The 107,098-nt window shown below is 39.7% G+C and overlaps 5 protein-coding genes and 1 long non-coding RNA gene across 7 annotated transcripts; 4 read left to right on the top strand and 2 right to left on the bottom strand.

Moving 5' to 3' along the window:
• Positions 1 to 613: 613 nt before the first annotated feature.
• LOC117370551 (inter-alpha-trypsin inhibitor heavy chain H3-like) lies at positions 614 to 15,417 on the top strand. The gene is made up of 23 exons (XM_055221786.1): positions 614 to 772; positions 842 to 871; positions 1,320 to 1,343; positions 1,549 to 1,703; positions 1,789 to 1,893; positions 2,468 to 2,630; positions 2,709 to 2,819; positions 2,912 to 3,040; positions 8,978 to 9,094; positions 9,585 to 9,753; positions 9,847 to 9,972; positions 10,159 to 10,340; positions 10,401 to 10,586; positions 10,679 to 10,815; positions 11,274 to 11,425; positions 11,495 to 11,530; positions 11,611 to 11,673; positions 12,021 to 12,152; positions 12,253 to 12,454; positions 12,553 to 12,725; positions 12,830 to 12,941; positions 13,017 to 15,087; positions 15,166 to 15,417. The coding sequence occupies exons 1-22, from the start codon at positions 659 to 661 to the stop codon at positions 13,153 to 13,155; spliced, it is 2,757 nt and encodes a 918-aa protein (XP_055077761.1). The 5' UTR covers positions 614 to 658; the 3' UTR covers positions 13,156 to 15,087; positions 15,166 to 15,417.
• A 3,312-nt stretch (positions 15,418 to 18,729) lies between these two features.
• Positions 18,730 to 31,307, top strand: LOC117370552 (inter-alpha-trypsin inhibitor heavy chain H3-like). Its single transcript, XM_055221785.1, has 22 exons — positions 18,730 to 18,873; positions 18,943 to 18,972; positions 19,421 to 19,444; positions 19,650 to 19,804; positions 19,890 to 19,994; positions 20,569 to 20,731; positions 20,810 to 20,920; positions 21,013 to 21,141; positions 27,083 to 27,199; positions 27,690 to 27,858; positions 27,952 to 28,077; positions 28,264 to 28,445; positions 28,506 to 28,691; positions 28,784 to 28,920; positions 29,381 to 29,532; positions 29,602 to 29,637; positions 29,718 to 29,780; positions 30,128 to 30,259; positions 30,360 to 30,561; positions 30,660 to 30,832; positions 30,937 to 31,048; positions 31,124 to 31,307. Exons 1-22 carry the CDS (start codon positions 18,760 to 18,762, stop codon positions 31,260 to 31,262), a joined length of 2,757 nt encoding a protein of 918 aa, XP_055077760.1. The 5' UTR covers positions 18,730 to 18,759; the 3' UTR covers positions 31,263 to 31,307.
• Positions 31,308 to 37,029: 5,722 nt separating this feature from the next.
• On the top strand, positions 37,030 to 69,522 carry LOC117370545 (integrin alpha-5-like). The gene is made up of 30 exons (XM_033965992.2): positions 37,030 to 37,356; positions 42,456 to 42,580; positions 44,842 to 44,942; positions 45,744 to 45,867; positions 46,436 to 46,497; positions 46,593 to 46,638; positions 46,796 to 46,921; positions 47,475 to 47,519; positions 47,898 to 47,941; positions 48,045 to 48,101; positions 51,163 to 51,215; positions 51,928 to 52,136; positions 52,773 to 52,964; positions 53,039 to 53,084; positions 53,149 to 53,262; positions 54,592 to 54,647; positions 55,138 to 55,298; positions 56,157 to 56,294; positions 59,362 to 59,429; positions 63,327 to 63,477; positions 63,902 to 63,994; positions 64,356 to 64,435; positions 64,577 to 64,657; positions 64,747 to 64,852; positions 65,425 to 65,583; positions 66,115 to 66,216; positions 67,004 to 67,117; positions 68,089 to 68,190; positions 68,414 to 68,536; positions 68,995 to 69,522. The coding sequence occupies exons 1-30, from the start codon at positions 37,169 to 37,171 to the stop codon at positions 69,076 to 69,078; spliced, it is 3,150 nt and encodes a 1,049-aa protein (XP_033821883.1). The 5' UTR covers positions 37,030 to 37,168; the 3' UTR covers positions 69,079 to 69,522.
• Positions 69,523 to 69,784: 262 nt separating this feature from the next.
• fbxo2 (F-box protein 2) lies at positions 69,785 to 75,209 on the top strand. 2 transcript variants are annotated; one of them, XM_033966634.2, is made up of 7 exons: positions 69,785 to 69,850; positions 73,084 to 73,133; positions 73,520 to 73,583; positions 73,821 to 73,947; positions 74,419 to 74,511; positions 74,590 to 74,725; positions 74,787 to 75,209. In XM_033966634.2, the coding sequence occupies exons 1-7, from the start codon at positions 69,808 to 69,810 to the stop codon at positions 74,919 to 74,921; spliced, it is 648 nt and encodes a 215-aa protein (XP_033822525.2). In that variant the 5' UTR covers positions 69,785 to 69,807; the 3' UTR covers positions 74,922 to 75,209. The 2 variants fall into 2 exon arrangements, with proteins under 2 accessions (XP_033822525.2, XP_055077697.1); XM_055221722.1 differs by lacking the exon at positions 69,785 to 69,850 and adding an exon at positions 72,893 to 73,005.
• svbp (small vasohibin binding protein) lies at positions 75,198 to 76,214 on the bottom strand. The gene is made up of 3 exons (XM_033966813.2): positions 76,124 to 76,214; positions 75,752 to 75,871; positions 75,198 to 75,666 (listed from the first exon to the last, which is right to left on the bottom strand). Exons 2-3 carry the CDS (start codon positions 75,863 to 75,865, stop codon positions 75,562 to 75,564), a joined length of 219 nt encoding a protein of 72 aa, XP_033822704.1. The 5' UTR covers positions 75,866 to 75,871; positions 76,124 to 76,214; the 3' UTR covers positions 75,198 to 75,561.
• A 4,313-nt stretch (positions 76,215 to 80,527) lies between these two features.
• LOC129456258 (uncharacterized) lies at positions 80,528 to 81,216 on the bottom strand. The gene is made up of 3 exons (XR_008648700.1): positions 81,098 to 81,216; positions 80,647 to 80,729; positions 80,528 to 80,574 (listed from the first exon to the last, which is right to left on the bottom strand). It is a non-coding gene; the product is annotated as an uncharacterized LOC129456258 (long non-coding RNA).
• Positions 81,217 to 107,098: the final 25,882 nt, after the last annotated feature.

Below are 107,098 nucleotides of genomic sequence, written 5' to 3'. Positions count from 1 at the left end.
GACCAGACACTCGGCGCCGGAACATCCACGTGTTACACGTGAATACAACTGCTTGGCTTAGTATCTTGGTATTTTTGTAAATCTTTTGACTCATTGGAAATTTTGCTCTTCCCCAGACCTCCGCCCGAGAACCCGCTCCGGAACCCCTGCACCTGCACATCTACCCTGGTATGATCCCACGTTGTCCTCGTCTTGCGTTCGTGTATCTCCCTGGTCACGGACCCGCACCCACGCTTCCCAGCACCTCTGGATCTATGAACTATGACTAACCTGTTGCACCATTCTGTGAAGCATCCTCATTCCCCGGCCTTGTGGATTAATGAACTTTGATTTCTATTTGCACATTTCTGTGAATAAAACTCTGTTAAACCTTCGTGAGTCGCGCAGTTTTGGTCCCTCCGTCTTGCTGGTTACGACACCTAATTATGTAATTCTGCCTATTACTTTTTTATATTAACATTTGCCTTTTATGTGTGTTTATATTTCTTTCATGGTAATCATTGATGCACTTTAGCCTAGCTTCCAAAAATTGGTAAATCTTGACCCCTGCTTCTGTTGGTCAATATTACACACACACACACATGGCCCTCCCCTCAGCCAGGGCACTCTACTTATTTAGTGATGTCCCAGTGCATGAGTGTTCAGTGGAGATTGGGTCATGTCTGGTCTTTTGGGTGTCCAGTGTGTGCTGCTGCTCTGGGGCTGCCTTATGCTGCCCAGGCTGTCCCATGAAGCTGTGCTGGTTTCTCTGGAGGAAGCAGCTAACACAGAGGTAGGCCTGTTTGTATAGTTGACTTAACCTAGGTACTGTTGGCTCTTAAAGCGTTTTCTCTACTTTCAGCTTGCAAATGGAGCCCCAAGATCATTGCAGGTAAATGTGATCACTATTCTCAGTCAGAAGTGGCTGATTTACATTCACTCAAGGACGTTACCTTGAATTAGTCTTATATTGTTTACCATTTTTAAAGAGTAAACTTTTCCATAGAGGGATTTTTGAAACTCAGAACCACACTACTCATCCATACTACTCACTCAGACTACCCATTTTCTTTATCTGCTTTTAATTCTTCTTGATGGTTTTGGTTGCACATCAGTTTTTATAGTAATATATCCTACTTATCTGTCTCAAAAGTTTTAAAAAGACAAAAAGTAAAAGGGGTGTGTCAGCCATACATTTTGTCCAGGTTTCACCTTTTTAAATTGATTTAATTTATTGCTTTTGGATGACTTGTATCATTTTTATTTTGACTGATATAACTGGCTGCTTAAAAGTTATGACAACAACAATATGGACTAACCATCTGTTTGTTTACCCATAGAAAAGAAGCACTGACAACAATATGGTAAGATTTTTAGCTGAAAGGCTCACTATTCATCCAGCGACTCACCCAAGTGTCAACATACACTCCCAAGTGGAAACACTGACTTAATACTCACTTGAGCAGCAATCATTTGAAGTTTGCCAAATACAACACTGAAGCTGTTGTGAAAATGTCAAATTGTGTCCTCCTTACTGACTGCTATAAGCTAACTTTTTTATTGGTCCAGGTGGAGGTGTACAGCGTGACGGTGGACTGTGCGGTTACCTCACGTTTCGCTCACACCGTCATGACATCCAAGGCCATGAACAAGGCCAACAGCTCACAGGAAATCTTCTTTCAGGTGGAGCTCCCCAAGACTGCATTCATCACCAATTTCAGCATGTCAGTTCTACAAATCAGGAACACAAATGAACATCCTTGCTGGTTTGAAATTGACAGATTTTGTGAAAATTGTTGTGTGCTACAGGGAAATTGATGGCCGGGTGTATGTAGGTGTGGTGAAGGAGAAGGAAAAAGCAAAGAAAGAGTACGAGACTGCTGTCAAAGCAGGACAAACCGCTGCACTGGTGAAGTAAGTCACCCACTTGTTTGTTGTATTTCACTGCCCTTTGTACTCAAGAGCACTGAACTAAATGTGGTAGCTATTGTGTATTTTAGAATTAAGTAGACTTTACTCAACAAGTTGCATAAACAGACAAATCAAATGTGCAGAAAGTCTCACCATGGAGCACTGATTTTTAAATAGTGTAAAGTAAAATGGACTAAGAATATGCTTATTATAGAGAAACAATTTGGAGCCTTTGCAAAAGAGGTTTTCATGAAGCTTATTTATTGAGATTTACATTTACAATTCAGCACACAAATCCAAAATAGGCTATTCTCAGGTTTGACTATTTAATAAAACCAAATTATTGTCAACAGCGTACTTTGGAGTACACTGAAATACATAATTTTAACACCCTATAGCATAATATTTAAGAGCCAAAATGACAGATATTGTGATGAGAACAAAAAACATAACTGAATGACCTTGGAGGTTTTACCTATTATCTAATCTGTGCACATAATATTCCCATACAGCTACAGCACTGTTCGTCAATATAAAAATACATTCCCTTTTACACAGTTTAACTGGTCTATTTAAGGGCTTCAGGAAGAAAGATGGAGAAGTTTTCTGTGTCTGTTAACATTGCTGCCTTAACTAATGTAACATTCACGCTGACACATGAAGAACTACTACAGAGAAAACGGGGCCAGTATGAGATTCTGACCCGAGTTCAGCCCAAACAGCGCGTTCAAGAGTTTAAGGTATACTTCAGCTGTCTCCAATAATACATAAATGTATAAAAATGTATAAAAATACACAAGATTTGTATTTGTTTTCAGATTGTTACAAACATCTATGAACCCCAGGGAATTTCACAAGTTGATGTCCACTCCACTTTCCTATCCAATGAGCTGCTTCCCCTAGTGGAGAAAACTGTAACAGACACAAAAGTATAATCAGTTATATTTCAAACATGTGAGATGAATATGTTTTAAATACAATAATTAAAATTGCAATTGTTTTTTATTATTTCTTTGCTTAGGCACACATCTCCTTTTCACCAACACTGGAGCAGCAGAGGAGTTGTCCAGACTGTGAAGGGACTTTGATTAATGGAGATTTTATTGTAAAATATGACGTGAAGAGAGAAAAGGACCTTGGAGATATACAGGTACCCATCAAAATACCACTGTTTTTAACATTACCAGGTTGAGAGGCAAAATATACTTAAAAGGCACATTTTCAGCTTATAGATGTAATGAAAAAAGTATTTCGTCAGCCACCAACTATGCACGTTCTCCCACCTAAAAAGATAAGAGAGGCTTGTAATTTTCATTATAGGTACACTTCAACTATGAGGGACAGAATGAGGGGAAAGAATCCAGGAAATCACATTGTAGGATTTGTAATTAATTAATTGGTAAATTCCTCGGTAAAATAAGTATTTGGTTGCCTACAAACAAGCAAGATTTCTGGCTCTCACAGACCTGTGAGACCAGGTAATGTTGTATTCTATAAGAGGTTCCTCTGACCTCTACCTGTTACCTGTATTAATGTCACTTGTTTGAACTTGTTATCAGTTTAAAAGACACCCGTCCACAACCTCTGACAGTCAGACTCTAAACTCCACTACGGCCAAGACCAAAGAGCTGTCAAAGGACACCAGAAACAAAATTGTAGACCTGCACCAGGCTGGGAAGACTGAATCTGTAATAGGTAAGCAGCTTGGTGTGAAGAAATCAACTGTGAGAGCAATTATTAGAAATTCTACCCCGTGGGATCAAAATGATCACAAGAATGGTGAGCAAAAATCTCAGAACCACACAGGGGGACCTAGTGAATGACCTGCAGGGAGCTGGAACTGAAGTCACAAAGGCTACCATCAGTAACACACTGCGCCACCAGGGACTCAAATCCTGCAGTGCCAGACATGTCCCCTGCTTAAGTCAGTACATGTCCAGGCCCATCTGAACTTGCTAGAGACTATTTGGATGATCCAGAAGAGGATTGGGAGAATATCATATGGTCAGATGAAACCAAAATAGAACGTTTTGGTTAAAACTCAACTTGTCGTATTTAGAGGAGAAAGAATGCTGAGTAGCAGCCAAAGAATACCATGCTGACTGTGAAGCATGGGGGTGGAAACATCATGCTTTGGGTCTGTGTTTCTGCAAAGGGAAAAGGACGAATGATCCGTGTAAAGGAAAGAATGAATAAGGCCATGTATCGTGAGAGTTTGAGTTAAAACCTCCTTCTATCAGCAAGGGGATTGGAGATGAAACATGGCTGGGTCTTGACAGGCCAGGGACACAGGGCTGAGAATAAGACTGTAGCAGACCCGGGACATAGGGTTGAGAGTAGAGAGCTCCCCGTCCAGAACGGGTTTGCTCCCCTGAGCTGGACCCGGGACACTTTAGTCATAGGGAGCTCCATAGTCAGGGACATGGAACTGCCTGCAGCTTCCACGCGGTGTTATCCTGGAGCCAGACTGGGTGACATCGAGGGGAATCTTAGGCTCTTAAAGAAAAGTAAGAATAGGTACCGCCGGATCGTTATACACGCGGGGGGTAACGATACTCGGCGCGGTCAGTCAGAGGTGGTTAAGTTACAGATAGCTGCAGTCTGTGAATTGGCTAAGTCGATGTCGGAGTCCGTATACTTCTCTGGCCCCCTCCCAACCTACACCAATTGTGAAATGTACAGCCGCTTTTCAGCAGTCAACCAGTGGTTGACCAATTGGTGCCCGCAGAATGGTGTCGTCTTCATAGATAATTGGAGGGCATTTGAGGGGAAGCCTAGGCTTATACGTAGAGATGGCATCCATCCCACGCAGGCTGGCTCCGCCCTGTTAGCTCAGAATATGATTGCTAGTCTAGATTGACCAGGTAAGACTAGCACGCAGAATAGCTCAGGGAAGCACAGTGATAGTGACGTTAGTGAGCAGTTTAGACCAGTGAAGCACAGCTTAGTCAGAGGGAACAGCTCCAAACAGAGACTGTGCGTGCCCCACGTACAAAAAGCACAAAAAAACCACCTCTAAACTCTGACAAGGAAGCTGTCAGATCTCATAACTTAATAAAAATAAATAAATGTACCGCAAATAAACAAAATGATAAGTGTGTAAAATGTGGACTGCTAAACATCAGGTCTCTTTCCTCCAAATCTCTTTTAATAAATGAACTAAATGGCGACCTTAATATTGATCTGCTAGCCCTAACTGAAACATGGCTTCGGGAAAATGACTATGTTAGACTAAATGAATCTACACCATCAAGTCACATGAACTTTCAGAGTGCCCGGAGCACAGGTCGAGGTGGTGGTGTGGCCGTCATCTCTCATTCCAGTCGAATTCTCAGCCCCAAACCCAACTATACTTACCTCTCCTTTGAAAGCCTCGCACTCTCCATTACGTGCCCCAATTGGAAAAACCAAAAAGCTGTTATATTTATAATAATTTATCGACCTCCTGGTCCATATGCCGAGTTCCTGACAGAGTTTTCTGATTTCATTTCAAGTTTAGTCTTGAATTGGGAAAGGATTGTTATAGTTGGAGATTTCAACATACATGTAGATAACGGCAGTGATTGCCTCAGTAATGCTTTTGGCGCGCTCCTGGATGGGATCGGTTTCACCCAGAGTGTGAATAAGCCGACTCACTGTTACAATCACACTCTAGATCTCGTTCTAACCTACGGTATTGAGATTAATGATCTAATTGTCCTTCCTCAAAACCCTATACTCTCTGACCATTTCTTAATTACCTTTCAATTTATACTAAAAGACTATCCAGCCCCACAGAAAAAAACTATAATGAAAAGAACATTATCAGATAAATCGGTTACAGAGTTTAAAGAAATTATTGAGCCATTACTGAAAGATATGTCATGTGACAATGAAAATAATTTTAATCCAATTGTCACTGATCAATTGGTTGACAGAACAATGCTCACCTTAAAATCTGCTCTCGATGTTGTAGCTCTGCTAAAACAGAAAAGCATTAAACTAAGACCTCTGGCTCCATGGTACACGTTACAGCTCAGGACACTCAAACAACATGTAAGACGCACAGAGAAGCTTTGGCGCCGCTCGCGCTCTGAGCGGTCTCTGAAGGCATGGAAGCTCTGCCTGCTCACTTATAAGGCTGCTCTGCGGAAAGCCCGAACTAGATACTATTCAAATCTAATAGAAGTAAACAAAAATAACCCCAGATTTCTGTTCAGCACTGTAGCCAGGCTGACAAAGTCCCACACTGCTAATGAGTCTCTTATCCCCTCGAACATTAGTTGTGATGACTTTCTTCACTTCTTCGATTACAAAATTACAACCATTAGAGACAAAATCAACAAAGCTACTCCAAAAATCAGCTCTGAGCTAATCCAGTCTGTAATGCCAATATCCCACATGGATCCTCTAATAATATTAGATAAATTTACTCCAGTTGATGAGGTGGAGATTACCTCAGCCATCATGTCGTCCAAACCATCAACCTGTATGCTCGACCCTATTCCAATCAGACTCCCTTCCCCTAATAATAGATTCCATCCATAACATAATAAATATGTCGTTAGAAAATGGCTACGTTCCTCAGTCCTTTAAGTATGCTGTGATTAAACCCCTTTTGAAAAAAACCTAACCTAAATCCTGATGAACTAGCCAACTATAGACCTATCTCTAATCTTCCCTTCCTCTCAAAAATTCTAGAACGACTGGTGGTGAAACAGCTCTGCCGCCACCTGCAGGACAATAATATATTTGAAAAATTTCAATCTGGATTCAGAGCTCACCACAGCACAGAGACTGCACTGCTTAAAGTAACAAATGACTTACTACTAGCTGCTGATAACGGGCTGGCTTCAGTCCTGGTCCTACTGGATCTCAGTGCAGCGTTTGACACCATTGATCACAATATTCTACTGCAGAGGTTAGAATGTGACACTGGAATCAGAGGGAACGCCCTCAAATGGTTTAAATCCCATCTATCAGATAGGTACCAGTTTGTTAGTATAAACCAGAGCACCTCTCCCTGTTCTAAAGTAGCCTGTGGTGTTCCACAAGGATCTGTGCTTGGTCCAATCCTAGTTACTCTGTATATGTTGCCATTGGGGAACATTATCAGAAAACATGGCATTAATTTTCACTGCTATGCTGATGACACTCAGCTGTACTTATCAATGAAACCAAATCAGACTGATCAAATAGATAAACTCAGTGCCTGTGTGAAGGACATCAAAACCTGGATGACCTTGAATTACCTGCTCTTAAATCCTGAAAAAACAGAGGTCATTGTCGTTGGTCCCAAAGGTCAAAGAGATTCTCTGTCGGACCAGATAATCTCACTCGACAATGTGAGTATAGCTTCTAGCCCTACTGTAAAAAATCTTGGAGTCGTATTTGATCAAAATCTCTCATTCACAGCCCATATAAACCTAGCTTGTAAAACCGCATACTTTCACCTGCGAAATATAACTAAAATTAGAAATATTTACCTAAAAACGATGCTGAAAAACTCATCCATGCATTTGTTACTTCCAGACTTGATTACTGTAATTCTCTGCTTGCCGCCTGCCACAAAAGTACTATAAGGAGCCTCCAGTTGGTCCAAAATGCAGTGGCCAGAGTCCTAACAGGAACTAAAAGAAGAGACCACATCAGTCCTGTACTAAAATATCTGCACTGGCTTCCTGTCGACCTTAGAATCAAATTCAAAGTCCTCCTCCTGACATACAAAGCCCTAAACGGTATGGCCCCATCCTATCTGCAAGATGCTATTGTCCCGTACCAGCCAAACAGAGCACTCCGCTCTCAGAATGCAGGACTATTAGTGGTTCCTAGAGTGTCCAAAAGTACAGTGCGAGGGAGAGCATTCAGTTACCAAGCTCCTGTGCTATGGAATCAACTCCCTGCTGATGTTAAACAGGCCCCCACAGTCTCTGTATTTAAGACCAGGCTTAAAACCTTCCTCTTCGGTATAGCGTATGACCAGGTTACATAGTGAGGGAGTTAGGGACATTAAAACCCGGGATAAGATAGGCTGCAGTAGGAGATGACTAGCTGGGGGAAGTATGGCAACCTGAGCACTATCCTCTGCTTTGTCCTATTTTCTCATCAGCAATGCTATTCACATGTTGTCCCCTGTCCCACTCCCCATGTGGAGTGTAACTCTTTCAGATGCCCCGATGACAGCTGGACCCTCTCCTCCTCCCCGCCTGGCCCTCCTCCTCGCCTGGCTCTCATCCTCCTCGTCTGGTCTTCCTCCTCCTTGCCTGGCCGATTTTTCTTGTTTTGTCTGATTCTTCCTGTTGTTTTGTTTTTGTGTGTAGGCAGCACGGTGGCTGAGTGGCAACACTCATGCCTCACAGCAAGAGGGTTTGGTTCGATCCCCGGGTCGCCCAGGCCTTTCTGTGTGGAGTTTTTCATGTTTCTCCCTGTGTCTGGATGGGTTTCCTCCGGGTACTCCGGTTTCCCCCATCAACCAAAACATGAACACCCTTCGAGACAACTGTTGTTGTGATTTTGGGCGTTACAAAAATAAATGAATTTAATTTAATTGAAAATTGAATTTCAGCATGACAGTGATCCCAAACTCACTGCCTGGGCAACGAGGGAGTGGCTTTATAAGAAGTATTTTAAGGTCCTGGAGTGGCTTAGCCAGTCTCCATATCTCAACCCCACAGAAAATCTCTGGAGGGAGTTGAAAGTCTGTGCTACCCAGCAACAGCCCCAAAACATCACTGCTCTAGAAGAGATCTGTATGGAGAAATGGACCAAACTACCAGCAACAGTGTTGGAAAACCTTGTGGAGACTTAAAGAAAACGTTTAACCTCAAACAAAGTATTGAGATTAACTTTTGTTATTGATCAAATAGTTATTTTCCACCATAATTTGGAAATCAATTCTTTAAAAATCCTACAGTGTGATTTTCTAGATATTTTTTTTTTTTCTCATTTTGCCTCTCATAGTTAAAGTGTACCTATGGTGAAAATTGCAGGCCCCTCTCATCTTTTTAAGTGGGAGAGCTGGAAGTGAATGGGTGACTTTATAAAAAGTAGTACTCAAGTCATTTATTTATTATGTATTTATTTTTAATCCAAGTGTTCTTTACACCAGATTATCAATGGATACTTTGTGCATTACTTTGCTCCCTCTAAATTACGCCCTGTCCCAATGAATGTGGTGTTTGTCATTGACACGAGCGGTTCCATGTATGGCAGAAAGATTGCACAGGTAAGACAGCAATTCCAAATCTCTTAAGTAGATATAAGCAGTGTTGGGAAGTAACTGATTACATATACCTAAAACACATACTGTATTCTGAACACTAATTTTGAGTACCTGTATTTTGATAGTATTAGTAAAAAAAAAAAAAAAAGAAAAAAGCACAGCCCTTGCAATGTGTGCATGTGTGATTTCTTTTTTTTTTTTTTTTCTCTAATCGGACATAAATTCATGCATCACAAACAGTGTAAGAAAAATAAAGCTGTTTGTAATTGTATATCACTTTTTTTACATTATGATATAAAGTATTCAGAGTATTCAAAATACAATACTCTGATTGGCCCATGTAACAGAATACATTACAAAATACATTTTAATTCAGGTAATCAGTATTCTGTGACTAAATACATTTTCAAAGTATTCTTCCCATCGCTGCATATAAGATGACTCCTTATTCTCTCTAATGCATTGGATTCAAAATATGAAATTGTTATTCTAGACAAGAGACGCAATGTTAGAAATCCTCCAAGACCTGCAGGAACAGGATCACTTTGGTATTATCACATTTGATCATCGGATCATGCCCTGGCAACCAACAATGCAACAAGCAACCAACCAAACTGTGGAAGAAGCAAAGAGGTTCATCAGGGCATTACGTGACAATGGAGGTAGCCTACAATTATACAAACTAACTATACTAAATACAGTGCAAATATATACAATCCTAATTACACAGTTGCTCATCATTTCATAATATTTAGGGACAGATATTAATGATGCCGTGTTGAAAGCTGTTGAGATGATTCATACAGCAAGGAGATCTGAAAAACTTCCCCAAAGAAGTGCTGATACAATTATCCTACTGACCGATGGCATGCCCAATTCAGGTATGTATTTATTTATTTTTACAAATGTATTCATTCATTCAGCATAGACAGGAAGCAAAAGCTGAGATTATGCATTTGGATATTTCAAGTTGTAGTGAAATTGTTAAGCAAACTATATTAAGAAAGAAGAAAAAAATCATTCAGATTATTGAATTTGAAGTTCATGTTTTGCATTTGTAATTTCAGGGGAAAGTGACACTGCCATTATCCAAAAAAATGTTGAAAAAGCTAACAACAGAAATATGTCTCTGTACTGTCTCGGCTTTGGGAATGATGTACAGTACTCTTTCCTTGATGTGATGGCCCAAGAGAACAAGGGATTTGCCCGCAGAATTTTTGAGGATTCCGACGCAGCTATACAACTACAAGTAAGGCCCTTCAATCCCATTTCGTAAATCACACTTTCTGCAAATTTTTTGTTGTTCTAGGATTTCTACGAAGAAGTGTCCAGTCCTCTGCTGTTAGAGGTTGATTTGAAATATCCTGTCAACACTGTGGACTTCTTGACCACAAACCACTTCAACCATTTGTTCAACGGTGCGGAGATCATAGTGGCCGGTCGACTGATGGACGCTAGCATTGATAACTTTCCTGTGGAAGTTTTTGGAGTTGGGGTGAGGATTGGAAACGCAAGAAGGAAGCCAGACAGACATTTTGAAAATTTGTATGGTGATCCTCAAAGCATCCATGTCTTTCTGTCATTAAGAATGAAGACTATCAGGTGCAGGGCCAGGCCAGTGTTCTTGACTGGGGTGTGATGTATCCAGATGAGGAGTACATCTTTGGTGACTTTACTGAACGCCTGTGGGCATACCTCACCATTCAACAGCTTCTAGACAAGAGGTCTCAATTCATTTTGTGTTCTTGTCAATATACATTATAAGGGGAATATAACTTTTCTGGTGGAGGGTCCACCATGCACCTGCTTGCCTCCATGTAGATTATTGCCTTGCCAAGGATGTTTCATAGTATCTTATCAAGCCGAAACTATTACCATGGAGATAAGCAGGTGGTACAAACAGGGCAAGTTACGGGTCAGATCTGTGGAGAGGTGGTCCCACTCAAAGTAACTGCATGTTTTTCAAGGTATTTTTGAGAGTTTATACATGTACAAACGATACATTTAATGCTGTAGTGTAGAATAATCTGGGCAGCGCAATGACATCTCCATGAGTCCTCCACCAAAAATGTTACTTAGTGCACAATTAACTACTTTTTACCCTTAGCAGCCACATAAAAAGAAACTTCTTCTGAACATTTTGAAGACATGCTTTTAATATGATTATATTTTTGATTTGTAGCAAGACTGACAGTGGTCTAGAAAAGGAGAACAGTAAAGCCAAAGCACTGGAGATGTCCCTGAAATATAATTTTGTGACCCCTCTCACATCCATGGTTGTAACCAAACCAGAATCTGATGATCCACCATTAGTGGCTGATAAGTTGACGGAGGGTACACTCAAGTCCTATATTTGTTCTCTGTTTGAAATATGTTTCTTACAGCATCTTTTCTAATTCACAGAACAGCGTCAAATGGCAGAGAGAATGATACCGAAACGTAAGAGATGTTTGGCATTTAAATGTTGTTCATATGCAAACCGGTAACCCCCCCCACCTGAATTTATTTATTGCTTATAGATACAAGCTATCCAACCCATACAAGCTATGTGCCTCACAGATACACACATCCTACTTATCTTGGTAAGATTTCAGCATTTTGGTTGATGGGAAAAGCTGTTATTGACATACTCCAAAAATGGTATGCTTGGTCACAGTTGCACTCAAGAAATTTGTGCACTATTAAAATATGTAGAAGACGCATTTAAAAGCTATGTCTCAATTGCCTGCAGACTTAGTGTGACTCTCTTCAAAATATATCTCACAGCAGCTCCGGAGTAGTGGTTACAGCAATATTCAAATTGTTCTTTTTTTACCACGACAAAAAAGATTCTGATAAAAAAAACAAAACAAAAAACAACAACAACTCTAGAGTTATTGAAGTTTTACAAATAATTTCAGTTTGATGTTATTATGTCTTATATGATTCACATTTCCAAATCCTGTAGTGGATGGGGACCCTCACTTCCTGATCGAGCTGCCAGATAGAGAAGACGCTTTATGTTTCAACATTAACAACAAACCTGGGACTATCTTTACTTTAGTCAAAGACCAAGAATCTGGTATTGTTTTGTATTTTTATTTCATTGTAATACAAGTACATTTTCATTTTGTTGAACAATTGAGAGCAAGATCTCACACCTTATTCCCATGCTTGTTCAGGTATTCTCGTAAATGGACAGATAATTGGAGATAAGGCAATCCCCCCTGGTGGTCAAATCAACACATATTTTAGTCGCTTTGGAATTGTCCATAAAGCATTGGGAGTAAAACTGGAGGTGAGCACTCAGGACATCTCTGTGTTCCAGGACAGCAAATGGGTCTCTCTTCTGTGGTCTGGTACAGCATCCCTTAAGGGACCCAAGTGAGTGTCTGCTCCAAAATGCTGCTATCACTTTCACATTGGTTCTGTTTTAATACATTTTATGTGTTGCCACCTTTTAATGAGCCTTTTGACCCTAGTCTGGATTTACTGTTGACCAAAGACCGCAGCTTGACAGTGACTTTAAAAGACTCTGTGAAGTTTGTGATCTTATTACATAAAGTGTGGGAGAAGCACCCATACAACAGAGACTACCTGGGCTTCTACACTCTAGACAGCCATCTTTTGTCCCCTAATGTCCATGGTCTTCTAGGTAATTACATTATTACAATGACTGATGAAGAGTATGCCTTCTGCAGATGAAATATGTTAATTCTTACAGTTTTATACACATCTACTCTGCACTTTTGTCTTCAGGTCAGTTTTATCATAGCATTGAGTTTGAAGTGTCCGACATGCGTCCAGGAGAATCCCCAGAGAAACCAGATGCCACTATGTTTGTAAAAGGACACCAGCTCAATGTGACCAGGTAAAATATGGTTTCACAGCAATTTAACAAATTTCATTCTTCCATTATTAATAAAATATGCATCTTGTTATACAGAGGTTGGCAGAGAGATTTCAGGAATAATATAAAGAATGGAGTGAAGATCCCCTGCTGGTTCATCCACAACAACGCCACAGGCCTCATTGATGGAGAAGCAAATGATTACATTGTGTCAGGTCTTTTCAAGACTTTTTAAATGCAGTTTAAAAGCAATTCAGATCACCAGTAATTACACATCAAGACAGACAGTGTTATCTTCTAAATGGCATTAAAGGCACATGAAACCTTTTGGGAACATAGGGCTAAGTAACAAATAACATGAAACACTAACTGGAGAGGCCTGCATATGCCTCAGGAATAGGATTTTATGTCATTGTAGTATAGAAAATGAAAACTAAAGCTAAATGCATCTGCTAAAAAGCTGTCTAAATTGATTATTAATGTTATTTGTTAAGTTTTTGTTAAGTTTTTCAATATTTTCATGTAGAAAATAGACTTGACAGTCTAAAAATGACTGATGTTTGAGCAGCAGAAACCCGGAGCTTACTTAATACAAATCGGTGATGTTTCAACGTAACACTATTACGTGGGCTTTAAAACGAAGAACTACGGTATCAGGGGAGGAGATATAGGCAATGCGACTGATTTGGCACGACATTACCCACCCGTAGTAGTAGCAGTAATATCTTCTTACCATTGAGGATGCGGCTTTGCCATTTATGCACGAGCAATAAAGCATGGTCCGCCAAGATAATGTCAACAAGCTTAAAGAGTATTCTGTTGTCATTTTATTTTACATATGAACTTAATATGCCAGCGTAACAGAATCAAAATGCACTTATTACTATGTATCTTTTTTTTTATCATGTGAATTTTATCATTTTGACGTTTTATTTTGAAAAAAACGGAAGTTCACATTGCTCCCGTGTATTTTATTTTGGTAGCTTCACTTCCCCTCAGTATCATGTTGGAGAGTGTAGTAGAGGGTAAATTCTGTTTCGGTTGGAAATAATATATTTTATGAAAATGATTTACTGTTAGCATAAATACAAGAACATATGTTGATAAGACTATGCTTTCACATGTAATGAATGTATTTTGGAGCGCTAATTCTAAATTTTGTAAGTTTAATTTGGACTGTAAAATGTTTCAGTTAGCTTCATAATCTTACATGTTCCTGAATGCCGTGAAAATGAGCAGCCACGTCACGTGCTGTTCTCAGTGTTACAAGGAGCCAGTGTGCCTCATGTGTGAAGTCATATTTAAGGAGTATATGTTTGTCACGTATGTTCGATGTTATTTTTATAAATGTTAAACATAGTAAATGGTTCATTTGTCTCCAATTAATTACGCTACTACCACCAATTTAACTGTAAAATCATTTTATTGTTCAGATATGATTTATATAATTGTGAGTAAACGTAATTTGTAAATCCTGCGTAATAGCATGGTAATAACATGGCCAGTATGTAAGGGTAAGCTCCCGCCCTCTCAGTAGCATTTTGGAGATTCCAGAGGGAGTAAAGCTGAGTGACTCCACCCTGTGTCCTGTGTTTCGCATACGTCCTGACGAAAGGTTTGCAGCCGTTACACCAGATAGCCAGTAATACATGTACTATTTATTTAGTAATCAACAGTTCCTCCAACATTGAGTCTTCGATAGTATAAAAATATGTTAATGTTATGCTAATGCAAATACTCTTGAATTCCTTTCATTGCATTAAAGCCCTGCGTGAGAGATACGACTAATGTTCAGGGTTACAACATTGACTAACATCTAGAGGTGACAAAATGAATTACAGGCAAATCTATTCAATATTTCTTAATGAGTTGTATATATTTTAAAGAATAATTTTGAAATCTCTCTGGAAGCAAAGTAATCGTTTTTCTTAAAATAGCACCGTAGTTGTCAAAATTTGAGATATGCACGTGTTGTTGACCTAATGTCGTGATCCCTGTTTGTTGTCATCCTGTGCTGTGCTCCCTCCTCCCTCACCTGCCTGTCTCCGGAGCTGGGCGGAGTCCTGGCTCTTCCTTCGCGCACCTGCAGCCCATCTACGCAATCAACATCACCTGCTGTGGATAAAAGGAGTCAGGACCAGACACTCGGCGCTGGAATGTGTTACACGTGAATACAACTGCTTGGCTTAGTTTCTTGGTATTTTTGTAAACCTTTTGACTCATTGGAAATTTTGCTCTTCCCCAGACCTCCGCCTGAGAACCCGCTCCGGAACCCCTGCACCTGCACATCTACCCTGGTATGATCCCACGTTGTCCTCATCTTGCACTCGTGTATCTCCCTGGTCACGGACCCGCACCCACGCTCCCCAGCACCTCTGGATCTATGAACTGTGACTAACCTGTTGCACCATTCTGTGAAGCATCCTCGTTCCCCGGCCTTGTGGATTAATGAACTTTGATTTCTATTTGCACATTTCTGTGAATAAAACTCTGTTAAACCTTCGTGAGTCGCGCAGTTTTGGTCCCTCCGTCTTGCTGGTTACGATAGAACGTTCCGGCCAGAAATGGACCAAGCGGACTCTAGACCAGACTCGACGCTTCGACAGGCGTTTACCCACCACGGTGACATGCTCGGACAGCACGAGCAAACTATCCGGACCCTGTTGGAGCACAATCAGTCTCTCACGCAGCAGGAGACGCAGCTCGGGAATCAGGTCGCCACGCTACTCGCGCACCTGCCCTTCGCCGCCGCAGCTGGATCTGCTCCACCGCTCTGTCCTTCAGAATCGAGGAGCACCGATCCGGACCCATATGCAGGTCAGCCAGGCCTCTGCCGGGGCTTCCTTTTCCAGTGCCTGTCTATGTTCCAGCAGCGCCCAGCCCGTTTTCCATCCGACGCGGCCAGGATACGCTATGTCTGCGGACTGCTCAGGGGCAGGGCGCTCCAGTGGGCGGAGGCCAAATTCTCTAATTCTGACTTGGACAGTACAGACTGAGACTTTTTTGACTGATTTTAAGTTGGTTTTCGGCCATCCCCACTATCAAGCCGACGCCGCCTCCCGCCTGCTAGGTATAACCCAGGGGTCCAGGTCAGTGGCGGATTTCACTATAGAATTTTGGACACTAGCTGCTGAAGTGATGAATTAGCCTCACGGGACAAGCCCTCCAACCTGAGAGCTTTGATCACGCTGGCCACCCGCATAGACAATCGGCTACAGGAGCATCAACGGGAGACTCGCCCTTCCCCTGTTCGGACCGTGGTTCACCCTCCGTCACCGGCTGCGGAGGAGCCCATGCAAATCGGGAGGGCGCACCTTTCGGCCGAGGAGCGTATGCGACGCCGCGTGGCAGGGGAGTGCTTCTACTGTGGTATTAGGGGGTATTTTGTCGCCTCCTGCCCAGCCCGGCCAAAAGGAAGGGCCCACCAGTAGCCCTGGGAGTACTGGTGGGTCAGACGCACATCCCAGCCCAAAGCAATAGACTAGCAATACTCTCTGCCTCCGCTCGAACACCTTATCTCTCCAGGCCCTTGTTGACTTCGGGGCGGAAGATTTTATTGACCGGCAGTGGGGAATCTGCCTGGAGCCCCTGGATCGCCCCCTCACTGCTCGTGCCCTCAATGGACTGCTTTTAGCCCGCGTCATCCATGTTACTGAACCTATTACGATGCTTTTATCTGGGAATCATCGTGAAATCCGTAGGTTCTATGTCGTCGCCACCCCTTCCTCGCCACTGGTTCTGGGCTATCTCTGGCTTAGGGCCCACAACCCGGTCATTGACTGGGCCCGGGGAGAGATGGCGGGGTGGAGTTCCGCCTGCCATGCGGGGTGCTTGCGGTCAGCCCTATCTCCTGCGGGGGAGCTTCCCCGTCTAGTGACCCTGTCTCGAAGGCACCTGACCTATCCCTGGTTCCGGAGGAATACCACGACCTTTGGGACGTTTTCAGTAAGGACCGGGCCCTTTCCCTGCCTCCTCATCGTCCATACGATTGTGCCATTGACCTCCTGCCCGGGGCTCCCTTACCCACGAGCCGCCTCTACAAGCTGTCTCAGCCTGAGGGAGACTATGGAACGGTATATTCGGGACTCATTGGCCGCAGGTATAATCCGTCCTTCCTCCTCCCCAGTGGGGGTGGGGTTCTTCTTCGTGGCCAAGAAAGGCAAAACCCTGTGCCCATGCATAGACTTTAGAGGCCTCAATGACATAACTGTTAAGAATAAGTACCCTCTTCCCCTTATTGACTCTGCTTTTACCCCTCTCCATGGCGCCACTATATTTTCCAAATTGGACCTTGCACAATGCTTACCACCTGGTGCGGGTGAGGGAGGGGGATGAGGAAAATGGCATTTAAGACTCCCATTGGTCATTTTGAATATTTAGTCATGCCCTTTGGACTCACTAATGCCCCCACAGTGTTCCAAGCCCTCATTAATGATGTCCTCCGTGATTTTTTTTTTTGAATCAGTTTGTTTTCGTGTACCTAGATGACATGCTAATCTTTTCCAGGTCTTTGCAGGAACACAGACGGCATGTTCGCCAGGTTTTGCAGCGACTGTTGGAGAATAAACTGTTTGTAAAAGCTGAAAAGTGAGTTTCACGCCAACCAGGTTAGTTTCCTGGGGTTCATAGTGGGACGGGGCCAGGTGAAAGCTGACCCGGAGAAGATTAAGGCTGTGAGGGACTGGCCAACCCCTACCAATCGTAAACGACTTCAGAGATTCATAGGCTTTGCAAACTTTTCTAGGAGATTTATCAGAGACTTTAGCCGAGTTATTTCCCCTCTCACTAGACTCACATCTCCTGCCCAACTGTTCACCTGGTCCCTTGAGGCTCAGTCGGCCTTTGAGAGGTTAAAGGACTTGTTTACCTCGGCCCCTATCCTACACCAGCCTGACCCCTCCCGGCAGTTCATTGTGGAAGTGGACGCCTCCGACACCGGGGTGGGGGCGGTGCTCTCTCAGAGGTTTGACCCATTTAATCGTTTATTCCCTTGTGCCTTCTCTCGACGTTTGTCTCCAGCTGAGGCAGCTGGAGGAGTGGCGTCACTGGCTGGAGGGGGCGGAGCTACCCTTTCTGGTATAGACTGATCATAAGAACCTTTCGTACATTCAATCTGCTAAACGTCTTGACTCTCGTCAAGGTCGCTGGTCAACATCACCTGCTGTGGATAAAAGGAGTCAGGACCAGACACTCGGCGCCGGAACATCCACGTGTTACACGTGAATACAACTGCTTGGCTTAGTATCTTGGTATTTTTGTAAATCTTTTGACTCATTGGAAATTTTGCTCTTCCCCAGACCTCCGCCCGAGAACCCGCTCCGGAACCCCTGCACCTGCACATCTACCCTGGTATGATCCCACGTTGTCCTCGTCTTGCGTTCGTGTATCTCCCTGGTCACGGACCCGCACCCACGCTTCCCAGCACCTCTGGATCTATGAACTATGACTAACCTGTTGCACCATTCTGTGAAGCATCCTCATTCCCCGGCCTTGTGGATTAATGAACTTTGATTTCTATTTGCACATTTCTGTGAATAAAACTCTGTTAAACCTTCGTGAGTCGCGCAGTTTTGGTCCCTCCGTCTTGCTGGTTACGACACCTAATTATGTAATTCTGCCTATTACTTTTTTATATTAACATTTGCCTTTTATGTGTGTTTATATTTCTTTCATGGTAATCATTGATGCACTTTAGCCTAGCTTCCAAAAATTGGTAAATCTTGACCCCTGCTTCTGTTGGTCAATATTACACACACACACACATGGCCCTCCCCTCAGCCAGGGCACTCTACTTATTTAGTGATGTCCCAGTGCATGAGTGTTCAGTGGAGATTGGGTCATGTCTGGTCTTTTGGGTGTCCAGTGTGTGCTGCTGCTCTGGGGCTGCCTTATGCTGCCCAGGCTGTCCCATGAAGCTGTGCTGGTTTCTCTGGAGGAAGCAGCTAACACAGAGGTAGGCCTGTTTGTATAGTTGACTTAACCTAGGTACTGTTGGCTCTTAAAGCGTTTTCTCTACTTTCAGCTTGCAAATGGAGCCCCAAGATCATTGCAGGTAAATGTGATCACTATTCTCAGTCAGAAGTGGCTGATTTACATTCACTCAAGGACGTTACCTTGAATTAGTCTTATATTGTTTACCATTTTTAAAGAGTAAACTTTTCCATAGAGGGATTTTTGAAACTCAGAACCACACTACTCATCCATACTACTCACTCAGACTACCCATTTTCTTTATCTGCTTTTAATTCTTCTTGATGGTTTTGGTTGCACATCAGTTTTTATAGTAATATATCCTACTTATCTGTCTCAAAAGTTTTAAAAAGACAAAAAGTAAAAGGGGTGTGTCAGCCATACATTTTGTCCAGGTTTCACCTTTTTAAATTGATTTAATTTATTGCTTTTGGATGACTTGTATCATTTTTATTTTGACTGATATAACTGGCTGCTTAAAAGTTATGACAACAACAATATGGACTAACCATCTGTTTGTTTACCCATAGAAAAGAAGCACTGACAACAATATGGTAAGATTTTTAGCTGAAAGGCTCACTATTCATCCAGCGACTCACCCAAGTGTCAACATACACTCCCAAGTGGAAACACTGACTTAATACTCACTTGAGCAGCAATCATTTGAAGTTTGCCAAATACAACACTGAAGCTGTTGTGAAAATGTCAAATTGTGTCCTCCTTACTGACTGCTATAAGCTAACTTTTTTATTGGTCCAGGTGGAGGTGTACAGCGTGACGGTGGACTGTGCGGTTACCTCACGTTTCGCTCACACCGTCATGACATCCAAGGCCATGAACAAGGCCAACAGCTCACAGGAAATCTTCTTTCAGGTGGAGCTCCCCAAGACTGCATTCATCACCAATTTCAGCATGTCAGTTCTACAAATCAGGAACACAAATGAACATCCTTGCTGGTTTGAAATTGACAGATTTTGTGAAAATTGTTGTGTGCTACAGGGAAATTGATGGCCGGGTGTATGTAGGTGTGGTGAAGGAGAAGGAAAAAGCAAAGAAAGAGTACGAGACTGCTGTCAAAGCAGGACAAACCGCTGCACTGGTGAAGTAAGTCACCCACTTGTTTGTTGTATTTCACTGCCCTTTGTACTCAAGAGCACTGAACTAAATGTGGTAGCTATTGTGTATTTTAGAATTAAGTAGACTTTACTCAACAAGTTGCATAAACAGACAAATCAAATGTGCAGAAAGTCTCACCATGGAGCACTGATTTTTAAATAGTGTAAAGTAAAATGGACTAAGAATATGCTTATTATAGAGAAACAATTTGGAGCCTTTGCAAAAGAGGTTTTCATGAAGCTTATTTATTGAGATTTACATTTACAATTCAGCACACAAATCCAAAATAGGCTATTCTCAGGTTTGACTATTTAATAAAACCAAATTATTGTCAACAGCGTACTTTGGAGTACACTGAAATACATAATTTTAACACCCTATAGCATAATATTTAAGAGCCAAAATGACAGATATTGTGATGAGAACAAAAAACATAACTGAATGACCTTGGAGGTTTTACCTATTATCTAATCTGTGCACATAATATTCCCATACAGCTACAGCACTGTTTGTCAATATAAAAATACATTCCCTTTTACACAGTTTAACTGGTCTATTTAAGGGCTTCAGGAAGAAAGATGGAGAAGTTTTCTGTGTCTGTTAACATTGCTGCCTTAACTAATGTAACATTCACGCTGACACATGAAGAACTACTACAGAGAAAACGGGGCCAGTATGAGATTCTGACCCGAGTTCAGCCCAAACAGCGCGTTCAAGAGTTTAAGGTATACTTCAGCTGTCTCCAATAATACATAAATGTATAAAAATGTATAAAAATACACAAGATTTGTATTTGTTTTCAGATTGTTACAAACATCTATGAACCCCAGGGAATTTCACAAGTTGATGTCCACTCCACTTTCCTATCCAATGAGCTGCTTCCCCTAGTGGAGAAAACTGTAACAGACACAAAAGTATAATCAGTTATATTTCAAACATGTGAGATGAATATGTTTTAAATACAATAATTAAAATTGCAATTGTTTTTTATTATTTCTTTCCTTAGGCACACATCTCCTTTTCACCAACACTGGAGCAGCAGAGGAGTTGTCCAGACTGTGAAGGGACTTTGATTAATGGAGATTTTATTGTAAAATATGACGTGAAGAGAGAAAAGGACCTTGGAGATATACAGGTACCCATCAAAATACCACTGTTTTTAACATTACCAGGTTGAGAGGCAAAATATACTTAAAAGGCACATTTTCAGCTTATAGATGTAATGAAAAAAAGTATTTCGTCAGCCACCAACTATGCACGTTCTCCCACCTAAAAAGATAAGAGAGGCTTGTAATTTTCATTATAGGTACACTTCAACTATGAGGGACAGAATGAGGGGAAAGAATCCAGGAAATCACATTGTAGGATTTGTAATTAATTAATTGGTAAATTCCTCGGTAAAATAAGTATTTGGTTGCCTACAAACAAGCAAGATTTCTGGCTCTCACAGACCTGTGAGACCAGGTAATGTTGTATTCTATAAGAGGTTCCTCTGACCTCTACCTGTTACCTGTATTAATGTCACTTGTTTGAACTTGTTATCAGTTTAAAAGACACCCGTCCACAACCTCTGACAGTCAGACTCTAAACTCCACTACGGCCAAGACCAAAGAGCTGTCAAAGGACACCAGAAACAAAATTGTAGACCTGCACCAGGCTGGGAAGACTGAATCTGTAATAGGTAAGCAGCTTGGTGTGAAGAAATCAACTGTGAGAGCAATTATTAGAAATTCTACCCCGTGGGATCAAAATGATCACAAGAATGGTGAGCAAAAATCTCAGAACCACACAGGGGGACCTAGTGAATGACCTGCAGGGAGCTGGAACTGAAGTCACAAAGGCTACCATCAGTAACACACTGCGCCACCAGGGACTCAAATCCTGCAGTGCCAGACATGTCCCCTGCTTAAGCCAGTACATGTCCAGGCCCATCTGAACTTGCTAGAGACTATTTGGATGATCCAGAAGAGGATTGGGAGAATATCATATGGTCAGATGAAACCAAAATAGAACGTTTTGGTTAAAACTCAACTTGTCGTATTTAGAGGAGAAAGAATGCTGAGTAGCAGCCAAAGAATACCATGCTGACTGTGAAGCATGGGGGTGGAAACATCATGCTTTGGGTCTGTGTTTCTGCAAAGGGAAAAGGACGAATGATCCGTGTAAAGGAAAGAATGAATAAGGCCATGTATCGTGAGAGTTTGAGTTAAAACCTCCTTCTATCAGCAAGGGGATTGGAGATGAAACATGGCTGGGTCTTGACAGGCCAGGGACACAGGGCTGAGAATAAGACTGTAGCAGACCCGGGACATAGGGTTGAGAGTAGAGAGCTCCCCGTCCAGAATGGGTTTGCTCCCCTGAGCTGGACCCGGGACACTTTAGTCATAGGGAGCTCCATAGTCAGGGACATGGAACTGCCTGCAGCTTCCACGCGGTGTTATCCTGGAGCCAGACTGGGTGACATCGAGGGGAATCTTAGGCTCTTAAAGAAAAGTAAGAATAGGTACCGCCGGATCGTTATACACGCGGGGGGTAACGATACTCGGCGCGGTCAGTCAGAGGTGGTTAAGTTACAGATAGCTGCAGTCTGTCAATTGGCTAAGTCGATGTCGGAGTCCGTGTACTTCTCTGGCCCCCTCCCAACCTACACCAATTGTGAAATGTACAGCCGCTTTTCAGCAGTCAACCAGTGGTTGACCAATTGGTGCCCGCAGAATGGTGTCGTCTTCATAGATAATTGGAGGGCATTTGAGGGGAAGCCTAGGCTTATACGTAGAGATGGCATCCATCCCACGCAGGCTGGCTCCGCCCTGTTAGCTCAGAATATGATTGCTAGTCTAGATTGACCAGGTAAGACTAGCACGCAGAATAGCTCAGGGAAGCACAGTGATAGTGACGTTAGTGAGCAGTTTAGACCAGTGAAGCACAGCTTAGTCAGAGGGAACAGCTCCAAACAGAGACTGTGCGTGCCCCACGTACAAAAAGCACAAAAAAAACCACCTCTAAACTCTGACAAGGAAGCTGTCAGATCTCATAACTTAATAAAAATAAATAAATGTACCGCAAATAAACAAAATGATAAGTGTGTAAAATGTGGACTGCTAAACATCAGGTCTCTTTCCTCCAAATCTCTTTTAATAAATGAACTAAATGGCGACCTTAATATTGATCTGCTAGCCCTAACTGAAACATGGCTTCGGGAAAATGACTATGTTAGACTAAATGAATCTACACCATCAAGTCACATGAACTTTCAGAGTGCCCGGAGCACAGGTCGAGGTGGTGGTGTGGCCGTCATCTCTCATTCCAGTCGAATTCTCAGCCCCAAACCCAACTATACTTACCTCTCCTTTGAAAGCCTCGCACTCTCCATTACGTGCCCCAATTGGAAAAACCAAAAAGCTGTTATATTTATAATAATTTATCGACCTCCTGGTCCATATGCCGAGTTCCTGACAGAGTTTTCTGATTTCATTTCAAGTTTAGTCTTGAATTGGGAAAGGATTGTTATAGTTGGAGATTTCAACATACATGTAGATAACGGCAGTGATTGCCTCAGTAATGCTTTTGGCGCGCTCCTGGATGGGATCGGTTTCACCCAGAGTGTGAATAAGCCGACTCACTGTTACAATCACACTCTAGATCTCGTTCTAACCTATGGTATTGAGATTAATGATCTAATTGTCCTTCCTCAAAACCCTATACTCTCTGACCATTTCTTAATTACCTTTCAATTTATACTAAAAGACTATCCAGCCCCACAGAAAAAAACTATAATGAAAAGAACATTATCAGATAAATCGGTTACAGAGTTTAAAGAAATTATTGAGCCATTACTGAAAGATATGTCATGTGACAATGAAAATAATTTTAATCCAATTGTCACTGATCAATTGGTTGACAGAACAATGCTCACCTTAAAATCTGCTCTCGATGTTGTAGCTCTGCTAAAACAGAAAAGCATTAAACTAAGACCTCTGGCTCCATGGTACACGTTACAGCTCAGGACACTCAAACAACATGTAAGACGCACAGAGAAGCTTTGGCGCCGCTCGCGCTCTGAGCGGTCTCTGAAGGCATGGAAGCTCTGCCTGCTCACTTATAAGGCCGCTCTGCGGAAAGCCCGAACTAGATACTATTCAAATCTAATAGAAGTAAACAAAAATAACCCCAGATTTCTGTTCAGCACTGTAGCCAGGCTGACAAAGTCCCACACTGCTAATGAGTCTCTTATCCCCTCGAACATTAGTTGTGATGACTTTCTTCACTTCTTCGATTACAAAATTACAACCATTAGAGACAAAATCAACAAAGCTACTCCAAAAATCAGCTCTGAGCTAATCCAGTCTGTAATGCCAATATCCCACATGGATCCTCTAATAATATTAGATAAATTTACTCCAGTTGATGAGGTGGAGATTACCTCAGCCATCATGTCGTCCAAACCATCAACCTGTATGCTCGACCCTATTCCAATCAGACTCCCTTCCCCTAATAATAGATTCCATCCATAACATAATAAATATGTCGTTAGAAAATGGCTACGTTCCTCAGTCCTTTAAGTATGCTGTGATTAAACCCCTTTTGAAAAAAACCTAACCTAAATCCTGATGAACTAGCCAACTATAGACCTATCTCTAATCTTCCCTTCCTCTCAAAAATTCTAGAACGACTGGTGGTGAAACAGCTCTGCCGCCACCTGCAGGACAATAATATATTTGAAAAATTTCAATCTGGATTCAGAGCTCACCACAGCACAGAGACTGCACTGCTTAAAGTAACAAATGACTTACTACTAGCTGCTGATAACGGGCTGGCTTCAGTCCTGGTCCTACTGGATCTCAGTGCAGCGTTTGACACCATTGATCACAATATTCTACTGCAGAGGTTAGAATGTGACACTGGAATCAGAGGGAACGCCCTCAAATGGTTTAAATCCCATCTATCAGATAGGTACCAGTTTGTTAGTATAAACCAGAGCACCTCTCCCTGTTCTAAAGTAGCCTGTGGTGTTCCACAAGGATCTGTGCTTGGTCCAATCCTAGTTACTCTGTATATGTTGCCATTGGGGAACATTATCAGAAAACATGGCATTAATTTTCACTGCTATGCTGATGACACTCAGCTGTACTTATCAATGAAACCAAATCAGACTGATCAAATAGATAAACTCAGTGCCTGTGTGAAGGACATCAAAACCTGGATGACCTTGAATTACCTGCTCTTAAATCCTGAAAAAACAGAGGTCATTGTCGTTGGTCCCAAAGGTCAAAGAGATTCTCTGTCGGACCAGATAATCTCACTCGACAATGTGAGTATAGCTTCTAGCCCTACTGTAAAAAATCTTGGAGTCGTATTTGATCAAAATCTCTCATTCACAGCCCATATAAACCTAGCTTGTAAAACCGCATACTTTCACCTGCGAAATATAACTAAAATTAGAAATATTTTACCTAAAAACGATGCTGAAAAACTCATCCATGCATTTGTTACTTCCAGACTTGATTACTGTAATTCTCTGCTTGCCGCCTGCCACAAAAGTACTATAAGGAGCCTCCAGTTGGTCCAAAATGCAGTGGCCAGAGTCCTAACAGGAACTAAAAGAAGAGACCACATCAGTCCTGTACTAAAATATCTGCACTGGCTTCCTGTCGACCTTAGAATCAAATTCAAAGTCCTCCTCCTGACATACAAAGCCCTAAACGGTATGGCCCCATCCTATCTGCAAGATGCTATTGTCCCGTACCAGCCAAACAGAGCACTCCGCTCTCAGAATGCAGGACTATTAGTGGTTCCTAGAGTGTCCAAAAGTACAGTGCGAGGGAGAGCATTCAGTTACCAAGCTCCTGTGCTATGGAATCAACTCCCTGCTGATGTTAAACAGGCCCCCACAGTCTCTGTATTTAAGACCAGGCTTAAAACCTTCCTCTTCGGTATAGCGTATGACCAGGTTACATAGTGAGGGAGTTAGGGACATTAAAACCCGGGATAAGATAGGCTGCAGTAGGAGATGACTAGCTGGGGGAAGTATGGCAACCTGAGCACTATCCTCTGCTTTGTCCTATTTTCTCATCAGCAATGCTATTCACATGTTGTCCCCTGTCCCACTCCCCATGTGGAGTGTAACTCTTTCAGATGCCCCGATGACAGCTGGACCCTCTCCTCCTCCCCGCCTGGCCCTCCTCCTCGCCTGGCTCTCATCCTCCTCGTCTGGTCTTCCTCCTCCTTGCCTGGCCGATTTTTCTTGTTTTGTCTGATTCTTCCTGTTGTTTTGTTTTTGTGTGTAGGCAGCACGGTGGCTGAGTGGCAACACTCATGCCTCACAGCAAGAGGGTTTGGTTCGATCCCCGGGTCGCCCAGGCCTTTCTGTGTGGAGTTTTTCATGTTTCTCCCTGTGTCTGGATGGGTTTCCTCCGGGTACTCCGGTTTCCCCCATCAACCAAAACATGAACACCCTTCGAGACAACTGTTGTTGTGATTTTGGGCGTTACAAAAATAAATGAATTTAATTTAATTGAAAATTGAATTTCAGCATGACAGTGATCCCAAACTCACTGCCTGGGCAACGAGGGAGTGGCTTTATAAGAAGTATTTTAAGGTCCTGGAGTGGCTTAGCCAGTCTCCATATCTCAACCCCACAGAAAATCTCTGGAGGGAGTTGAAAGTCTGTGCTACCCAGCAACAACCCCAAAACATCACTGCTCTAGAAGAGATCTGTATGGAGAAATGGACCAAACTACCAGCAACAGTGTTGGAAAACCTTGTGGAGACTTAAAGAAAACGTTTAACCTCAAACAAAGTATTGAGATTAACTTTTGTTATTGATCAAATAGTTATTTTCCACCATAATTTGGAAATCAATTCTTTAAAAATCCTACAGTGTGATTTTCTAGATATTTTTTTTTTTTTCTCATTTTGCCTCTCATAGTTAAAGTGTACCTATGGTGAAAATTGCAGGCCCCTCTCATCTTTTTAAGTGGGAGAGCTGGAAGTGAATGGGTGACTTTATAAAAAGTAGTACTCAAGTCATTTATTTATTATGTATTTATTTTTAATCCAAGTGTTCTTTACACCAGATTATCAATGGATACTTTGTGCATTACTTTGCTCCCTCTAAATTACGCCCTGTCCCAATGAATGTGGTGTTTGTCATTGACACGAGCGGTTCCATGTATGGCAGAAAGATTGCACAGGTAAGACAGCAATTCCAAATCTCTTAAGTAGATATAAGCAGTGTTGGGAAGTAACTGATTACATATACCTAAAACACATACTGTATTCTGAACACTAATTTTGAGTACCTGTATTTTGATAGTATTAGTAAAAAAAAAAAAAAAGAAAAAAGCACAGCCCTTGCAATGTGTGCATGTGTGATTTCTTTTTTTTTTTTTTTTTCTCTAATCGGACATAAATTCATGCATCACAAACAGTGTAAGAAAAATAAAGCTGTTTGTAATTGTATATCACTTTTTTTACATTATGATATAAAGTATTCAGAGTATTCAGAATACAATACTCTGATTGGCCCATGTAACAGAATACATTACAAAATACATTTTAATTCAGGTAATCAGTATTCTGTGACTAAATACATTTTCAAAGTATTCTTCCCATCGCTGCATATAAGATGACTCCTTATTCTCTCTAATGCATTGGATTCAAAATATGAAATTGTTATTCTAGACAAGAGACGCAATGTTAGAAATCCTCCAAGACCTGCAGGAACAGGATCACTTTGGTATTATCACATTTGATCATCGGATCATGCCCTGGCAACCAACAATGCAACAAGCAACCAACCAAACTGTGGAAGAAGCAAAGAGGTTCATCAGGGCATTACGTGACAATGGAGGTAGCCTACAATTATACAAACTAACTATACTAAATACAGTGCAAATATATACAATCCTAATTACACAGTTGCTCATCATTTCATAATATTTAGGGACAGATATTAATGATGCCGTGTTGAAAGCTGTTGAGATGATTCATACAGCAAGGAGATCTGAAAAACTTCCCCAAAGAAGTGCTGATACAATTATCCTACTGACCGATGGCATGCCCAATTCAGGTATGTATTTATTTATTTTTACAAATGTATTCATTCATTCAGCATAGACAGGAAGCAAAAGCTGAGATTATGCATTTGGATATTTCAAGTTGTAGTGAAATTGTTAAGCAAACTATATTAAGAAAGAAGAAAAAAATCATTCAGATTATTGAATTTGAAGTTCATGTTTTGCATTTGTAATTTCAGGGGAAAGTGACACTGCCATTATCCAAAAAAATGTTGAAAAAGCTAACAACAGAAATATGTCTCTGTACTGTCTCGGCTTTGGGAATGATGTACAGTACTCTTTCCTTGATGTGATGGCCCAAGAGAACAAGGGATTTGCCCGCAGAATTTTTGAGGATTCCGACGCAGCTATACAACTACAAGTAAGGCCCTTCAATCCCATTTCGTAAATCACACTTTCTGCAAATTTTTTGTTGTTCTAGGATTTCTACGAAGAAGTGTCCAGTCCTCTGCTGTTAGAGGTTGATTTGAAATATCCTGTCAACACTGTGGACTTCTTGACCACAAACCACTTCAACCATTTGTTCAACGGTGCGGAGATCATAGTGGCCGGTCGACTGATGGACGCTAGCATTGATAACTTTCCTGTGGAAGTTTTTGGAGTTGGGGTGAGGATTGGAAACGCAAGAAGGAAGCCAGACAGACATTTTGAAAATTTGTATGGTGATCCTCAAAGCATCCATGTCTTTCTGTCATTAAGAATGAAGACTATCAGGTGCAGGGCCAGGCCAGTGTTCTTGACTGGGGTGTGATGTATCCAGATGAGGAGTACATCTTTGGTGACTTTACTGAACGCCTGTGGGCATACCTCACCATTCAACAGCTTCTAGACAAGAGGTCTCAATTCATTTTGTGTTCTTGTCAATATACATTATAAGGGGAATATAACTTTTCTGGTGGAGGGTCCACCATGCACCTGCTTGCCTCCATGTAGATTATTGCCTTGCCAAGGATGTTTCATAGTATCTTATCAAGCCGAAACTATTACCATGGAGATAAGCAGGTGGTACAAACAGGGCAAGTTACGGGTCAGATCTGTGGAGAGGTGGTCCCACTCAAAGTAACAGTGCATGTTTTTCAAGGTATTTTTGAGAGTTTATACATGTACAAACGATACATTTAATGCTGTAGTGTAGAATAATCTGGGCAGCGCAATGACATCTCCATGAGTCCTCCACCAAAAATGTTACTTAGTGCACAATTAACTACTTTTTACCCTTAGCAGCCACATAAAAAGAAACTTCTTCTGAACATTTTGAAGACATGCTTTTAATATGATTATATTTTTGATTTGTAGCAAGACTGACAGTGGTCTAGAAAAGGAGAACAGTAAAGCCAAAGCACTGGAGATGTCCCTGAAATATAATTTTGTGACCCCTCTCACATCCATGGTTGTAACCAAACCAGAATCTGATGATCCACCATTAGTGGCTGATAAGTTGACGGAGGGTACACTCAAGTCCTATATTTGTTCTCTGTTTGAAATATGTTTCTTACAGCATCTTTTCTAATTCACAGAACAGCGTCAAATGGCAGAGAGAATGATACCGAAACGTAAGAGATGTTTGGCATTTAAATGTTGTTCATATGCAAACCGGTAACCCCCCCCACCTGAATTTATTTATTGCTTATAGATACAAGCTATCCAACCCATACAAGCTATGTGCCTCACAGATACACACATCCTACTTATCTTGGTAAGATTTCAGCATTTTGGTTGATGGGAAAAGCTGTTATTGACATACTCCAAAAATGGTATGCTTGGTCACAGTTGCACTCAAGAAATTTGTGCACTATTAAAATATGTAGAAGACGCATTTAAAAGCTATGTCTCAATTGCCTGCAGACTTAGTGTGACTCTCTTCAAAATATATCTCACAGCAGCTCCGGAGTAGTGGTTACAGCAATATTCAAATTGTTCTTTTTTTACCACGACAAAAAAGATTCTGATAAAAAAAACAAAACAAAAAACAACAACAACTCTAGAGTTATTGAAGTTTTACAAATAATTTCAGTTTGATGTTATTATGTCTTATATGATTCACATTTCCAAATCCTGTAGTGGATGGGGACCCTCACTTCCTGATCGAGCTGCCAGATAGAGAAGACGCTTTATGTTTCAACATTAACAACAAACCTGGGACTATCTTTACTTTAGTCAAAGACCAAGAATCTGGTATTGTTTTGTATTTTTATTTCATTGTAATACAAGTACATTTTCATTTTGTTGAACAATTGAGAGCAAGATCTCACACCTTATTCCCATGCTTGTTCAGGTATTCTCGTAAATGGACAGATAATTGGAGATAAGGCAATCCCCCCTGGTGGTCAAATCAACACATATTTTAGTCGCTTTGGAATTGTCCATAAAGCATTGGGAGTAAAACTGGAGGTGAGCACTCAGGACATCTCTGTGTTCCAGGACAGCAAATGGGTCTCTCTTCTGTGGTCTGGTACAGCATCCCTTAAGGGACCCAAGTGAGTGTCTGCTCCAAAATGCTGCTATCACTTTCACATTGGTTCTGTTTTAATACATTTTATGTGTTGCCACCTTTTAATGAGCCTTTTGACCCTAGTCTGGATTTACTGTTGACCAAAGACCGCAGCTTGACAGTGACTTTAAAAGACTCTGTGAAGTTTGTGATCTTATTACATAAAGTGTGGGAGAAGCACCCATACAACAGAGACTACCTGGGCTTCTACACTCTAGACAGCCATCTTTTGTCCCCTAATGTCCATGGTCTTCTAGGTAATTACATTATTACAATGACTGATGAAGAGTATGCCTTCTGCAGATGAAATATGTTAATTCTTACAGTTTTATACACATCTACTCTGCACTTTTGTCTTCAGGTCAGTTTTATCATAGCATTGAGTTTGAAGTGTCCGACATGCGTCCAGGAGAATCCCCAGAGAAACCAGATGCCACTATGTTTGTAAAAGGACACCAGCTCAATGTGACCAGGTAAAATATGGTTTCACAGCAATTTAACAAATTTCATTCTTCCATTATTAATAAAATATGCATCTTGTTATACAGAGGTTGGCAGAGAGATTTCAGGAATAATATAAAGAATGGAGTGAAGATCCCCTGCTGGTTCATCCACAACAACGCCACAGGCCTCATTGATGGAGAAGCAAATGATTACATTGTGTCAGGTCTTTTCAAGACTTTTTAAATGCAGTTTAAAAGCAATTCAGATCACCAATAATTACACATCAGGACAAACAAACATTGTTATCTTCTAAATGATATTAAAGGTACATTACATAGTTTCATTTAACATTGTGTTTCATTTCTTACTTACCCTAACTGGAGATTTAGGCCTGCAATATGCCCCAGGATGAGGCTATTATGTTATTATAGCATAGAAAATGTAAACTAAAGCTAAATGTTACAAAAGTTTTTTGAATTGATTATCAATGTTATTTGTTTTTGTTTTCATTATTGTCATTTAGAAAATAGGCTCGACAGTCTAAAGATGAATCTTGATATTTATGTTTGAGCAGCAGAAACCCGGAGCTTACTTGATAACGTGATAATGTCTCGGAATTCTGTGTTAGTTTTATGTTATAAGTGATACAAAATTATCATAAAATTACGAGGCATGTAAAACGAATAACTATGGTATCAATGGAGGATCTATCCACTTTTGTACGTTTACATGAGGAGATATAGGCTATTCTACTGATTTGAAATGACATTTCCTACCCATAGAAGTAGTGGTAGTAATTGTAGTAGTAGTAATTGTAGTAGTTGTAGTAGTAATGAGAATTGTATTATCAGAATCAAAATCCTTTTATTGCCATCGTTTGTGAACACAGTTCACAAACTAGGAACTTACTTCGGTGATAAAGTGCAACATAAAACACACTGAATAAATACAAATACAAATAAGGGCATGCACAAAGTTAAAAAGATATGCTTAAAAATCAAATAAAATACTTAAAGGGAGAAATATATACAACAGCAGCATCAGAACAACAGTGCAAACATGACTTATTAAAGTGATCGGTGTTATAAAGTGTCCAGTTTTGTGTAAATATTATAAAGTGTTCATGAGACAAACAGCAGAGGGGAAGAAACTGTTCTCATGACGAGAGGTTCTGGTCCCAATGGACCGTAGCCTCTTGCCAGAGGGAAGTGGCTCAAATAGTCCACGTCCAGGGTGAGAAGTGTCAGCTGCTATGGAAGGCTGCTGCCAATCACCTTCTCAGCAGAGGCACAATGCGCTGCAGTCTCTGTCTGTCCCTGGCAGTGGCCCCAGCGAACCACACAGTGATGGAGGATGTGAGGATGGACTCAATGATGGCCGTGTAAAACTGCACCATCATCTGGACCGGCAGCTTGTGTTTCCTCAGCTGCCGCAGGTAGAACATCCTGTGCTGGGCTTTGTTGATGAGGGAGCTGATGGTCGGCTCCCACTTGAGATCCTGGGTGATGCAGGTGCCCAGGAAACGGAAAGAGTCCTCAGTGGTGATGGGGGAGTCCGTCAGGGTGAGGGGAGGCAGGGGGGCTGTGACTTTCCTGAAGTCCACGATCATCTCTACTGTCTTCTGGATGTTAAGCTCCAGGTTGTTGCTGCTGCACCAGGACACCAGCCGGTCCACCTCCCTCCTGTAGGCAGACTCATCGCTGTCCGAGATGAGTCCAATGAGGGTGGTGTCATCTGCAAACTTAACCAGTTTGACAGAGTTGTGGCTGGAGGTGCAGCAGTTGGTGTACAGGGAGAAAGTACACAGCCCTGTGGAGATCCTGTGCTGATAGTCTGAGTGTCCGAGACATTCTTCCCCAGCCTTACGCGCTGTCTCCTGTCCGTCAGGAAGTCAGTGATCCACCTGCAGGTGGAATCAGACACGTTGACCTGAGCGAGCTTGTCCTGGAGCAGAGCAGGGAGGATGGTGTTGAACGCAGAGCTGAAGTTCACAAACAGGATCCTGGCGTAGGTTCCCGGGGAGTCCAGATACTGGAGGATGAAGTGAAGGGTCAGGTTGCTGGTGTCGTCTACAGACCGATTGGCTCTGTAGGCAAACTGCAGAGGGTCCAGGAGGGGGGAGGTGAGGGACTTGAGGTGGTGCAGGATAGGCGCTCAAATGACTTCATGACTACTGATGTCAGCGCCACAGGTCTGTAGTCATTAAGTCCAGTGATCCTGGGCTTCTTGGGGACAGGGATGATGGTGGACAGCTTGAAGCAGTCTGGGACTTGACATGACTCCAGGGAGGTGTTAAAAATGTCCGTGAAGACAGGAGCCAGTTCCTCAGCACAGTGTCTAAGGGGGGAATATGCAATATCTTGAATCCTGACTAGCAATCACTGCAGGTTGTCGGGTCAGGACAGTAAGTAAATATGTTCAGATGAGTCAGAAGGATGAGGGAGTCCACATTCAGGTACTGGTACTCAGGTACTTTAATGTCTGTAATTGGGGTGTGGGTATGTGTGTGGATTCTTACAAGAGAAAAATAAACAAATACAAATAATACATTAATTATAAAACAAAATGGTGGCTAAACAACAAGTGACCGCGTGGTTATTTACATAATGTTAATAAGAAGAGTTTTACCAAGTGGCCGATAGGGGGCCAGTCTGGTCTATACAATTATGATAGAAATGACATAGATAAATGACCCAAGTTTAATAAGTGCCTTTAGGGGGCCCTAAGCTGAATTTGCCCTCGGGACCCTTGCCACTTCGGTGCCACATATTTACATTTGACTAAATTAAGACAGCATCATAACCACTGACAAGACTGTAAATTCTAGAGGCTCCCAACAGCAATAACCGCAAGTATAACAGTATAAAACATGTAAAGAAGGAGGGGTCTGCCAAAGACATTTTTTCTGGTGCATTTTAAATGTGTTCCAGTTGACTAAAGTGGGCTTACATTTATCAATTGGAAAGAGCCAAACGATCTACTTAATCAAGGGTACACTTAAAATGATATCACTCAAGAAGTACAAAGTAGTGACCCAAGTTAAAAGTTGCATAAAAGTTGCCTGGACATAACATCAGATTTATAATCATCGAATCATTTGGAAGGACTGAACATTAAATAAGAGGATTATTTTTATGTTTATTGTCAGGCTTTGGATGTTGTGATTTCATGTAAATGCGCATATTAATGAGTAGGGATGCACAGATACTAATACCAGTATCGGGTGCCAGTACTCGTACTCGTCAATGGGCTGCCGATATCATAGCCGATACCACTGTATCTGCTGCCTCTTGTTTGATGCTCACAGCTCATCTCTCCACTGAGCACTGCGCAGAGGTGGCCATAAATCTGCACATTAACTGTAGCTGTAATCATATGTGACTGTCACATAAAATATACAAATAATTAGGACTCTAAAGGTTTTAAAGTTCACAGAGGACATCAGCGCAGTCCCTATGTTTACAATATTAGCATGCTAAGGTTGCTAAGTGGCTCTGGGGATTATTTGCTTGTGCATGCGTTGTGACTTATTATATTTGACAAACACTGTAGCGACCGAATAGAGCGGGTTCAGAGCTTTAAAAAGAGCATGTCTTGTATAGCATGTCCATATTGGTGAAAGCGTGGTTGTGGTAAAAGTAAGAACACTCACTGTTATGCTAACAGTGGCTCGTTAGCGTTAGCAGTTAGCATGTTAGCAGTTAGCTCGGAGCGCAGTCTGCAAAAAGGAAGTGGTAAATATTAAAGCCAGGTGCTTATCTAAACACATTATATTGGAATTATACCTAACTACAATGATTTCGGTAGATAAGATAAGAATTTTAAGATGAAAAGTAGGCTAAACTATAAAAATCCTATGAAATTAATTAGATTTACCACTATAATAAAACACACGTAAAATGATGACTGGAAACGGTATTTTACTCAGTATCGGCGAGTATTCAAAATTAAGCACTTGTACCTGTTTTGCAAAAATTGGTATTAGTGCATTCAGGAGTCGTTCACAGGTTGTTCTTTCGTCCAGCAGATGTAACAAAGAGGTTTCTGATATAACCAAAGTTGAGCCACAAACAAAAACAGTCTAAGTAATAAACAGACTCCCCTGCTGTCCTCTGGTGCTCTGATATATATTCTGTATGCATAATTATACACGTCCGGCTTCACTGTTTTATCTGCAGCTCTACTGATGTAAAATGGGGGGCATATTTCGAGTCTTCTTTAAAAAGTCCTTCTTTCCCCAAAACAATCTTCCTCTAGACCAGGCACACCCAAAGTCCGGCCCGGGGCCAATTGCGGCCCGTGTACAAATTTCCACTGGCCCCCAGCATCTGGAATAAAAGTAATTATGTGGCCCGTCAGCACTGTTGACCAGTGTAAAATACACATGTTCAAGCTCAGTGACTTTTATCGCCAACTGGATAAAGACAAGTTTAAAGAAATTTAAACCTTTGCTAAGAAAAAGCTGAGTTTGTTTGTTTATATAGAAGACATTCTTGGTTATGAACTTTAACAAGAACTGTGTGAGGACAAATCTAACTGACTCTAACCTGTGTGACACTTTGCGCATCAAAAAAACTGTCTTTGAGCCAGACCTGGTTTATTTACTACAATCCAGATCTCTGTGTCACCCTTCACATTAATGCAGGCAAGTTATTTGTTCTCCTTCTGAGGTGAATAAATCCTAAAATCTCAGTGAATTTATTTTATTGTGATTATCAAAACCACAGTTTAAATGTTTACTTTTTTACATTAATTTTGTTTTTGAAAGGTGAAAGCCATTTGCAATAAAAAGAAAAAACAATTAAATAATTAATTTGCAGTTAATATTAATGGTTCAAAAAATGATCCGGCCGAATGGTCGGCCCCCAAACACTTTCATCTCACCAAATCTGGCCCTCTTTGTGAAAAGTTTGGACACCCCTGCTCTAGACTCTTCATGCATTGTCACGAACTTTAGATAAACTGAACTTCACACACATTCACACACATCCAAATGCTGCCTCAGTGCACCCAGAGCACACCTCGAGGGAAGGGGTCCTTCACACCGATGTAAACATGTAGCTGTCCACACCACTGCCTGATTCGAAAAATGTAGACAGCACATATCTCACTACTGGAAATAAAACACATCTAAACGTTTTCAGAGGGATATGTAGCCTAGTATAAACACACAAATGCCATTTAGTTTTCCGAACAAAACTTCCCAATCATTATTTTCAGTATAAACGTATGGGCTCTTGGGGGCCCTCTGGAGGGCTCGGGGCACTAAGCAGCGACTTAATCTGCTTATAGGCGGGGCCTGACCTGACTTCTAGGAGAAGAACCGCTGCTGGTGGATTTTTCTTACCGTTGGGGATGCGGCCTTGCCATTTATGCACGAGCGATAATCCATGGTCCACACAATGATACCTAAAAGAGTATTCTGTTGTCATTTTATTTTGTATAAGAACTTAATATGCCAGATAGCCAGGAATGCATGTACTATTTTATTTAATAATAAATTGTTCCTCCAACATTGAACCTTTGACAGTATAAAACTATGTCACAATGCAAAATACTGTTGTATTCCTTATATTGCATTAAACCCCTGCGTGAGAGATACGACTGCAATTTTCAAGGGTTCATCATTGACTACCATCTAGAGGTGACAAAATGAATTACAGGCAAATCTATTCAATATTTTTCTTATGAGTTGTATATCATTTTTAAAGAATAATTTTGAAATCTCCCTGAAAGCAGATGTATCCCTCCCCCCTAAAATAGCACCTTAGTTGTCAAAATTGGAATTACATTATGTAAAATAGAAAGAGATATGCACGTGTAGTTGACCTAATTATGTAACTAGGCGTATTTATAACTTTTTTTTTTTTTTTATGTGGCTGTTTATTTAAAACTATTCAAACGTAGGCTAACTCTTTTTTTCCTTCAAATGAGGAAGACAAATTCATCACTCGCTCCACCCCCTAAAAAGTTACATTTCGCCTAATTCCCTCCTTCTCTGCGCCGTTATCAACTCACACTGCAGAGGGACCACAGCAGAGGACACCAACTCATGAAAAGGACCCAGGCACCTATGCGTAAAGAGCAGCCCGGATGATGTCTTTTGCGCGCCCGCTCTTCAATGACAGAGTCTCCGCAGAGAAGAAGAGATGGTCAGCGCTCCTGGACTTTGCCGTGTCCATGACCTTAGGCTCGTCCCGTTTGTTTTAGTGCGGCTGATGCTGCTCCTCCGCTTCTGCAACTCTTTCAATCTGGACACAGAGCAGCGTGTAGTCTTCAGTGGACCTCCGGGAAGTTATTTTGGTTATTCGGTTGAGTTTTTCACCAATGCATCCAGGTAAGATTAAATCAGGGGGTTCAAAAGTATCTAAATTATCTTTGAGCATCTTAATAATACAGCAGTGTAGGAGTGGAGGTGGACAAACATGCATTAACCCCCTTTTCTTATGGTTTAAATTCTCCATGCTTATTAATTTGCTGTATATGTCCTGCTAAAGGAAGACACCTAATGCAATAGAATATAGCTGACTATTTAAGAGTAGTTAAACCAAGTAATTCCACATTATCAACAGACATAGGTTATAGGCTACTATAACCTGTGAGCTATTGTTGCATTAAAAGGCTGGCAGTCTGATTTGATTGTGCAGCAAAGGCCAACAAATAACGTTTAATATTTACAATGCATTTTACAAATCCATAATATAACATATGCAACTACTTATTTGCAAAGTGTGCAGCCAGTATTTAGCTTTTTCTCTCAAACCACTGGATTCCAGGTTTGTAGCGTACAATGATTGGAAACAGACACAGGAGCCAGGGATGGAGAGGAGGGGGTTAAATTCAGACAAGTCAAAATAAGCTAATGTTGTGAATGCTGTGGATAGTGGGATTTTTTTTGTGTAGCATTTCTGTTGACAGATGAGAAACTGCTGAGTGAGTCCCAGCCAAAGATCAAACAGTGTCTTTATGGGAACAGCATGTAATGTCACCTGTTTTGGCTTACACTCAGGGATATGATGTCGAAGAACACACACGTTACATGTATGTTCAAACCCATAAGAACTGGGATGAAACATATGTAAAGGATTTGCACAGGCACTTAGTATGTACATCAAAACTAAAATCTGATGTGGTGGGTAGCTACTCATATGTCGTCTATATGGCAGGAGTCTACAGTGTTGTAACAGTATTTGTAGGCCTACTGGAAGTGCAATGATTTTTACTTTCCAAATGATTGTCATGATATTAATGGCTGTAATATGTGTAATACTGTTGTTTATATGCTGCTAGTTAATTATATCCATATCCATGAGTATTTGTTTACATCTCCCACCTTAAATTTGAGATCTGAAAACTGAAATACTACATCTGACAGAGTGGGACATGTCTGGCCAGTCCTGCAAATGGTTTTTAGCTGAAGCACTCATCCAGCTGTTCGTAGCTGTTCTTGCTCAACATCTGGGACTTCCCCTGCTTGTTACATCACTATGAACCTCATTGTAAATAATGACAGTTTCCTGATGCATCTGCACACACTAAAGGTCTGCTGCAGTATTTTATGTGCCTAAGAGATTGAGCTGTACATGTTTGAGGCATGTACTAAGCAGCTACGTCACCCACCTTTGCAAACTCATATTAGCTTAAGAAATGCCTGTATTTTGTGTGTGGAAATGCGTTTGTCGGGGCTTTCTGTGGTTGTAGAGACTTGGGTAATTTTGCAGTCTTTGGGCATAACAAATAAGTAAAATCGTGCCAATTTCACATCTCAACTTCTCATAATAACATAATAGTAATTAAAATCAATGAAAATAGGACTGTACTATTTTAATTGACATTCATTTAATCAGTTTTAATTGTCAATGATCTGCTACGGTCTTTTTAATCCAGTTAAGTTATTAATAGAGAATTAAGATCAGAGTATTGGAGAAAGTAAAAAAAAAAAAAAACATTTAAAAATGTCTTAGACGCATGGGCATTGGCCTAGACAGCTCGTATTCAAATCACAGATGCATGATTCAGGCATGAATGTAATGGACTATGAAGTCTAATTGAACTGAACACTATAGCGTCCCCTACCATAGACATGAAACGTCAACAATATTGGATTTTTATATAATTTGACCATTAAATTTGATGCATGAAAACAAGCAAAATGATATATTACGGAGTTAGGTCATTTTTCATGGTTGGCCAGCAAGGGTGCAAAGACTCCTAAAAAACAAAAGAAAAATGCAAACAGGCATTGACCGAGACAGCTCAAAATGTATCTACTGGTACAGAATCCAAAAATGAACAGAACTAAGACATAAGCACATGGCGACTCGACACAATAGCGCCCCCTATAATACACATAAAAGACACAACATTATCCAATTAGCATGAAACTTGAGGAAATAATTGTAGGCCTCAAAACGTGCAAAAAATATAGCTGTATCATGCATGAGGTTGCTAGGTCAAAGCCATGGACACCATGCACTATAGAAATGGTGTGAAGGGGGACAGTAGCCTGGGTGGTGGCTGAGTGGGGAGAATGCGATCGTGTCAGGGGTGAGGGCCATCATCATCCCCGCTTGTGGCTTTCATTTTATTTATTTTTTTCATTGACAAAGATAAAATTGAACTGAAATACTGTCATTTCTATACAAGGAAAAAAAGTCAGGATACTTTCTTTTTTATATGTTGCCACTCTACACATCTACTTACCCTGTTTGGCTCAGTGCATTGCTTTAGCCCTAACTGGCATCCTGCATATTATTAATGCTGTATAAATGAACTGGATTGTGGGTTGTACATGTCAGTCTACCTTCCTTTTGTTTTACGGGTAAACAGCCAACAGGATAATATGTTGATAATATGCTGTGAATGAGTTTGCTGTGTTTTTCTCCGTAGACAGAATTGTTCCTAGAGTTTGTCATGCAGCCTGAACAGCTAATGCCCTGTTTGTCTGTTTTGTGTTGCTCCTGTTGCTCACTTTACTCACTGTCTCAAGAGCATGCATCATCGCTGAGTGTATACGACAATTTAGGGCCTATCTAGAAACAGGAAAGCAACACTGGATTTTCTTCACTCCAGTTTTAATTTAATGCCACTACTTATTTTCTGTCACTACTTATTTTGGAAACCGTTATTTATCTCAAATGTAACACAGTTCTTCCAGTTAATGTGAATTTGGGGTGTGTGTGTGTAGACATTACATCCTGTTTGTATAAAAGCACTGTGGATAACATCTAGGGAATGATAAATAGAGTAATTTTCAGTTCTGCACAGTATGTTGTTACAGTTTCGTGAGCTCATTTATTAATATGTAGGATTAGTTGTTTGATATTTTTGTGTTGAATTCTTGGAATACATTCAAATGGAAATCAAGTCCAGAAAGGTCAGAAACAACACATTAGGTAGTATTATTGAGCAGGGGTGGGCAATAGGCCAGTCACAACAATTGTAATGTTGACTTCTTCAATAAATGTTGCTTACCTTTTCTGTCTGAACTAGTAGTGACCCTTTTTTTATTTTTTCTAGTACAGCCACATTTCAGCTGTAGAGTGTTGATAATAAGTAACTTCTACTATGACTAATTTAACAGTTTCTTTTTCTGATATTCTTGTTATTTTAGTTATAAGATTTGAGCAGTAGAGGGTTGGGTATGTCATTTCTATGGGTAATTATTGTTTTGAATGATACTTTATATATTAAAACAATAAAATCTTTACTGGGATTATCCATCTTTATTGTCATCGCATTAGTGGCATTAAGTAGTTTCAGTATTGCCATTTATCATTATATTTTTCTGTGGATCCCACTGAGATATAGCATCTGTTCTTCCACAATTCCTGTAGTATACCGTTAGTATTTCATTCCGCTATTTATTTACTTATTCCAGCTTAAAGCATTTACTGGGATTATTCTGCTTTAATTGTGTCACTGTCACCAAGTTACAAATTAGTTTCAGTATTAACATTTAGTGTGTTATTCATTTGTAGCAAGACATTACACAATTACCATTTTGTTATTGCGAGAGGCAATATCTGTCCTGATAATAATGAAAGGATATTTGGGCAGTCAAAATGAAATGAGCCTCAGACTATCAGTGAAGTATGTTAATTTGTATGTTTATTGTCGCAGTGGTAAAAAATTTAATAAAGAGCAGTCATGCATGCACTTATGTTATTATTACTCTGATCTCTGTAGACAATGTGGAGGCAGCGGGATAAGTGGTCTGTCTAATCTCTGCAAATCATCAGTCACCATCTCCACTGTCTAACTGTCGTCTCTGTGCCTGACTCTTTCAACGGTATCAAAAGCTAAAAGCAGCTGTATCAAAAGCTAAAAGCACACGTCATTTGTATACATACTTGCCTCCTCATAAAGATGTATATGGGACAACAGCAGAAGGGAGAAGTTAGTGAGTGAGTCAGCTGACGATTTGGTACTTTTTTTGATATTTATATCAGGGCTGGACATTATGGTGATAAAAATCAAACCATGATCCAATCCCTTTGACAATTCGCTATTTTTGTGAAATTTTTCATATCATGATTCACTATTTCTCTATTTAATGTAGCTGTTTACCGCGTATCACTTGTTAACCTCTGTGTGAAAACTGGACTTTATTTATTTATTTATTTATTTATTTATTTGACTGGGACAATTAATATTGATGAACAGACATGATTCAACATGAATGTAAATATGACAGATTATAGTCAAAGGCTAATTTCCATCTGTTGTCTCAGCCACAGTGAAGTGTGAACTTAAAGAGGAAGCAGATGACTTATTTACCCCTTAATGACAATAGAAAATGACAAGTGGTACATGAATCATAACTGTCTGTCTTTATAAATACATCGTTTCCTAGTACTTTTTGTTTTGTTTTGCTTTTGCCATGCCCCTTTTTAGTCGACTAATTGATCACCAGGACATGTCTTTAGTCAAGCAAGAGTTTTTCTTTAGTCAACTACAGCCCGTGTCTAGGATAGTGTCAATCTTGATGATCTGACTAACAATGTGCCTGACTGGAGAAAAAAAGGTAACCCTGTCAGTAGCTTCTGTACCCAAAAAATGCTATATAATATGAATAAATTATATTTTAGAGCCATTTTTCTTTCTTATTTAGCAGCTTTCAACGTAAAATGTATGATGTCAAGCATTTGTCCTGATAAGAATCAATTAAAGTCAGGTACAGTACTTAAAGTAATCTTAATTGTATCTTTCTGTGGCGAGAGAAATTACTTTCTTATAGGCCATAACATATCCTCTTCTGTATTAAATATTATGAAGGTGTTCCTTGAGTGAACTTCTGAGGTGTTGTGATTCAGTAAACATTTTAAAGTTGGCTGTTCAAGCTGTACTAACACACAATAAATAATTCTTAATACTGTATATTTTAAGATTTCTAGTAAAGTCTGAACTTAACATTTTATTTTATTCTTATTGCAGTTTCAGTGTTTTGGTTGGAGCTCCAAAAGCCAACACCAGCCAGCCCCACGTCACTGAAGGAGGAGCCGTTTTCATGTGTCCCTGGAGCAAGTCCAACTGCACAATTATCAGCTTTGACAAGCACGGTAGGCAGCCTTGTTATATAGAGATTCACGGATATACTGCCTCTTTGTCACCAAACAAAGTAAACCAGAAAGCCAGTCTGGAATTGTCACTATTGAAAAACATACCACATTATAAATCAAAGTATTTCTGGAAAAAATATATTTATTAAGTTAGTTAGGTCTTTTATTTTAGGTTGCAGTGAAACTATCCTGTTAATTATCTAGCGTCACTGAAAAATCTTTATAGTAATCTCAAGCTGTGTCTAACCAGCTATAAAAAAAGTCCCTTGTAAGAAGTTAACATCTCCGCTAAGCACCACTGCGTTGACCTGTAGGTTAGAAGCTTGGCTCCCTACTTTGTTCCCCCTGCTAATCTGTGGTTATGTGTCATACCTAAAAGTGCTCTTTGAAGTTCCCCTTATGTTTTTGTGGCAGGCTTCCTTGGCGGCACCCCTCCCCTTTGCACACTCTCTATTTCGGGGCACTGCCTGCTCTGTTTTCCACAGAGTTTGATTTCCTGTTGGACTTAGACCTGCTGTTGTAGCCACTGCTTAATTAAAGGCAGGGTCATTAAGGGAGGAGCAGGACCAAAAATGCATGAAAAATAATCAACTCCATCAAACACGCAGGAAGTGATAAGGACTTATGAGGATCAGAGGGCTGGACGTGCGCAGACTTCCACATATCAGATGGTGCATGCATTGCTTACCTAGGTACATAAATACACATAGCAAAACTATTTACAAACTATCTCCAACCATGAAGCATAATTTAGAGTGTTCAAAGGCACCAGGAAAGTAAATATACTCACTACTACTGCATGTTTTTACATTCACTAGTGCAATTCCTGTTAGCTTAGTGTATCTAAGGACACATGGCAGACTGCATGAAGTCAACAGTGGCAGGAGGCCAGAGCTGTAAATGTCACCGCTCCACTCCAGACATCAGGCCCGTAGATCAAAATAGTTTGGACAGTTAGTGTGTCAAAGCCTCCCAAGAGAAGATTTTAAAGAACATTTCAGTTACATTAGCCACTGTAAGACCAGAAACCATTGTTAAATACTGAGTATATCGATGTTATAATATATTATGCAATGTTAAGAGAAGGACAGAAATGAAGAGATATTGATTATTGTGTCAGCCAATATTGCGATATCAAGATTTTTGCGATATTGTGCAGGCCTACTCTAGTTTGTAAACAGCTTAATGAAATGTCTGTGTAATACCTCAGTCGTTCAGGTCTGATCCATAGTAAAAGACGAAATTTAAATCTGTCAACTGGTCAAATCGTTGTAGAAGTGAAGACGTTCCGCTGCTCATCCAAGCTGTTTCTTCAGTTCTTCAGTTCTTCAGCTCAGAACTGAAGAAGCGGCTTGGATGAGCAGCGAAACGTCTTCACCTCTACAACGATTTGTCCAGTTGACAGCTTAATGAAATCAAAATGACAAAGTTAATGTAACACAAACAGCCAGATAAAAATCACCTTATTTTTTCTATTATGTTGCTTCTAAAATGATCATGATTAGATTTTTTTTTGTTCTTATTACAATATTGTGTATTGTGAATAAACAATTAATCTTGACCTTCCTACTCTTTAGTCAAATAAATATAACAAATTATGATATTAAAACAAAATCAGCTACAATTCCAACTACTATTGCTACAATGTCTGCCACAGATGAAAAAACAAAAAACAAAAAACCTTTCTCTTCAAACATTAACAATTACACTTGCTTCCAAAATAGACATCTATTACATAAATTATGTATTTACAAGAATGACTAGAATAGTTTCCATTACTTTGGTGGTTATATTTTTGCAAATAAATAATTCTAAAGAACTATCAAGAAAAGTGGTTGTGTTTTTCATGGTGGTTAACTGTATAATATTTGGCTGTCACATAATATTCTGTGTTTTTGAATGACTACCTGAAATATTTGAACACTAGCTCTGTGTAGCTGGGCCTCTTCTTAAAACAGATCCTGACAAAGAAGTGTGGGTTACATTAACAACATGGCCCAAGTCGCTTTGAGCTCTTTGAAGTCTGCTGTAGCATTGAGGATAGATTAAGAGTGCAGACCCGGACAACCGGGCCATAAAATCTCCATATAAAACACCAACAGCATGTGGGGGCTACATGTACTTCACAGATTACTTTAAATCTGCGCTAATCATAGAAGAATCCTTGGCTTACTTGCAATAGCACTTCTGGTTGTCCATATCAGAATCAAAATACTACCTAAAGATCCTAAAATGCATTTGCTTCTGTTTTGCTTTTCTAGGTGATCGTTACTTTCACATAGATGAAGAGTTAACTCAGGTTGAATTCAAGTCTCATCAATGGTTTGGAGCTACCCTACGTTCCCAGGGAAACAACATACTGGTATGATTAATTATTAAAGCCTGTTTAAAATGGCTTATTTATACAGGTTGTAGTTGTAACTAAGTAGATTTGACAAGAAAATTAAAATAATCTATGTAAAATACTATGTTGAAGTTCAATTTCTTCTGGTTGATTATTTTCTGAACCCAAGGGTTACTGTAAGCCATAACCCACGCCAAAACAAGAGAAAAACAACAGCAGTCTCCGAAAACTCTAGTAACTGACGAACAGACCCTTCATATAAACTTGTCGACATACCAGCCGTCACATACAAAAGCAGTTACATTAACAACAACAACAACACATAAACAACAGTTATAAGAACAACAAACTGTGTCAGCTCTGAACTAAACACAAAATATCAGATCATTACAATAAAATTATGCCCAGAGATGTTAAATCTTTTGCTTAAAAGTATTGTTTTGTTGCAGCAACAGCTAGAAGAACAGAGGGAACTATATAGAACTTGATCTCTTGCTCCAGTTTAGTGCAGACTACACAGAGAAATAACTGCAATTATGCACTTTTACATATTTGACTTATGGCTGTAACTAAAGTCTTGTCAAGGCATTTTAAAAGTGAATATCTAAATTAGCCTTTCCACAATATCGCAATAAATAATGTATTTGAGATTTAAATATTGTTTTATTCCTATGCCCAATAAACTTGAAACAGCTTAGCATGCAGTTGTTAAGCAGCTGACAGCCAGAGCCATCGTGTGCTCATTTCCTAACTGCCCTCTTTGTTCAGGGCAGTTTAAGAAAGTCTCAGTTCATCTCTCATGAGGTGTCTCTGTTTCAGGCCTGTGCTCCCAGATATTACTGGCGAACAGAACAAGATATTCCTTTTGCAGATGTTACAGGGACATGCTACCTCTCTGTCGACAGCCTCCGATCCTTTGTGGAGTATGCTCCCTGCAGAACAGGTAAGTAAATGATTCACAATTATGCACAAAAAAGTTAATGTAATCACCTTTATGTCATTTAAATTTTAATTAATAATAATTTATTAATTTCTTAATTTTCCATTTGTGGAGCGGTGGAAAATTTTACTCTGTGTGCTTTGTACATTGTCCAGTTATGAATAACTTTGATTTGCTTAGTCGTCTGTAAAATTGGAAGTCAGAGTAACCACGCAAATTAGATGTTTCAAACCAGCAGATGCTCTTTATATCTGTCTGAGCCGGTCAGTTTCCACTCTAACTCACTCACTTAATCAATGAAGTGGTATCTATTCCATAAACATAAATAATATGAATATAATATAACATGCAGTAGAGTAGACTATTCCTCAATATACTATAGGTGATTGTGACCATGTCCCAGCTAATCTGGAGACGGGTGTCTTGGCTGCCCTGTGCTTACCCCACTGCTCCTGACACGTTGCCAAAGCTTTGGTTGAGTTAAAAATGTCTACAAAAAATACAAAGACAAAATTATAAAATAAAAAAATGAATTAATTCAAATATATTGTACATTTCCACTTTTTTACAGAAAGACATGGACCTGCTGGACAGGGCTATTGTCAAGGGGGATTTAGTGCAGATTTTACCAAGGTAAGGGAAACATTTGCAGTACTTTTTAAAGGTCAGAGTCAATATTTGGAGTGAAGGAGGTAGTCTCCTCATCTGTGGCTGCTGTTGTGTTTCAGAATGGGAGGATTGTGCTTGGAGGACCTGGCAGCTTTTACTGGCAAGGTGAGCACACAGGAATGTCCAATAGTCAGGATCATTCACAGATACACTTGATAGAGATTTTGTTGTGCTAACTGAAGAATACAGTGTCTTTATCTGTAATCCCTGAATGAATCTTGATGTATGTATCTGACCTCTCTGTGAACTTGTCTTTCTATAGGACAACTGATCTCTGCCACCACTGAGGAAATAGTTAAGGCCTATTATCCCTCTTACTTCCTGCTGTTTGTGAATGGGCAGAAGCAAACTGGACAAGTTCAGAGCAGCTATGACGACAGCTATCTAGGTGAGGAAGTGACCGAGCCAAACAAATATACATAATAGTTCATATTTACATTTTATATGCAATGTGTAAGTTACTGGAGATTGTGCCTCTGGTCTGTTGATGTGTTTATTATAGTGCAACAGGAATTATAATAGGGATGTAACAATATCTAAATCTCTTTACATGATATTTTCACAATATGATATTTATTGTGATATTTTGTGGCAGCTAAGAAATTTGTGAATACAGTATATATTTTTCCATTTAAAATGCCTTGACAAGACTTTGGCTCTGTCATAATCCAACAAATTAAGATTTAAAAGTGCTTAATCACAGTTACTTCTTTATATAGTCTGCACAGAAACAGAGCAAATGATCATGGTCCATGTAGTGTCGTATTTGTAGTATTTTTTTACCTATTGCTGCACGAAAAAAAATGAATTTAAGCCTTGAGACTTGTAATTCGATATATATTGTGTATTTTTGTGAGATTTTTGACAATGTAATATCACAATATTTCAGTTATCGTTACATCCCTATTAAACAATGTGAAATAACTATCTTTTTTCTGCAGGATACTCTGTGACGAGTGGGGAATTCAGTGGCGATAATGAGGAAGGTGAAGTCTATTAAAACCAGTTCTTTCAATTCTCATTTTCTATCAAGGGTCTCAGTTTCTCATCATTGTCCCAAAGTTTAGTGTTGTTTAGAGTGATTAGTCAACAAGTGAAACATTATATCTATTAAACATTAAGAATACTTTTTTTTTTTTTGCTGAAATATGCTGACTGACCGGGCTTCTAGATAGAATATTGTGTATTATTTTTGACATTTTGATTTAATAATTCGGTTATTTGCCATGTGTTTTAGAGCCTGTATAGTCCAGATAACAGTAACAATGATCAATTACAGTTATTTTAATAGTCACCTAGTCACAATTGTTCAAATGAATCACTGCAGCCCTAGTGACTACCTATTTCTTTGTTCCTCTCTGCAGATTTTGTCACGGGGGTTCCCAAAGGACTCTTGTTGTACGGTCTAGTAAGGATTCATCTTCCTTCTCTGCCTACCCAGTCATCGTTTTATATACATTTTCTGTATATTCATTCAAATCTTATACAAATATTTGTTCTTGTGTCTTCAGGTGTCTATATTAGATGGAAAGGACCTGACATACTTGGTGAACCTGACAGGAGAGCAGGTATGTGCACATCTGGCACATGTCGAGTGATGAAAGAATTTACCCACTGGACTTCATACATAGTTAGGGGTCAGGGGTCAGCTGACTGAGTACGCGGCTCCTTGATGCTGTGTAATTGAACACAGTGCTTCAGTACATGGTTGCAAGTGGCTTCTCAGTGTTGTCCTAGAATGTATTTGTATTTTGATTATTAAAAGGTGGCTACAAACTGCGTTAAATATAATATCAGTGTTAAATAAACAACATGACACACATTTTTCTTAATTTAAATTTAAGGCAGCAGTGGTTCAAAGCTTGCGGTTGGATCCCAGCTGCTACTGTTGCTGTGTGTTTGGGCAAGACACTTTTGCCGTTGTCAGTCTACTTTTTATCTTGAATGGAATACAAATTAAGGCATTATTATTCTCGCCATTTTTATTTTAGGATTTGTACTTTCTAATCTGTCAAGTATTTGAGTAGTGAGTAGAGCCGTTACCTCAACAAGTAGTCGTGACTGCAGTAACTAGTAGTAGCTGAATGTAGTGTTAATAGTGTTATTTAATTGTAAGTTAGTAATAATATTTTTAGAAGTGGTGGTACTTCTAGTTTATTTCATTTCTTCTTCATGGACACTATCAATCAAAGATTTGGACACACTTTTTCATGTTTGTTTCTTCTTTATTTCCATCATTATTTACACTGTAGATTCTCACTGAAACTACGAATGACAAATGTGGAATGTAGTAAGCAAAAAATTTTGGCATTTCTTGACTTGGCACAGCTAACTTTTTTCTACATAAGTCCATATATCTTGCCTCATATGTTTTATGTCTTCCCAATGTATATAAAATGCAGAAAGTAGTGAACATAAAGAAAAAAAAAAAACACTGAATGACAAGATGTGTCCAAACTTTTGACTAATGTATATTGTGTATTGTGTTTTGAAGTTAGTGCATCTTTACTCCACTACATGGATTGTGAGAACTTCTGCTATTTAATTCCAAAGTCAAAATTTCCCACATGTTAAATCCACCCACAAAGTTCGTTTATGAGTACAGATGAGTCACTTGAAGCTGGAAACTTTACCCCACTTTGAGCAGCGCTAAAATAAAGTCACCAAATATTATTTTTGGCACATAGACATCAGCTACATCCTCGTCCCTCATCTCTTAACCTTCAAGTGTGTGTGTGTTTGTGTATGTTTTTACGTGTGTGTGTGGGGTCCTCCGTCACGTTCCATGTGGCCTGAAGGTGCTGAACAAGCTGAAGAGTTGCAGTTAGTACACTGGGGAGAAAAGTTCGAAGTCAGCTGAAAAAATACCCCAAAACATGAGAAAAATATACAAAGCTCTATTATATCTGTCTCGGCCTAGATTGTGTAATTTGCGACTGATAATAATTTTGCACACACTGTAAGATATTTTGATTTTTTTTTGTGTGATTACGAATAGGATTTTCGAATACCAGTAACCCTGGGACTCAGCTCTGCCTGTTTATCCCCAGTCCAGCTCCGTTTCCCAACCTGCTCCAGTCCTTCTCTTGCTGCATCCCTGTTTTTCCCTGCAGCTCCCATTCATTTCCTAATCAGCCCAGGGTAGCCTATATATACTCCCTCTGTTCAGTCAGTCTATGCTAGATTGTTGATCAGTCAAGAGAGACAGTCAAGCTTTGTATTGGAACAAATCTGATGTTTTGTGTTTCTGCAATTCTGCATTTTGAACCTGTAGTATCCTTGTCTGAGGGACCTGTTCCTGAGTTTATTTTCCCAGCCTCTTTCCCATGTTAATTCTCCAAAGTTTTAGTTGATATTACATAAGACATTCATTCCTCAGTTCTTTATTGCCTGATTTGTCATATTAAGAATTACCTTTTTGTCGTATTTACTGAAACTAAGAAGTTTAACCGTATTCTTTGTGTTGCATTTCAGTCCAGTTACCTGCGTGATACCTGGGACATGAACCCTAAAGACATTATGATTTATTATTTATGAGTTTTATCCTGTCCAATTTAATGCTCTAGCTATGCTTCAGTTGTAAGGAGTATTATACATCTGATGACGTAGGCCAAGGACTATGCTGACAGTGAGAGCCCTCAGTGCAGTATAGTACTGCAATTTCTCTATCAATGGATGTATATTTTAATGACATTGTTGTTCTGTTGTTTGATAGTGTTAATAGTTTGTAACATGCATTTCAAAATATGTAACTATTAGACCAGGAACTGTACATCTTCCTTATCTATATTTTAGTTTTGTGGTTGTTTCTTTAGTTGGAATTTATTAAATAATCAAGACTTTCCATAGAAACCCCACTGGTAAAAATACGAAGCTGCTTTCAGTTCCATGTTTTTTCCCCTGTTCCCTGAAGGTTACACAAGGCCTAGTTCAGTCTTTTGATGTAATTCTGTGGTAATATTGAACTAATATTTAACTGTTTTAGTAACACACAAAAAATAAGTCAGTGAACACAAGCAGTCAGTATGCAGTCTTTTTTTTTTTTTTTATTTGCTTTAAGCTGTGCTGTTCTTATTGTGTGATTTACTGGTAGCGTAAAACTGTAGGATTCTGCTTGTCTCAGTTTGAGTGCTTGGTAAAACAGTGCTTCTTAAGTATCACAGCAGGAAACGAACTTTGTCCTTTGTCTCACTTTGATTTATGATGATTGAGTTGTTTTGAATGCAGGACTAACTAAAAAGCCGCTCTTGTGCCTGGTCTTGTTTTTCACTACGGTCCCCAGACTCCAAGCTTGTGTTGAAATACTACAAATGACTTTGAAGTCGCCTGCAAAGGACGTAACTTGACCCTAATTTATCAAACATGGTATGAAATTGAAACGGAAACCTTTAGCGCGTTATGAAGGACTTAAAGCGCCATATGTACGGACCCCCTACATTTGTCAAAGATCGTAAAGGTATTAACTTTAAGCCCTGTGAAAAGAGATAGGCCGAACTCTGGGGGATATTGGAGGAAAGCTCGGGGCGCTGCTGCAATATGAACAAGACAAGAATATAGGGGGAAGCACAAAGAGTTTCGTGCACTGTGGTGAGATTACTGGCTGACTGAGTTCTGCGTAATGTTTTCCAGATGGGCTCCTACTTCGGCTACGCAGTGGCAGTCACAGACATCAACAGCGACGGGTGAGTGAGAGATGGATGGATACACAGCTTACACGGAGATAAGAGCGAGAGGGAGGTAAACTTTGAGCCGAGGCCAGTGAAAACAGAGGCGCATGAATGATGACCTTAGAGTTGAGGTCACTGAGCAGACAAGGAAGTTTCTCACATTAATATTAGTCATTCACTAGAAACTTTGGAAACTTAAAATTCCCCTTATAGTCTTATGATTCCTACTTTCTCGTTTGTCACATTTACTTTCACTTCCTTTTAACAACTAAATCTAGTCAGATTTACTGTGAAAATAATATTGTATTAAAAATGGTCCATCTTAATGTGAATTTTAATGAAACTGTCAAAAAATACAGCTGCAAGCTAAATGAAAAACTAATCAGCTAGTAGCATGATGATTATTTATGTTTTGATTCATTTGTATTGTTATTTTGTAATGTCTTTCTTATTCTGTAAAGCACTTTGAATTACTACTTTGTATATGAATTGTCCTATACAAATAAACTTGCACAAATCAAATTCTAAAGGTGAGCCTGCTTATACTATTCTGTAAGGCAAAATACTTGGAACTGAATGAATACAAGATAGATAAGTCAGAAAAGAATCACATCCCAGCTATCCCACCATTAAAGTTACATAGTCCACCTTTAATTTGTTAAATGTAAGACTATATAAGAAGCCTACAGTGAGAAGCTTTACTGATTTAATCTGTTTTATTCTTCAGTCTGGATGACGTGGTTGTGGGGGCTCCGCTCTTCATGTGTCGGGGGGCTAATGGGCAGTTGGAAGAACTGGGTAAAGTCTATGTGTATCTACAAAAAGGCCCTCTCCATCTCGAACCCAGCCGCACCAATCCCGTCGGCTCTCAGGCCTTCAGCCGCTTTGGGACCTCTTTAGCTCCACTTGGTGATCTGAACCAGGATGGCTTCAATGGTATGTGTAGAAATATGCTCAAAGCTCATGAGTTTTATCAACCAGTCTGATTGTTTTAATGGGTTGTTATAAAAGCGCTCCCTCATTAGCTCGCTCAGTTGTATTTTGAGTAATTGCATGCATGTTTAGTAATTCTGCATTTGAGGCTTGAGTGCTCAAAAATGTTCTGTTTTCATCCACCTCATATCCCTGCCTACTTCTTTGTATTTAATATAATCCACTGCTTACTATGGTGAAATGTCACTGTGACGAGGTGGGGGGTATCAAAATATTAAACAGGAAGTCAATGATTCATTTTCTATTAGTGTAGCAAGACCAAAACTCTTCACCCACATTGTCTAGTATAAAGTGGTGTATGTGTGAGTGTGGGTGGTGGAGGTGGTCAGACGGGCAATGGTGCAGATTAGCCGCCTCACTCCTGTCAGTCTGTAACTACGATAGTATCTTACAACCATCAAGTGTGGAGTAAATGAATCATGTAAAGCAATTTGGGTGTCTTGAAAGGCGCTATGTAAATCCAATGCATTATTATTATTAAGCCATTTTAGCTCAACGTTGCAGTTTCAATGAACTGAATGTACACTGTATATCTACATATACTAAAAAAGGTATGTCTTCTTTAACATCTTTGTCCAGATCTTGCAATAGGCTGTCCATTTGGAGGAGAAGACCAGCAAGGATTAGTTTTTATCTACAATGGTCATGAGGAAGGCTTGGAGGACACGCCCACACAAACTCTCTCAGGCCAATGGGCATCCAGGGCTTTTCCAGCTGGTTTTGGCTTCTCACTTCGTAGTAATAAAGACGTGGATCAAAATGGCTACCCAGGTTGCTATATTTTGCTATTTTTGCCGTGCTCGCTTTATGCCACCTATCTGATTACTCTCAATCTTGTCATGCAGATTTGCTTGTTGGTGCTTTTGGTGCAGATAAAGCCGTGTTGTACAGGTTAGTTAATTGATGTTATTTATTGTCAGCTGTTATACCATATTTAATTCTCTATTCTACTCAGAGCACGTCCCATTGTGAACACCAACACTACTCTGATAGTGCACCCGACCATGTTCAACCCAGAAGAGAAAGCTTGCGTATTGACGAGTGGCGACAAGAGTGTTCCAGTGTCATGGTATTACACAGCTTATAATGTTAACCTTCACAATAAATTCAGATAGATATTTAGAGGAAGAATCTTTACTATTTTTGGTGTTAAATGGGAATTAATTTAAAAGTCTGTATTGTTTATCTTTAATACTAAAAGACATTTGTTTTTATTAGACAAAATCAAATCTAAAATCGATCAATATGAGGAAAAACAGTTATTATTTTGTCATATCTATACCTAATTATTATCAATTTTGACCAATTTTAACCCATATTTATAATTTCCCACATACTGACTGTAAACCTACATGTAAATAATGCAGGAAATGATTTGTTAGATACTAAACCAATGTGATATGTATGAATATTTCCTATCGGCTACACGTCCCAGCTAATATTAAAAGGTCAGTCTTCCTACAATCAAGTTGATTTGTTCCTAAACATATAAGATCCATGTTTTTGTGGGTGCTAACTAAATCCTGCTAATGTCAAGCACACATATTTCCTACACAAGAGAAGAACCACCTTTTCCTCCCAAATCCTATTATATAAACATCATTAGTATGATGAGATAGACTGGATAAAGAGATGACACTTATAATGACAAATTCCCTTTCCTTAGTGAACTTTTCCTTACCCTCTTTTTCCCTGTTGTAAAAGGTTGCTGATTTAGAGAGTACCTAAAGTTATACAAGGAGGTCCTGTTATGAGGTTTATTGGTGTTCTGGCTGCCATGGAAACAAAGAAGAAATAGGAAGCTTGCATTTGGAAAAGTGTTGGACAGGATGTAGATTCTCACTCAAAGGTTGGAAAATGGTTGTAATTTTCTAAAACGATGATGCCGTCCTCTGTGGCTTTATGCAGGCTGACGCACTTTGAGGTATAGATGCCTTCATGGCACTTATTAAGGAGGTTTTTGTGTAGTTTCCTTATTTAGGGTGGAGCGTGTCTAGAAATGCCTGGGCAAACTACGTTTTAATGAATTCAAATGACATGGTAGATATTTTTGACCTTTACACACGTATCTGGGGATTTTTGTCTTTAGGCATTTACCATCTAAGACCTTAGTTCTTTCCATGTAAAAAAAAAAAAGTTACATTTGTTTAAAAAGGAACTTGCCACTTTCAAGGCTGAGACCTTTTATAGTTTATGAACGTGGACATACTTTCTATAAAACATTTGCAAGTGCTTCATTGTGTAAGTCTTTTGTAAAATACAAACAATTCAGACATTTGAAAGAAACAAATAAATGGTATGCTAATATGAAACAATGATTGCAGTTCAAAATGTCATGATTTATAGCAACTGCAGTTTCTACCCGTGCCATTTAAATGTCATTTACATGTTGTTGCAGTGTGAGCATCAGTTTCTGCCTGCTGGCTAATGGGAAGCACCTCCCCTCTCGTCTAGGTGAGACACACACACAATCACTCATGCACACATGGTCCCTATTACGGTGCTTTCTTTGTGTGGCCACAAGAATGTAGGACTTTACTGCGGTCAATTTGGAGGCTCAGATCAAGATAAAAGAGCAATTGTGTAAATACAGACGAACGTGCTGCTGGGCTACACTAGTTCCCTTCAGTTTAATATGTGTGTAGTTTTTGTCATGTGCACAACACGTGTGATTTTATGTAATAACTGCTCACATCGAATATGTTTTCTGTTCCAAAAATATCTCTGAACATCAAATTTATTATTATTTATTATACATTTTCAGCAATTTTTATAACGAAAACTAAAATTGAATTAAAACAAAGGATCAAAAAAGTGCTCCAATCAAAAACTTTACAACAAAAAACTTGAAGACATAAAGATAATCACAATTGTTATAACGTTTTAATATGAACTTATCTCCTGTATATCTGGTCTTTCTTAACATATTTCTGTTCATTTGAAGGATTTGTTGTTGAAATTCAGCTGGACAATGTGAAATTGAACCAGAAGGAATCAACCAGGAGGACTCTGTTTTTGGACAGTAAGCAGTCGAGTTTAATGAAGAACTTCAGCCTGGAGACCAATGGAGACAGCGTGTGCCACGAGTCAAAAATCTACCTACTGGTTAGTCAGAGTACTACCTCAGTATGACTTGATATAAATATTGTCTCTGTGTGAGGGTCTGCTACCTGCTTGTCTCCACAAAGATGTTATTGTTTTGCCAAGAATGTTCCACAGTATGCATTTTTTAAATTAACTAGTGTTTTGCAAATACCCACAAGTTGTAGTTGTTATTAATCCTTGAGTTGCAGCCTCTCCACAGATCTGATTGAACTAATTTCAATAACTGAACTAGACCTGATGGCATCACTCACTTTCCTCTGTATAGTTAGTTACTTTAATGCCATAGTGTGAAACATTCCAAGCAAAGCAATGACATCTCCAGGTGGTGGACACTTCATCAGAAAAGTTGCATAGAGCGCCTTAAACTGTGTGGTTCAAATTTTGTACACAGTCTAGTTAATAAGTTCATTTACATATATATATATATATTTTTTTACATATTTCATTTTTTTTGTCCTGTCATCACATTTATTCATCTCTTTTTCTTGCTTACAAGTCTTCATAAAGTGTCCATAGTTCCCTTAGCATGGTGGAACAATTTTTCTGTTGATGACAAAAAACTGGCTTCACTTTAGAAAGTATTGATAGAAACAATGGGAAAAATGCTGTGGTTTCTTGTGATTTTAAAAGTTGTATTGAATTTCTGTTATGGACCAGGTGACTTCAATTTCCCCGTCAGGGTCAAAGTCATTTTCTAATAATCGTTGACATTTCTTTGATGTCCTGTTATGAGTGACATCTTTGGGACAAAAATAATAGTAGAACTAGAACAAGCATCTTGGGAAATATGTGTAAAGGTCATGTAATATGTATGACTATATGAAGTTAACTCTAAACTTTGTGAATCTTGTGTTTCAGAATGAGGCAGACTTTCGAGACAAACTTTCTCCCATTTACATCAGCCTGAACTTCAGCCTGGATCCTCACGCCCCAGTGGACGAGCATGGGCTCACACCAATCCTCAGCCACCACGCTCATACGCTCGTACAGCAGCAGGTTGGCATAAAGAAAATCATACATTATATTTAGTGTGACGAGCCTTTTTATACATCCATAGCACCTCTGAAATATACAGAAAATATATACATAGACTCTATTTGAAATGAACTTGACGCTTCATTGGCTTAGTCTCATTGGCACTATGTAAGTTTTAGATAGAGGCTTCGAAATCTTCTATTCTCCACAGAAATTATTTATTTTCCCTGAAATGTTCCTTTAAATTGCGTGAAGCCATTTCCATGGAGACCAACTGGTGACCTCCACCAAACCTAGATTTATTTGGCAATAAAAAATACCTTGAATAAATGTATAATAAACAAGTTGATGCTTTATACCATGGAGCATTCCTCACAAAGCAATTTAATTTTCACAAAACAAGCACGTGATGAACCCTTCATCAGAAAGGTTACATAGTGCATGTTAAAACCTTTTTGTTTTTGTCACTTGAATAGATTTTTATTAGTATTTTTTTTGTTAGCATTAGTTTTCCTAAGAATACAGGAGGGTAAAGTTTAAAATCACCTATGCCGTTCTTCAGGTTTCATAGTGATGAATAATTATTTAGGACATAACAATTTAAAACAAAGTAGTATGTCTTTTGAATAAGGAAAACTCCTCAAAATGTCCCATAAAACAGAAAGCTGAAGCCCATGACTATACAAAAAGGGATTTTTTCTTTCTTTCTTTTTCTGCCATTTTGTGAAGCACAATAAAACAATCCTGACAGCACATTACAACAAAACCTTCAATGTCAACAATTTAGAACAGATTTAAGACTTCTTGTTTTATATCCCCTTTATGCGTTGTATCAAAAGTACGGAGTTTATCTGTGTGTAAACTTGTGAAGTGTGTCTATATATTACATTGCCACACCAAACATCACCACACAATTTACAGGGCCTCTCGTATTGCGTGTCTGAAGCAAGCAGATGTTCACCTCTGCAATTACCATCTGAGAGACACCAGTACCAGATGGTCTAAGTGCAATATGCCATTTTACATGTGGCCGTAACCTATAAACTAAATCCAGACTTTGAATTTGTCCTTAATAATACTTTATCATTGAAACTGTGAATAACAGATGTATTTTGGACTGAAAAGGCTGAGGTTACAGACAGACATTTTCAAATTGACTTCAAATGTTGGGGGCCCTTTAAAGTGTTGATCCCGTATGGTTAGGTCAGGCCTCGCAGACCAAATGGTGATTACGGTGCTTTTGGCTCTTTTTTGGTTTCCATGCAGAGAGTTTATGGAGGATTGGTAAGTCATGGCTGTGCAAAAACACAAGGCAGGACTGACAGCTCCACCGGGTGTGTCGACGTGCCTCCCTGCACATCTGGCCGCGGTTTGTTTATATATGTTGCCCATGGTCCCCTGCACTGGGCAAGAGCAGCAGCTGGAAATGTACTTGTGCATGCGCGTGATATGATTTGATGGCTCTCTATTTCATGTATTTGGGAATGAGAAATTTTATGAACTGCCCTGTTAGACCTTAGGAGTTTTAATGTCTTTATTATTCTCTCTGTTTGACATTTTGTTCAAAATGTTATTAATTAATCTCCTGGGCACTATAAACACTGCTCAAACTGCTCTTTTTTTCTGTTTTACCATGTGTACATTGGAAGCAAGACAGTTTTACACCTGACCTTTTAGTTTTAGAAAGCTTTTGAACTACAGGGTGTCCATAAAGTCTCTTTACAATTTAAAATTAAAAAGTAAATTACAAATTACAAAGGCAATTGATAAGATATATTCATTAGATTTGTTCTATTGTACTCAGTGGTTATACAAGTTTTTAATCACATTGTGTGGGAGTATGTGTAGTTGAATTATTGGTCCATTTTTTTTTTCCCACGAGAGATCAATTACTGCAGATGTCTACCTGGTCCTTCAAACAACCATCATTTTCAAGCAATCAAACATTTCCGGACCATTGGATGGGAAGGGATGGACCGGTTCCGTGGCCATCATATTCACACCTCTGGATTTCTTTCTATGGGGCTATGTTAAAGATGTTGTGTATCAAACAAAGATACAAGACATTAATGAACTAAAGCAACCATTGACGAGGCTATGCTACAGTGAACAAGGCAAGAAATTGAGTACTGTTATGATGTGCTTTGTGTGACTAATGGTGCCTATATAGAGGTGTATTAAATGAGGTAAAAATAAAACTTTGGAAGCCACTGAGTGCAATAGAACATGGACACCCTGTATATCAACACTAGTATAAGACCTCACGTAGTAACACACTTTATTGTGGCATCAAAATTGGTATCTAGGCTTTTATTGTGTCATATATTTGTATATAATTTGGCGTAGGTTCTGTGGTTCTATTTCCTATATTCCTTAGAGCTTAGAAGGCTGTCATCGGTTACATAGATCTAGCAAACATTGGATGGGGAAATGGAAGATTAGGAACATTACTATAACAATCTGTGTGTGCTTTGGGTGAATGAAGAACTGCAGAAGGAGACAGAGAGTGCATGAGGACTCTATATGCCAGCCTATATACTACCTCTTTGTAACATTCTTTCTTACTCCTCTTTTGATGCTAATGTTTCCCAAATGTTTTGAGGGATGAGGCTTGGACAAAAGTGACAGTAGACCCCACTTCACCACACTGCAAATGTACAACAACAAAAGCTTCACAGACAGCAGTGGCAAATTGACTTCTATGTTTCTTTTGTCCAGTCAATACACCGTGTTTAATAACAGACTGAAATGTGTACTTTGGATACTGTTTGATCGTACTTCATACAAAAATGGTTTAGAATGATCAACCTTTCATTGTCTGTCTTCATTGTGAAAATGTGGCACAGACATTAAAAGAACAGGCCTGTTGTTGTAAACATTATGCTTTATCCTGTGAGCATGCGTGCAGTTTTATCCTTTCATTTTAGCCCAAATCTCATGCTTGGGCTTCTGTAAACATGCACTTCCTCCGTGGCCTGCCCTCCATACCTCTAGGCTCTGTTCCCTCGCTCTCTCTCCATTTTGCTCTTCATCAAATCCACTGCTTTCCCCCTCTGCCCCCGTTTATCTGTGCCCTGTCTTTTTTCAGGCTCACATTCAGCTGGACTGCGGCGAAGACAACATCTGTGTCCCTGACCTGAAGCTGGCTGTTTACGGGTGAGAGGAAGTTATATTTTACTACAAAACCCTTTAAAACTAAACTATCCCAGTTTTACTATTAGGAAACAACAACAACAGCAGCAGTGTTGATATCTTCCCCATTTGAAAGAGTTTCTATCTAACCATCTAATTTGATAACCCTAAAGTGACCTATGAACTTTTGAGTTGTGTGGTGATGATGGTAGTTAGCACCCCTGTCTCCTGCCTCGTTCCACACAGACACTACACACATTCCACACATCCTCTTCAGGCTATTCTCTCTACAGCTGCAGAAAATGTAAGATAAGATAAGTTAAGAGAGCCTTTTATTTTTCCTACAATGGGGAAACAGTGCTGCACCTAAGGATATTATGATAAATCAGGTAATCAGTGTTGTTCAGGTTTATAATCGTCATGTAATCTATTTCATTCATAAGATTTGATTTCATAACGGCACTTACTCAAAGAAAGATGCTGATCTATTGGACATTGTGAATAAAATAAAATTAAGACTTTGCCTGTAGAATAACTTAGTAGCTTGAGACTTGTAAGAAGAGGTGTGAGACTAAAGTTCTAACACATGAGGAGTTTATTTACAATCAGTATGAGGCCTAGGACCTGGAGACATGAACCCTCAAGACATTGTGATGGTATTGTTCATTCCAGTCTAGTCTGGCTGTGTTTCTGTTGTAGGGAGTATTATACCTCTGATGATGTAGGCCGAGATAAACAGGAATGCAAACTAAAGCAATGCAAATGTTTGTTTCTTTTGCATATCAAGAACCCAAAGATCCAAGGAATAAAACAGCCTGGAAATCATTGGTGATCAAGATGAGGAACATTAATTAGTATTGCAGTTTTTTAGAAATAAATGATGCTTCAAATAAGTCATATTCTTAGTCCAGTCTATTGCTGTTACATTATATTGGACATAGGATATACACATTGTGAAGTTGTTGATTTGTTTAGCTTGTTCCTCCCACCAGAAAGTAACATTACAATGGTTACCAAAAAATACATACATTCTCTAATTTCATACCAGTTTACTGAACACATTCTTAAGTTGTGCATCCTTATGTGTGCTTTGACGTGGATCAAAAATATGTCTCCAGGCGTCATAACAACAACAGGTCAAAGATCACTGAGGTCTTGACTCTCACTGGGTGTCTTTTGAGTTCACTTCAACCTTTGGTGTTAATAACCTGTGCTCTGAGTTATAGTGCAGGTCACATTACTGACTTTTCTGTAGCTCCATTCATTTTTTTTAGTTCTTTCTAATAGTGATTGGTGTTAAGGGCCAAAAGGAAACATAACAATATAATGAGCTTTTAGACAAAACAATGACAAATGTTTGAAAGGCATGATATATTTCACCACTTCAAACAGCTCAAACAGGAGAAACGTAAACAGCCACAAGAAAATATAGTATAGTATAATATTTTTTTCTTGTAACATTCAAGTGAAACGTTTTTGTGTGAAAATGCAGGTGAGGCTTTTTTCCAGTGTGGTAGAAGATGGAGAGCTTGAGACAGATGGTTCTGTTGTGAAAGGGAGAAAGTGCATTTATATGAAAGGCATTAGACGTTGTTTGAGAGCTAAGGGTGGCAGGCTGTGATTGGCTGTCTGCAATAACCATCCTGATTGGTTGAATTTATTGTCATCAGAAAAAAGTGTATTATTCATTTTGTTTGGGAAACAGAAGTCACAAACTTGGAATATGCTTTGGCAATTTTGCCCAACATACAAGACAATAATAACAGTAAAACCAAGGTAGACATGTATTTTGTTCCGCAGCAGATATTGTTAGTTAGTTATGTGTATGGCTTTATTTGTCAGCAGTCAACAAAGCACATTTTTGTATGAAGAATTGTTGATCAATGCGTAGTATTAAGACAGTGACAGTAGCTCAGTTGGTAGAGTGTTTGTCCACGTATCCGAAAGTTAGCAATTTGAATCCTGTTCTCGACATAAACAGCATTGATGGAGTGGCCAGATCAACTGACCCACAGGCTGGCGGTGCGATTCTATCTCCCACAGATGAATGCTGTCGTTGTCTTTGAGCAAGACACTTAATCCACCTCACCACCAATGTCTGCGTACACTGGTGCATGAATGGGTGAATGGTTCCTTCATGTAAAGCGCTTTGAGTGTCTTGAAGGTGGAAAAGTGCTATTTAAAAAGTGTAACTATCCCGTCAATGGACAAAATGACTTGAATTTGCATTTACTCGTCATATTCACTCCGGACTAGACTAGAGTAGACTTGCATGCTGGTTATCTCTACGGACAAAGCCAGCACACAGCTCCACTGGCATGAGTATCAGGCCCGTGTTTCTCATGAGAAATGTTTTGCATTGCATGACCATGTGATTTCTCTTAGCTGCAGGAACACAATCAGTTCAAAAATGTTCTCCTCCAAACATTTGCATACGACTAGCCACAAGACCAGACCAAATGATTCAGCATTTTCACTTGTCAAAATTCAAATTCTTTTTCCCACAAGACACTATGTTTTCCATTAAGACATTTCAAATTCTGTTGGATGGCAGCAAACAATTATTTAGGTAATCAGTTAATCTAGCAGTAATTCTTTTGATTAATCGATTACGGTAGTTGTTTATGTAGAATTTTTTTCTAAATTTGACCTTCAAAAAGCTAAAGTGAGGACATCCTGTTTGAGTATATTTCCAGACAAAGTAGACTTTCATCTAAAAATGTGAAATTTACATTTTTAAATCATTACTAGTAACCAAACCTCATCTGTCAGCTCATGGTCGATTTTGGAGTCCAGAAAATTACTACTTTTGAGGATTACGTCAATATTCGATCAGCTACAGTTAATCGTTTAACGTGCTTCAGCCTTATGCTCAACCCTTTCCTAGTTTTAAGTTCATTAATTGTCTCTATAAAAACATCAATGTGACAAAATTTTTCCCGTTTGGATTATACTGTGTTGAGGTTTAAGTGCCAGCTCGATTTCCCCTACATTCACTAAACTGGTCTAATTAAATTCATCTGCTGGATGTCTTACCTAGCACGGGGTCACTGCGTCCAGACCTCCTCCGAAAAGGGGGAAGGGTACCCTGGAAGCAAAATATCCAGTGGCGCCCCCCTCTTTCTGCTCAATAGAAACATGAATTTACTGCCATGATGTGAAGTAAACGTGGCTGAGTTGGGGGTTGGAGTCGGCAAGTTGGATTTATCACAACATTGTGCACACTCACTTAGGAAAGTTGTGCGTACACATGGAAAGGGGTGGGGGGTGGGTTTCCTGAGACAAATCATGGAGATCCGATTGGGTTCATTGGCTGGGGTAGTGGACAGATATGTGGCAGAAAATGGCCCGCTGGGATTGCTAACATACCTGCTTCTCATTTGGCTTTAGAATTGCTTTTTGGGCATTTTGGTCATAGGCAGCTTCAAAGTGACTTCTTCTGTTGATGACTAATGTACTCTCTGTTCTGTTGAAACAATGTAAGTGTATTGCTCAGTAGGGTTCTTTTCTTTTACTACTGACAAATATGAATGAAAGAAAGCCTTTTCCAATGCAATTAAAAGCTTGAATTGAAAAAGGCAATGGCGAGTATAATGCAGAAGATGAATCGGAGACAAAAATCTATCCCTTTAACTTGCCATGTTTATCCTATTCATGAAAAGTTAGCTGTTTATACAATATTTAACACAATTGCAGTGGTTTCTTTCTCATTCAAGTTTCAGGTATGTGTGGACTGGGAGACCAAAATACTGCTTTTGTATTCATCATGTTCAATAAGCGCAAGTTAATGAGTGCAATCTGTGGTAAATATGATATAGATATACTGTATAGCACAAATTAGAGAGAAGATAATTAGAAGATAAGATCATGATGAGATTATGATTTTATCTCATGTTTTTTTGTTTGTTTGTTGTTTTTCAGTGACAAGACCATTGTGTACCTCGGGGATGAAAACTCTTTGACCCTGATCTTTAATGCGGTGAATGAAGGAGAGGGAGGAGCCTATGAAGCGGAGCTGTATGTGCTGCTACCTCCAGATGCAGACTACAGTGGGATCGCACGGAACAATGACGTAAGGAAATTGAATGTAGCCAATAAATGCTAAAAATGATTCTAATGAGATTTACTTGAAGTTCGTATGACATGTTTTCTTGTAGTTCTTACCTGGTTTTGTGGGATAGTATCTGTGGTAAATATTTATCATGGTGTTACATCAGTTAAGTGGAACGTTGAGAAGAAAAGTTTAAAAATACTTAGGTCATCAACACAAAATTCCATGCATAAGTTATTTGCACGTAGCATTTTTAGGTTTGAAACTTGAACCTTTGCCTTTAGGATTATATGTGCCCCAAATAGTTTTCTCCTTTATCTTGGATCTTAAGACACAGGTGCACATGACAAATGACTTAGAACATTCCCAGTGCACCTTGAACACCACAGAGGTCAAGGTTGTCAGTGACAGTGGTTGTAAACATCTGAAGTTTTGTGTTTTTCAGACACTGACTCAACTGACGTGCAGCTATGAGGCCCAGAATGACACGCGTTATCTCTTGTGTGATCTGGGAAACCCCATGAAGTCAGGGAGCAATGTAAGAGGTTACACTACCGCCTGATGTTTACATGCTGTTTGTGCTGTAAAGCTGTCACATCAAAGTACAACTGCTCAATTACTGAAAATTGAGTCATAATTCATAATTGAAATGACTCTTATTTGAAACAGGATGAAAAGACTTATTAGCATCACATATTAGTAATGTTTTATGATTAGTCTTCTAAAAGCCACTGTAGATAAGATGAGTGCTATAGAAAGAGCACCCATATGATTTAACAGAATTTAATTAAATATTTTCTCAACTAAAACATTATCCCTCTTATTACCAATGGTACCTTAATCAATACACAATTACTCTATGCTCTTCTGCTTAATTCAATTGTATTTTGGTCATCTAGATATGGGCTGGCCTTCGTTTCACTATACCCAGATTAAAGGACACTTATAAAGTTGTGCAGTTTGAGCTACAAATACGAAGGTAAGTTACTAATTATACCAAGTAGTGTTAAGTTAGTCACATATTCGTCTGTGCTGGGAATTCAAAACTAATTATTGATTACATATCAAAGTATGTTTTATGTGCTCACTTGTGTTGTTTTGTTTTTTATTTGTTGTCTAGCAAAAACGTAAACAATTCTGAGAGTGAAGTGGTGGTGTATGAGGTGGAGGTGGCTGCTCTGGCTGATGTCCTGTTACAGGGGTGAGGTCACTGTAATGATGACATAATCATTTTGAATATAATGAAATACAACAGCTAATGCGTGTTTGTTGTGTTTGGGTGTGGGGCAGTGTTACTCGTCCAGATAAAGTCCTGTTTCCCCCGCCCAGCTGGAGGATGAGTCAAGGACTGCGTGAGGAGCAGGATGTGGGACCAGAGCTTCAGCATGTCTTTGAGGTGTGTTCTACTGAGTTTTAAGTGCATTTGACAGGTGTTACTTGGTTTGGTGGCATAGTACTTGGTAAATATTTATCATAGTTTTACGTTAAGTCATAGTCTGTTGAAAAAAAAATATAGAAAAGAAAATACATAAACACAGAAAGTAGCAGTGAGTCCTAAAATGCAATAACTCTCTATGTCTAAAAATTCTAATCAGAACTGTTGTATGATTTTATGAGTTTTGGCCCTTGTTAACATTAGAAATACAAGGTAACATTTGAACGATTATGCAAAATATGACTCAGGCACAGTTCACAATTGTAGTTCAATAGACCTAGCCAACAAACAAACTGTTTACAGACAGGTGTGTTAGTTTCAGTGTAATTAGCTCCTCCCTTCAGATTGATATAAGGCAAATACTAATACTAGTCATACTCTCAGTAGCCATGCTGTATACATTTTTCTATTTATTATGTTAATATCTAAACTGACATACTAGAGAAAAGGCACCCTAAAGTATTTGCGCCTTACAAAGTACAACATATGGAATGATAAACTCTTAGTATAATATGAATACTGTGCTCTTCTAGTTGGTGAACAATGGCCCCAGTGTGATCAGCCTGTCATCTCTGGAGGTGAGATGTCCCCTGAGGGCCCAGGGTCATGGGCTGCTGTACCCTGTGGAGTTGGCCACAGAAGGGCCACTGACCTGTTCATCCCAGCACACATTCAATGCACTGAAACTTAAGGTAACTACTCACTTTAGCTAGACCTCCATTCAAAGGCTTTAAAAAAACCTCTTTAGAGATATAGATAGATTTATGCATATCAGGTCATGTGTATTTTTTATTTATTTTATTTTATTGTAAAATGACTACAGTGAGAATTCAGAATAGATAATGTTTTTTCTGTGTTTAACAATGCCGCCCCACTGTGGCACCTGATTTTCCCAGTGTTCTCCTATCCAAATAGTAACCAAGCCCAGCCCTGCTTAGCTTGTGCGATCTGAAGAGATCAGGCTTTGACCAGGAGGTCTGGCCACAATATGGTTTATTTATAGGATATGAAAAAACAATAACCAAAACGCACCTTGAATTTAATTTAATTCCACGTAAAAGATATTCATTTTTTTTAACGTTACAATCCACATCTTGCACACTGTTCTTTTGATTCTTAGTGATGTGCATTTTTATCAGGACAAAATAAAAAAGAACAAACGGCTTTATTTGTAAATTTTACATTTTAAAACACGCTAAAGATTTGTTTTATTTCTTTCACAGCTGCAGCCTCCAGCCACACAGGGGGCCACACAGCTCATACCCAGCACAGAGCACCATGTCCAGAGAAGAGATGTTCACCCTTTAGTTGAACATGGAAACTTGGTGAGACAGCACAGCACACGCACTCCATGTCTGGGCACTAATCCAGGCATTGATATTATGAAAACAGTGTGTTGTTTATATACTTTACAACCTGTCACTTACTCCTTACACATTTCTTTAATTGGTTTTTATGTAACCTTTAAGTACCTACAGGAACTAATCTGTTCTAGTACAATGTTATAATTTTTTCTTCACTTAGCATCTGAACGGACGCAATTTATTTCATTTCATTAGATTTATAGGTCAATTTTATAGTTTTTTTTTTTTTTTTGGACCAACATGCATGATTTCTAGATGTGGTTGTGCATGTCCTTTTACGACACCATTTTCACTCAAACCCACCACAAAAAAGTCACTTGAAAACTCCATTTACTTTAGGCTCTATGTTTTCATTAGTTGACTGTCGTTAAATATCGAATTATTGCTCTCCTGAGGTACTTTTAAACAGGCATTCACGCTTACTGTAATCCCTATGTGGAGCCTATGCCTTTGACTTCAACACAAATTATGCTGTCAACACAGGAAGTGGGAGTGCATGTAACAAGATCTGGATGGGATCTTTTCCTGTTGCGGTAATTGTTTGTGATGTGAAGTTAATTATGACTCTGATTTTGCCAATGATTCTTGGGACTTGCGTCACTGATGTTGCAATGTCGGGAATGCCTTAGATGTATACTGGATACTCCCACTAGCATTTATGGATATATCTAAACACTGTTATGTCATCTTCTAGCGTAGATGTAGTGACGTCAAAGCAGTTGTAAACCAGTTGTGTGTGACTCCACAGACTTGTAGCACAGTGGAGTGCTGGAAGCTGCAGTGTGCTGTGGGGAAGCTGGGGAGAGGAGACAGCGTCATCCTCACTATCCGCTCCAGATTATGGGCGGAAACCTTTGTAGAGGTGAGATCTATGGGGCTAAAAATTAAATATATTGTATGGTATAAACATACTCAAAACCTGTAGACTTAATCTTTTTTTTCTATTGATTTTCTGGTTGTGAAGAGAACATACATACATACTGGGGCATCGAAATTTTAGTAGTCGTGATACTTACATTTCAAACTCTATTTCAAGGATGAGGCTCAATAGAATGTTTTCTTTGTGGTTTGTGGTTTTATACTAGTTTTCATAAAAATAAATCATTCTAATACCCTGGAAAGGATGCATGTTTGCCCTTTTAATGCGATTTTTTTCCCTTAGCCATATTTGTTCAAAGTATCTAATCTGATGCTAGTTTTTGTACCAATTATTATCTAGGTATTGATTTTTTGGTAATCCTATGTGTAACTACAGTTAAAGATTAATTGGGACCAACTAGTAGCAAAAATGTGTGCTTATGTTGCCCTCTGTTGGCCTCTGAGTAAAATACACATTTGAATTATTTCAGGTTACTGATTTGGATTAAACATATGTTTTGACATTTCACAGAGTGTTACTTTTTACCATCTCTATTATAATTTATATTAAAAGGTGAACTATCTCATTTTTATGATGGGGGTTGCTGCCACAGAATGTTACTGCTGTGCCTGTAATGCTTCAGCGTATGGTATTAATACGCATATTGAATTTATTCAAATCCAGGTGTTTTTATTGCTAGAGAATAACATGAGTGCAAGTATGTTGCCATACTGTTGAACATTACAGACAAAGCAACAGCATCTCCAAGGAGTCAAACAGGTGGCGGACCATGCTCAAGAAATGTTACATAGTGCACCTTTAAGCTTGGCAACAGAGGCAAAACATGTTTTTTGTTTTCCCCTTAGTAAATCAGATACATTCCTATGTTATGATTCCTATGCTGATGTCTATCGAAAACACAATCAACTAATTCAGGAGCCCCAGTGTGATACAAATGTTGTTGTGTCTCATAGAGAATCTACAAACAATACATTCTGGAGTGCTCTGTACATTATAAGGTGGACAAGATGCCTTACTCCATTCCACAATTATTCTCGTCATCAGCATCAAAAAAGGTAATATTAAAGCTCCACTATTCTCTTTGGTTATATCATGTATTTTGTCTTAAAAGCAGATTATTGCCCTTTAATTTATGTGCTAGGAAAATCATTACTGTCTGTGAAAAGGAGCCATCTTACATTTTAATAGTTTGAATATCATCAATTGTGCTATTTTTATTTTATTTTTTTACTTTTTGACTCCGTAAACCATCTCTGATAATACACCGTTTCTCTTCAGGTGGTTGCTGTTGTGTTGTGGAACAAGCCCGATAGTATCTACTTTGTCCCGGTGTGGATCATCATCTTGTCAGTGCTGGTGGGGCTCTTGTTACTGAGTCTGCTAATATATCTGCTCTACAAGGTAACATAAAAACAAGATTTTTGTGATATAAATGTGGTCTTATTTATATAATCTATGATACTCCCTGAGAGTGGTGAACGACCGGTGTCAGAGGGAGAGGGGAAGGAAAGGAGCGCTTTTACAGATTGACTGACGTCACTGCTAACCAATAATAGCATCCAAGCGGCAGGGCCCACATGCGGGTTATACTGCCACATGAAGTTTGCCATAAAGTGTGGTGTATATTTCTGAACCAAGACAGTTATAGTACAGTCAAAAAACAGTGGGCTCAGGTAACATGCATGTTAGTACAGTTTCCATGAATTGTTGTTGGTATATATATTAAGAGCTAAAGATGCTATGCTGAAACATAAAGGGAAAAGTAAGAAATACAAGTGTCAAAAAAAAAAAGTGAAGTATTAAATATGTCAGCTTCATTTTGGTTCTCACTTCTGTTACCCTGTTATGTTTTATTGCAGATGGGTTTCTTTAAGAGGTCTGATCCCTATGGTACAACCATGGAGAAAGCTCATCTCAAACCACAGGCATCATCTGAAGCCTAGATCAACAGAAGAGCCCCTCACTGCAGCTGTTCTTCACAACTGGAATTGTTCACACATGATTGGCAAGCTTAAAGAGTGACACGATGGCTGCTTGATCACTGGACTATTCTCAACCTGGTGCTGCTCTCAACCGTCAGTGTTGCCAAAGATACAAAATCAAAAAGATATTTCTACCTTTCCAACTAAAGGCACTAATTTAGACATGTGTTTTGTAAGCAATTGCCTCAGCCTCAGTAAATAATGCTTTAGTCATTTGACAGCACTCCTTATTTATGGCACAGAGTCTTGTGTATATGTTGTGAATGTTGTACTGTGCAATGTCTAACTTGAATCCTCTCCCATATTGGGAGGTCTGTATTTTGTGCATTGTAAAGTATTGTATTCAGTGTGTTATGACTCATTTGTGTTGTGACTGAGATTAAAAGTATTTTGTATAACCACTTATATTGTCATCTTTAACTTTGCTTTAAGTTTGATGGTGCACTCCCATAATTTACTGCATGAAGCAATGATGAAGAGCAGTTTATTGGCCCTCCATGGAAAGAGCTAGGACCCCACTCTGGAAATAGGTCAAGAGTTGGAGCTCATACTTATGCAAATCCTAGTGGCCTGATTTTCTGGACACTTTATTGAAGGAGGGAAGAAACTAAGCTTGTGTGATGAGAGGTATCATCTAAATATAGTCCAGCTCATCTGCTCTGCACAGGCTGCGTTCTGAAACCCGACTCCATGACAAGGACTAGACTCTTGACTATAGCGATTTGGGGAAATGGTGTGGGCCTGTCCTCCAGTGCAGTCTTCCTTTGCTGGACTCCACCAAGTGAACGAGAGTTGCCGGGCTGTAGTGCATAGTCAGGATAGTTCTCAGTGTGTGTGCCAATGGCCCAAAGAGCAGTACAGGAAGGTGTTCCACGTGGGAGGATGGAGGCTTACATGGGGTCCTGAAGAGGAATAATATGGTTTGCATCATGATCATGGAACAAAGGAACAGAGTTAGACCGTTAAAGTGCTTATGGTTTTATGGAAGTCTGCCTATCTAAATAGGGGGAATGCATTCATCTGCATCCCTGGCGGCCCCTATTGGAACCAGTGGGAGCATGAAGTCCATTAGTCTGTTAGAACCCAGTGCCAGTGGTGAGTCAGACCTATTTTCAAACCTATTTTTGAATGACTAGTACCTAAAAGACAAAAAAACAAGGTAGCTTGATTACCATTACCTTCCAGTCACTACCATGTAATCAGACATTTACATAAACTATGGTATATAAAAAGACACACACGTTTTTCCATCATTGTCTGACATGAAATCAGACTAAATTTTAACTTTTAGGTCAATTAGGATTGCCAAAATTATTTCTATTTATTAAATAACAGAATAATGAGATTTTTTTTTTTTTTTTTGGATAATTTTTCGTGACTTTCTTCAAAGTCAGAGGTTTACATACAGGAAGATTACTATGGCTACAATTTGGAAAAAACATTAATTGTTTGACTAAAACATCTGGACAACTATCAAGATCACCACTGTGACAAAGTGGGCCTTTGTCCCTTTTTAATAGTACTATCATTTGGTTTGTTCACATGTCTGTTCATTTTCAATAACTTTCCAATACAAAACTAAATAGAACTAGAATAGTTTGTTTTGTTTAGTTTTTCAGTTGGTTAAATCACCACACACTTGTTAGTTTAAATATATTATATTTAGTTAAATGTGTTAATTCAGTTAATACATCAAGCCACTTACCTGCACCTCCACATGATCCAAACGAAGAGGGGGCGTGCCCTATGTCGGCCGTTTTTATGGGTTTGGGTGTGGTCGCGGGCCAGACCATGTGGAGGAGAAAACTGGTTTAAGTTTGTTTATTTTTTTGTGTTAATGTTTTATGTATTATTGTTTCAATGATATAAGTGTTTATAGTTTATTTTATTAAACACTTTAGTTAAGGGACTTGGGCCCTGTGATATGGTTTTATGTGGAAGATACTGCTCAGATACGGCCCACAGCCCCTGGAGAAGAGATGGGCTGTGTCTCAATTCGCCCACCTGGCCTTAGAATCACCATTGGAAGGGCGGTTCGAAGGGCAGTGACGTAATTTCCGGCGCGACAAGGGCTGTCCCATTTCAACCCACCCTACTGAATGCGGCCGACAAACCTGCCCTTCCCTTTGCACCGTTTCCATGGAGATCAGACGTAACCGAAGCCTGCATCCGTGCACACTTCACGCACTTCTATATCCCGTCATGCACCGCGCCTACGCAAAAAAGGGAAGAAAATGGAGTCCACTGCGCAATATACGTTCAAATGTTCGTACTGGTTTACCTCATCTACAACAGAGCAACATGAAACTGTTAAATCTGAATAAAGATCTGTACAGTGTGTTTGATGATTAAAAAGGAGTTACATGGAATAAAGGAATGTGCAGTTATTGCTAGACAATAAGAAGACATTTTTATCATTAAAAATTATTACTGCAATAAGAATAATGTAAGAATGTTCGTTTCTATTGTAAGCGTCAAAGACCAAGAGACTGAAACGTAAAGTCAGAAGGGTTTAATGAGTTGCACACAGGTAATGTGAACAATGAAGCAACGGACTCTGAGGAAAGGACAGAAGAGAGTCCTGAGACGTGCACTAAATCTTCATGTGTTCCGGTACATTCCATAGGTCTGCGCACCTCGTGGGCACGTGTCATTTACCTTCGTGTTAGTAAATCAAGATACTAGCTTGACGTAGCGCTGCACTGCTAGAAAATACCTTATAATAATCAGATGAAAAGAACTGGCACGACATAGAAGGGAAACAGTGCCCTCTACTGTTATTAAAGTGGTGTAGCCACTGGCCAAAATACCGAACCATTAAACTGCAATATCCCACTATATGTACAACTAATCAGTGTTCTCTGGTTTATAGACTATGAATGTAAAAATTATATTGTTACCTCTGTCTCTGTTATTACGTTTTCACAAGGTATATTTTGTTTAAGTTATGAAGTAGCTACAATTGAGTAAAAAAATCACCTCGAACGTTATATTTGCCTATTGATATTCAATCTAAAAAAAATGAAACGGCTGCGAAGACGACATCTTGACTTTTTTTCTATTAAATAATAAATCATTAAAGATAACGTACGTAATGTACGTATCGTACGCTCAAAGACAGCGGTGGAAGTGCGGTCCGTGGTGTGGGCCTGTCCCACTTCAGCAAGATGGCGGCTACACTGAGGAGGGTAGATTCTCGACCGGAACCTTCAAACTACACTTTTGAAGAGTACTTCGTAAGGACCCTTGAAGGGTGCATTTGGCGAATTGAGACACAGCCATGGTGTATACCAGGGGGAGGAGCTTCCGGTGCAGGAGAGTATTTTAGCAGGCCTAATTAGACAGACGTGGGACATCAGTGTAGCCAAGGTACACGTGGCTTTTTCCTTAGTTGTCTAAGTTCTGTTGCTTAGTGTTGTTGAGCGCTGTTCATGTTTGTAAATATGTATTTTTTCTTTTGTTCACGGGGCACCACAAGGCTGACAATAAATTTTGTCTAGTGGAACTTTTTTGAGTCTGCCTCCTACTTGATCACTTCGGGCCAGCTTCCCCACAACCACATTTCGCACTTCCACAACATTGTTTTTATGTGATACTTTACTTATTTCAGTGGATTTTACTTGTGTAACATAACTGAGTCGGCCTAGTTCTTCAACCAATGTGCATATTAAAATTACAACAGTCTTCTATTTTCAACAGTCTTTGTTGAAAGCTGAGACACTTAAACATTAGACAACATGCCACCTCAGAATCTCAATGCATTATTTATTTTTAAACAGTTTTGCTGAGTGCAGACAATAACATCCCTGGTAGACATGAACAACACGGATGGCTTTATTGGGCCTAACACACATTTCCTCTATTGATGAAACTGATCCCTATGCTGAGGTTGTGCATGCGATTTTGCTGAGTATGTTGTGCATCACAGTAATCCCGCCCCCCTTTTTGCTGCCTCACTCATTCCAGTGTCTCTGCAGTGGAGCTTGAGCTTTGGTGTGAACTGCAGTCTCCTAGAAGTGAGTAATACATTTGGCCATACTATCTCTCTATGTTAGAGGCTTATGTGCATTACTGCTTATGATCTAGTTTATGATCAAGTTACTGATGGGGCAGATGCAGTGTTGCTATAGAAGGAAATGTAGGCTAGTTGTGAGTTGTGTTTTGTAAATAGAATTGTTTATTTCCATCTCAGGGCTATTCTAAACACTAACTAAATGTGTGTTGTATCCAGCTGGCTGATCTTCCTATTTAAACAGGGCAAGGAGGGACATGAGTCAGCACACCAGAAATGCAGAAGGCTTGGGATTACTGGACATGATGACATAAACAGACTTCACTTAATGTGTGTCTACTACTTATTCATAACAGTACTTTAAATGATTGACCTTTGCTTTTTGTGCAGCCCACATCCTACCTGAAAAGGGCTAATATGGGAAGAAACCTGTTAAAGAATCCAAATGGATATGGTAAGGTGCAGAAACATGATTTTGTAGTTAGTTACTGCAGTAATGATAAATGTACAGATACACTTTATGTCTGGGGCCATCAGCTTGTAAATTAGGTGCCATCATTATCTAACAATGGTATAGACACAGTGTCAAGTTCACGATATTTCAGGGTTCATGAAATCTGTTTATTTATTTTGCACTGTAATACTAATTAAATAATGAAGGCTAAATATCAATATGTCCATTGTCTTCTAGAGAACCTGGAGTTCTGGGAACTGACTGAAAATGGTGGAAGCCAGTGGAAGGTCGAAGAAATGCCTGGGGACTGTGGCCATGAATTTGTTAATGGCGAAGTAAGCAATTACTTTGCAACGTCTTTTGAGTAAGTGTTTAATATTTTACAGTTTAATCATGAGGAGCGATTTGTGCCACCTCTTGTTACATAGCAATCAAACAAAAAATCTGGTATAACAAAGCACATCACTTTCATGCATGAGAAAAAAAGAACTTCAGGTAAAGTTTCCCTATAAATTTAAAATTAACACCAAGGGTGCGTTCACACTTAACAGGATTTGGTCCTGGTTTGAGCTCAGTTTAGTTTAGTGATGTAGACTTAGTTTATTCCTGTTATAGTATTAGTTTAGTCCTAGGCTACGCTAATCCCGGTTTAGTCCCTGTTTTAATCTAGTTGATATGCAAGTGAGAACATATCCCTAACCATAAGAAAACATCTGAACTGGGCATTTATTTCCTGGTTGTTTGGCTGCTTTGTCATTTTACACATATTTTAAATTTCCTCTTTACTTCAGTATTGTAGTTTATAAGCAACGGTGTACTGTAATGTGTGTTTTAGACTATGTCTGAAGAGACAGGTTATAAACCTGCTGGATGAAGGATACTCTGGTGAGGAACTGGATGAACAGCCCCCTATCCAAATTGCAGACTGGTATATTTATACACAGATCTTACACATACTTGTGGAGTTTATACATTTTATATAATTTTACTGTTTTCTGCTGCACAGGTATTGTGGAAGAACTGACTGTGGCTGCACCTACCAAATAACAGTGTGTCTACTGGATGAAAATCAAGAGTTATTACAGGAGTTCAAACCAGAACCTGTGACTCTGGACCCTGAAAGTGATTGTTCTTGGAAAGAGGTAAACAACATTCTCACTGTGTCACTGCAGTGTACAGATCCTCACTGTGTTTTCTCCACAGCTCACCCACAGTTTTACTGAATATGGACCTGGTGTGCGATTTATCTCCTTTGAACATGGAGGCCAGGACACCAACTACTGGGATGGCTGGTTTGGGGTTAGAGTTACTGCCAGCTCTGTTAGCATTGAGTTGTGAGAGGTAATATAGGGCATGAGCAGGACATCAGTTTTGCTTTATACTGGGTATGTTACACATTACGTGTGTGTGTTCTTATAATGAGAATTCTGCTGCTGTAAGTACTGTATCTCTGCTGAATGCCTCAGCTCAAGTAAAACATACATATAAAATCATGTGATTTATACTCACACTCAAATTGTAAAAAACTTGATTGATTGGCTTTTATGTTCACTCTCTCATTTCTGGGTTAGCAAATAGGAAAATTCATGTCCTTAAAAATGACAATAAAACATATAATATAAGTCACTTTATTTAATTCACTTTTCAGTGACAAGACAAATACAGTCTTGTTATTACAAGGTCTAAACTGCAGCAGCTTTCACCTGCCATTGTTTCACCAAATATTAGGTTGATACATTTCGTTAATAGCAGTATGAAGGTAAACTCTTTTGAACCTTTTATGCATTCTAGCACGTAACACTCCACTAGAAGTCCTAACCACTCCTGCACCACACTGACTAGACTGTTGCCCACTTTCACACTTGGAGAGATAGATGGACGGATACAATCTTTAAAAAAAATCTTAAAACAGAAAAACTCCAGTGCAATCTTCATTTAAGGTTGGAAGGACATTGGTCTGCCATGGACCATTTTCAGATCAGTAGGTCACCCCACAGCACTCTCCCTGGGACTGCATTTGTTTACAAAATGCCTCAAACTGCTGCTGCTCCAGCTCTGTCATCACTTTATTCAAGGCATAAATCTGTAAAATGGTAGGAAAACATTATTAGTCAAATGAGTAGTCGTGTTATGTCTCGGAGGCTACAGTGAGAGCATATGGACATTACCTCAGCTCTTTGGCGCTGTTTGAGCTCCTGTTGGGCAGATTTCTGTCTGGCTCTGTCTCCTCGTGTGGGAGTGGTGTTCAGCTTTGGTTTATCTTTACGACAAGCAGGCTCCATATCAAACTACATTAGAAAAATCAACAGATTAATATCAGCCTAGACATTCTCTCCATAGTACATCGACCAAGAACCCGTTTACATGTTTTATGCTAGACGGTGAATCCCCAGTTTTAAATAAACAACAAAACGTTCTGGACCCAGACTAGTAATAATAGTGTTGGCAAAGGAGGAGTCGTACACCTCGAGGGATTCATTACAACAGTTGAAAGTAACACAAAAACGCACATCTTAACATTGATATTAGCATTTACTTACACGGTATGTGATGGAAGACGATGTGATGATAATAATCAATGTCAAATTAAACGCTTGAAAGAAAAAAAATCTCCTCTCTAGGCAAGGCGCTCACGATAAATAAGCCCGACTTGAAACAAAGACTTTCTCGTTCAACAGTAGTTCCGCTAATAAAAGCAAATAACTTATAAAACACGGCTACATAGTCGGAGACTAATACATTAAAATGTATTATTATCAAGGTTGTATCATGACAACTACTTGTATTTTTACACGAACATTATGAAAAGTAGTTTAACCATCAGCTGATTTTTGAGTCCGGCCACAAGAGGGCTCATTTGTTCCATAGTTTTTCCACAGTAGAAGTCACCAGCATCCAGCAAATAGACTGTGCTCAAGGCTGATGTTTGATATGGATCATTCCTGCAACTTGTCCTCCAGTTTTCATATTAGCTATTAAATCAAGTTATCCTGTTTAAGGTTTACATATACCTGTATAGGCTGCAAGCTGTAGGTCACTATTTACAAAAGGAAAGTTTCCAAACCTTACATAGCAGTAAAGTAAATGTATTTATTTTATATTATTTCAGGCATTTTGAAAGGATGGCAGTTTATATCAGTTGCTTTAATTTAAGGCATGTAAATGAATTTAATGGGAGTGTCAATTTCTTCAACTTTCCCTTGTTGGGCATAACATAGCTCCAGTGTGAATAGGTGTCTAGATCAAATGTTCCCAAACTTTTCAGGCCGGGACTGACATAATATTAAAATTGACATAGTAATGATTTCAGTTTGCAGTTTGTATGATTTAAAAATCATGTTGAATTGTTTTTATATGCGTTTCCTGGTTTATTATGTTATTTGACCTAATCTTCCAAGTAATTTCACAATTCCCAGTTCAGTAACCCTGATCAAGCCAGGGCAAGTGATCAAATTATGTCAGGATTGAGTTAGTGCTTGGGTCTTTTTAACTGAGAGATACAGTCAATTCTGTGTAAATAAAAGCATGTGGTTAAGAGCAAGTGTTAAAGTTCAAACTTCATGAAATCTGTATTGAAAGTCATTTTATGATCTTTTTTTTTTTTTTTTTTTTTTTTTTCAAAAGAAAAAAGTCTAAATGAAGATCTGGAGTGATCAATATGAGGGTGATAAGAATGTTTGATCAGTGCCACAGTGTACCCTTATGTGTCAGAATGTGATTTTATTGCTTTATGCTGATATATCTGCTGATAGACACTCTTTCAAAAGAGATTTTTAATCCCAGTGGGTTTTTATCCCAATAAATCGAGGTAAAGAGACTTCATACAGCTTCTACAATGCCTCATTTTAATTTAGATACTAGAATTTCCCATATAGACCATTCACAGGCTGAATAAACTTGAATTATTAAACATTTTCTTGTCCAAGGAAAAAAGGGGCATTGGAGCTCAAAAGGGTAATTGGGTCACCCTATCACTTCCAACCTTAGAAGTGTTGTGGAAATGGTCAACCTGACTGCAGTGCTTCTGCCTGTGACTGTTATGAACTGGAGTTGTGTGCATGCCCTCTGGCAGTATAGGCTACTACTCACAACTTCATCTCAGCATACCAGTGGTTTACCTGGATTTATCTTGCAACTACAGCAGAGAGCTCTCCCTCAGAATAATATCCTGCCAAGAAGCACTCCTGCTCAGCACCGCTTCAGTGCAGGCCTATGAGCCACAACAACATAAAGCAAACCACCTGGTTATCATCATGGCTCATCACTCAATCAAGTAACGCACATGTATTATTCTAACCCACGAAGGAAATAAAATGTTCCTTAAAACAAACCTGTGGTCAAAGTTTGTAAATTAATATATGGCAGCTTCACCCATCCAGCTGGGTGCCAAACCATGCCAAATAATGTTTACAACAAAAAGCTTTTAGCTTGTAAATAAGTAGTTTTTATTGGTCACAAAGGAACAATAGGCATTGTGTGACATAACAAGGCAGGTACAAACTGAGGCATAATAAATTAATAGAAATAATGGGGGAAAGTGGAATGCAGTGTCATAGAGGAAATAGGGAGAAGGTCTGGTTTTACTGGTGACAATGGCTCAGTGGTTATGAGAGCAACCCCACCTTACTGTTGTGTCCTTGAGACACCTTATCCACCTTGTCAATGAATCTGCTATATGAGTGAATGATAAGTGCTGTGCAGCTTGACAGTCTCTCTTCTACTAGTCTGTCCCAGGGCAGCTGTGGCTAAACACCATATCTTACCACTAGTGTGAAGTAAATGAATAATGGCTATAATATAAGGCTGTGCGTGGCCTGTCAATTTGGTCAAGTTGTTATTGCAATTATTATGGAATTAGATGCAGAGAGAATAATTTGGTGAAGAGAGATGCACATGTGACACCGTTGTCTCCAATGTATGACCTCCCTCTCTGACTGCTTTCACTCAGACAACAGCCCTGGATACACAGGCTCACCAAAGCCTTGTACCCTTCTCACCCATCTACTGTCAAGACACACATGCACACCCCTCACACACACATTTACCATATATACACACCGGCCTTTCAGGATGAAAAATTAACAACCTTTGGTGACGCTACCTGAAATTTTACTGTAGTACTCCATCTGCACATCAGATAAGCACGTGTGAACTTGATGTGTTGCTCTTTACGCGCCCAATTCCCAAAAGACCTGCTGCCTCCAAAGTAAACAACATGCAGGAGAAAACAGCAGACACAGAGGAAGTGACCTGACAAGTGAGGGTCATAGTGAGGAACGAACACACACACACCGACACACACACACTGACCCCCCCCCCCCCACACACACACACACACACATACACAACACTCTCAGGCCCTGTTTGAGCTTCCTTTCCTTGAGCCAACAGTGGTTTGGAGATTTTCTGCCTCTTAGCTTTGCAGCACAGTTCTATGACTCATGGACCGTGTTCACAAGACATCTCCAGCTGACATGTGTTGCTGCATTAGTTATTGTATTATTTTGATAATAATGGGAAAGTAATGGGAAAGTTCTTAAATTGAGCAAGACAGTGTTTAAAGAGTGTGAGAGAGAGTTTTTAAAGGGTGCAAACGAGTGGGTGAGAGAGTTGCAGATTGGGTGATTATTTATGTTTTGATTTGTGTGATTTTAATGTCTTTCTTATTCTGTAAAGCACTTTGAATTACCTTGTGTATGAATTGTGCTATACACATAAACTTGCCTTGCTTTGTGTCTTTGAGCAAGACCCTTGGTCCATATTGCTTCCAGTTTCTACACTTAGTGCTACAAGATCATAATTATTTATGCCTCTCAAATCTCTGTAACTAGATTGCTAGTTTTAAAGAAAAGAAATACTAAAGAAAAGTGATGAGATTTTGAAAGATGCATGGAGACATGACATCTGTTAGGCAACAGGCTGAAGACCTTCATTCACGCCAGTAGAATCCCATTGAAGATAACATACTAAACATAATTTCTATCAGGAATAAGATCATGAAACAAATTTAAGCTATTGCATTCTTCCCAAGTCAATAAAATCAATGACTTGTGTGTATATAACATCCATGGGTGGACTTGTTTAGATGAAGTGGCCTTATGCTCATGTCATAGTTACAAATGTCCTTCTAATTAACAGCCCTCAACCCAGCAGCCCCTCCTTTCACCTCCTTGTCTCTGTCCCGCTCACACCTTGGCAGCAGAGGCAGTAGTGAGACAGGCCTCAGTGGAGCAGTGCTGGGTCTAGGTGCACACAGGGGCACAGTGTCCACTTTAAGCCCTGCCGAGGGACAAGACAGCGGGGTCACTGTGTCTGCTCTGCCCTGTCTCTGCTCAGAGCTGCTTCTCATTAGGCCTGTTTGTTTTGGCTGACATGACAAGGCACTTAGCGTTGACATGTGTACAGCCTTACACTCGCATTACAAACACGCACACACATGTTGGGTTTCCATCTTTTTTGGGGACATTTAGTTTCATTCATTTCCTGGAGACAATTCTATCCTCAGTTACTTACCAAACGTTAACTTAAAGACTACTTTAACCTATTTTAACCCATATCATACGTCATATTGCTTCATGCTCATGTTGTTGATCTAATAATAAAAGATTTATGTCATGGGGACCTGGTATTTGTTCCCATAAGGGAGGCAAGTTTGCATGAATTGAGTACATATCCAGATTGGAGTCCTCATGATGTGATAAACAGCCTCTCACTCACACATACCTCACAAATACAATTTTTTTTGTAGTTTACATTTATACATTGTTCCTGTATAGTACATTGTCTGCTATTGCATGCATACCTTATACCTAATAAAGTGGCATAATAATTACATTTGCACACAAATAAGGAAGTCACAGTAAAAACTGTGATAGTGTAAGCAGCTCTTCAAATGTTACAATGTAGCTGAACCCAAATCCAAAAAGTTTTCTTTTTTGGGTGAAGTCTTCCATGTCACTTTGACTCGTGTTCGGTTGATCCTCTCTTCCAACTTTTAAAAACATAAACCATTATAAAATGGCAGTAACAAAGAACAGAACTGTATAGTAGAAAAAAGATTCACCTTTTGTGTGAGCAGTCTGTAGTTCTTTGGGTCAGACATGTTCAGATCAGAGTGGAAAGACACCTTCATTATAGTGTACTTCGCTAGGATAAAAAAGGAATTATCAAAAAGTGTTTTGGTATTATTTGCAAAGACATTACATGTTACATTTCACTGTTTTATGCTAGCTATTACTATACTGACACACTCTTAACTCCTTAATGTCTGGCATCTCTTTTTTGCAACAAACCCAGTTAGGCATCAGTACAACCAACATGATAAAGTTATTCACCAAATGTTGTTTCTAGGTTGTGAATAATTTTATATGATTTCCCATTGGTCAGTTGTGAACAGGAGCTGCAACCCACCGGAAAAATCAAAACTTCAAATTTCATAAATGTGATAATGTGTCTTATACAACTGGTGTAAATTTCCAACATGAGATAATAAAGAGCAGACTGTTGGGTGTTACCCATTTTGTAGCAGAAGAAGGGCAATCTCTGGTCACAGCTCTCAGGTCTCCAGGAGTGATTCTGATCCTCCACAACGCACCCTTTGGTGCTGCTGAAATACAGAGGGTAAGTGTTCCAGTGTCTGAACTTAACCGGGCTGTTATCAGACCACCTCCATGGGTCTTCATGATGACCAATCCAGGCATAACTACAAGACTGACTTATAAGTGCAGACACCTCATTGTTTTCAGCTTCACTCTCAATCAGAGCCAGGTCTGTATAGGTTTGCCTGCAGTACAGTTGAGCATCAGCCCAGGTTTGGCCAGTGGTGATGACAAAAAAACTTTTTCCATTTAAATCTGTGAAAACAATCACAGGATTTAACACAAAATTGTATTTGATCCACAGGCTTTATTTGATACAATACAGTATATAGAATAAAATGGGACATTCAGCTGATTGTCTGAGCCACCAGGACCCATATGTCCTGTGGGTCATTCTCTTGGCCATAGTGCAGAACGTTTTCACAATGATAAAGTCCACTTACTATAATTTATTAGTAATATGTACTTTTATTTTTAAAATGACAGCAATACCTCTCAATTTGATAGTATGTTAATCAAGCATGAATCAAACCTTACCTCTGTAACAAACAAAGCACTGTTTGTGCTTTGTTTGTTACAATAATATTCAGACCACCATCCATTAGGGTATGATTCCAGACACATGTCTCCATCAGTTTGATAGTAACCCCGGTAACCCCATTTTAGGTAGGTCACAGCAGAATAGACCAGCCCAATCCAGGCGTCTCCGGAGTACCAGTCTGGTCTGACCAGTTGGTCCAGGTCCTCTGTGTTATGGACAGTAGCCAGATCAGTGTAGGTTTCTCTGCAGAACTGTTGTGCCTCAGTCCAGCTCAGATTCATGTTCACAAAGTTAAACTCCAGAGCACATGTACCCACATACAGCCCTGAGGAAAATCATTTTAGATGATTAAAAACAGATTCCTAGAAAATCCAATTTAAAAAAAATGGTTAGAAATATTTGTAATATCAATCTGAACTCTTACCACACAGAAGGAAAACCAGAAGCACTTTGTCATTCATTTTGTTTCAACTTTACACAATAAAATATGATGTATTAGTTATTGTACTGCAATAATGTAACCATAGCATGATCTGTCTCCAAAGTGACAACTCAGTTAGCAATAGCCTTCTACAAGGCCAGGAGAAAAGGAAGTGTGAATGCAAATAAACTGCAGTAATCAAATTAGTTTTTCAAAGTAATTTGATTACCACCACAGACAAAACAGTGATTAAGTAAAGTATTTGTGTCTTTTTGAACACCATGGTGGTGGCTTTGGTACCTCACATTTGTTACTGGCCGTCTGGTCAGCTTTTTCATTAGTCACCTAGGATTTTATGGGTATCCATTATAGTGTCAGTGCAATATTATATAAAGATAGCCAGTGATTATAGTTTTAATGGAATAAAGGTTGTCTGAGTGTGTATGATGGTAAGTGTGATGATATAGGGGTGGGGTGATATAGCTCCACTGCACAGACCCTCAGCACTTTACTTTCTCACCAAGTACAATTTGGATCCCAGCCATTTCACTTTTCTGAACAAGAGGGGCCTCGAATGGCAGTGCGGAGCCATTTAGGTTTAGGTTTCCCTACACACACCAGGAATGTGATAAACACTAAATGCATTCTGCAGCGCTGGCATGCACACACCTCCACACACTGGAGATGGGTGCAGCCTGCAGCAGTTATAAAAATGACTGTACACTGTTTAATGGGCCTATGGTCACACACAGACCACAGAGGGTCCAGACACACTGCAGCCTTGTGGTCAGAATGCCAGAACGATGTGGGATTAAATCCAACAGTTACTCTTTTCTTTGGAAAAAAATTGGAACCCTTAAGCAACATTACTGCCCCAAAACACTCCAGAGGCAAAAACCTCCCAAATTACAGGGCAGTGGGGCACATAGGAACATTTACAACATGACATTAATCATATAAGAAAATAACCAATTGACATTGAGAAGTTTAAACATTTTACTCGACTGTAACTGTAAACCTGTCAATAATATTAACAATATACATTTACTAGCACTCTTACATTAATATCTGAAAATTATCAAATGATTATACATGCATTTACAATATAGGTTATTTGTTTCTTTGAGTTGAGGATAATTTTCCAGCCTGCTTATATTCTATGGGTGGACAAAATTGTTAATTGTCATTTTTTCCTTAATTACTTAACTGAAGTAAGAAAATTATATTGAGTTAAAACTGACTTTGGCAAATTGCTGGTGTCAAGGCCAGTGGTGAGCTGTATACCATTATGATTACTTGGGACAATTACTTGCCATTGTTTATGTCTGCCCCCCTTACAATGAGTACATGCATTGATTGCCGCACTAAGTTTTTTCTGGTGTTGTGGCAAGGTGCTAGGTCACAGGGTTAAAGCTTGTATGAGTCTAAGTCTGAGGACTTAGCTGTCTCAGCCAGAGCAGCTGTCCAAACGCATACACAAGCAACCAGATGTGTTTGTATGAATGACTGCAGTGTGTCCACCTGCGCACTGGAGTGCGGTAGGGAGCCACAGTTATCCAGATCTGCAAAAGTAGAAATGTCTCCTACATCCAAGTGTGTTTTAGCAACCACTGTTAGGAAAACATAATGTACAGTAAATTATTATAATAATCAAGGTGAACGAGGAGAGGAGGAAGTGTCGAAAAGAGAACCTGAGTTGAGTGGCAACACCCCTATTTATATGTTGTTACAGGTTCCAGGTGTATGGCGTCTGTGCACCACCAGTGCCACAACTAAAGCCTCAGTCCTTCTCCCTTAGTGTCCTCATTTCAAAAACAATACAGTAAAAAGAACACATTCAAATACAGAACATATGTACACAACAGAGTGAGGAGCAAGCACAATCCTAGGCGCTATCACCCTGAACACACTGGATCCCAGCAGAAGGACATCCTGGACAGACGAGGACATGGCAGCACCACACCGGGGACACAAGAGGAAGGATGTATGAACAGGGACCGCAGGGAATCAACAGACCTCCCAAGGTCTCCACACCGACACCCACTGGAACTCCAGCCCTTCAGGCAGAGCCAGAAACACCATCAAGCACAACCACAAGGCCGTAGCTCCTGAAGGACGGCACTGGGGCATCTTCACTCTCGCGGTCAACCCTGGACATCAGAGAATGAGGTCTTCCTCACTGGCTGGCTGTGGAACATCTGCGAGTCACGCATGTGGTCATTCCCCGACAGCCTGCACCAGTCTCCTCCGATGAGGCGCATCCATCTCAGGTCCACTGGCCAGTTGGATCCTACAGAACATGCCTCATTCATGCAACGGCGACATCACCACCAGGAATACCCAACAGGCTTCACTGTCCTGAGGCTCCTTGAGCTAGCTAACAGCTAGCATGAATCTGGGCTGGAGACATGGATGTATGGCTATGGAGTCTGTCTCACACTGCTGCCAACAAAGTAGCCAACCGAGGTGAATGAGGGGAGGTAAGGATGAACGAGGTAAGATATTAGTTGGAGGACAGGAGGACTGTCTCTGTTTAATGAGAGAAAGTGTGGAATAGAGAACCCGAGTGACTGAGAGCACCCCTATTTTCATGTTGTTACAGGTTCATAGGGTATGACGCAGTGCACCATCAGTGCTACAACTAAAGCCCATTTTGTGGCTTACAATATGTTTGGTGATAGACAGGAAAGTAAGTTGTACCAAGAAATTTGTAGCAAAAATGTAAAATGAAATAAAATTGCAATATTGCATGGCATATTGTGGTTGTATATAAATTAATGTATTATTGTATATAAGCTGCCATTAGGAGGGCAGTAAAATGGGTCAGAGTTGAGCATGTGCAAGTGTAAGTCTATCTCCTATAAGCAGACTGCATGATTTTGTGGTGCATTCAGGATAGCCCTACTGTATGCATGTGTTGACTCAGTGAGATTGGCAGCTGGGTCTCTGGAGAGCTGTGGTTTAGCAGACGCCGGTGCACTGTTAAAACTAAACATGGCTAATTGAGCAAGACGCTCACAGGGCCTCCTCTGTCTGTGTGTGTGTGCATGCGTGTCCTCACGTGTGTGTGTTAGAACGTATGGAGCCCACTGGGGTAAATAACATCAGTCTAAAGTGCTGCAGCCAGGACTCGACATTGCGGCTGTTGCATAAACAGTTTATAATCTAAAAACACATCATTGGGTTAATAGTGCAGCATTAATACAGTCAATATTTTGTAAGTTACATTTACACTGCTTTAGTGCAGCTTTGAATGTTATTTTGTTTAATTAAAAAACATGCATTGATTATGGGTCATTCAAAAGTAACTTTTAAACTGAAATCATCATCACCTATCTATAAAGAAGGGATAGCAGCACAAAGTGAAACTGGACCTCCTGTAAAACACTCATCCAGGCACTTTGAACTACAAAACTTCTTCTCCTGACTTGTGTTGAGTACCCCCAATCATTAATTACTGTAGTAGTATCTGGTTTATTGGTCACTAACCCTCCTATAAAGAGCGTACTATGCAGTACACTTCCTTCCCTCCCTCCTGAACTCCGACCTCTGACGTCATGTGCTAGTGGAGGCAAGCAGTCATGGCCACAAGATGCGAGGCCCCCGAGTGGACCACATTCAGGCGCACAAAGATTACTGTTGCAAAACGTCAAGACCAGTAATTGTGGAGCGTGCGCGGGCAAGTGGGGCATCAGTAGCTCGGTGCTGGGCGACCTTCGGCATGTTTGGGTGGCATGCCGCAATGAAGTTAACTCAGCTCCTGTTGGCTGGAAGCCTCCCCTTTTTCTATCTACATCAACCTGCCAGTTCTCTGGTCGTGTCCCATGGGCAAAGGGAAAGGGTGAGAAGTATTCCTACAGGGCACGATGTTGACTGTAGGTAATCTCAAATAAATTGGGCCACATGACTCATGGACAATGGACAATCAAAATACTCACAAAATTACACCAATAAGAATTAGTATAGAAAGCACACTTTGCTGCCTCATGGCTGGAACAGACTTTATGGGGTGAATAAACTGGTAAACAAGATGATACTAGAGAAATCATACAGGTGCTAAGTCTATGTTTGCTCAAAAAGTACAGTCAATTTAGCCATTCAAACTGAATTCATTTCCTTGTTGACGTACAAGGTGTCAGCAAGGTTGTGGGCCATGGCCAAACAAAACTTGTTCAGAGGTGACGACCTGAGAGGTGAGTTCATGTTTTTGGTGAGGGTCTGCTCAGCCGTGTCGCTCCTGGCATGAACGCGCTGCTGCAGCCAGGGATGGTTAGTGCAGGTGCTGAAGGGCTGAAGCCTGTCTCAATGCGGGCTCTGTGAAATGTCTGCATGATTCCAGCAGTTTCACTGATTCCAGGAGGTTGACTGGCTACTGCCAACAGATCACAGCATTTTCTTTGGGATGGGAATGTTGGAATGCCCTAAAATGGGGCATCATGGGTTAGACCTGGCTCACAACTCCATAGGTCCATGCAGAAACAGCACAGGTGTACAACAACAGTGCAAATGAGCCATGCATCACAAGACCTCATCCATAATAAGCACTCACAACATTTCACCTGTGAAAAGATTAAAATGATTAATATTAATATAATATAAATTAATATTGCTGTTTAAATGTGCTGTTTAAAGAACGTTTAATGCAGGTTTTATGAACAACTTTTGTGCCTTTCTTGATGAGATGATGTTGCTTGTGACTTTTTGGGGAGATCCTTCTCCATCAGGATCTGTTTTTCCCATCAACCTGGATACTAAACATGCAGATATCTTAAAAATGGAGACTGAAACAAAAGACAACACCGTGTATGTAACTTTGTGAGCCTGAATGAAAGAAGATATATTATATATATTATATATTATGTGTTTTACAAGGTACACGCTAACATATTTGATAGGGATATTGTTATATTCACTTTCTTGCTATTTTCACTGTAGCATAGCCTCATCAGTGGTTGCAGTCACATCTGTTATCTTTTGCTTTAGTTCAGTGATGTCCCGTATCTCTGTTCGATATACAATATCGTTAACCCCACATAAATCTTCAGCTCCATAGAAAGAAATCCAGAGGTGTGATATCTGCTGAACACCTCATGTCCTTCCTAACTATTTAGGGGGACCTGGTGCCGTTTTAATTTTATGTATGCCCTGAAAAAGACCACTTGGTTGAAACACATTGCCAGGTCTGTATAGCCACAATAACAGACATTTATTTTATATCAGAGTGCCTCAGATATCCTTTTTGTTTCTCAAATTGCCTACATAGGATTGGCTCTGACCCATCAATTCACTCACCCCTTACATTATTTACACAAAATTATGACGTCTGTGGGATAGTTGGATTGAACTGCTTTGCAAGTCTATTCAAGCAAGGTGGATAGTTTGTTTACCTGCTTTACATGTCTTGGTTACTTCCTGTAGCCTAGTGCTACATGATGGTGTTGTTTTGCGACCTGTTGGCTTCTTATGATGAAGGATACAGAGATCTAGCCTAAATATGGACTAACAAGACCTTTTAGAGTGCCCTTTGATAATAGAGAGATCGACAAGAATGTATTATTTTGTTTCCTATAAGGTTACATTTGACATTTGACATATAAGGTTACATTTGACATTTGACATATAAGGTTACATTTGACATTTGACATATAAGGTTACATTTGACTGACTGAATAACCTTACTGTAGAGCTAATAATAACTTGATTTCAACAATTTATAGTCATGTTGTATAAAAAACTAAACTCTTCCTGTATCTGTCATTAAGCTTTGACTGCCATGACTGGGTCTGTTATTTATGTTGAAGTGTTATTGTGGTTATGTGTCACTTTGTAATTTGCTGTTTCATGGTGGGGTTCTTGGGGGTGTGGGACAGGAGGATGGGAATGCAGGATGTCATGGAATTGTATGCAGTTTGTTTTGTATGTGACTGTATGTAATTTGTTTTGTGTTTCTAACAATCAAGTTTTTCACATTGTTAGTATCATTTTAAATGTGCCAAAAACAGGCTGTTTATTACTGACAGGACTTTATAAGTTCTCACATTACCGATACCTTTCCTGAGCCTGGTTTGTGGGTTCACTTAGCCTGTTTCTGTTGAGGAGGACCTGGGAAAGAAGTTGAAAGTTTGGTCCAGCTGCAATGAGTTTCTGCTTACGGTGGAGTGATGATGATTTGTGTTTGTCATTCTTCACTAGAGCAGTGAGTTAAGCTTCTACCTGAACCACATTCAACTGATGCTCTCATTACTACACAATGATAAACATACAACAACAATAAATGTGTGTCCATCTATAAACAAATAATAAATTACATTTATGGTTTGGTGTAAATTGAGGCTTTTGGTGTCTTATATATGACATAGCCAAGTCACACATGTGACCTAGAGTTCCCCCACTCAAAATCTTCATGCTCTGGATAAAAAATAAGATTTCTCATATCTGCACTACTGATGTGTGCATTCTGCATAGATGCAGAAGGCAGCTGGTGTATGTCTATCAACATGTGCACACAACCATGTTCACTTGTCAAAGCCGATAATTGGTTCTTGAGGAAAAAGTGCCCAATACAAGATCATGTCTACACAACACAAGTGATTAAGCCCCTTTCCCTTTAAGAAGGCTACACATAGATCTTACTATATAAGACTTGGTGACAGCTGGGTCTGGGTCTTCAAGGCATCCACATTTCGAATACTCTTGGAACCTGACTGCAGAAGGCATCTAATACAGATGGCCAGATAAATAGACTTTTCATGAGAAGCAGTGATTCCACTCTGAGCTCTACTAGTGTCTTATTCTTATACATTTCTCATAATATAGTTAATGTGTATATTATTGGCATCAGAGTAACAACATCACATTTAGTCAGTATTGTATAATCAGGAGTACTTTCAACTACATCAACAAAACCTGAGAAACAACAGTGCTGGCCAAATAACTTTGAAACTGTTTAGAGATTATTAGTTGATGGATGTGTTCACTGCATGACCTTTGTTATTTACTAGTGACTGCAAATTAAGTTACTTACAGATCAATAAAGTTATTGTAATTATTCTATCAAATGCAAAAACAATGGAAATGTTAAGGATTTATGATCTGCTTGTCATTTGCATGTTTGGCCGTCAGCTTTGAATAACTTTAGCCTCCCTGTCCTTGATGCTCTCTTGTGCATTTGTCATGTAGTTTACAGTAAGGTGATATTCAACATGAGGGCTGCTCTCACTGAGGGCTCCTCCACCATAAGTCACTGAGATCTGATATGAAGATGTTTAAGCTGTACCTCTCAGAAAGACAATAAAGTCAATGTTTCATCATCATTCATCATAGACAGTGCTGGTATCTCATTAGTATTGACATCAACGAGAGAAAAGGAAAATGAATGAATAACAGAATTGTGAAAAAGCAGAGTGCCAGAAAATACAGAAAAAGAATGCCTGTTTGCCATGTATTTTGAGCAGAATACTTGCAGACTGCCTAATTAACAACTACTGTGTATTTGACCAACGCAGTGCAATTTCACATGGACTCACTTGATAAAAGTATTCATCCATCTACCTATGAACTGCTCCAGACCACTGTGTTGTACAGGAAAAATAAGCCTCGTTATGGCTAGTTCTTGTGCGTGTGTCATGCAGGAATAAACAGAACTGCACCACTGTAACAGGTGTAAACCCAAGTGTAATTCAAAATGACTTATGGCTCAAGCCATGTTAATACCAGCTAGTAACAACACACACAAAAGAAGCGAAAATGGGAGCATCTACCTCAAACAAAAAAATAAGTGACTTTATTGTTACAACAGAGGGGACAGTCAACCATAAACACCTGAAACTCAGATCAAGGCAATATAAGCTTACACATCCAGGTCTGCATGTGACAAATGAAGTTACTACTCAGTTCCTCACACCAAGCACATGGCCAACATCCACAAGTGAAAGAGTGTGACGTCCACACGTTTGAATTTCCTTAAAATTCAGTGCAATGGAGGATGTGTGTACAGGTGATGCATTCACAAAGTCACAAGTGGGGAAAATTCTGGTTATGCGTGTACTTTATGAATGGAAAGGATGACAGCCTGCCAGTTATCAGACAGGTGCTGAAGAATATCCCACAGGTGGAAGAATGTTCAGCTCAAGGGAAGTGTAGCATGAAACCGAAGGCGAAGAACAGTGATGACCAAGATAAGAGCAATCCAAATTTAGAAAACATTTCACTCCACATCTGGAGCAGCATCATGATGAACCACCACCACACCTGTGTGTTGTACAACTATTTCTATAGATTGACTTGTTTAATAATATTATAATATAATAAAATTATTATTATTATTATTATTATTATTATTATTATTATTATTATTATTATTATTATTATTATTATTATTATTATTACAGAGATGGAGACACTGTAGTGGTTAATATAGTAGGTCTATACTAGACAAGACTGCAAGATTTTCAGAAACAACCTTAACCTTTAAACAAAAAGCCCAAAACAACAGATACCTACTCTTGTCTCACAGCAAGAGGCTTTGAATCTGTAATAGCACTTAGTAGAAAATGATGACCACAGACTGTGTGACGTCACTCGCTAGCAACTACAGCTTTTCTTTTTTTAGCTGCGTCTCGTTGGTTATCGTTCACTGTGACCCTCCTGTAGCTAAAGTAAGGACTTGATGCAAGCTTCAAATGGCTTATCAAAGCCTGATCTCAGCAGATGTCACAAGCTAAGCAAGGCTGAGCCTGGTTAGTAAAAATTAACAAATAAAAACAGAAAACAACAACTATCAGTTCCATTGTTTCTGTTTGCAAATTCAGGACAAATCTACTTGTATAAATTTTTTTTGTCCAGTTGACAGAAATACATTTTTCTTTTGTTATTTTTACTTTTAAGTACATTTTTTAATTGGTACTTAAATACTTTTACTTAAGTAGATTTTTTCAGACTTTAGTATTTTTATTTATTTATTGTTTTTTGCTCCAGCATCTGTACTTTTACTTAAGTAATAAAATGAACTACTTCTTCCACCAATGGTTTATACATAGTTCTTGTTGCTTGGGGATATTTATCCATTTTGTGGCTTCTGCTGTCATCACTGCGGTGGCCAAACCCCGAACGAATAACAATCACACAGACTAACTGAGAACACTGAGCAGAAAAGAGCTTGGTGCCAGCGAAGCTTTAGACATCTCACGACACCACCCTTAGGTTCAGAAGTTCTCATGAATGCTTCTGCTCTAATGATGACTATGAGGGCTTCCTACCGTCTGTCCTGTCTGTCAGGCTGCTGAGAGTGTGAAAGCAGAGCACTGGGACACAATTACATGCTTAATGGAGTCTGAATGGCACACACATGCACCAAACTGAACAGTCACACGTGCCACAGTAGAACAATAGAAAGTAAACCATTTAAAATGTGGATCTGACAGATATTTTCAACACACACTTGCTTACAGGATTTTGACTCATTTGGTTATCATAATCTGTACAGTAGTTTGTTTTTCTCCTTAGACTAGACAATTCTTTTTCAAGATCTTTCCTCTCTCTTTGCTAATTCACATTCAAATTAGCAAAGAGAGAAGCAGCAGAGAAGAACACCTTGCTTTAACAATGTGATCTTAGGAGGACAGACTAAAACGATCATTTACAAATAGATATGTATAATTTATCATTTTATTTTATTTTTTTCTTTTGCTGGGTTTAGTTTAAACATACAAGTTAAACAATCTCATGACACATTTGCGCACTGCAGGCCGGTGAAGACTTTTGCACCGTTTGACACGTTAACAGTCAAAAGAAATACCATTAAACAGTGGCAGCTGATCGCCAAACTTATTTCTATAACTTCAAGATGGAGCCGCTCCGAGACCTTCTGTTCCAAGGGATGTCCACCCGGCCGTTTCCTGCGGTCCAGAGTGCGACTGTTGGGTTCAGACCGGCCGAAACGCACCGCTCTCGGAGCGTACGGTCTTTTACGCTAGTGGCAGTTGTTCATTTTACACATGTTAGTGAGTGACCCCGGTGCGCACTAGGTTTAATTGTGTTTACTTTACTTTGGGTCTTGTTTACACACACCGCGCCTCATTCACCCCAAACACGCACCATCAGCCTCTTGTGAGTCCATCAGCTGATCGCCGAACTTATTTCTCTGACAAGGCGCCTCTGACAAAACTAAAGAGCCTCGTGATACGCGCTTCCCCTGTGCAGTGTTTTTTTTGTCCAATTCCAAGCAGTATTTCTGTCACAGCAGACTGCGAAGGTCGGTCCAAGGTCAGCCGTGTTCACACCACACTCGTCCCGCTGCAGAGGGCAGGTGTAGCTGCTCCGTGACCTCCTTTTTCACGCGCTCTCGGACCGTCCGTTTACTGCGGTCCCAAAAGAAACACAAAAATTATATAATAAAATAAAATAAAATAAAACTGAATTAATCTTTTTAATACCAGTGGGTGCAGTATTTTCTAATGATGTAATAAGCCCTTAGTAAAAATGGTTTGCTATTGTTCTCTTTATGATTGTCATATTTGGCCAGCATAATTATCAGTTGTACAAGAGTTGTAGTGATTAATTGGATGATTGAAAAACAGAAGGATATCCTTTCCTGGAGCCTGACCATGAGTCCAGTTTTAGTGTGGATGAATTGTTGAATTTTAGACCAGAGTTCTTGACTATAATTACATTGGTAGAAAAGGGGGATGGTTTCTAAGTGTTTTTCGCAAAAACTGCAGTTGTAATTGATGTCTAATTTGAATCTTTGTAATGTTTTTTTAGCTGGATAAATATTATGGAGAATTTTGTATGTTACTTCCTTGAATTTTTAGTTAATGCAGAACTTCTTGCCAACCAGCAACGCCTGTTTGGAGTCTATTACCCCATAAATGGAGTTCCAGTTCCATATTCATATAGGCTGACTTGTAAACTGTATAATATTCCTAATGAATTTGTTTGTGCATTTTTCTGGTTGTTATATGATCTATGAGTACTTGATTTAGCATTTTCTGAGTTGAGGGTTATATTTTGGGCCAGTTAAGAGTTGTGCAAATCCTTTGGTGATTGTGTTAGAAACATTGTTATATTCGCTTACAGAGACTGGTATTTGGTATGTTATAGTTTAATATTTACCCTTCATTTATTAGGTCAAACCATGTTTTGAGAAATAGCTGATGGGTGAGAAGCCCGTTTGTAAAACAGTCTCTAGGAGAGCAACGCTTGGGAAATGTTTGAGAAAACAAAAAATCAATTCCACCTATGGAGTTAAATATTTATGTCAGTATAGTATTCCTGATATTTAGATTCTCCCAAACTGGAAAATTTAATAATTTACTCTTGAGGTTTCATTTTAGTTTTGAAAGCTCAGTACTTCAAGCCCACCTTTTTTATAACATAGAATTTCCTTTTTCAGATAATGGGCTTTAGTGTTTGGTATATTTTAGGAGACATCTCCATTATGATAAGAAAACAGGTCGTGATATTTCTTCAGCTTTGGCAAGTGATGTTGAAAAAGCTTTCATTAGCCACATTTTAAATTTGTTTGTCATTTACTTAATGATCCATCTATCCATTTTCTTCCTCTTATCCGGGGCTGTGTCGAGGGGGCAGCAGTCTACGCAGGGACTCCCAGACTTCCATCATCCCAGAAAAACATCCTCAAGATCCTCTGGTTGGACCCCAAGGTGTTCCCAGGCCAGCCGAGAGACATAGTCCCTCCAGCGTGTCCTGAGTTTTCCACAGGGCATCCTCCCGGTGGGACATGCCTGGAACACCTCCCTAGGGAGGCGTCCAGGAGGCATCCTGAACAGATGCCCGAGCCACCTCTGCTGGCTCCTCTCGATGTGGAGGAGCAGTGGCTCTCCTCCAAGCTCCTCCCATGTGACTAAGCTCCTCACCCTATCCCTAAGGGAGTGTCCAGCCACCCTGTGAAGGAAACCCATTTCGATGACTTATATCTGGTTTTGGTCATTACCCAAAACTCATGACCATAGGCAAGGGTAGGAATGTAGATTGAGACAGGGACTCTCCACCCACCTGGAGAAGGAAAACCCCCTTTTTTTCAGTCGAGAACCATGATTTCGGATTTGGAGGAGCTGATTCTCATCCCAGACACTTCACACCCGACTTCAAACCGCCCCAGTGCCTGCTACAGATTCTGGCTCAATGACGCCATCAGGACAGCATCATCTGCAAACAGCAGAGATGAGATCCTGTGGTTCCCTAACTGGACCCCCTCCGGCCCCTGATTGCACCCCTGACTGCACCTAAACAATGAACAGAACCGGTGACAAAGGGCAGCCCTGGCAGAGTCCAACATGCACTGGGAACATGTCCGGCAATGCGGACACAACTCCTGCTCCAGTCATACAGGGACCGGACAGCCCTTAGCACTCTGCCATAATTAAATAATTATCTAATTCTATCTATCATAATTAAATAATCATGATATAACCCTTATGTTTTGATCTTGTTCCCATGATTACAAAGTTGTTCATGATATTTCTTGCTCTTTCAGAATAATACAAGTGGTGTACAAAACACAACCATAGTGATAATTATCTGAGAGGAATATGTTTGGAGAAAATCGATAATATCATGCGGGTATGGGATAATATCGATTTTCCCCAAAAATTATTATATTCCTCTCAGATAACACTGGGTTACAAAAAAAACATTTTTGAAAGTTGTCTGTGTTTTTTCAACTGAATTAGGGCCATTTAGCACCGCTGAATCCAAAAAATGATATCCATTTTTCTCAGTCAGGTCAGGTTTTTATGCTAATTTGATTTTGAAAAATCCGATCTTCTGACTAAATTGATTACAATTTTGTGACATTATCAGTTGATTTTCTTTACTATTTCTCATCCAAAAAATGTTTTAGAAAATAGTTTTCTAACAGAATGTATTAATTAAATGTTACGTTATGTTAATTGATAAAGGTAAGTACGTGTAAACTGGAATGTTACGTTATCATTGTGCAAAATTCAGGACATGAACTTCTGTTTTTATGAACCCCTTGAATGCTCAGCAGCAGGGATGTCTCTCTTCAGAGTCCAACAGTAATCAGCCATCATGACTGCATCCCAGCGTCCCTGATACCTGCTCTCCATCTCTTTTATGTCCTGATGGAATCTCTCCACCTGCTCCTCACTCAGTGATCCCAGATTCTCAGGAAACCTGAACATTTAGCTCCTTTTGGGAAAAAGGATGTGGAGCATCATCATTAAAACCACACTGGAGGAATCTTTGTCACTGATGTCAGGAACTTCTACAAAGACTGGTACTGGAATTTCATCACAGTGAGCTACAGGACGGCGTGCTGATTCACGGTCAGGATACTTGAGGCTGCTTCGGTTCTTTCTGTTGATCCCAGTCACATCAATAGCCCAGAAGTAGCTATTGATGTCAGCTCCCTCCAAACCATGGGAATTCCAAACTTCAGACAACTCTTCTTGCCTTTAGTCCACTGACGCAGATACTCGGTGCATGACTTGCATGCCATGTGTGGCGCCCAAGCTTCATCTTGGTCACCAAGTTTAATACCAAAATAAGCATGGTAAGCACGCTTTATGAAACTTGTGACTTGATTCCTGTTAGGAACATTGGTGTATTCACCGCAGATGTAGCAGAATATGTCAGGCTTATTTTCGCAAGATCTTCTAGTCGAAGCCATTTCATTCACTTGTAATATAAAAAAAAAACAATTAGTCATAAGTTGGCACATGCAAAATCTTCAGAATTTGTTTATAGCGAGAAATATAACAGAATTTTGCATCATATGACATGAAAATACTCATACACGTAAACAAAATCGTCCAAAACAAAATATGCAGCTTAGTTTAGAACATTGACCTGATTGAGCAAAACCAATGTGATTTTTGGATTCAGCACATCAAAATTATCCTAAATCAGCTAAAAAATCTTAGACAATAAATTTAGTGTTGACCAGTGTAATTATCACTGTGGGTGGTGGTGTGTTTTGTATGGCAATACTACACTGTTTCTTTAGTGTTTGTATGATCATTCTCATCCGACCTGTCACGGGACTGGAGAAGAAAATTGTTGAAATTAGCCATTTAGGGTGTAACGCATAACATATTTACATGTAATACGTTCAGTACATACTACATTGACCCTTTAGGGTAAAAGGTTTTACTGGAATTCAAGAGCAAAATGTTGCTTTATCAATGAAGTTTTGTTTTTTTCAGAACAGATTAGATGAGCCTGAGTACAGCAGGCTCTTGTTCGCTTGGTCCAGCTGAAACATCGCAAAGGTGTTTTGAAGGGTGTTTTGTCTTTGTGTTGATTATTCATCTCGTATTTGCTTTTCTTAGTCAAAGGACTGAACATTCCTGCATAATCCATCACTAGACGCGAACCCAGGCTGCTCATAAACATCTTTATTAGCATACATCCTAATCTGCTGCACTCTCCCCCTTGTCTCACCTCTCCTATTCCTCAACCTGGGACGCCTTATCTGCCTGACAGGCCACTAATAAAACACACTGACTCTGTGTGAGAGAGAGTGGGGCTAACAAGAATGGTGTGTGTGGCTCCATGCCCAGTGCCTCCTTAGGGCAGGATATTAGAGAGATCTGGAACACCTCAAAATTTATGAAGGCAGCAGGACAGCACAGGCGGTAGTCTGATGAACAATAGTACCACTGCACTCCACTTCATCAACTATTAAACCTTTGACATATATTATTTCTTTATGAAAGAGTTGTTGTTGTTGTTGTTGTTGTTGTTGTTGTTGTTGTTAGGATATTTGCTATATTGTGTCAACTTCATCAAGTGTTTTCATAAAATCTGTGTAAGAAAATAAATGTGGTTGAGAAACATAAAAAGCAATATAAAATGCAATATAGCCAGGAGAAAGTACACAGATATTCTTGCATGTACTGTATGTTTGAAGTATTAAATTCTTATTGGACATGCTCTAATGTATATGTTGAGTCCTATGGATATGCATATTAGCCTGATAATACTAGTGTGAGTAAGAGCATTTGTGTTTCATTTACCCTGGACAGGACGGGGACCCAGACGGAGAGGCTTGTCATCACTGGGCGAGGACCACTCGGCTCTGCTCAGCGCCCTCATCTCCATAATGGCTTCCAGTCGCTCATAAAAGCACAGGACCATGGGAAACCACGACAGGCCATCACTTCCATTTGATTCTTTAGTGCTCATTGGGATGAAATTCCAGAGTCCTTCTCAATACTGTATACTTTTAAAAAAATATGCTTTTTATGATGATTACTATATTACCCACAGTTTAAAATAATAATAATGATCAGTTTCTCACAACAAAAGGCAAATATACTGTATTACAGATAAATATATAATGTGTGCAAGTGTGTGTGTGTGTGTGTGCATACATATATATACATATACATATATATATATATATATAGGAGGAGGAAGAGACACCCTCCTCAGTCAAGTTTTTCAGTTCAAAACAACCAAAATGATAATTTTATTATTATTATTATTATTATTATTATTATTATTATTTTTATTTTTTTTTTTTTTTTTTTTTTTATTTTATTTTTTTTTTTAGCCTAAAAAAGTTACATACTGTGGCTATGAAAAAAAAGGTAAGTACCTTAAATGAGACCATGATAGAAATATGTACATACATCTATGTGTTAGTTAGGACATGCCTTACCTGTATTGAGCAGAGGTTTTATTGTCGAAGTCTGGGCTGTGCTCTGTTGGCTCCTCTTGTACTGTAGGCCTTGCCTCTGTTTATGTCCCTGTGGGGCCCTCAGCCCTGATCCTTGTCAACACATTAGTGTTTTATTGGGTGGGGGAACAGCAGTACGGCTGCTGCTGTATTGGCATCACACATGCCAGCATAAACACATCTGACATGAACAACACGTTAGCTGGATAAATGTAAGCTTGTCTATGTGCATTTAAAGGATTACAGCGGTGACGACTTGCTGTTTCAACCAAGCCAAAATGTCTTGTAAAAATTAAACTCAGCAAAAATGTCTGAAATTCGACTCCACAGAGGCAGTACTGTGGTTGTGTATCACAATTTCCTTACTTCCATACTACGTATCATTTGAATGTATGATGTATGTATGTATACATGGATTGATTATTGATTGCGGATCACCCTCTGATTTGATACCTCATTTATAAAACCATATTATTCCAGACCACAGAAAGATGCACAGACTTCACACTACTGCATGATGCATTAATTTTTGTTTAGCACAGTCAAGGCTTCACAAGGTTGGCAGTTTCAGTGCTCATGCTCTTAAGAATGGATCCTCAGCCCTATCTCCATAAGCAACAGACAGGCGTTGGCCTGAAAGAGGCAGACAAGTTGTCGGTTCAAACTGGTATGGTTCGCTTACATGTAATTGTTGGGCTATTGTCACATTGCTTTGATTTGAAGTCCAGAAGAGTTTGCGGTCAGTTTTATTGTGGGAGAGTGCAGAAACAATGGGAGATGCCAATGAAGTGATTGACTGATGGTAGCTCAGGACTGCAGGGTGTGTGTGTTTGACACATGTTTGAAACATTACATGGTTTGGACCAGCAATAGTTGCGTGTGGCAGACTCACATCAAAATCTGTCTAGTTATATCAGTGAGCGACCGGCGCGTAAGAACCTACTTTATTTGTGTGTGGATGGGTGTGGTACAAATGGACAAATGCGTGACTGCAGGACACTGTGATGTAGCGACGGGGTTATGGAGAATTTGTGATCATTTGCTTTTATGCGAGTGAAAGAGCAAAAGCATTCTTTGAGACTCTCATCATGAGCACTAGAGCCGGCCTTCCTTGTGTCTGGTGATCTAATGGACTCCAGACGGGGACATGTGTTCTACAGTGTATCTGAGGACTGCTTCTCAGCAAACAAACATATGCATATTCAAATCACATATGAAAATTCACATGGAGGAGCAAGTGAGGATAGTGAAAACTCAAATGAACTGTCAAGTTGTTTGATAGTCTCACAACAAGGGCCACTGTATACGCAGCCATTTGCTGTCCACACACACAGACAAAGTGTGGACTCAGTGGTTAGAATTTATGCGTAACGTGTCAATCTACATCCTAGGAGAAACCACAAAACTGCATTAGCTTTAACATTTAAATTTTTTTTTTTTTATGTAAGACTGTATTCCCCATGATAAGTATCTTCTTGCTGTGGGTGACCAGCACAGACAGTGGTGCTTTGTTAATGTTTTGAAATGGACTTGCGTTGAATACATGGTGCTGAGTGTGTGCAGTGGAATGTGGTATTAGAGCTAGACCCAGAGGGACTCTTTCTGTATGTCTGTGTGGAGAAGGCTGCCATGACAAACATGTGCCCTGTAAATTATAACCTGCCACCTTGCTGCCAAGTATTTTCAGCTCGTTATATCATAACCAAAGTCTTCCAAGTCTATTCATTAAAGGTGCATACTTGTACCAAATATTACTATTTGAATCCCAAACACACATGACAGTTGATACAAGTCTCTATAATTATGGACTATGGACTATTTTATGATATAAGTTAGAGCGTCAATGGCTTGTTGATTTTTTTTTGCTCCAGTTCAGATATATTGCAAAAGCAGGTCTGAAGTCAAAATGAGATAGCTGTGTGCTATCTGCATCAATCAGTAAAACTGAAAAACTTCATTCTGGCCTCTGAAAACTATAAACTCATCGCAGAGAATAATTAAAATGGTATGAATGCTTTAGGACAGTGAGGAATAACTTTACTCAGCTGCAAACCACTTAAACTAGTTACATTTTCAAGTAGTCAAGATAGTAAAGATCTGGACCAGTGCCATATATATGTTTCACTTAAGTATTAAACCAATATAACAGATTTTATTTGGATCACAGTACCAAAGGACAAGTAGCATTATAGAGAAAGCCAAATGGGAGGAATTCCTGGTTTTGGGACCATTATGCAGGCTGATCCAATAACAACTCAGTGACAGATCAAAAGATGGACAGTCCCCTCCCAGTCTGGAAAAACACATTGATCTGCAGCGCCCATAGTCAAAACACAGACATGCACATGCAGTGTAATTAAAGTAGACAAGACAACTCACATCCCCGTTTGTATGATCTAGTGCCTAATACAGTCCATTTGTCTTGTGGTATCTATATTGTAAAGTATGCAGGACCAAACCAGATGTTCCAGGGAAGGGCATAGTTAACATAGGCGTAATGCAGGACTGACTCTCCCTTCCCTCGCCCACTTTAGTTGTCCTTGGGGTCGGCTCGGTCTCTCTCCTCCCAGCCTAAAAAACATGATAGGGTGGTGTGTTACAGGCTTGTTAATAGCGATAAGAAAACACATAACAGCATCTAATTTATAACCTTGGCCTCCTTCAAGCCAATATTTAAGTCAATGTTGATGAAATCATCCACTGGATGATGATATGGTGGCGGAAAGCTGAGGTTTTTCAGTGAAAGCAATTACACTGAGTCAGACAATGAGTGATGGAGACAGGGTGAAGGTCCTTCTGAGAAGGTGATGGAGGAGAATGAGATGGTTCTGAGGAAGTGATGGAGGAGAGTGGGATGTTTTTTGTAGTGATGGAGGAGAGTGAGATGTTCTGAGGTGATGATGGAGTAAAGTAAGGTGTTTTTAGGTGATGATGGAGTAGAGAGAAGTGGTTCTTAGGAGATTATGGGGGAGAGTGACATGTTCTGTCAGTTTGTATCTGAAGTCTGAAAGGACCTTGGCTCAGTCATTCTCATCTTTGCACAGATGATTTTGTACACTATCCATGCAAGCCTGACAGTATCGTACACCCTGTTATGTACTGGATTGTCTCAGTGGCTAACTTTGCACAGCCTACACCTTGGGTCTTGTCTGGTGTGGTAAATCTGGACCTCTATTGCTTTAGTACTCAAGCCCTGCTCCTGTGCACCCAGGATGAGTGCCTCTATGCTGTCTCTCAGATGAGCTCTCTCAAGCCTTTGGCAGGATTTCTTGGTATGAGCCACTCCAGTTATGTTCTGGTGGTACATACCATGTAGGGGCTTGACCTCCCATGATGGTACGTCCAGCACCTCCAGGGGTGGCAGATCCATGATGTGAATGTCTTTCCCACACACAACCTGAGCTGTACCTTGGGCATTTACCCATTGTTTGCCTCATTGAAAGGCTGCATTTCTGCCCTGCTCCATACATCAATACGCATTATACCTACCATTTTAGCTTGTCACTATCTGCCACTGTTCCCATCTGGTGACACTGGACAAGTGAAACAATCCATTGAATATGGACAATCTTATGGGACTTGTGCAATTTAAATATTACGTTATAGGCTTTCCTGTAATCGATCAAGAAAGTGTTGGTCTGATGGGTTCTGCAGTCACTGGCCACTGTTTGGCCTACCGGGAGCTGGTGTTTGGCTGCCCTGGTACCTTTGACGATGCTCTTCTGTGCTGTGCTCATGTATTGATCCATGTCCCCATTTACCTTGCCACAATGATGCCTGACATAAGTATTCATGTTGTGAAGAGACATGTTATTGACTGATAGTTGGATGGGACTGTACCCTTTGAGTGATCTTTCTGGATCAGGATCGTATACCCTTTGGTTAGCCATTCAGGGTGAGTGTGATCCCTTAGCAGCTGGTTCATTAGTGCTGCCAGGCGCTCATGGAGTGTAGTGATTTTCTTTAGCCAGTGGGCATGGATCATGTCAAGGCTTGGTGCAGTCTAGTTTTTCATACCTGAGACTCTTTCCTGGATGTTTGCCACTGTGCACTGCGATGCCTCCTTTTCTCATATGCCTTTACAGTACCATTCAGGAGGGCTGGGCACTGAAACTCAGTTCGTTAAGTACTGGTACCAAAAAAAAAACAAAAAACGTTGTTTGTTTCGTGCCAACTTTTGGTTCCTTGGCTTTAAATGCCAGCATCAATTAGCTCATAAATACAAGGCACTGATTTAACAGCAGCATAGGTGCCCACTCTGCCAAAATCCTCCTCCTCGTCAGATTTACGCATAATTCCCAAGTAAAATGAAGCAAGTCTGTGTGATGCTAGCTGTAATCCTCTTTGATCAGATAACCATGTAATAAAAGCATAAACAAAAAGCATGCACTCCGCATCATTGCCTCTGATTTAAAGTGCTTTATATGAAGAAAACAAAAAAAAAAAAAAGCCTGTTAATGTAACCTCTCTGACTCGGGTTACTGGGTTACTGGGATAGCTTTCTTGCTGGGTTACTGGGTTACTGGGGTAGCTTTCTTGCATCTGTCCTATTTCTGTCTTGTTCCAGTAGCCCAGTAGTCTGGTTCCCCAGCACTTGATACAGATCTTGTTTGGCTGCGTGTCATCTGCGCCGGCATGTCACAGGTTTGATTTGCACATAGCATAGTATGAGGTAGGCAGTAGCGCGAATGGTCTTGAAGCCCATGGCAAGCCAATTGCACAAGTGACAATCAAATGTGACATACCAAGGAGACACACTATCCCCACTGCTGTTCTGCATAGGTCTGAACCCCCTGAGCCAAATCATCTACAACGCTAGCTATGGATACTGACTCAGGAATGGGGCCACCATCAGTCACCTCCTCTACACAGATGACATCAACCTGTATGCTAAGAGTGAGCGAAGCATTGACTCACTGATCCACACCACCAGGATCTACAGCACAGACATTCAAATCAGTCATTTGTGCTTGAGAAATAAACAGCTATGCCCTGCTAATAATCAGATACCCAGCAAGCTGGCCAAAGGAGGATATACAGACCACAGATGCTAAGACCCAAAAGCTCCTGACCATGGAGGGTTCCATCCCAAAGCTAGCACCCTGAAACTCTAAGGAAGTAGGCCAGGGGCCACTGAATGTGAGAGCCACTGACCGAAGAAACATCCATTAGTGTCCTCATCAGATTATGTGCTCAATGAATGTCTCAAACAGTGGAGTGCAGAGGAAGAGGTGCTGGAGGTACCATCATAGGAGGACAAGCCCCTACATGGGATGTACCACCGGAACATAACTGAAGTGGCTGATATCAAGAAATCCTACCAATTTTTTGAGAGAGGTTGTCTGAAGGACAGCACAGAGACACTCATCCAGGCTGCACAGAAGCAGGCCTTGAGCACTAGAGTGACTGAGGCCCAGATCTCCCACACCAGCAAAGAGGTCCCTGAGACAATCCAGCACATAACTGCAGGGTTTAAGTTGCTGGCAGGGAAAGCATACATGGAGCAGCATAACCATAGTGTACAGAAACATCTGGGCAGAGTAGAGACTGGAGACCCCAAGATCCCAAGGTCAAGGTGGGAAACACCTCCAAAGGAATGACTGAGCCAAGATCCTGCGGGACTTCCAGATACAGACACATGAATAAACAAACCCCCCCCCCCCCACACACACACACATATAAATATCTTTAAAAAAAATATATATATATATTGTAGTGACTACAAAAAGAACAAAGCAATGCGATATATATATATATATATATATATATATATATATATATATATATATATATATATATATATATATATATATATATATATATATATATATATATATATATATATATATATATCGCATTGCTTTGTTCTTTTTGTAGTCACTACATACGATATATATATCGCATTGCGATATATATATCGCAATGCGATATATATATCGCATTGCTTTGTTCTTTTTGTAGTCACAGTAAATTCCCAAACCAATTTATTTTCCCAGAAGCAGTTGCTTTAATAACATGTGCTCTCTGGTGCTATTTTTTCCATGGTGATATGTTGAGAGTTTGATGGATGTGAGGTAAGTATGAATGACTGTCTCTATTTATTGAAGGTGGGGGACACAGACACTGTTGTTGGGACAGGACTCGGCTGCTGACCTCTTGACCCCTATATCTGACACACGTGTGCACACACAGGCTCCATAATGAAGGCGTCCTGGTCACAGCTGCCCCTTTCACCTGACCACTGGGACTGGCATGTCCACACAAACACACACTGATCACTCATCATGTCTGTGCCCCCGAAATGACTCAAGTGACGCTGATGTGCAGTCTGGCTTTACACTTCCCTCCCCAACAGCCTCCTCAACAGTTAAAGGTCTATTTTATTATTCTCACTATTTGGACACCTTACCTTGGGTATTTCCTGTAGTATAATCTGAAACAAGGTGCATGTCTCTAAGTAGATGGCATGAAATTTGTAATTACAAAATCCCAGCAGAGGGTTCTAGGGGTACATTTTTAGCACATTGATGGTGACGTAATTAGTATTAAGATAAATACAATGGCAGCTAGTGACAACATGCAATGTCTTTTGAAGGTGTATGCTGCACCCATGTGCTAAAAACTCAGACTCACTCTCAGACACCTCTAATGCAATGAATTCAAAAGCACGATCCGACTAAAACATAAATTGTGCTGCAGCAAAGTTCTGTGATTTGTAAGGTTTTACTAGTTTTCTGTGTTAACAGACAACAGATTTATTTACACAGTTGTAGATGGTCATCATCATGTTCTGCCCCTATCAAATAAATACATAAATAAGCACTTTCGTTTTTATTCATAATAGAGACTCTGTAACCAAAAGTTGTAAAACTAAGTGAAGCTCCAGTCTAATTCCTTTATTGCAAATTATAATGCAGAGCGCATCCCGGAAAATGGTAATGCTAATTATCTGCTGGGAAACCCTGTCATCACTCACAGTGGAGTCAACTGTGGAGAGGTTTAGTATTCCTCAGGTTCCTTTAGAAGTCCTTGTAAAAGTTATGACTGAACATTTGGCTGCAAGGACACAAACAAAAAGCTGGCCACCTCTCTGCAATGCTTTCAGTCCTGATCAACAGTGCACTGTCTAGACACGACTTCATTGTGCCTGATTGGAATATATTCTAAAGAGTCATCTTATCAAGCTTTCTATTAAACATACACTTATGCCAAGTACAGTATATTTAAGATATTTGGGTTGTTCTCTTTTTCCTAACCACAGAACATTATGTGAAGTTGTTTTGTCTGGTAATTGGAGCTGAAGTAGAGCAACATGTTGAGTGTGTAGGTGGAGAGTGAGACAGGGTCATGCTATAAACCCTCTATTATGAGCACGAGGGGCACAACCTGTCTCCCCCAGGACCTGCTCATGAATGAAGCACTCACCTCTGCGTGGGCCGGCCGACAGGGAATTACACAACCCATTGGTCTGGGATAGAGTGAGTACTTTCACATTTAATAAGCAATTTCAAAATCCACGTGTGCAGTTGTAGATTAGCCATCACAACGGTGTGCCTCTTTGCCGTGGAAAACACTAACCACTTTTTTGCACATTTGCAGGCACTTGTCCCTTTGCCAAACAAACAGCGCTGGTCAACCGTGGTATTCCGAGGTATTTACGCTAAACACTGGCAACAAGATTCCGTTGCTCCTCCTCGCGCTCACTAATACATTCCTTTGAGAACCCACTGAGTCCCTTTACCCAGGAGCAGTTTATCTTGATCATGTCAGAATTTAAAAGCAAACATTTTAAAAACACCTATGTCTGCCCCTCACCCATGCAGAAAACCTTTCCAGAAACCAATGCATGATTTTTTTTCTAACCTTTTTACAGTTTCAAAATGTATTATTGGAGGTAATTATGGGGCAAAGTAGTATAATATATTAGTAGGTTATTAAAGGTTTTAACACCATCCCTGACCCTTTGCCATATAATTATTTTCATGTATCATTTAAATGTTACAATTTGTATTCTCACAGACTCACAGAGATAACAAATTCATGTATAATGTGCATTTTTTTTTTATGCCAGATGTGCGATCCAACATACATTGATTTACATGCTGGTACTACATCCATTGATGGCAACGTTACTTCAGTCTCCTTATATGCAATTTCAGGACATTTGATCATTCTAAAATAATGTTTTGAATTCATTATTGCCATTTCAACTGTCCTAAGTTTGTATCTCTATGAAACCCATGCATAGGACATTAAAAGGTCCCTTGCTTTCAGTGTAAAAATAATTACTTTGAACTTTACAGAAAGATTATCCCCATTTTTGTTTGTTTGCTTGTTTGCTTGTTTGTTTGTTTTCTCACTGCACTTGATATATAAATAAAAAAAAAAGCTAAATTGAAAAACAGACATAGTCAAAGTTTAAGGCTAATATAAACTCAGATTCTTCTAAGGATTCAGGGAGTACCGTGGACTCAGAGATATTAAGTCTAAAACATTCTCAGATATACTGTCAAAGCACTTCTCTACCCTAAAGTTCAATTATACAAACACCATTTATCTTGACCACATTTTAGTGTTGTTTTTATTGTTGTTTTTCTTTTTACCTTGTCCACTTTGTTCAGCTGCCATGGATATAAACTGTGACTTAACAAATGAGAAGCACAAATGAATTGTATTGCCAGAGAGCCCCCATATATCATGAACTATAATAACATTGAAGCAAAGTAATACAATCCATCCATTATATTATGGACCCGTTAACATTGGGTGGAGATGTATGCAGCAGCAGGTGGACATGATGAGATCACTGAAACCTGTTTGTTAGCGATTGCTCCCATTCCCTGATCATTTTCATCATTCACCTACTCTACAGCTGTTACTGAATACACATATGTACTACAGTTAGACGTTAGAATGCCTTTTGCAAAGCATCAAAGAGCCTGTAGTCAATATTGTCCATATATTTGAGGAAAATTTATTGTGACCCAGTGCACACATTTATTGTATAAGCAGCGCTTGGGGTAAAAGTAAAACCTCTGTATTCTGTCTGCATCTAATAGTAAAGCGTTCTATTCAATAATCAGGAAGTGCACTGTTAGGATGGCAGCTTTTGTTAGCCTTACTGTGACAAAACACTGCTCTGGTCCCTGGCAGTTGTGCAGAGTGTGTATAAACTACTTGCAGTAAATAATTGCATTGGAATGCATAAAGTAAGTGAGGGATAACTTTTTAACTGTTTAATTATTTAACTTCTGTTTTTTACAGTTAAAAGACTGTAAAAAATCAGGT

The sequence above is a fragment of the Periophthalmus magnuspinnatus genome, chromosome 5, assembly GCF_009829125.3.
Source record: "Periophthalmus magnuspinnatus isolate fPerMag1 chromosome 5, fPerMag1.2.pri, whole genome shotgun sequence".
Classification (NCBI taxonomy): Eukaryota; Metazoa; Chordata; class Actinopteri; order Gobiiformes; family Gobiidae; genus Periophthalmus; species Periophthalmus magnuspinnatus.
Note: the sequence above shows the minus strand (reverse complement) of the source record. Positions and strands in the feature narration are given on the sequence as shown.

Excerpts from the sequence above, each read along its gene's own strand:
- LOC117370551 (XM_055221786.1), top strand. The coding sequence starts at position 659 with ATGTCTGGTCTTTTGGGTGTCCAGTGTGTGCTGCTGCTCTGGGGCTGC. Across the intron at positions 10,816-11,273 it reads CAACAGCTTCTAGACAAGAG|CAAGACTGACAGTGGTCTAG; the intron begins GTCTCAATTCAT and ends TTTGATTTGTAG. Across the intron at positions 12,726-12,829 it reads TAATGTCCATGGTCTTCTAG|GTCAGTTTTATCATAGCATT; the intron begins GTAATTACATTA and ends TTTTGTCTTCAG.
- LOC117370552 (XM_055221785.1), top strand. The coding sequence starts at position 18,760 with ATGTCTGGTCTTTTGGGTGTCCAGTGTGTGCTGCTGCTCTGGGGCTGC. Across the intron at positions 27,200-27,689 it reads ATGGCAGAAAGATTGCACAG|ACAAGAGACGCAATGTTAGA; the intron begins GTAAGACAGCAA and ends TTGTTATTCTAG. Across the intron at positions 29,638-29,717 it reads AGAGAGAATGATACCGAAAC|ATACAAGCTATCCAACCCAT; the intron begins GTAAGAGATGTT and ends TATTGCTTATAG.
- LOC117370545 (XM_033965992.2), top strand. The coding sequence starts at position 37,169 with ATGGTCAGCGCTCCTGGACTTTGCCGTGTCCATGACCTTAGGCTCGTC. Across the intron at positions 42,581-44,841 it reads TATCAGCTTTGACAAGCACG|GTGATCGTTACTTTCACATA; the intron begins GTAGGCAGCCTT and ends TTGCTTTTCTAG. Across the intron at positions 63,995-64,355 it reads CCATGAAGTCAGGGAGCAAT|ATATGGGCTGGCCTTCGTTT; the intron begins GTAAGAGGTTAC and ends TTGGTCATCTAG.
- fbxo2 (XM_033966634.2), top strand. The coding sequence starts at position 69,808 with ATGACAAGGACTAGACTCTTGACTATAGCGATTTGGGGAAATG. Across the intron at positions 69,851-73,083 it reads TATAGCGATTTGGGGAAATG|TGTCTCTGCAGTGGAGCTTG; the intron begins GTGTGGGCCTGT and ends CACTCATTCCAG. Across the intron at positions 74,512-74,589 it reads CCTATCCAAATTGCAGACTG|GTATTGTGGAAGAACTGACT; the intron begins GTATATTTATAC and ends TCTGCTGCACAG.
- svbp (XM_033966813.2), bottom strand. The coding sequence starts at position 75,865 with ATGGAGCCTGCTTGTCGTAAAGATAAACCAAAGCTGAACACCACTCCC. Across the intron at positions 75,667-75,751 it reads AACAGCGCCAAAGAGCTGAG|ATTTATGCCTTGAATAAAGT; the intron begins GTAATGTCCATA and ends ACCATTTTACAG.